This window comes from Coregonus clupeaformis, chromosome 9, assembly GCF_020615455.1.
Source record: "Coregonus clupeaformis isolate EN_2021a chromosome 9, ASM2061545v1, whole genome shotgun sequence".
NCBI classification, from domain to species: domain Eukaryota; kingdom Metazoa; phylum Chordata; class Actinopteri; order Salmoniformes; family Salmonidae; genus Coregonus; species Coregonus clupeaformis.
Genome location: NC_059200.1, coordinates 2,979,828 through 3,084,806, shown reverse-complemented (window position 1 = coordinate 3,084,806; position 104,979 = coordinate 2,979,828). Strand labels below are relative to the sequence as shown.

The 104,979-nt window shown below is 43.1% G+C and overlaps 2 protein-coding genes and 1 non-coding gene across 4 annotated transcripts; 2 read left to right on the top strand and 1 right to left on the bottom strand.

Annotated features, from left to right (window-relative positions):
• Nucleotides 1-2,032: 2,032 nt before the first annotated feature.
• On the bottom strand, nt 2,033-2,113 carry trnaa-cgc. Its single transcript has one exon. It is a non-coding gene; the product is annotated as a tRNA-Ala (tRNA).
• A 4,772-nt stretch (nt 2,114-6,885) lies between these two features.
• LOC121573570 (protein BTG3) lies at nt 6,886-14,646 on the top strand. 2 transcript variants are annotated; one of them, XM_041885657.1, is made up of 5 exons: nt 6,886-6,982; nt 7,639-7,845; nt 8,042-8,179; nt 13,591-13,795; nt 13,932-14,646. In XM_041885657.1, exons 2-5 carry the CDS (start codon nt 7,670-7,672, stop codon nt 14,154-14,156), a joined length of 744 nt encoding a protein of 247 aa, XP_041741591.1. In that variant the 5' UTR covers nt 6,886-6,982; nt 7,639-7,669; the 3' UTR covers nt 14,157-14,646. The 2 variants fall into 2 exon arrangements, with proteins under 2 accessions (XP_041741591.1, XP_041741590.1); XM_041885656.1 differs by having other exon boundaries at nt 7,636-7,845.
• Nucleotides 14,647-15,280: 634 nt separating this feature from the next.
• On the top strand, nt 15,281-87,914 carry LOC121573569 (coxsackievirus and adenovirus receptor homolog). The gene is made up of 7 exons (XM_041885654.2): nt 15,281-15,448; nt 66,302-66,471; nt 75,123-75,324; nt 81,745-81,900; nt 82,437-82,559; nt 82,722-82,860; nt 84,470-87,914. Exons 1-7 carry the CDS (start codon nt 15,298-15,300, stop codon nt 84,753-84,755), a joined length of 1,227 nt encoding a protein of 408 aa, XP_041741588.1. The 5' UTR covers nt 15,281-15,297; the 3' UTR covers nt 84,756-87,914.
• Nucleotides 87,915-104,979: the final 17,065 nt, after the last annotated feature.

Genomic DNA, 104,979 nt, shown 5'->3' with positions numbered 1-104,979 from the left:
CTCTTATCCTGTGTTTTTTTCTGAGCATGAGTTGCTGTAAGTGTACATCAAATGTCTAGTATGTTGTACACATTTTATGCGCATTCTCATTTTCCCTATAGTCTGGGTTTGAGATTTGACTCCTGGGTGTTTGCAAAAGTACCCTTTTCCCTTTATAGAACCCCACAGTGGAGTTGTCATAATACCCATAAAACCTAGTGGTCAAACAGGGAAATGGTTCCAATCATTTTTCCACATCGTGGATTTAAGAAACACTTAAAATAAGGGCTGTGTTTCGTGTAGGCTTACCCTGGCGTGACGTTTTGATAACCATGTAAATCTCTCTCAGACAAGGTGACTTTTATCTGATTCAAAAATGCTAATTAGCATCAAAGTAGACATCATGCAAAACTACAAATCCCTACAAGCTCCTGCACGTCATCCCTAGCTGACACCTTTGCAAACAGGTATTGTGTCAATTTAAAACTTGATCAAGACAGTTCACAGAATTGTCCATTTTTAAAGAAATGTAGCCAATTTATTCATTACTACATTTAGCTAACATTAGATAGTTAATCCAGAGATTGTTGCCTTTGCTTCGATTCGGCAGTCTCGCCCAGATCATCATGGCATTTGTAGTTTGAGGGTAAATACAGATTTACATGGTTATCAAAACATCACGCCAGGGTAAGCCTACATGAAACACAGCCCTTATTATAAGGTTTTGTAAAAATCCCCTAAGGGGAAAAATGAATGGTGGAAGAACGATTTGAACCATTTCCCTGTTTTACCGCTTGGTTTTATGGTTATTGTGACTCATATTGTGGTACTCTGTAGTGCACTTATACTAGGGGATGGGGTGCCATTTCAGATTTGCCCACTGAGTGGTTTATAGGTTTGGTAAAGTTTTATATATGTCTGAACGGTTGCTTCCCTGGTTGGAAAGACTCGTGAGCCATCTGTGTCTGTCTGGGGTGAATGTCATTAGCTGTGTGTGTGTATCTGGATATGTGTACATACCTGTTGCATTGCTTTCCCCTTTCTGCTAAATTTGACTTGACTCATGATTTTCTTGGTGGTCTGATACATTAAAGGGATAGTTGAACCAAGTTACAAAATGACATTGCTTTCTTTACCCTGCAAGCAGTCTATGGACAAGGTATGACAGCAATCCATGTTTTGTTTTTATTTCCTTGGCACTGTTTCCAGCATTTGGCACATAAGCTTTTTCACGCATTATGTCCAACTCATTCGAAAGTATCTCAAATGTATTGTGAAACTCAGTCACTTAGATGTTTTGAACATGATGTGCAAAAAATGCTAATATCGGTATCAGGACTTGAATGGGATTTGTGCCACAAACGCTCCAACGTTAGCATTCGGAAACAGTGCCAGGGAAACTAAACCAAAGCATGGATTGCTGTCATCATTGTCCAATATGTAATTTGGGTGAACTATCCTACATTTTTATAATTTGGGTGAACTATCCTACATTTTGTAATTTGTGTGGCCTGTGCTTGTGCTGTGTGGATTTCTTTGTAGAAAATGTTTATTTGTGGAGCTGACTGCCTATGTGAAATGTGTCTAATTGTTTTGTATTTTTTCCAAAATATTTCAATAAAATTATCATATTTTTCTTACATTTTCTTTGGTGTCATATTGGCTGAGTAGATGTAGGCATGGTATGACAACCAATCGAGTTGGCTACAGAACAACTTATGAGACCATGCTATGATATCTTGTCAATTACCAATTGTCTCTAATCAGAGCCCTCCGGTGTTGTGTTCGAGACCACCTAAAGCGAGACTGATTCAAGACCAAGACCAGAGCAAATCGAGTCTGTGTCAAGACTAAGACCAGAGTGGGGGCAAGACTGAGACTGGGAGGGGGACAAGGGATCCAAGACAGTCAAGACCGAGACCAGAAAAATGCGAGTCCAATTCAAGACTATTATTGTAATTTTGTCAAATCACATTTTTACATTTACATTTTAGCAGACGCTCTTATCCAGAGCGACTTACAGTTAGTGAGTGCATACATTATTTTTTCATACTGGCCCCCCGTGGGAATCGAACCCACAACCCTGGCGTTGCGAACACCATGCTCTACCAACTGAGCTACATCCCTGCCGGCCATTCCCTCCCCTACCCTGGACCAATTGTGCGCCGCCCCATGGGTCTCCCGGTCGCAGCCGGCTACGACAGAGCCTGGATTCGAACCAGCCTTAGACCACTGCGCCACTCGGGAGTCTATCACCACCATAATAGAGTTCAAAATGTCCAGTATTTCTGTGTTCATATTTCAGAACAACATATGGATTCTTTAGACATTCAGAATAGTGAAAGAATGCATGCTGAGGGAAAATAGAGCCACTCCACAAATGATTACTAACCCAAACACCGTGGTGAACAATGGGCCTTCTACGCCTTCAGAGAAGGGCTAAGAATTTATTAAATAATTATTATAATGATAATTATATTTTCAATGATGTTCTGATTTAATCTCTTCAGTTTTTTCTGTAAAGGAAAGGGTTGAAGAGAAAAAAGATCCAATCAGCCATTGGCTAGGCCATCAGAAGCTAGATAAAGGCATTTGCCATTCAAATGTATTAGGGCAACATTTTGGAGTGACAGTGGAATCAACCAATCACATTTTGACTTAATGGATGCGACTGTTTTTACAAAAACTTATGGAAACTGCTGCCTTTTTGAAGGTCAACAGGTCACTGTGCAATAGCGAGCAGTAGTTTTCCCACAGTCTAGCTAGTTAGCTTTTGTTGTCGGCTAGTTTGCAGCGGCTGCAGCAGGTGTTATCAAATAGGATGTTGTTGTAGTTTGTTAGTTTCTCCCTTTTCAAGAATAACTTTCAACAACATTTACATTTTAGTCATTTAGCAGACGCTCTTATCCAGAGCGACTTACAGGAGCAATTAGGGTTAAGTGCCTTGCTCAAGGGCACATCGACAGATTTTTCACCTAGTCGGCTTGGGGATTAGAACCAGCGACCTTTCGGTTACTGGCACAACGCTCTTACCCACTAAGCCACCTGCCGCCCAACAAGAAGTTAACTTTCAAATGATCATCATCTGGTCAGTGGAACTGTTTTTTATTGCAGCGCGCTTGCTGTTGTTAGGCATCTCTTTGAAAATAACTTATGTGTGTGAAACATTGTTGCATTTAAAGTGGAACTGACACCATTTTAGCAACATGAATTCTTATTAAAATCTGTTCATATACACCCCCAGGAAGAATGACACTTCACGTTTTCATAAATTCTTAGAACGTTTGGGAATTACGTATACTAAGGCATTTGTGAATATTCTATAGCAATATAGAGTGGGAAAGCTGTCATGCGTTTGGACAATTAATAGACACTGCAGTAAATAAAACCGAACAAAAACATCTGTCTTGTCAGGACCGGAGTCTACACAGATCGGTGCGCTATAGCCAATCGGAGCTATAGTAGGCCTTTATACAAACAAGTAATTTTCCACACGGGCCTGCCATCATTCACCTTGAACCTTACTGTGTGTTTACAGGCAGTTGCAATAGCACGACTTTAGATCATTGGAACGCATTTGCCAAAAGCAACAAAATACACCTGAATGGATTTCTGCAAATATGTAAACACCACGGTAGTTCACTTACATTTGGGAACTTTACAGTCCTATTGATCAAACAACCATGAAAAGGTAGGCTCTCTCTCCCTCAGTTATGCACATCAACAACAACAACATCAACAACTAATGCTAGCCAGAGCAAGATGAGCTAAAACCTAACGAAGGAACATTTGATAAACCCTCTCAAACTTTTTCAGCTAGTTGGCCGTCAAAATTGCACTGATAAACGATGGGGAATTGTAGCCTCCTCGTCCTTCAGCTGCTTGCCTGGAAATGCATACTTGTCCCAACCAAAATCGAGCACACTGCCATGCAATCTCCATAGACAAACATTGGCATTAGAACGACCCGTACAGAAGAGCTCACTGACTTTCAATGTGGCACCGTCATAGGATTCCACCTTTCCAACAAGTCAGTTCGTCAGATTTCTGCCCTGCTAAAGCTGCCCCGGTCAACTGTAAGTGCTGTTATTGTGAAGTGGAAATGTCTAGGAACAACAATGGCCATAGATGCCAAGCGTCTGCTGGAGTGGGGTAAAGCTCGCCGCCATTGGACTCTGGAGCAGTGGAAATGCGTTCTCTGGAGTGATGAATCACGCTTCACCATCTGGCAGTGCGACGAACAAATCTGGGTTTGGCGGATGCCAGGAGACCGCTACCTGCCTGAATGCATAGTGCTAACTGTAAAGTTTGGTGGAGGAAGAATAATGGTCTGGGGCTGTTTTTAATGGTTCGGGCTAGGTCCCTTAGTTCCAGTGAAGGGAAATCTTAATACTACAGCATACAATGACATTCTAGACGATTCTGTGCTTCCAACTTTGTGGCAACAGTTTGAGGAAGGCCCTTTCCTATTTCAGCATGACAATGCCCCGTGCACAAAGCGAGGTCCATACAGAAATGGTTTGTCGAGATCGGTGTGGAAGAACTTGACTGGCCTGCACAGAGCCCTGACCTCAACCGCACCGAACACCTTTGGGATGAATTGGAATGCCGACTGCGAGCCAGGCCTAATCGCCCAACATCAGTTCCCGACCTCACTAATGCTCTTGTGGCTGAATGGAATCAAGTACCCGCAGCAATGTTCCAACATTTAGTGGAAAGCCTTCCCAGAAGAGTGGAGCAAAGGGGGGACCAACTCCATATTAATGCACATAATTTTGTAATGAGATGTTTGAGGAGCCACATACATTTACATTTTAGTCATTTAGCAGACGCTCTTATCCAGAGCGACTTGTATGTAGTGTAGCTAGCTAGCTATCTAGTTAGTTAGTGAGTGCATACATTATTTCCCCCCGTGGGAATCGAACCCACAACCCTGGCATTGCAAATGCCATGCTCTACCAACTGAGCTACATCCCTGCCAGCCATTCCCTCCCCTACCCTGGAAGACGCTGGGCCAATTGTGCGCCTCCCCATGGGTCTCCCGGTCGCGGCCGGCTACGACATAGCCTGGATTCGAACCAGGATCTCTAGTGGCACAGCCTTAGACCACTGCGCCACTCGGGAGGCCATACCTTTGGCCATGTAGTGTAGCTATCTAGCTAACGTTAGGCTCCATGTTTTTAGCTTGCTACATAAATAGATACGCTAGCCTATCAGCCACGTTATGACTGAAAGTTGGTTTTGTAGCATAAACTGGGAATTTGATATTTTTGACTGATATTATGATTGTCTGTTTGTTTCATATCTGCAAAGTAGTTAAAACGCTGTCAGTTCCACTTTAAACTTTAGGTCACCGGTTACTTTGTGTGCTGAACGTGAAATGTTTTTTTGCAACGGGAAGTAATAGTTGTACATTTTGATTGGGAAATGCTTAGTGGTTGTATTTTTGTATTCTTATGATTGGGACCTACAGGCTTATTATGTCCCAGTTTATGGACTGCTTATCCTTTAACATTATGCTGTGTGTGACTGCTGTCTTTCCATTGGCCCCATGCAGTGGTGTAGTGGTGCCTGGAGAAGTGGGTATACTCTAATTTGGGCCAAAAGTTCTCAAATCCTATATTTTCCTATGGTTGTATATGAGTTTTCCTATAGACAGATTTTCACTCTCAAAATCACACCTTTTTTTTTAAATACAAAAAATGTATGGTTTAAGTCCACGACCATGCTTAAACCACATCAATCTGATTGGGTGGGCCTGTGAGGGCCTGGCTCCCCAGTGGGTGCGCCTCTGTCCACCCATGTCTACGCCTCTGATGCAAAAAGCGCATGACGACAATTGGGCATCACAAATAGCCTACTAACAAACACTTCGGACTAAACTTTTTCAATACCTGGTTGCATACCCATTGTTGCCTTAGTTAGCATTTACTATGGCCCGCCCATAGCGACGGGTGTGGGTATATGGTTAAACCTGCATATACCCTCCACTACGTCACTGGCCCAGTGCACTCTCCTACATTAGTGTGCTGGTATTGCGATTGCTGTCCTTTCAGAATCACGAATCTGGCACACACTGAAGGCCTATAGGTTCGCCACTGCCCAAACATGTCTATAATAGATATAAAGACTGTTAAGATAATGTTTTAAGAAAGGAGTGTATATATTTGGCCTGGCGAAGAGGTTTTATGCGCTAACGGAATGGAAGCTGAAAATTATGAGTTTTTTACTCGGCTGGTCTCGGGAAGAAATTACACGAGTCCTCACTGTCCGAGACCGAGACTAATGTATCCGACACTCAATATGTGGTCTCGAGACCCTGGAGCCCTCTAAACCTTTTGATAATTAATAATCCAAACTACGTACAGTCTTCTACAAGGTTTCTACCCACTCTGATTTGATACATACAGGCCAGTGATTTAGATGGAGGTTGACCACCCCCCAGTGGAAAAAGATTGCAGCTGTATTTTGGTTCACACAGGACGTGTACTAATAAGCAGCGCAATGTAATTTTGGAGCAGTTAAAATATAGTACACACTTTCATAGTTTCAAACAACATTATTACGTCCCCACATTGTTTAACTTTATTTTGTAGCTGAAGGATGATTTCAAGTCAGCCATTTTGGTCGCGTTGCTCATTGCGGATGACGTCAGATTGTCACTAGTTACCACAGCCACAAAGTATGGCTATATTGTAAAAATTAATTAAAACAAAAATTTGCTTTTTGGTCTTAATTTAAGGTTAGGGTTAGGCATATGGTTAGCAGTTTGGTTACGGTTAGGTTTAAAATCAGATTATAAAAATATACATTGTAGAAATAGGCGGGGTTTAGCCATAATTATGACTCTGTGGTTGTGATAACTAGTGACGACCGTGACGTAGGGCTAGTCCAGGAATCGCGCGCACCGCCTCCCGGGCAAGTTGTGATCTCATACGGAGGTTCAGACATTCATGAGCTGAGCTGGCAACAGTTTTCCACATGGTGATGAACAGCAATTACGGTAATATGATGGCCTTTTAATTGTTATTGTGGATAATCAAATAACAAATTTTGATGTGTATTTTACAACGTTTACTTAGCTAGTTTCCCGACGAATGTATTCATCATTATTTCTAGCAAGCTGTTTGAACATTTTCTCGTTAGCTAACGTTACAGTAGCTAGCTAGGATGACGTTAACGTTACTTCACTTGAAAAGTTTTGTCACCAAAACGTCTGCAATTAATATGTACATAATGTATGTATCTATATCGTTTTTAAGCTTTTGTGTGGGTTTTGTTGTTAGCTAGCTAGCACTGTTAGCTAGCCAGCTATGAATGATTGGCGGTCATATGGCTAAACGGAAATAATGCATCACAGCCACTGGTCACAGCGCGCATTTCTGGAAGATGTCCCGCCAAACTGGAATGTCGTTTGGATTTAACAATGGTTAACCCATTAAATTAACTGAATATTTACATTCAACGAATTCTTGTAAGTTTGTTTTGTGTTGTTAGGTAGGCTTTGCTTGCTACATAGTTAATATACTTTGCATAATATGAAGGACATGGTGGTGAAGTGATGGATAAAACCACTGTTTCTAGGCTATTAACTTGTTTGTGAGTTTACTGTTTCTGGTCAAAATTTGTGGTAGCTACTAATCCTCATATTTCCAGAAGTTGGACCATCGTTACAACACATCTGTGAAACATGATGATGAAGGAGATTGCAGCAGTGGTGTTTTTCCTGAAAAAGCTGTTCAAGAAGGTGGAAAAGTTGGATACCCAGAAAGTGGACTTGTTTGTGGAGCGGTTGACTGTTGCACTGCAGGAGAAGTTCAGAGGGCATTGGTATCCTGACAACCCCAGCAAAGGACAGGCCTTCAGGTAATTAGCTATGGATCAGATGCCTGTCTGTGGCCTTGCTCTCACTCCCCCTATCTTGACGACCATATCAGTAGTTTTATCAACCTCTAGTCTTGGGCATCATGCCCTATGAAGAATAGGGTGTATTTTGGATATGCAGTGATTTGTATGATTGGAGTTATCGAAGGTCTGTGTTGCATACTCTATTACTTTGCAGGTGTATTCGGGTGAACAGGTTGCAGAGGGAGGATCCAGAGCTGTTGCGGGCCTGCCAGGAGAGTGGGGTTCAGTACAAGGACCTTGGCCTGCCCCGAGAACTCACCCTGTGGGTGGATCCAGGGGAGGTGTGTTGCAGGTCAGTCTTATTTAAAAGCATTGGATTGGTGTATGCATTGGCTGGAGGGAGTTGAATCCATGACGAGGAGTGTGCAAGTGCTCACTTTGGGAGATGGGCAGTCACAGGGTTCACACTCTGAAATTCAAGTACTGGAATACCTTAAATCTGACATTTTCTCAAGTTGGTACTTAAAAAGTACTTGAATTAAAATGAGAGGAGAACAGAAAATTATAAAATATGTTAATATGAAAAATATTTGTTTAATGTATTGGTCTTAAGAATACATTTCCAGGCAGTTTTTTTTTTCCCTCGTGTTGCGCACTCAGGTTGCCAGGCGAGCTCGCTCATTCCACTTACACTGCCTTTCAGCCAGGCAGGTACAGAACTGACTGATGAGGCGCCGGCAAACGTCACAATGACACTAAAATGCCGGGCAAATGTAGGTTAAATCCTGCCTGGCAGGATATTGATGTTTATGAATGAGTGTTGCCAGACCCAACCAACCCACATCATGCAAGGTGTACAAAATGTGTCAAAGACTTGACATTGCGAGCATGGGTGAATCTGCCCTGAAGAGCCACATGAAGGGGGAAGACACAAAGCTGCACCCTGGGATGGCACCAGTTCTACTTTGTGACTTTTTCTCTGCAACAACCTCCAGAGCTTCAGCAGCAACAGCTCAACCAGACCAACAGGTAAAGAAACGTTTCAAACATTAAGTAGTTCTCTGTATAGCCACATTTGAGTGATGAAAAGGGCTAGCTAGCCTACTAGCTAATGTTAGCAAGCTAGAGTTTACCAGCTAGCTTAAGCTAGATAGATAGTTAGAACTCTTAGCTAAGGGAACTGAAGCTGGAGTATTAAATGATTTCTAGATAGCTATAGCACTTTATCTATGCCTCCTTCAAGGCAGTTGATCTAGGTTAGTGAGTGTGTTGAATGATTTGGGCGAAATTATGCTAGCCAGCAAACGTTAGCCAACTTGGCTAAAATAGCGAGCTAACTAACATTGAGTAGTCAGCTTGCTAACATTTGGCTAGCTAGTTAGCTTGCAAACTCGAACTCTGTACATGTCTGGATACAGAAGAGTAAATTTTTCCATCAAAGCCAGTCAAGATCTGCTGAGTTATTCACCCTCTGAATGGCACACACAGAACTCTGTCTCAATTGTTTCAAGGCTTAAAAATCCTTTGTCTCCTCCCCTTCATCTACACATATTTGAAGTGGATTTGACAAGTGACATCAATAAGGGATCATAGCTTTCACTTGGATTCACCTGGTCAGTCTGTCATAGAAAGAGGTGTCCTTAATGTTTTGTGCACTCAGTGTAAATGTCGAAGGGATAGTACATTACAAATACAACCTAACATGAGCAGAATTGTATTGCTTTCAGGTTCCTCTACCCAAGTTATTTTCTAACCTCTCTTCATGGGTCCGAAACAATGATTCATGGCGCGCAGAGATCCTATGGACAATGACGCGTCTCCCACTACAAAAGTGCATGAGGACAATGCCACAATTTCCCCCTGGATGTTTCCTGACAGTGCTAATGCCAAGTCATATGCCCGTGGGGAAAAGAAGACTGCCTACGTGATCAATCATGGTCTTGCACCTTACTTTCGGCACCACCTCCTGGACAAGTTACAGAACAACGACGGTTATGTGCTGCTTTTTGACAAATTGCTGAAAAAACCACTTCAGCTCAAGCAAATGGATGTCCACTTAAGGTTTGTAGACCCCACAACCAACAAGGTTACCACTCTCACTACCTGGACTCATCCTTTATGGGACATGGCACAGCTAAGGACTGTCTTTCTCACTTCAGAGTTGACAGATCAACTTAACATGTCTCACCTCCTACAAATTTAAATGGATGGACCAAATGTTAACCACAAGTTTTACAGAATTCATATCTAATGTCTTTGCAGAAGCCACAGACAGAGCTAATTGACATTGGAACATGTTCCTTGCACAGTGTCCACAATGCATTTCGAAATGCATTTGACTTCATAGACTGGGACATAGAGGGCACATTAAATGCTTTCTATAGACTGATGAATGACGTCCCTGCAAGACGGGATGATTTTGTGACAATCACAGGCTCCTCGGTTTTCCCTACAGTTTTGTGGACATCACTGGGTAGAAAACATAGCGGTTGCAACTAGAGCCTTAGAGGTTTTGCCAAACCTAATAACATTTGTACAAGCAGTCGAAAGCGACAAATCCTACAGAACACCGACATGCATTACATTCACAACTGTAAAGGAAGCGATGGCAGACACTTCTCCCACTGGGTTCGCACAAGGTGCTTAAAGTACTTTCATTTGGCACTCTGAAATTCAAGTACTGGAATACATTGACAATCAGGCATTTTCTCAAGTTGGTACTTGAATTAAAATGAGAGGAGAACAGATAATGATCAAATGTTTATGAAAAATATTAGAATAAATGTATTGGTCTTGTGAATTAATTTCCGGGCAGACTACAGAGTTTTATTTCCTCACCTGTTTTGCGCTGCGGTTGCTAGGCGAGCTCGCTAATTCCACCCACACTGCCACTCAGCCAGGCAGGTACAGAACTGAGTGTTTAGGCACCGCCAAACATAATAATAATAATAATAATAATAATATGCCATTTAGCAGACGCTTTTATCCAAAGCGACTTAGTCATGCGTGCATACATTTTTGTGTGTGGGTGGTCCCGGGGATCGAACCCACTACCTTGGCGTTACAAGCGCCGTGCTCTACCAGCTGAGCTACAGAGGACCACAACATCACATCGATAGCTAAAATGCCTGGCAAATGTTGTTTCAATCCTGTCTTTTGTGCATATGGAAAATATCTGGGTTATTTTATTTCAGCTCATGAAACATGGGACCAACACTTTACATGTTGCGTTTTTATATTTTGTTTCAGTATAGTTTATCCACCTTTTTTTTACTACTACATCACTGGACCCAACCAACCCACACCGTACCGTGTAAGGTGCAAAAAATGAGTCAGAATTTGGCATTGCAAGCATTGGTGAATCGGCCCTGAAGAGCCACATGAAGGGGGAAAGACACAACGCTGCATCCTGCGCTGGCGCCAGTTCTACATGTGACCTTTTTTCTCTGCAACAACATCTAGAGCTTTTTTCCCCAATCGCCTCATTCATGGGGCACCTGCGATATTCCGTTTTATCAAGTGGCAGCCATGCTCCTGTTGTTCACGTTCTGTTTTCCTAACACAGCCCTTCCGACCGTTGACACTAAAGCTGCCAGTCGGAAGCAGGATGCTTTTTCGTAGCTATTAAGTAGTAGATTCCCAAATGCCCAATAAAAACAGTCATTTATAAGCTGGAATTGTGTAGTAATGCGAATAGGAAATGTGTGTTCACCAGTAGGCATGTCCCAAAACTCTGCTCATCACTACTCAAATTACAAAATCATCGGTACTGACTTACATGAGAGGTATGTAGTGAAACAACATATTATTGAGTAGAACTTGTACGGTAGGGATGAATACAAAAGTTATTTTTTCCCCCATGAGGCTACTGCCATCTGGTGGCGACCTAGAAACAATTGCATAAGTGAACTATTACAAATTGATGGTCCTTGAAAATAAATATTAGAGCTTGAAAAAGTGCTTAAGTCCTTGAATTTGACTTGACACTGGCTGTAGCAACACATTCAAGGGTACCTTCAAAGCTACCAAACAGACAGTCCCATTCCTGACAGCAGACTGGGCAGACCTATTGACTAATGTCATGAGCAGAGTCCTGAAGAAGTGACACACATTAGACTCCCTGAAATACACTGTGACTGAGGATTAGGCCATGGGGCCCCTCCAAAGTTGACTCTGAGTTTTCAACATGTATGATGCTTAAACAAGCGGCTAGCAAAGTGAGTGAGAGGAGGATTTTTGAGTTTCAGAGTGACATAAAGAAGTGCCTCCAGTTGTTGAGGTTGATGCTTAAAACCCCAATCATGTCCAGTTTTGTGACAATGCCGCTTGTCTCATCCCACAACGGATGACAAGGAATCCTGAAGCAAATTTGTGAGCGCAAATTCAAACGTCTTCTCACAAACTTAGTTGACCTGAAGCGTTTTCCTGAGGCATGATGTGACGATGCCCAGAGGCAGTTGAAGTGCTTCATACAACAGGTGGTGTTGACATCACTGTCTGTTCAGCGAGTATGATCCGCAGAGAACTAATCTGGACATCTTTCTTTTTAGAGCGTCTGAAGGGTAAGGAGAACAACCGAGACCTGTGGCCAGTAACTCAAATTGTCCTTGTGCTTTCCTACGGATAGGCCTCGGCAGTCAGCTCCGCTCTCACTGTTGTCAACAAAAAGGAGCAGTCCTACACAGCACAGAGACTAAAGAAAGTAAACATAACGCCACCAATGATATCTTCCTGCAAATCAGCCAGAAATATCAAGACTACCTAGATGTAGGACCACAGGAGGGCAGAGAAAAGAAAAGCGAGACAACAAAGACCTGAAAGAGAAGAGACGCCTCGAAAAGGACATGAAACTTGCTAAAATAAATGGAAAGGGTAGGCAGAGACCACCCCAAAGTCCAGAGAATGCATAATCAAGTTCAACAGTTTCCAAAGATAAAAAGGATGAGCTTACTGGACCGTTGTGAACACTCACTCACTCAATGAGTACATTTTGGTCTGTAACCTAAAATTAAAAGTTTTTCCCACTCAGTTTTATTGTTGTCATTGAGTACGTTTTAAACGATCATGTTGATCTCATTGCATTGACTGTCCTGATCTTTAATCCATAGCTACATTTTATGAATTTGATTTCTCCAGCAACAGGTTGTTGTGGCTTCAAAAATTATTGCTGCTACAGTTTGACAATAAAATTTGTCACATATCAATTAGACAATGTTACATAGCATGAACACAATTGCATAGTCACCACACTACTTAGTAGCTATGAAATAGTAGATTCCCAAATGCCCAATAGTAATGCAATAGTCATTAAGCTGGAATTATGTAGTAATGCGAATAGGAAATGTTTGTTAACCAGTACATGTCCCAAAACTGCTCATCTCTATTCAAATTACAACATCACTACTGACTTACCACTCATGTAGTGAAACACAACTGGTGATAAATATTTTTTATGAGCTTGTGGCTATATACAGCCGTCTGGTGGCGACTAGAAACAATTTCATAATAGGAACTGTTACAAATTTGATGGTCCTTGAAAAATAAATATTAGTGCTTGAAAAAGTACTTAAGTCCTTGAATTTGACTTGCCACTGTCTATACAAAACCTGAGTCATTTTGCAGCCTTGGTGGTTCCAATGTTTACCTCTGTAGCTACACCATTCATGTTAAATCCCTCTCTGGGTCACCAGTCAAGTCACTAAATTGTTGATATACATTCAGTGACAAAGCATTGTCTTGTTGGCTTCTTTTCCTCTCGCGCAGGTATGGAGAGAAAAACATTGCTTTCACTGTTGCCAGTTTCTCTGGTGATGATGAGGATGACAAAGAGGATGTGACTAAGAAGGTGACCAGCGCTGTCGAGAGGGTGACGTCTGACTACCACTCTTGTTCCTCCTCAGATGAGGATAGTGGCCTCAGGGAAACCCGTCCTCCCCTTACCTTCCCTCAAAATCGCCACAAATACCAGGTACAACAAGTAATGAACATAGAGGTTGTGTTGCAACAATTTAGTGTTACATACAGTCTTGTCTGAATACCTCCTTGGTCAGCTCTGACAATGGGGGAAATATAATTGAAATTGACCCATGTTTTATTGTTCAAAGATGATCTACCCAGCTGCTCCTTTGTGGCGTCCTCCAGTGCCCAAGCAGAAGAAGATGTGGCCAGGTAAAGGATATAATGGACCTCCACGTCCTCCTCACTATGACTTCAGAACCCAAGGTAGACCCACCCAGCCCTTCAGACACAACGACTGGGCCCCGTCTGGCCACAGAAGGGGGCATGGATACGGATACTGGGGTGGCACTCCAGGCCTGGCTCACTGTTAGGGACCACTGTAGAAAGTGTTGATGTTAGGATTAGCCTGTTCCAGGTTCCCTGAGCTGTGAAAGGGTGACCACTAGAGCAAGCAATATAGTTCTTGTTGGAGGGGAATGAGGGAGCAAACTAAATTCACTAACATGACTGACCATATTTTTAAAAACTATTTTAGTAGTTTAATAGTCACTCTGGAAACTCTTGAATTTGTTTTATTTTTTTGTGATAAGAACATTAACTCTTTGCACTTTAGATAATTTGTAATCGTGTGAGTAAAGGAATCTACAGTTGTAATGGAGAAGGAATATTGGAATTTGATGTATTTTATAGCTATGAAGATATATGTACTGTATTTATATTTGATGGGAAAATTGTATGTTACCTACTGTACTGTCCATCAATTGTTCCAATGAGAATTTGTTTTATTTATTCACAGTGTACTCATATTATGAATTGTGCCAACCACTTAAATTATGAGACATTAAACACATTTTCTAATCATTCTCGGTTGCTGTTTTGATACATTTTACTGCTGTGTAATTTGAATGCTTATTGCCTTCACACCATTAGACCATGTCTGGTAAATATTTAACACCTTTATATTTTAAAGACCCATAGGCTTACAGTAAACCATATTATATGCATATACAATATTGTCAATGGCAGACGGTCAAAAGAAGCATGTACATATTTGTATTGCACCTGTTGAATTTAGACTTTCTGATAAAAAACAAGTGTGCACTGTCAGGCTTACAATTAAAGCTTTTCATAACTATTTTATAGCTTTAGCTTGTCTTGTTCAGTGTTTCAAAGTTTAACAGTAAAATTACTATAATTTCTATAACCATTGATTAGAAAGCTGTGTCCATTCAGTGTTGTAGTCCCGTGTAGCTCAGTTGGTAGAGCATGGTGTTTGCCACGCCAGGGTTGTGGGTTCGTTTCCCACGGGGGACCAGTATGAAAGAAAAAAAAAAAATATGCACCAACTGTAACTGCTAAATGACTAACGTAAAACGTAAACGCATGTAATACGGCAGGGGGCGTGAAAGTGTCTTGGAAAACACGACTTTGGTACCCTCCGGAAATCACGTGTCCAGACTCCAGCTCTCCTATAATACACCTGCTGAGGCGTAGAGGGATCGGAGAGTTTTTATGTTTCGGGAGAGTGGTTTGTCTGGCAGTCAGAGGCACCGCATAAGTTTATTTTTCACCCGTGTCTTGAAGGAAAAGTATTGGAATAGACAGAAAGGAATGTATTTCACGATACCCCACCTCTGCTGTGTATTGATTAGTCTTATCGCAGGTAAGTTTGGCGTCCACAGGCTACTTTATTTTTTATCCTCCATTTTCATAAACGCGAGCGAAAATAGAGTGCTGGCGACGAGCAACATGCAAAAAAGTTAGCTAGATGTTTGTGAATAAAATAACGAACTGATTGGCTGCTCTATTGAATAACGTTTAAAAATAACTGTACTTTAGATTATACTAATTTGTTTACGCCTGTTTTTACTTATATTCAAAATGGCTAACTAGTTTAGCATAGTATTGTTAACTAAGGAATTCAAAATTGTAGCAAGCTAACGTTAGCTAACAAAATAACACTGGTCAAAATGTGTGATTCCCCAAAAATTCCATGCTTTAATTCTGGAATCCCAAATGTAGGCGCATTGTGCATAAAGTAACCTAGCTATTTATTATTCAAATTACTGGAAATGCTTTTGAATTGAATAACATGTAACTAGGTAACGTTATGTTTCAACACATGGTTTATTGAATTAACTTACTTATTATGGTTAATGTGCTAAATTAGAAGTCGTTTTTTTTTTTACTGTTAACATAGTTGCTAAATTGATGGAGGTTAACATTACATCGTGGGATATTTGTTTTCCTACATCACGTTGCAAAGCATTTTTGAACGCTACCTAACGTTGGCTGTTTTTGTTTAGCAACTGGTAGTTAACACTCACACAATAGCCTGATCCGCCTTAAAACCTGTAAAGGGCTTCAAAGTGCTGCGTTTTCTGTCTGCCATCTGCCAAGACAATTTAAACTGTATCCCCCCTCCCGCGCTAGGCAGGGGTCCGAAGGTCTTAAATGCCATGTAGGTGCTTTCTAAGCCCAGACAGAAATTAATCTTAATCACGTGTTGTTTGATGAGTATCGTCCCACATTTATGTCCCTGAAATATGTTGTTACTGTATGTGAGTGGGAACTTTATACTATTAGGCCAACAGTAAGTGTAACCCATTTTGGTATTAATGTTTCCTTTAGTCGCATGGATGGAGAACAGAGAGGGCTTAATTCGTTTTAATTCACAATCCTTCACCAGTTAAGATATGAGGATTGATTTGTTGAGGTCCATTTTCTCCTGCCTGCCTGCTAATAATATCCCACACTTCTGTCACTATTCCTCCCCAAAGTAATCTGCCACTACAACACACACTGTCCTGCTCTTATGAATCAGTGATGAAAAAATATTGAGGCCAGAGATGCATGTAGAAACGCTGCTTGAACTGTCTGGGAACTGTTGAAATGGGTTTTGACTCTCATGACATCTAGTTGGGATGGACATCGCCCTCTTATTATCAGCAGGTCTGGCTGATGGGTTGTTAACATTGATTACCTATAAAATAAAACTAAACAATACAGCTAAAACGTTTGTCATCTGGGATGCCCTTTAGACAGTTTGTATTATTGCTAGATGGGAGCTCACTGCTGGAGGGGAATTTAGCACTCCTATTATTATTTGTGTGTCACTTGTCACTGTCCTGGAATTTCCACTGAAACCAGCTCACCCCTCCCTCTCTCACCACAGAAGTGAAACTATGGTACTGTAGATAGATTGTGTTGCTGTTAGTATCAGCCTGTGTTCTGTAGCTCAAAGGTTCCCTGAGCTTTTAAAGGGGAGCTGCCACTGCGGATGGAGCCATGGTTAGGGCAATGACATTCCGCTCCACTGGTTACTGATAAACCCCTGCAATAATGAAGTGCTTCGTTTACACAGGCAGGCACAAGTCTTTATGCTGTATTAAAGCCCTGGGACAGGGAGGGTAATGTTTAAAGATCTGGTTAGGGGTGTTGTTATACTTTCCCAGCAGTGCATTTTTCTCTAATGCAATACATTTTTCTACATGAGTAGAGGCTCATTAACATCATAATGGCTTCATGGGCCCATCATTTGGGGCGCTGTCAGCCTTATCGTGGCATTCATCTGACATTGCACAGGGTAGGGCCCAGAAATTATGCATAGGCATCCTCTTCACAATGGGGATTCTATGCAACTAGGACATTTCTTTAAATGAAGTAGTCTAGCCTATATGTTAGACTTCATAAAGCTTTCGTTATTTTATTAGGTGTACCTAAATGCTTCAACAAAAACATTTACCCCCAAATATCATACTATATAAAGCAAAGGATGTCAAGCAGGTTATGGTTAGTTTCCGGATATGTGATGTAACGGTTTCTTAAAACCCTTCATATAGACTAGCTTTGCCTACTGAAACAAATAAGCTTTTACAGGGAGCTCAACATCAAAGGTGATTCTCATTTTCCCGAGGCTTGTGTCAAGGCTGTGTCCAAAGCGCTTCTGTGTTTGTCATGTCAGAGGCATACTCTTGAGATCTTCTCAATAGTTTCTGACAGCCCTGTCTAGTCCTGACTGCATTAAGCAGATGCCGGTAGACATCCTCCAGCCAGTCAGCACTTTGACTGTTTGTTTGAGTTTTGGGGCCTGGATGGTTATTTTCCCTGAAACCTGAGGTCGTCTCCTGTAGAGCCGGCTCTGGCCAGCTCTGGTCCTCCTCCCCCTTCACCCCTGGCCTACTCTGCCCCCCTTCATCTCTGGCTGTGGGCTGGTCAGCGCTGAGTGAAACTTGGGACCTAGGGTAAGGTAAACACAGAGAGACTCAGAGTGCAGCAGACCAAGGATGTTGTTACCTGATAAGCTTGCTGCACTCCACACCTCAGCTGGGAGCTCGTTGCTAGGATACCTTTTCAAAATAAGCAAATCAATTTGATCTTTTTTGTCACATGCGCCGAGTACTACAGGTGTCAACTTTACTGTGTAATGCCTACTTACGAGCCCTTTCCCAACAATGTTAAAAAGGAAAATTAGCTAAATAAAATAGAAAATACTAACCCAATAAAATAACAATAATGAGGCTATATACAAGGAGTACTGACAGTCAATGTGCAGGGGTACGAGGTAGTTGAGGTAATATCTACATGTAGGTAGAGGTAAAAGTGACTAGGCAATCAGGATAGATGATAAACAGAGTAGCAGCAGCGTATGTGGAGTGTGTGTGTGTTGAAGTGTCAGTGTAATGTGTGTGAGTAGAGTCCAGTGAGTGTGCGTAGAGCCAGTGCAAGAGTCGGTGCAAAAAAATACAATAACAGGTCAATGATAATAGTCCGGGTAGCCATTTGATTACCTGTTCAGTAGATCCTGGGAGTGTGTTTGGGTGTGGGTTTCATTTAAATTAAGCCATTCTCCCCTTATATTGGTGGGTATGAAGGGATTCCTTTTGAGTCACTCATCAAAACTAAATTCTTACACACAAATGCATTTTTTAAAATGTTCACTTAGTCTATTGTTCGCTGATCACGGCCAGGGTGAGGTTCTTTTGTCCTAACTTAAACTCACCCTTTCCGGTTTCGACTCAGAAACAAGCATATCATATTGTACTATCTCAAAAAGTAGTATGTGGTTTCAGGCAGCCAGTCAGCCTAGTTTTCAGTTCCACTGTCTGAAAGAAGTTGAGATATATTTGCTCAGGTAATAACAAAATTGCAGGAGAACATATAATTTTATATTTGATGGTTTGGAAAGTCTGGCCCATGGAAAAATCTAGAAAGTGACACAGCAAGAGCGATAAGAGAAGGCATCATGTACTGTTCAGCCTGAGCTATAGTCATGCATGGACCCAATGTAGACGAGCAGCTTTGGCTTGAGGTCATGATTTCACATTCAGTTCTCGTGACATGGCTGAAACTGTCCCATCCCTCTCGCTTCAAAGAAGCTCTGGTAGCAGCCAGCTTCCCCTCCAAACCAAAATCTGCCCAAAGCCCCTTGCTTTATTAGAAAATAAAGCAAGAACATGTAGAATCGGATTACACTCCGGGGACACCGCTGCTGTGTCATCCACAATTGAATGATGAGAACGACGGCCCATGAATATTCAGAGACCCAGGCGGACCCTAAATATTTTAACATGCCGGAGTCGTACAGGCTCCTTGTCGAGTGACTACTCTTGTTCCCTCGTCTGCCCAGGAGTGAGAAACAATGCTGATCCCTTAACCAGAACGTACCCGCTAACCCTGTTCCTTTTTTATTTGTTTTTATCCATTTTTGACTTAGAGAGCGAGTAGACCATTTAAGGCGTGCCGATTACATTCCATTACGGCCAGTGATAATGATTTAATTAGTAGCTTGTGTTTTCAAGCCCTATTTAAAGGCTGGCTGGCGGTGAGGCCACTGTTTTCAGAGTTCATTCCTTATTCACAGGTACTGGGAGCAATAATTCCGCCTGCCACTGGGCCGGCATCCAAAGCACTACACAGAGAGGAGATATTTGTAACCCTTCATTTGAACCCTCCTGGTCATAAAGCCTGGCATGGTCATTTTATATTAACAGATGGTGTTAGTAGTCATATCAAACTTGTTTGAACTTCTGGCCAATTATTGAAGAGTTGGTCGGCTAGCCCATCATTGTTTTAATAAGGGCATAAAGTGATGTGTCACTGAGATGTGATTGGTAAAGAGAGAAGGCGGGATTGGAATGGGGTATTCATATTCTGATCACCAACAACGATGAGACAGCCTATAGGGAGAAGGTCAGATACCTGGCAGTGTTGTGCCAGGACAACAACCTCTTCCTCAACGTGAGCAAGACAAAGGAGATGATCGTGGACTACAGGAAAAGGAGGGCCGAACACGGCCCCATTCATATCGACGGGCTGTAGTGGAGCATGTTGAGAGCTTCCAGTTCCTTGGTGTCCACATCACCAACAAACTATCATGGTCCAAACACATCAAGAAAGTCGTGAAGAGGGCACGTCAACGCCTTCTCCCCCTCAGGAGACTGAAAAGATTTTGCATGTGTCCCCAGATCCTCAAAGTTCTACAGCTGCACCATCGAGAGTATCCTGACCGGTTTCATCACCGCCTGGTATGGCAACTGCTCAGCATCCGACCGTAAGGCGCTACAGAGGGTAGTGTGTACGGCCCAGTACATCACTGGGGCCAAGCTTCCTGCCATCCAGGACCTCTATACTAGGCGGTGTCAGAGGAAGGCCCAAAAAATTGTCAAAGACTCCAGTCACCCAAGTCATAGACTGTTCTCTCTGCTACCGCACAGCAAGCGGTACCGGAGTGGCAAGTCTAGGTCCAAAAGGCTCCTTAACAGTTTCTACCCCCAAGCCATAAGACTGCTGAACAATTAATAAAATGGCCACCCGGACTATTTTGCATTTTCTTAACTGCATTGTTGGTTAAGGGCTTGTAAGTAAGCATTTCACGGTAAGGTGTTGTATTCGGAGCATGTGACAAATACAATTTGATTTGATATTCATTAGGAACCAAATAAAATAAAACGGACTGAAACAGGGAGGGACTACCTGGACTATAAGAAACACTCCTTTTAGTTGCGTGCCTAATGATTACAATGCAGATGTGCCATGAAAAGTTGGACGTGCACTTGTGAACGGAACTGGAGGCGAATAATTTTCCTCCTCTCGCTCTCCCTCCCTCCCAGAAATAAAAACAAGGTCACGGTGCAGCTGGTTCTCTCCACTCTCATTAGTCATCATCAGGCCGTCGGTCTGTTAAGACGATTAACACCCCACCACATCACTTGGCCACTCAATGTTCAGATATGCACAGCCCTGTAACGCCCTCCATCCCCTAATGAGGAATAATGGTCACCCTGATGGCTAAACGGATAACTGGGAAATGGGATTTTTCAAATTCGTCTCTTTTGATATTTATCACACAAACTGCCCTACCATCTTTTACCCACTTCTCTTTTCTTTAAAGATGGCGCATGGATTTACTGTCAATGGCAGAATCCTAAGGTCAAGTGTGCAGGTCTCCAAAAACCTTAAATAAGTCTGCCTCTTTTCCTTTTATTCTTTGGTAGAGCTTATGTTAGAAGGTAGGCCTACACAATGGATCTGAAACGTAAAAGATGCTGTTAATAGCTTGTGGAGCGAGACAAACCATAAGCCTTTCCAGATTGTTGGTGTTTAGTCTGAGAAAAGACGGCAAACCTCAAGACAACACACAATGTACAGGTAACTGCCAACATAATGGAAACACTTGAGTAAATGAGGGATACAAAGTATATTGAATGCATGTGCTTCCACACAGGTCTGGTTCCTGAGTTAGTTAAGCAATTAACATCCCATCATGCTTAGGGTCATGTATTTTGGCTACGATGACAATGCCCCCATCCACAGGGCATGAGTGGTCACTGAATGGTTTGATAAGCATGAAAACGATGAATGCCATTGCCATCTTAGCCCAATTGAACACTTATGGGAGATTCTGGAGCGTCACCTGAGACAATGTTTTCCACCAACAAAACACCAAATGATGGAATTTCTCGTGGAAGAATGGTGTCGCGTCCCTCCAATAGAGTTCCAGACTCTAAGCCATGGACAAGGTGCATTGAAGCTGTTCTGGCTTGTGGTGGCCCAACGCCCTATTAAGATACTTTATGTTAGTGTTTCCTTTATTTTGGCAGTTACCTGTACATTATTTTTGCCTAAGCAAAAAGGTCCCCAGCTGGCTGTCATATTAAGGCTCTTTGAGTTTGTTTGATCCTCTCTCAGGGGATGTTGCTCCTCTGAAGATGTTGACGTTCATCAGTCCGGATGAAGTGTCTTCAGATGAGGAAAAGGAACAGGACTGCTTTGGACAGGGTTAATCACTGAACATACCTTCGGCCCAAAGGCTAAGGACAGCCCTTCTATTTCCCTGATCCGCTTATTATGTAAACCATCTTTGTCTTTCTTTGGTTTAACTCAGGTTATTCGGCTTATAAATAATAATAATAAATAATATGCCATTTAGCAGACGCTTTTATCCAAAGCGACTTACAGTCATGCGTGCATACATTATTTTTTTATTTTTTTTGTGTATGGGTGGTCCCGGGGATCGAACCCACTACCTTGGCGTTACAAGCGCCGTACAAGCGCCGTGCTCTACCAGCTGAGCTACAGAGGACCAATACATTATTCTAGTATTCTAGGTTAATACTGGCCTCTTCCTTCGTTGTGCATGTTGGACCACCACAGTGTGATGGTACACAATGTGACAGGCCTTGCCCCAGGGTTCTGCATCTGCAGGTGTTTGTGGGCAGTCAGCTGCTCTCTACCTGCCAGCTAGATCCTGACCAGGTCTCTCTTGCACAAAAAACCCAGGGAAAAATAAAGATGGAATAAAAATATAATGAAATGGGTTCCACAGAAGACTACCTCCATCTATTCCCTGGCATATTCAAAGCAAGAACCCCTGCCATGCAGTCATTTGAGCAGGGTCAGTCTGCCTTTTAAGGTGTGTGTGCTATTGTTAACATATCCACACATTGTATTTTACACAATGTGCCCCCCTCCCACTAAGAACAGAGCTAATTGCAAGTCTAATCTTAAAATATGGCTCAGAAAATAAGCAGCACAGGCAGGTGGGGCTGGATTTAGGAGGGGAGGAGGGAGTTGAAGCAGCTGTTGGAGGAGCCATTTTTAACGCCTGTATCTCATTGAGAAACATTATGCATTGTCGACTGCCAGCACACGGGGGAAAAAGGCAAATATGCACAGACTGTATGCTAAAAGCTTCTTCCTTGATTCAAAGCTCCCTCTCTACTCCTACCCTCTGGCATTGGTATTCAAGTCATTCCTTGTCTAGTGTTAAATCGATGCAAATTATTATTACGTGTATACATCTGTAAATGACCCCTGTTTTCATGGGAAAGTGAATTGTTTTCCCCAGATGACTTAATATGCGCACATTTCCTTTTTTTGTCCTTTTCTGAATACTCTTCACAAGTATGATTGCGTTCGCTCTTTAGCTGTAATTGCACAAAGCTGGGTAACTATCGTGACATTTTACAGTATAACCTTTTGTTAAGACCTCTAATCTGTTGTGATTTGGGAGTATAAATAAATCAGGCAGAGCTTTCATGTTCTGTCGTCAAAGAGCATTACATTTCAATTTCTGATTTCTTAAATTCAAGGGAGGATAGCTTTAGAGTGGCAGAGTGAGCGTGGAAGTACAAAGCCCTGGTATAAATGTTTAATTTCACCTCTTAATGGGTCTTCAGTGCATTTAAACGAGTTTCATTAGAATATGTTAGTACTGTATGACCTTAATCACATGCATGTGCTCCTGTTTTATAACATAATGGTAATATATTCCACTTTGCAGACACTTATCGAAAGCGACTAACTGTACAGTGAGTATGTGATCAATATGGAAATAAGACCTACGACCTTGGCGTTGGTAGCGCCACACTCTTACCGACTTAGCCACAATGTAATATGAAGGCACAAAGGGGTGACTGGGTGGACAACGTAATGTGACAATTAGCCTATGGAATTATTCTCTGGAGTTGAGGTCAGAACAAAAGTTGGTATATATTCCAATATGCTGGGGACCAAATGTTCACTCGCATCAAAACAAACATTTAAACATTTTATTGTTCTTGGAATTCAGGGAGTTGCTCTTGCAACATGGAACACTGTTTATTACGGTAAAATGCCCAACAAAGAACAAGGAGTACTTTACAGATATTTCCTTGAGTTAACTCAGTGTATCACTTCTGAAATGGGTAGAGACACATTCTTTTAGAATGTTTTGCCCATATTTTTAGAAGTGGGAAAAATAGCCAAGGTCAACAATACAATAGCTGATTACACGTGTCACACAAATATTACATGTATGTTACATGTTACATTTCTCTAGATTGTCCAGGGTAATGTTACATTTGTAAACAATGTTTTAACATAACATTGATAAAACAACTCGTTTCCTACATTCTGTAGCTACGGTGCCTTCAGAAAGTATCCACACACCGGGCTGTTGCGGTGACCGTATTACCGCCACACCGGCTGTTACAAGTCATGAAGGGAGTCAAATGTGCAACTGGGTCCTGGACTTCCTGACGGGCCGCCCCCAGGTGGTGAAGTTAGAAAACAACACCTCCACTTTGCTGATCCTCAACACTGGGGCCCCACAAGGGTGCGTGCTCAGCCCCCTCCTGTACTCCCTGCTCACCCATGACTGCGTGGCCAAGCACGCCTCCAACTCAACCATCAAGTTTGCAGACGACACAACAGTAGTAGGCCTGATTACCAACAATGACGAGACAGCCTACAGGGAGGAGGTGAGGGCTCTGGGAGTGTGGTGCCATGTAAATAACCTCTCACTCAACATCAACAAAACAAAGGAGATGATCGTGGACTTCAGGCAACAGCAGAGGGAACACCCCCCTATCCACATCGACGGGACCGCAGTGGCGAAGGTGAAAAGCTTCAAGTTCCTCGGCGTAGACATCACTGACAAACTGAAATGGTCCACCCACACAGACAGGTGAAGAAGGTGCAACAGTGCCTCTTCAACCTCAGGAGGCTGAAGAAATTTGGCTTGGCACCTAAAACTCTCACAAACTTTTACAGATGTACAATTGAGAGCGTCCTGTCGGGCTGTATCACCGCCTGGTACGGCAACTGCACCGCCCGCAACGCATCACCGGGGGCAAACTACCAGCCCTCCAGGACACCTACAGCACCCGATGTCACAGGAAGGCCAAAGGGATCATCAAGGTCAACAACCACCCGAGCCACTGCCTGTTCACCCTGCTATCATCCAGAAGGCGAGGTTGGTACAGGTGCATCAAAACTGGGACAGAGAGACAGAAGCTGTTTTTCAATCTCAAGGCCATCAGACTGTTAAATAGCCTTCACTAGCACATTAGAGAATTAGAACCTTAATGATACATAGATTAGAAATCAATGGCCACTTTAATAAAATTGAATACTAGTCACTTTAATGATGATTTTTTATATATATATATAATTCTTTATTATTTTAGGGGGTAGATCAGCTTTAATATTGCAGATTGTAACTTCCATCAATGTAATTGTCTGCATCACTTCCAATCCCCCATGTTTTTTTTTCTTTCTCTCGCATATATATATATATATATATATATATTTCCTTTTTTTAAATATACACTGCTCAAAAAAATAAAGGGAACACTTAAACAACACAATGTAACTCCAAGTCAATCACACTTCTGTGAAATCAAACTGTCCACTTAGGAAGCAACACTGATTGACAATACATTTCACATGCTGTTGTGCAAATGGAATAGACAACAGGTGGAAATTATAGGCAATTAGCAAGACACCCCCAATAAAGGACTGGTTTTGCAGGTGGTGACCACGACCACTTCTCAGTTCCTATGCTTCCTGGCTGATGTTTTGGTCACTTTTGAATGCTGGCGGTGCTTTCACTCTAGTGGTAGCATGAGACGGAGTCTACAACCCACACAATTGGCTCAGGTAGTGCAGCTCATCATGGATGGCACATCAATGCGAGCTGTGGCAAGAAGTTTGCTGTGTCTGTCAGCGTAGTGTCCAGAGCATGGAGGCGCTACCAGGAGACAGGCCAGTACATCAGGAGACGTGGAGGAGGCCGTAGGAGGGCAACAACCCAGCAGCAGGACTGCTACCTCCGCCTTTGTGCAAGGAGGAGCAGGAGGAGCACTGCCAGAGCCCTGCAAAATGACCTCCAGCAGGCCACAAATGTGCATGTGTCTGCTCAAACGGTCAGAAACAGACTCCATGAGGGTGGTATGAGGGCCCGACGTCCACAGGTGGGGGGGTTGTGCTTACAGCCCAACACCGTGCAGGACGCTTTGGCATTTGCCAGAGAACACCAAGATTGGCAAATTCGCCACTGGCGCCCTGTGCTTTCACAGATGAAAGCAGGTTCACACTGAGCACATGTGACAGAGTCTGGAGACGCCGTGGAGAACGTTCTGCTGCCTGCAACATCCTCCAGCATGACCGGTTTGGCGGTGGGTCAGTCATGGTGTGGGGTGGCATTTCTTTGGGGGCCGCACAGCCCTCCATGTGCTTGCCAGAGGTAGCCTGACTGCCATTAGGTACCGAGATGAGATCCTCAGACCCCTTGTGAGACCATATGATGGTGCGGTTGGCCCTGGGTTCCTCCTAATGCAAGACAATGCTAGACCTCATGTGGCTGGAGTGTGTCAGCAGTTCCTGCAAGAGGAAGGCATTGATGCTATGGACTGCCCGTTCCCCAGACCTGAATCCAATTGAGCACATCTGGGACATCATGTCTCGCTCCATCCACCAACGCCACGTTGCACCACAGACTGTCCAGGAGTTGGCGGATGCTTTAGTCCAGGTCTGGGAGGAGATCCCTCAGGAGACCATCCGCCACCTCATCAGGAGCATGCCCAGGCGTCGTAGGGAGGTCATACAGGCACGTGGAGGCCACACACACTACTGAGCCTCATTTTGACTTGTTTTAAGGACATTACATCAAAGTTGGATCAGCCTGTAGTGTGGTTTTCCACTTTAATTTTGAGGGTGACTCCAAATCCAGACCTCCATGGGTTGATACATTTGATTTCCATTGATAATTTTTGTGTGATTTTGTTGTCAGCACATTCAACTATGTAAAGAAAAAAAGTATTTAATAAGATTATTTCATTAATTCAGATCTAGGATGTGTTATTTTAGTGTTCCCTTAATTTTTTTGAGCAGTGTATTTCCCTTTATTACTTTCCAACCCCACCACCCCTTCCCTAATTGGAGTAAACTAGTGAACAACAATGCTTAGGCATCTACTTCCAGCTTATACATACTATATACATTTTATGGATACAGTCAATTTTACAATAATTCTATTTTGTTTATTTTTACTCCTGAACTTCCTCTACCCTCAACCTTTCCGATCATTTTCATGATGTCCGTCCTGTTTCCTTCTGTATGCTATATCTTTCTAACTGTGCTCTTTCACAAAAGTTGTCAACCTACAGTGAGGGAAAAAAGTATTTGATCCCCTGCTGATTTTGTACATTTGCCCACTGACAAAGACATGATCAGTCTATAATTTTAATGGTAGGTTTATTTGAACAGTGAGAGACAGAATAACAACAACAAAATCCAGAAAAACGCATGTCAAAAATGTTATAAATTGATTTGCATTTTAATGAGGGAAATAAGTATTTGACCCCTCTGCAAAACATGACTTAGTACTTGGTGGCAAAACCCTTGTTGGCAATCACAGAGGTCAGACGTTTCTTGTAGTTGGCCACCAGGTTTGCACACATCTCAGGAGGGATTTTGTTCCACTCCTCTTTGCAGATCTTCTCCAAGTCATTAAGGTTTCGAGGCTGACGTTTGGCAACTCGAACCTTCAGCTCCCTCCACAGATTTTCTATGGGATTAAGGTCTGGAGACTGGCTAGGCCACTCCAGGACCTTAATGTGCCTCTTCTTTAGCCACTCCTTTGTTGCCTTGGCCGTGTGTTTTGGGTCATTGTCATGCTGGAATACCCATCCACGACCCATTTTCAATGCCCTGGCTGAGGGAAGGAGGTTCTCACCCAAGATTTGACGGTACATGGCCCCGTCCATCGTCCCTTTGATGCATTGAAGTTGTCCTGTCCCCTTAGCAGAAAAACACCCCCAAAGCATAATGCTTCCACCTCCATGTTTGACGGTGGGGATGGTGTTCTTGGGGTCATAGGCAGTATTCCTCCTCCTCCAAACACGGCGAGTTGAGTTGATGCCAAAGAGCTCGATTTTGGTCTCACCTGACCACAACACTTTCACCCAGTTCTCCTCTGAATCATTCAGATGTTCATTGGCAAACTTCAGACGGCCCTGTATATGTGCTTTCTTGAGCAGGGGGACCTTGCGGGCACTGCAGGATTTCTGTTCTTCACGGCGTAGTGTGATACCAATTGTTTTCTTGGTGACTATGGTCCCAGCTACCTTGAGATCATTGACAAGATCCTCCCGTGTAGTTCTGGGCTGATTCCTCACCGTTCTCATGATCATTGCAACTCCACGAGGTGAGAATTTGCATGGAGCCCCAGGCTGAGGGAGATTGACAGTTCTTTTGTGTTTCTTCCATTTGCGAATAATCGCACCAACTGTTGTCACCTTCTCACCAAGCTGCTTGGCGATGGTCTTGTAGCCCATTCCAGCCTTGTGTAGGTCTACAATCTTGTCCCTGACATCCTTGGAGAGCTCTTTGGTCTTGGCCATGGTGGAGAGTTTGGAATCTGATTGATTGATTGCTTCTGTGGACAGGTGTCTTTTATACAGGTAACAAACTGAGATTAGGAGTACTCCCTTTAAGAGTGTGCTCCTAATCTGAGCTCGTTACCTGTATAAAAGACACCTGGGAGCCAGAAATCTTTCTGATTTGAGAGGGGGTCAAATACTTATTTCCCTCATTAAAATGCAAATCAATTTATAACATTTTTGACATGCGTTTTTCTGGATTTTGTTGTTGTTATTCTGTCTCTCACTGTTCAAATAAACCTACCATTAAAATTATAGACTGATCGATTCTTTGTCAGTGGGCAAACGTACAAAATCAGCAGGGGATCAAATACCTTTTTCCCTCACTGTATAACCTATATACTTATTATGGACACATTATTCTTTACATTAGTTATCTTGTTGTTATTATTTGTTAGTATAATTGTGATGTTTACATATATTGCATTACTCATCTCATATGTATATGCTGTATTCTATACTATTGTACTGTATCTTAGTCTATGCTGCTCTGACATTGCTCGTCCATATATTTATTTATATATTCTTAATTACATTGCTTTACTTAGATTTGTGTGTATTGGGTATATGCTGTGAAATTGATAGATATTACTGCACTGTCGGAGATAGAAACACAAGCATTTCGCTACACCCGCAATAACATCTGCTAAACACGTGTATGTGACCGATAAAATTTGATTTGATTCCACATTTCCGTTTAGTCATGGTAATTAGGCTTCTCCAAGCTCTGATGCTGCTGCTGGTCATTAGTAGCCTACCAAACTTGCTTACTGCCTGGTACTAAATAATGGCTATTTCTCAACGTTTTAAACTGTCAAGAGGTCCACTATCGGCATATCTATTTATTATGGCCATCGAGATTAGCTATTAAAATCAGATCCAACAATAATATCAAGGGATTAGAAATCCAGGGCTTAAAAACAAAGGTGTCATTGTACGCTGATGATTCATGTTTTCTTTTAAATCCACAACTAGAATCCCTCCACAGCCTCATAGAGGATCTAGATACATTTTCTAACCTCTCTGGATTACAACCAAATTATGACAAATGTACTATATTACGTATTGGATCACTAAAAAATACAAATTGTACATTACCATGTAGTTTACCAATAAAATTGTCTGATGGTGATGTGGATATACTCGGAATACATATCCCAAAGGAAATAAATGATCTCACTCAAATACATTTTAATAGAAAGTTAGCAAAAATAGATAAGATCTTGCTATCGAAAGGTAAATACCTGTCAATTTGTGGAAAAATCACCCTGATTAACTCTTTAGTATTATCCCGGTTTACCTATTTGCTTATGGTCTTGCCTACGCTTAGCGAACTGTTTTTTTAAATTATATGAGAAAAAAATATTCAATTTTATTTGGAACGGCAAGCCAGACAAAATTAAACGGGCCTATTTATATAATGAATATGAATTCGGAGGACAGAAATTATTAAATATTACAGCATTAGACCTATCACTAAAAGCTTCAGTCATACAAAAGTTATACTTAAATCCGAACTGGTTCTCTAGCAAATTAGTAAGATTGTCTCACCCAATGTTCAAGAATGGCCTTTTTCCCTTTATTCAGATCACAACCTCTCACTTTCAGTTATTTGAAAAGGAAATCATCTCCCAAATATCACTATTTCTAAAACAAGCCATAGAAAGTTGGTTGCAATTTCAATTTAATCCTCCAGAAACCACAGAACAAATAATGCAACAAATATTGTGGTTAAACTCAAATATACTAATTGATAAAAACCCATTGTTTTGGGACAAAATGTTTATAAAGGGTATAATCTTCGTAAATGATATCATCGGTAGGACTGGTGGAGTTATGTCGCACAGCTAACAAAAACATATGGAAATGTCTGCTCTACCCAAAATTACAACCAAATAATTGCAGCCTTACCGCAAAAATAGAAGAGGAAAGTGGAAGGGGGAGAAAGTAAGGAACTTGTCTGTCGGCCTTGCATTAAAGAACATAATTGGTTAAAGAAAACTGTGATAAATGAAACTGGTATTCTTTTTTATTTAAGGACCAAAGGATTGACAGCCGTCCCATATAGATTGCAAAATAGTTGGGAAGAGATTTTTGATGTACCGATCCCATGGCATAGTGTTTATGAACTGATACGCAAAACGTCACTGGATTCAAAACTTAGAATCTTTCAATTTAAATTATTATATACAATTCTTGCTTCCAATATAATGTTATTTAAATGGGGCCTACAATCTTCCCAGCTCTGCAGATTTTGCTGCGAAGAGACAGAATTATTAGATCATTTGTTTTGGTACTGTCCATTTGTAGCTTGTTTTTGGACACAGGTCCAGGAATGGCTTAAGGATTGCAATATTTACCTGGAGCTAACCTTGCAGATAGCATTACTGGGTGATCTGAAATGTCCTAGTCAATCGATCAATAATATAATAATACTTTTAGCAAAAATGTTTATTTTCAATTTACAATCTGTAGAAACAATGAGAATAGAAAGGTTCAGAACTTTTGTAAAACATTACAGTACAGTTGAAAAATATATGGCAAATAGAAATCCTATATGGATGGTGTTGGAGTTGAAGGATGGGACTAATAACAACTAACAACAACTAATAACTATAACTAATAATGTAAGCATACTGGGTCCATAATAAGTATATCGTTTGTCGGTTGGGAGCTTTTGTGAAAGAGCACAGTTAGAAAGAATATGGCATATAGAAGCAAACCGGATGGACATCATGAAAATGATCGGAGAGGTTGAGAGTAGAAGTAGTTCAGGAGAAAAAACAAACAAAATATAATTATTGTAAAATTGACTGTGTCCATAAAATGTATATAGTAAGTATAAGCTGGAAGTAGAGGCCTAAGCATTGTTGTTCACTAGTTTACTCCAATTAGGGAAGGGGTGGTGGGGTTGGAAAGTAATAAAGGGGAATATATATTTTTTAAGAGAGTGTGTGTGTGTGTGTGTATGTGTATACACACACACACACACACACACACACACACACACACACACAAACATGGGGGATTGGAAGTGATGCAGACAATTACATTGATGGAAGTTACAATCTAAATGCAATATTAAGCTGATCTACCCCCTATGAAAAAAAAGAAAAACTGCCTGATACTCAGCACTCTATTTTCCCTCTAATCACTCTGACATCAATGCAAATGGACACACCTACTCATTCAAGGGTTTTTCTTTATTTTTACTATTATCTACATTGTAGAATAATACTGAAGACATCAAAACTATGAAATAACACAGGAATCATGTAGTAACCAAAAAAGTGTTAAACAAATCAAAATATATTTTAGATTCTTCAAATTAGCCTCCCATTGCCTTGATGACAGCTTTGCACGCTCTTGGCATTCTCTGAAGCTTCATGAGGTAGTCACCTGGAAAGCTTTTCCAACAGTCTTGAATGAGTTCCCACATACAGTGGGGAAAAAAAGTATTTAGTCAGCCACCAATTGTGCAAGTTCTCCCACTTAAAAAGATGAGAGAGGCCTGTAATTTTCATCACAGGTACACGTCAACTATGACAGACAAATTTAGGGAAAAAAATCCAGAAAATCACATTGTAGGATTTTTTATGAATTTATTTGCAAATTATGGTGGAAAATAAGTATTTGGTCACCTACAAACAAGCAAGATTTCTGGCTCTCACAGACCTGTAACTTCTTCTTTAACAGGCTCCTCTGTCCTCCACTCGTTACCTGTATTAATGGCACCTGTTTGAACTTGTTATCAGTATAAAAGACACCTGTCCACAACCTCAAACAGTCACACTCCAAACTCCACTATGGCCAAGACCAAAGAGCTGTCAAAGGACACCAGAAACAAAATTGTAGACCTGCACCATGCTGGGAAGACTGAATCTGCAATAGGTAAGCAGCTTGGTTTGAAGAAATCAACTGTGGGAGCAATTATTAGGAAATGGAAGACATACAAGACCACTGATAATCTCCCTCGATCTGGGGCTCCACGCAAGATCTCACCCCCGTGGGGGTCAAAATGATCACAAGAACGGTGAGCAAAAATCCCAGAACCACACGGGGGGACCTAGTGAATGACCTGCAGAGAGCTGGGACCAAAGTAACAAAGCCTACCATCAGTAACACACTACGCCGCCAGGGACTCAAATCCTGCAGTGCAAGATGTGTCCCCCTGCTTAAGCCAGTACATGACCAGGCCCGTCTGAAGTTTGCTAGAGTGCATTTGGATGATCCAGAAGAGGATTGGGAGAATGTCATATGGTCAGATGAAACCAAAATAGAACTTTTTGGTAAAAACTAAACTTGTCGTGTTTGGAGGACAAAGAATGCTGAGTTGTATCCAAAGAACACCATACCTACTGTGAAGCATGGGGGTGGAAACATCATGCTTTGGGGCTGTTTTTCTGCAAAGGGACCAGGACGACTGATCCGTGTAAAGGAAAGAATGAATGGGGCCATGTATCGTGAGATTTTGAGTGAAAACCTCCTTCCATCAGCAAGGGCATTGAAGATGAAACGTGGCTGGGTCTTTCAGCATGACAATGATCCCAAACACACCGCCCGGGCAACGAAGGAGTGGCTTCGTATGAAGCATTTCAAGGTCCTGGAGTGGCCTAGCCAGTCTCCAGATCTCAACCCCATAGAAAATCTTTGGAGGGAGTTGAAAGTCTGTGTTGCCCAGCGACAGCCCCAAAACATCACTGCTCTAGAGGAGATCTGCATGGAGGAATGGGCCAAAATACCAGCAACAGTGTGTGAAAACCTTGTGAAGACTTACAGAAAACGTTTGACCTGTGTCATTGCCAACAAAGGGTATATAACAAAGTATTGAGAAACTTTAGTTATTGACCAAATACTTATTTTCCACCATAATTTGCAAATAAATTCATTAAAAATCCTACAATGTGATTTTCTGGATTTTTTTTCCTAATTTTGTCTGTCATAGTTGACGTGTACCTATGATGAAATTTACAGGCCTCTCTCATCTTTTTAAGTGGGAGAACTTGCACAATTGGTGGCTGACTAAATACTTTTTTCCCCACTGTATGCTGAGCACTTGTTGGCCACTTTTCCTTCACTCTGCGGTCCAACTCATCCCAAACCATCTCAATTGGGTTGAGGTCGGGTGATTGTGGAGGCCAGGTCATCTGATGCAGCACTCCATCACTCTCCTTCTTGGTCAAATTGCCCTTACACAGCCTGGAGGTGTGTTGAAAAACAAATGATAGTCCGGCTAAGCGCAAACCAAATTGGATGGCGTATTGCTGCAGAATGTTGTGGTAGCCATGCTGGTTAAGTGTGCCTTGAATTCTAAATAAATCACCAACAGTGTCACCAGCAAAGCACCATCACACCACCTCCTCCATGCTTCACGGTGGGAATCACACATACAGAGATAATCCGTTCACCTACTCTGCGTCTCACAAAGACACAGCGGTTGGATCCAAAAATCTCAAATTTGGACTCATCAGACCAAAGGACAGATTTCCACTGGTCTAATGTCCATTGCTCATGTTTCTTGGCCCAAGTAAGTCTCTTCTTCTTATTGGTGTCCATTAGTAGTGGTTTCTTTGCAGCAATTGGCCTGATTCACGCAGTCTCCTCAGAACAGTTGATGTTGAGATGTGTCTGTTACTTGAACTCTGTAAATCATTTATTAGGGCTGCAATCTAAGGTGCAGTTAACTCTAATGAGCTTATTCTCTACAGCAGAGGTAACTCTGGGTCTTCCTTTCCTGTGGCGGTCCTCATGAGAGCCAGTTTCATCATAGCGCTTGATGGTTTTTGCGACTGAACTTGAAGAAACTTTTAAAGTTCTTGAAATGTTCCATATTGACTGACCTGCATCACTTAAAGTAATGATGGACTGTCGTTTCTCTTTGCTTATTTGCGCTGTTCTTGCCATAATATGGACTTGGTGTTTTACCAAATAGGGCTATCTTCTGTATACCTCCAATACCTTGTCACAACACAACTGATTGGCTCAAACGCATTAAGAAGGAATGAAATTCCACAAATTAACTTTTAAGAAGGCACACCTGTTAATTGAAATGCATTCCAGGTGACTACCTCATGAAGCTGGTTGAGAGAATGCCAAGAGTGCGCAAAGCTGTCAAGGCAAATGGTGGCTACTAAAAACATGTTTTTACTTTGTCTTTATAGGTTATTGTGTGTAGATGGGTGAGAAAGAATCAATTTTTTAATTCAGGCTGTAACACAACAAAATGTGAAATATGTCAAGGGGTATGAATACTTTCTGAAGGCACTGCTACATGCTCTCCTCATACAGTTGTATAGTATGTTTATGCTCCTTTCCTACCTGATAACTAGCTTACCTGTGTGATAAGATCCTCCATCTGCTTTCCAAGTTTACATCGGACACGTTCCCTGCGATAATGTGCTTGCAAGACTGACCCAGGGTGCTCTATAATCATTGTAGGGTTGTCTGTCTGTTGGACCACTCAAGGCTCAGCCCTTTTAGATGTCACTAGACCTGGAGAGTTACCAGATTGTCTGGGAGTGTTGGGCTGTGTGCACCCAATGTTAAAGCAAAGCACTCTTACCTGGCTGCTAGATGTCTTCTATCAATTCAAATACATTTACATTTTAGTCATTTAGCAGACGCTCTTATCCAGAGCGACTTACAGTTAGCGCATACATTATTTTATCGAACCCACAACCCTGGCGTTGCAAACGCCATGCTCTACCAACTGAGCTACATCCCCTGCCGGCCATTCCCTCCCCTACCCTGGACGACGCTGGGCCAATTGTGCGCCGCCCCATGGGTCTCCCGGTCTCGGCCGGCTACGACAGAGCCTGGATTCGAACCAGGATCTCTAGTGGCACAGCTAGCAAATAGTTTCAGATTGAGGCATAAAACTTAAAGGTTGATATCTGCACTGACCTTGCAAATTTTATTTCTGTTGTGGCTACCTAAGCGTAGTGATTTCATACAATGGATTTTTTTTGCCTTGATTGATGAGTGGTTGGCTAACATAGTTCAATTGTGTTGAACAACAACGGCCATCTCAGTGTGTGTTCCCTGGGGTGTTTGACAACATTTGGCTAGTAGTAATTCAGGTCATGGCGGCTGTATTTTTAGTGAGTAATATTTCACTGTGAGGCTGTGAAAGATCAAGATAGTTTTTCTTGAATATGCAGCTGTGTCAGGCCTTGGCATAGCCTATCCCTAGGTATGTAGTCACTAGCTAGGTTTCCAACCAATTGGCCACAGATTTTCATGCAAATAATGAAATATTTGTATAAAAATATTAACATTTTCCCACCAGTGGTGTTTCCACCAAACAGACTTGTTGCTGATAAAAATCAGTGCGTGATGACGTAGTGCACACAATGTAATTTTTCGCTTAAGTGTTCTTCTACCGAATAAAAATGTCGGTGTGTTTCCATCACATTTTAAACTCTACTGATAGCCTTGTCACAAACTGTTGCGTTAAATGGCAAATGTGCCTACTCTGGTCTTGGCATGTGTACTCAAGCCAACCGCTTGCAGATACAGTGCGGGTATAGCCTACTTGATGAGATTATTATGGACAAAAGAGCAAGATTATTTGTATTTCTCAAACGGCAGCCAAGCATCGATCGTCATGTCACCAGACCCTCAATATTTATTGGAAAGGAGCATCAGAATCACTGTGCACTTTCACCACCCAGTGAAGTTTATCATTAATTTATTTAATCTGTAGCCTAATACACTGCACAGTTTCCCGAGTCGTAGTTGGAGGACCACACACCTCCCAAGTTTACTTCGATATGATGGTTATCATACAGTGCATTCGGAAAGTTATCAGACCCTTTCACTTTTTTTTCACATTTTGTTACGTTACAGCCTTATTCTAAAATGGATGAAATTATTTTTTTCCTTCATCAAGCTACACACAATACCCCATAATGACAAAGCGAAAACAGGTTTTTAGACATTTTTGCAAATGTATATAAAAAAAAAATAATCAGACCCTTTGCTTTGATACTCGAAATTGAGCTCAGGTGCATCCTGTTTCCATTAATCAGCCTTGATGTTTCTACAACTTCATTGGTACATTCAAATGATTGGACATGATTTGGAAGGGCACACACATGTCTATATAAGGTCCCACAGTTGACAGTGCATGTCAAAGCAAGAACCAAACCACGAGGTCAAAGGAATTGTCCGTATAGCTCCAAGACAGGATTGTGTCGAGGCACATATCTGGGGAAAGTTACCAAAACATTTCTGCAGCATTGAAGGTCCCCAAGAACATAGTGGCCTCCATCATTCTTAAATGGAAGAAGTTTGTAACCACCAATACTCTTCCTAGAGCTGGCTGCCTGGCCAAACCGCAATCGGGGGAGAAGGGCCTTGGTCAGGGAGGTGACCAAGAACCCGATGGTCACTCTGACAGAGCTCCAGAGTTCCTCTGTGGAGATGGGAGAACCTGCCAGAAGGACAACCATCTCTGCAGCACTCCACCAATCAGGCCTTTATGGTAGAGTTGCCAGATGGAAGCCACTCCTCAGTAAAAGGCACATGACAGCCCGCTTGGAGTTTGCCAAAAGGCACCTACAGTCGTGGTCAAAAGTTTTGAGAATGACACATATTGGTCTTCACAAAGTAAGCTGCTTCAGTGTTATGAAATATTTTTGTCAGATGTTACTATGGTATACTGAAGTATAATTACAACCATTCCATAAGTGTCAAAGGCTTTTATTGACAATTATATTAAGTTTATGCAAAGAGGTGTTGACCCTTCTTTTTCAAGACCTCTGCAATCCGCCCTGGCATGCTGTCAATTAACATCTGGGCCACATCCTGACTGATGGCAGCCCATTCTTGCATAATCAATGCTTGGAGTTTGTCAGAATTTGTGGGTTTTTGTTTGTCCACCTGCCTCTTGAGGATCGACCACAAGTTCTCAATGAGATTAAGGTCTGGGGAGTTTCCTGGCCATGGACCCAAATTTCGATGTTTTGTTCCCCCAAGCCACTTAGTTATCACTTTTGCCTTATGGCAAGGTGCTCCATCATGCTGGAAAAGGCATTGGCCGTCACCAAACTGTTCTTGGATGGTTGGGAGAAGTTGCTCTCGGAGGATGTGTTGGTACCATTCTTTATTCATGGCTGTGTTCTTAGGTAAAATTGTGAGTGAACCCACTCCCTTGACTGAGAAGCAACCCCACACATGAATGGCCTCAGGATGCTTTACTGTTGGCATGACACAGGACTGATGGTAACGCTCACCTTGTCTTCTCCGGACAAGGTGTTTTCCGGATGCCCCAAACAATCAGAAAGGGGATTCATCAGAGAAAAGGACTTTACCCCAGTCCTCAGCAGTCCAATCCCTGTACCTTTAGCAGAACCTGATGTTTTTCCTGGAGAGAAGTGGCTTCTTTGCTGCCCTTCTTGACACCAGGCCATCCTCCAAAAGTCTTCACCTCACTGTGCATGCAGATGCACTCACACCTGCCTGCTGGCATTCCTGAGCAAGCTCTGCACTGGTGGTGCCCCGATCCCGCAGCTGAATCAACTTTGGGAGATGGTCCTGGCGCTTGCTGGACATTCTTGGGCGCCCTGACATCTTCACAACATATGAACCTCTCTCCTTGAAGTTCTTGATGATCCGATAAATGGTTGATTTAGGTGCAGTCTTACTAGCAGCAATACAGTGGGGGGAAAAAAGTATTTAGTCAGCCACCAATTGTGCAAGTTCTCCCACTTAAAAAGATGAGAGAGGCCTGTAATTTTAATCATAGGTAAACGTCAACTATGACAGACAAAATGAGGGAAAAAAATCCAGAAAATCACATTGTAGGATTTTTAATGAATTTATTTGCAAATTATGGTGGAAAATAAGTATTTGGTCAATAACAAAAGTTTCTCAATACTTTGTTATATACCCTTTGTTGGCAATGACACAGGTCAAACGTTTTCTGTAAGTCTTCACAAGGTTTTCACACACTGTTGCTGGTATTTTGGCCCATTCCTCCATGCAGATCTCCTCTAGAGCAGTGATGTTTTGGGGCTGTCGCTGGGGCTGTCGCTGGGCAACACGGACTTTCAACTCCCTCCAAAGATGTTCTATGGGGTTGAGATCTGGAGACTGGCTAGGCCACTCCAGGACCTTGAAATGCTTCTTACGAAGCCACTCCTTCATTGCCCGGGCGGTGTGTTTGGGATCATTGTCATGCTGAAAGACCCAGCCACGTTTCACCTTCAATGCCCTTGCTGATGGAAGAAGGTTTTCACTCAATCTCACGATACATGGCCCCATTCATTATTTCCTTTACACGGATCAGTCGTCCTGGTCCCTTTGCAGAAAAACAGCCCCAATGCATGATGTTTCCACCCCCATGCTTCACAGTAGGTATGGTGTTCTTTGGATGCAACTCAGCATTCTTTGTCCTCCAAACACGACGAGTTGAGTTTTTACCAAAAAGTTCTATTTTGGTTTCATCTGACCATATGACATTCTCCCAATCCTCTTCTGGATCATCCAAATGCACTCTAGCAAACTTCAGACGGGCCTGGACATGTACTGGCTTAAGCAGGGGGACACGTCTGGCAATGCAGGATTTGAGTCCCTGGCGGCGTAGTGTGTTACTGATGGTAGGCTTTGTTACTTTGGTCCCAGCTCTCTGCAGGTCATTCACTAGGTCCCCCTGTGTGGTTCTGGGATTTTTGCTCACCGTTCTTGTGATCATTTTGACCCCACGGGGTGAGATCTTGCGTGGAGCCCCTGATCGAGGGAGATTGTCAGTGGTCTTGTATGTCTTCCATTTCCTAATAATTGCTCCCACGGTTGATTTCTTCAAACCAAGCTGCTTACCTATTGCAGATTCAGTCTTCCTAGCCTGGTGCACGTCTACAATTTTGTTTCTGGTGTCCTTTGACAGCTCTTTGGTCTTGGCCATAGTGGAGTTTGGAGTGTGACTGTTTGAGGTTGTGGACAGGTGTCTTTTATACTGATAACAAGTTCAAACAGGTACCATTAATACAGGTAACGAGTGGAGGACAGAGGAGCCTCTTAAAGAAGAAGTTACAGGTCTGTGAGAGCCAGAAATCTTGCTTGTTTGTAGGTGACCAAATACTTATTTTCCACCATAATTTGCAAATAAATTCATAAAAAATCCTACAATGTGATTTTCTGGATTTTTTTTTCTCAATTTGTCTGTCATAGTTGACGTGTACCTATGATGAAAATTACAGGCCTCTCATCTTTTTAAGTGGGAGAACTTGCACAATTGGTGGCTGACTAAATACTTTTTTTCCACACTGTATCCTTGCCTGTGAAGCCCTTTTTGTGCAAACCTCTGGTTAACAGAAGAAGAACAATGATTTTAAGCACCACCCTCCTTTTAAAGCTTCCAGTCTGTTATTCTAACTCAATCAGCATAACAGAGTGATCTCCAGCCTTGTCCTCGTCAACACTCTCACCTGTGTTAACAAGAGAATCACTGACATGATGGCAGCTGGTCCTTTTTGTGGCAGGGCTGAAATGCAGTGGAAATGTTTTTTGGGGATTAAGTTCATTTTCATGGCAAAGAGGGACTTTGCAATTAATCTGATCGCTCTTCATGACATTCTGGAGTATATGCAAATTGCCATCATAAAAACTGAGGCAGCAGACTGTGAAAATTAGTATTTGTGTCATTCTCAAAACTTTTGACCACAACTGTACAGTTGAAGTCGGATGTTTACATACACCTTAGCCAAATACATTTAAACTCAGTTTTTCACAATTCCTGACATTTAATCCTAGTAAAAATTCCCTGTCTTAGGTCAGTTAGGATTTTATTTTAAGAATGTGAAATGTCAGAATAAAATAGAGAATGATTTATATCAGCTTTTATGTCTTTCATCACATTCCCAGTGGGTCAGAAGTTTACATACACTCAATTAGTATTTGGTAGCATTACCTTTAAATTGTTTAACTTGGGTCAAACGTTTTGGGTAGCCTTCCACAAGCTTCCCACAATAAGTTGGGTGAATTTTGGCCCATTCTTCCTGACAGAGCTGGTGTAACTGAGTCAGGTTTGTAGGCCTCCTTGCTCGCACACGATTTTTCAGTTCCCCCAACAATTTTTCTATAGGATTGAGGTCAGGGCTTTGTGATGGCCACTCCAATACCTTGACTTTGTTGTCCTTAAGCCATTTTGCCACAACTTTGGAAGTATGCTTGGGGTCATTGTCAATTTGGAAGACCCATTTGCGACCAAGTTTTAACTTCCTGACTGATGTCTTAAGATGTTGCTTCAATATATCCACATAATATTCCTTCCTCATGATGCTATCTATTTTGTGAAGTGCACCAGTCCCTCCTGCAGCAAAGCACCCCCACAGCATGATGCTGCCATCCCCGTGATTCACGGTTGGGATTATGTTCTTCGGCTTGCAAGCTACCCCCCCTTTTCCTCCAAACATAACAATGGTCATTATGGCCAAACAGTAATTTTTTTGTTTCATCAGACCAGAGGACATTTCTCCAAAAAGTATGGTCTTTGTCCCCATGTGCAGTTGTCTGGCTTTTTTATGGCGGTTTTGGAGCAGTGGCTTCTTCCTTGCTGAGCAGCATTTCAGGTTGTCGATATAGGACTCGTTTTACTATAGATATAGATACTTTTGTACCCGTTTCCTCCAGCGTCTTCACAAGGTCCTTTGCTGCTGTTCTGGGATTGATTTGCTCTTTTCGCACCAAATTACGTTCATCTCTAGGAGACAGAACGCGTCTCCTTCCTGAGCGGTATGACGGCTGCGTGGTCCCATGGTGTTTATACTTGCGTGCTATTGTTTGTACAGATGAACGTGGTAACTTCAGGCGTTTGGAAATTTCTCCCAAGGATGAACCAGACTTGTGGAGGTCTACAATTTTTTTTCTGAGGTCTTGGCTGATTTCTTTTGATTTTCCCATGATGTCAAGCAAAGAGGCACTGAGTGTGAAGGTAGGCCTTGAAATACATCCCACAGGTACACCTCCAATTGACTCAAATGATGTCAATTAGCCTATCAGAAGCTTCTAAAGCCATGATATAATTTTCTGGAATTTTCCAAGCTGTTTAAAGGCACCGTCAACTTAGTGTATGTAAACTTCTGACCCACTGGAATTGTGATACAGTGCATTATAAGTGAAGTAATCTGTCTGTAAACAATTGTTGGGAAAAATTACTTGTCATGCACAAAGTAGATGTCCTAACCGACTTGCCAAACTTTAGTTTGTTAACAAGAAATTTGTGGAGTGGTTGAAAAACAAGTTTTAATGACTCCAACCTAAGTGTATGTAAACTTCCAACTTCAACTGTAAATTACTCTCAGACCATGAGAAACCATATTCTCTGGTCTGATCAAACCAAGATTGAACTCTTTGGCCTGAATGCCAAGCGTCAAGACTGGAGGAAACCTGGCACCATCCCTACGGTGAAGCATGGTGGTGGCAACATCATGCTGTGGGGATGTTTTTCAGCGACTGGGAGACTAGTCCGGATCGAGGGATAGATGAACGGAGCAAAGTACAGAGAGATCCTTGATGAAAACCTGCTCCAGAGTGCTCAGGACCTCGGACTGGGACGAAGGTTCACCTTCCAACAGGACAACTACCCTAAGCACTGGAGCCTATTTTGAGATGTTGCACGTAAAAATAGCCATCATGCATTCCCCGAACATCTTTCGTGTTTTACTTGGCATTGGAAAAAGTCAGTCTAGAGCCCTACAGCTAATGGTAGAATAACAATTTGCATACCGCACCAACAGATCCACAGATGATGCCATCTCTATTGCGCTCCACACTGCCTTTTCACACCTGGACAAAAGGAACACCTATGTGAGAATGCTATTCATTGACTGCAGCTCAGCATTCAACACCATAGTGCCCTTAAAGCTCATCACTAAGCTAAGGACCCTGGGACTTAACACCTCCCTCTGCAACTGGATCCTGGACTTCCTGACGGGCCGCCTCCAGGTGGTAAGGGTAGGTAACAACACATCCGCCACGCTGATCCTCAACACGGGGGCCCCTCCTGTACTCCCTGTTCACTCATGACTGCATGGCCATGCACGACTCCAACACCATCATTAAGTTTGCCGATGACACAACAGTGGTAGACCTGATCACCGACGAGACAGCCTATAGGGAGGAGGTCAGAGACCTGGCCGTGTGGTGCCAGGACAACAAAAATGTATGCACGCATGACTAAGTCACTTTGGATAAAAGCGTCTGCTAAATGGCATATTTAGGACAACAACCTCTCCCTCAATGTGATCAAGACAAAGGAGATGATTGTGGACTACAGGAAAAGGACGACCGAGCATTCTCATCGACGGGGCTGTAGTGGAGCAGGTTGAGAGCTTCAAGTTCCTTGGTGTCCACATCACCAACAAATGAACATGGTCCAAGCACACCAAGACAGTCGTGAAGAGAGCACGACAAAACCTTTTCCCCCTAAGGAGACTGAAAATATTTGACATGGGTCCTCAAAAGGTTCTACAGCTGCACCATCGAGAGCATCCTGACTGGTTGCATCACTGCCTGGTATGGCAACTGCTCGGCCTCCGACCGCAAGGCACTACGGAGGGTAGTGCGTACGGCCCAGTACATCACTGGGGCCAAGCTTCCTGCCATCCAGGACCTCTATACCAGGCGGTGTCAGAGGAAGGCCCTAACAATTGTCAGACTCCAGCCACCCTTGTCATAGACTTTTCTCTCTGCTACCGCACGGCAAGCAGTACCGGAGCGCCAAGTCTAGGTCCAAGAGGCTTCTAAACAGCTTCTACCCCCAAGCCATAAGACTCCTGAACATGTAATCAAATGGTTACCCAGACTATTTGCATTGCCCCCCCATTTATGCTGCTGTTACTCTCTGTTTATTATCTATGGATAGTCACTTTAATAACTCAGTTTACATGTACATATTACCTCAATTACCTCGACTAACCGGTGCCCCCGCAAATTGACTCGGTACCTGTACCCCCTGTATATAGTCTTGCTATTGTTTATTTTTACTGCTGCTCTTTTAATTATTTGTTACTTTCATTTAGTATTTTTGGTATTCTTTCTTGTAAGTAAGCATTTCCCTGTAATGTCTACACCTGTTGTATTCGGCGCATGTGACAAATAAAATTTGATTTGATCAGTCAAACGTTGCACACACTCTGCTGGTGGACAACATCTAAATTACATCTAGAATCCTACATCACTGTCTGGCCTTTCTCTTGCATTTCAAAGATTATGCAAAAAAAATTGTTATATTCTCCTACATTAATTTCACATTTCCACAAACTTCAAAGTGTTTCGTTTCAAATTGCATCAATAATATGCATATCCTTGCTTCAGGTCCTGAGCTACAGGCAGTTAGATTTGGGTATGTCATATTAGGCAAAAACTGAAAAAAATGATTCGATCCTTAAGAGGTAAGGGTCTTACTGCATTTATCTCTGCCGTCCAGACTCTACCGTCTCCTCTTTATATCAGTCTGACAAGCCTCATCTCACATACGCTGTAATACAACTCAACATCAAGAATAAATACCTCCTCCAAGACTAGATGTCATGGCAGAATCATGGAGGGAGCGGATAGTGGGTAGAAATCTTTTGCAATATCTGTTTGTGCGAGATTGCTTAACTAAAGCTGTAGCGGTTGAGATTTTTTTTATTTCTCTATTCCCTATTGTTCTTTGTCACTCACTTACTGAATAAGTCAGGCAAGGGGGTGGGACATTCGGTCTTTCTCATCATGTTCAGGCTCACAATGAGAGCTGGAGGAGGGATGAATATACCCAGTGGGCTCAGCTTAGCTGTAATGGCAACTGACAGACTCTGCGACTCTACCTAACGGGCATGAACACTCAGGTGTGTTTAGTTTAGTTCACCTGGCTGGCTGGTGCCTTGGAGTCCACAGAGTGGGGATACTACGGTACTCAATAGGGAAACGGGAGCTCGGGTTTCCCTAACAGTGACGAGAGAGAAAAGGGATGCTGCTGGAGTCAAAGGATGATTATCAGGAAGGCATAAAGCAGGCCTGTTATCTTTTGACAGAGAGCTTATCTTGATGTCCTGTTGTATGTCGTCTCCTCACAGAGGACAGGAAGAGTGGGTATTTTTAATCCAGGTCCCAGAGCATGCATTCTCCCTGGTGGAGAGAGACCGGATGAGTGGGCATTTGGGAGGGAGGGATGCTGCACATCCATTTTGAAGTGATATTGATATTTTGTGGTTACCAGGTACTTTATCAATACACCAGTCCCCAAAGCCCCATTATTGGAAATACAATATTTTTTTTGATTTAATTGTGTAGGGGGCATTTCCATCTAAAAGGACACATGAGCACCAACATGTGATGTTCATAAGAGCATGTCAAATGAAAGCAGTCTATATTTTTGAGAAATTAAGGCATATATACTACCGTTCAAAAGGTTGGGGTGACTTGGAAATGTCCTTGTTTTCGAAAGAAAAGCATTTTCTCAAACACACACTCACTCACGTACTCTTTCTCTCTCTCTCCTGTAACAAGCATCCTCACCCACTGAGCACCGGACGTCCATGGACGTGGAAATTTGGTCAGTCCGCCCAGGTCGGACCAGCTCTGAACCAATCATAGACATCTGTGTTTCACATTTTTGGACAGAACAGTAGAACACATTGGACAACAGTACAGTAAAGCACACTAGAGTAGAGTACAGTGTACTGTACTGTGCTGTGATGTCCAAACTTGTGAAACAAAGATTACTATGATTTGGTCCGGACCAACCAAATGTGGTCTTGTTTGGGGGCGGAGCTCATTACAATAATAGTGTGTAGAATAATACCCAAATATGCAAAAGAAGGATATTGCATATTTCTACCTTTTTGTGTATACTTATTCTCCATGAAGAGAAGGGTATTCATATCCATAATTATTCATTTCTGTATAGTACAGATCAGGGGCCAATGATGTCACGTCTTTTACCGTAATTCCATTGCCGGATGTAAATCCACTTCACCTACTGTAGTTCAATAACCAACTTAAAAATAAAAAAGAATTACTGAAGTTGTCATGTTATAGCTGACACCCCTTTCTTTCTGCAGACAACTTTGAATCTTAATTCGGAGCAGATATTTAAGAGTTTCTGGAAAACGTGGTCGCCTAAAAAACTGATGGAGATCTTACCTTAATTCTGTTAATGCCACCACTTCAGATTGCTCTGCGTTTTTTCTTGTACTCTACCCAATGATTTATGAAAACTTGCTTGATAGGTCGATAGCCTCGTGGTTTCACAGTCTTGTTTAATACGTTTTATGTACACACTTTATTAGAATACTTATGAAATGCACATTGTTATATTTGGTAACATATGCTTGTTTTCCTTATACTCCAACCCCATTCGATGTATTGAACGGATGTGGGTGGAACAATGTCTACATAAGGGTGCAAATTAAAAACACACAAAAGCTCTGACGAAGGCCTTGAGGCCGATACGTAAAGCTTAATAAAGAGCAGTGATACTAGCAAGAGCAGTGTACAGGTTTTGTATTTTTCTCACCTTCATTCTGTCACCAAACTTTGCGTCTGCACAGTTCTTCCAGTAAATGTGTTTTTGTGAAATGCTCTGTGTCAATTGTTCAAAGTAGTCCTTGTGCATAGAGTTGTATGGTTTATTATACTTTGAAATCAATGTTTTCTGTTTAAAGTGAAAAATCTTAGCATCAAAGCGTAATTCCATTACCGTGGAATTGCCCTAGGTTATGTGTTGCCAATACTAGTCGTGGACTAGCTATCTAGCCTACATCACATGGACACACATTCATGATGTTATGTGTATTTTGTCTGAATATGTCCAGAGGACCACCATGCAACAACCTGGGGTGTGGACCCAGAATCTGGGAGGGGGAAGCATGAGCAAGACGGACTCATCATTGACTGCTGCTAGCCAAACCAGCTGACAGTAATGCATGCTCCTGTGCAGGGTAAAAATAGGTTACTGTGTAAAATATGCATAGAATACATGTTAATAGCTTAATCTGCATGACATATGCACGTCTGTATATGAACAACTTGAAACATGCGATTCCTGTTACCATAAATCTTATACCAAATTTAAGCAATTTAGTTAGGCACCCTGAACCCACTCCAATTCGTATACCACCCCGAACAGATCGCACAATCTCTGTTGCACTCCACACTGCCCTCACCCACCTGGACAAAAGGAATACCTATGTAAGAATGCTGTTCATTAACTACAGCTCAGCATTCAACACCATAGTCCCCTCCAAGCTCAAGACCCTGGGACTGAACACTTCCCTCTGCAACTGGATTCTGGACTTCCTGACGTGCTTCCCCCAGGCGGTGACTGTAGGCAACAACACATCCACCATGCTGACCAACACTGGGACCCCTCAGGGGTGTGTGCTTAGTCCCTCCTGTACTCCCTGTTCACCCATGACTGTGTAGCCGCACATGACTCCAACACCATCTAGTTTGCTGACGACTTGACGGTGGTAGGACTGATCACAAACGACTATGAGGCAGCCTATAGGGAGAAGGTCAGAGAACTGGCAGTGTGGTGCCAGGACAACAACCACTCCCTCAACGTCAGCAAGACAAAGGAGATTATCGTGGACCACAGAAAATGGAGGGGCGACCACGCCCCCCATCCACATTGATGGGGCTGTAGTATAGCATGTCGAGAGCTTCAAGTTCCTCTGTGTCGACATCACTAATGAATATGGGCCACACCCACACAGTTGTGACGAGGGCAAGACAGCTGATTGATGCAGCACTCCATCACTCTCCTTCTTGGTCAAATAGCCCTTACACAGCCTGGAGGTGTGTTGGGTCATTGTCCTGTTGAAAAACAAATGATAGTACCACTAAGCCCAAACCAGATGGGATGGCGTATCGCTGCAGGATGCTGTGGTAGCCATGCTGGTTAAGTGTGCCTTGAATTCTAAATAAATCACTGACAGTGTCACCAGCAAGGCACCCCCACACCATAACACCTCCTACTCCATGCTTTACGGTGGGAACTACACATGCAGAGATCATCCGTTCACCCACACCGTGTCTCACAAAGACACGGCGGTTGGAACCAACAATCTCCAATTTGGACTCCAGACCTAAAGACACATTTCCACCTGTCTAATGTCCAATGCTCGTGTTTCATGTCCCAAGCAGGTCTCTTCTTCTCATTGGTTTCCTTTTAGTAGTGATTTCTTTGCAGCAATTCAACCATGAAGGCCTGATTCACACAGTCCCCTCTGAACAGTTGATGTTGAGATGTGTCTGTGACGAACTCTGTGAAGCATTTATTTCGGCTGCAATTTCTGAGGCTGGTAACACTAATGAACTTATCCTCTGCAGCAGAGGTAACTGGGTCTTCCATTCCTGTGGTGGTCCTCGTGAGAGCCAGTTTCATCATAGCGCTTGATGGTTTTTGCGACTGCACTTGAAGAAACTTTCAAAGTTCTTGACATTTTCCGTATTGACTGACCTTCATGTCTTAAAGTAATGATGAACTGTCGTTTCTCTTTGCTTATTTGAGCTGTTCTTGCCATAATATGGACTTGGTCTTTTTCCAAATAAGGTACCTTCTGTATACCACCCCTACCTTCACAACACAACTGATTGGCTCAAACGCATTAAGAAGGAAAGAAATTCCACAAATTAACTTTAAGGAAGGCACACCTGTTAATCGAAATGCATTCCAGATGACTACCTCATGAAGCTGGTTGAGAGAATGCCAAGAGTGTGCAAAGCTGTCATCAAGGCAAAGGGTGGCTATTTGAAGAATCTCAAATATATTTTGATTTGTTTAACACTTTTGTGGTTAGTACATGATTCCATATGTGTTATTTCATAGTTTTGATGTCTTCATTATTATTCTATAATGTAAAAATAAAGAAAAACCCTTGAATGAGTAGGTGTGTCCAAACTTTTGACTGGTAGTGTATGTACATAGCTACCTCAATTACCTCATACCCCTGCACATCGACTCGGTACTGGTAGTCCCTGTATATAGCCATGTTATTTATACTCGTCATTGTTATTCACTGTGTTTATTTCTTGTCACTATTTCTATAAATATATATATTAATTTTTAAATCTTAAACTCTGCATTGTTGAAAAAGGACCCGTAAGTAAGCATTTCACTTTTAGTCTAAACCTGTTGTTTTACTAAGCATGTGACAAATAAAATTTGATTAAAAAATAAAAATGTCCTGGAAAACTGAAAGTTCCATAAATAAGTGTTCTTAAAAAAGATATAAGAGAACCTGCCGAAGTTGTCTCTAGTTGAAGATTCCTCTTCTGTTATGTTAGGGAGTATCCTAGTTCCCTAGTAGTATTTGGAGGGATCCATTTGTGCTTAGTACAGCAAGTCTTTGCATACCTCTGTACTGCACATAGCCTAGGCCTCCCACACTTAAATCCTTTGAGTTTGGCAACCAACCACCACCGTCTTTACCCCTCCCTTTGTTTGTGTGTGTTGACTTCCTCATAACTGGCCTTAAAGGGATACTTCGGGATTTTGGCAATGAGGCCCTTTGTTTCAGATGAACTCGTGGATACCATTTCTATGTCTGTGTCCAGTATGAAGGAAGTTAGAGGTAGTTTCGCAAGCCAATGCTAACTAGCCTTAACGCAATGACTTGAAGTCTATGGGTATCTCCTAGCTGCGCTGCGCTAGAAAATCCCTTTTAAGTATCCCTTTAAGTCAAACTGTAGGGTCTTAATGAACACGTAACCTGAAAGCCCTGTCTGTAAGTATGCGTCATCTAGACAGAAGCTGAGGCATGCCAGCAGTGTTTATCATATCAGGTAAAGGAAAAAACGAATCTCAAAAACTGCCCTGCCCTGCTGTAACAGGCCTGATGCAGTCTGACTAATTGCCTTTTTGCTGCTTGTTCTATCAGAGTAGATACCAGGGGGATGAGTTTGGCTCATTTCAGACATGGCTGACCTGTCTGTTGAGATGTCAGAGGCTAAGCCGAGACCCCTTTTCAGGCCAGCCCGTCGGTCTGTCCCCTTTTTCATAAACTCCCATTACTGATAAGTTTGAGAACCAGGCTTGAAAGGAGTGCTAGCGAGGACTCTTAATCCTTAATTGTTGCAAGGGAGAATGTTCTGGTATGATATTCACGCTTCGTCAGTCTAAGTTGGTTACTTCTGGTGTGCCCCCTCCCAAACCAACATCATTAAGGACTGTTGTGAGAACCGTTTTTCACAGCATTCCATTTTCAAATGAACCCACAGACGGCGCACACACAGTTCAATAGAAACACAAGGTCAATTTTCCAGATTCCTCTAAATTAAGCTATTATGACGTGTGTCTAGCTGGGGGACAATCTCCTACTGCAGGGATAGGCAACTGTCAGAGTTGATGGTCAGGGGGCCGGAACAAAATGTGTATCATTTGTACACTAAAAATTGACCACAAGTAAGCCCAAAAATAGATTATTTTGCATTGAGACACGATCACAAAAAGCACATGGAATTGGATATTTCAAGTCACATTTCAAACGACCTTCGTAAGTGGCTTGAAGTCAGATACAAATCTGATTCCTGGCCATATGACATGTGGCTGAGCGGTCAAATCTGATTTTATTTCACCTAAAGACAGTTATTTTGCATTTCTTGTTGCTTGCTAGCTACTCTGTTGACAGCTACCACATTATTGTCAAACTAACTAGTTTGTTCATTGTTTACAAACAAATTAGTGAACGAGCTAGAAAGCTAACCAGCTAGCTAGCTAGTTGACTGCTGTAGCTTGCCAAAAATGACTTGTTTTGAAAGTTGGATCATCTTATCCTTTTGAGGCTTTAAGTGTTCTTACACTATGATTTTAAACATTCAAAAGCAACTGGGAAACGTCCATGGCAGGCATTGTCACCTTAGCTTGCTACATAACTTCTGAGTGATCGTTATCTTAGTGGTTAAGAGCGTAGTGCCAGTAACCGAAAGGTCGCTGGTTCTAATCCCCGAGCCGACTAGGTGAAAAATCTGTCGATGTGCCCTTGAGCAAGGCACTTAACCCTAATTGCTCCTGTAAGTCGCTCTGGATAAGAGCGTCTGCTAAATGACTAAAATGTAAATGTAAATGATCGTAACCATGAGCACCACCACCAATCAGCCTACACTACCCGTCGTGGCTGTGACAACTAGCGTAGTCATGTCAGCAAATGACTGCTGTCTGAACACATACAAATCCAATTTGGTCACTTGTAACTTGCTGTTTAGACAGTCAGTATTCCAAAACCGATTTGAATAACAAAACTGATTTGAGCATTAAGGCCTGCAGTGTGAACAAGGCTTTTGTCGACTGTGCCTGTTTATTTTTGCATCTCCCAAACAGCCTGTCTGTTTCCCTCCCTGATGTAGAGCAATGGTGTGTGTGACTCCATTGGCCCTCTGTCTGAATGAAGCGGCTGCACTCAGCAGTATGGCTCTCTGTGTTTGATCAGTGACGCTGTCCCCTCAATCAAAGGGGCATTGTGCCCTAAGGCCTGGACAAAGGCTGGGGGATAGAGCTGAAGGATGGGGCTGGGGCGCAGAGAGTGGCAGACCTGGGCCCTATCAGGGACTATTTGTTTTGGGGGGTGGGAGGTTATCTAGGGTGAGTAGGGGAGGGATCTATTTTACCCCCTGTCCATAGCTCTTCCTGTGTCTGGAGGGAGCTATGGGGTACATGCCAAAAACATGTGGCTCTCATTTCTGCCCTAGTTTCAATTGTCTAAGCATTAGGTGCTTCACCTCCTGGAAACTCTCTCTCAACCTGTTTAAACTCCCCCAAAGTTGGTAGTCATGGATTCTAATTCTCTTGCTCACTGTCTGTTTCACTCCTTTTATTTTTCTTGTTTTTTAATCTCCAATCAAAAAAATGGGATCCTTCACCAGATGTATACTGAACATTAATATAAACGCAACAATTTCAAAGATTCTACTGAGTTACAGTATATATAAGGTAATCAGTCAATTTAAATAAATTCATTAGGGCCTAATCTATGGATTTCACATGACTGGGAATACAGATATGCATCTGTTGGTCACATATACCTTAAAAAAAAAAAAAGTTATGTGCATGGATCAGAACCAGTCAGTATCTGGTGTGACCACCATTTGCCCATGCAGCGCGACACATCTCCTCCGCATAGAGTTGATTAGGCTGTTGATTATGATCTGTGGAATGTTGTCTCACTCCTCTTCAATGGCTGTGCGAAGTTGCTGGATATTGGCGGGAACTGGAACACGCTATCGATCCAGAGCATCCCAAACATGCTCAATAGGTGACATGTCTGGTGAGTGTGCAGGCCATGGAAGAACTGGGACATTTTCAGCTTCCAGAAATTGTGTACAGATCCTTGCGACATGGGGCCGTGCATTATCATGTTGAAACATGAGGTGATGGCGGCAGATGAATGGCACGACAATGGGCGTCAGGATCTCGTCACGGTATCTCTGTGCATTCACATTGCCATCGATAAAATGCATTTGTGTTCGTTGTCTGTAGCTTATGCCTGCCCATACCATAACTCCACCGCCACCATGGGGCACTCTGTTCACAACGTTGACATCAGCAAACCGCTCGCCCACACAACGCCATACACGTGGTTTGCGGTTGTGAGGCTGGTTGGACGTACTGCCAAATTCTCTAAAACAACGTTGGAGGCAGCTTATGGTAGAGAAATGAACATGCAATTCTCTGGCAACAGCTCTGGTGAACATTCCTGCAGTCAGCATGCCAATTGCACGCTCCTTCAAAACTTGGGACATCTGTGGCATTGTGTTGTGACAAAACTGCACATTTTAGAGTGGCCTTTTATTGTCCCCAGCACAAGGTGCACCTGTGTAATGATCATGCTGTTTAATCAGCTTCTTGATATGCCACACCTGTCAGGTGGATGGATTATCTTGGTAAAAGAGAAATGCTCACTAACAGGGATGTAACCAAATTTGTGCACAAAATCTGAGTGAAAAAAGCTTTTTGTGCATATGGAACATTTCTGGGATCTTTTATTTCAGCTCATGAAACATGGGACCAACACTTTACATGTTGCCTTTATATTTTTGATCAGTGTATATTTAAAAGATCAAAACACCAATTCTAAGAATAATCATTGCAATAAGCTGCTTTAGCTACATCTTTACGTATTTGGGAAGGCAGGTAGTTTAGTGGTTAAGAGCATTGTGCCAGTAACCGAAATGTCGTTGGTTCTAATCCCACGAGCCGACTAGGTGAAAAATCTGTCGACGTGCCCTTGTGCAAGGCACTTAACCCTAATTGCTCCTGTAAGTCGCTCTGGATAAGAGCGTCTGCTAAATGACTAAAATGTAATGTACTGTAGCCTATGTAGACAAATGTGAAGCCACAGGCTAGTGGTCTGCATCTACTGACCTTATACATTCAGCATCTGCAATCTCCCAGAGGGAGTGTGAAGATTTACAGCCTCATGGAACGTGTGTGTGTGTGTGTGTGTGTGTGTTTTGGTTTTATTATCCTTGTGGGGACATTTCTCTGGTCCCCACAAGAAGAAAGGCTATTTAGGGTTAGAATTAGGCTTAGGGATTTGTGGTTAATGTTAAGGGTTGGGGTTAGGGAAATAGGATTTTTAGTGGGAATCAATTGTTTGGTCCCCACAAGGATAGTAAAATAAATGTGTGTGTTACTCCATCGCACTGCTCTCTTAATGACCCAGCTGCCACAGGACACGTTGTCGTTCTTACGCTGTTACACTTCCTAGTCTTCCGACGTATTCACTCAGCTATTTCTAATGGGAATGTGAGATGACAAGTTTCCAAGACACCTGACCGACTGCCATTTTACCACTCTGTGTCACTGTCAGTGACGTTGACCACTACGGAATGTCCTGGAGCCTGCTTACAAAAGTTATTTTAAACCTGATGAGTTAAATTGTAACTATCAGATCAAATTTTATTGGTCACATACACGTGTTTAGCCGATGTTATTGCGGGTGTAGCGAAATGCTTGTTTCTAGCTCCAACAGTGCAGTAATATCTAACGAGTAATATCTAACGATTTCACAACATATACACACAAATCTAAGTAAAGCAATGGCATTAAGAATATATAAATAAATATATGGACGGGCAATGTCAGCGCGGAATAGACTAAGATATAGTATAGAATACAGTATATACATATGAGATGAGTAATGCAAGATATGTAAACATTATTAAAGTGACTAGTGTTCCATTTATTAAATTGCACCGTTCCACTCTAGATTAGTTTTAACTCAAGGATGTATACCACTCCTCTGACTGACTTTAAATTTAAAGTTGTGCCATGCTTTCCACCAGCATGAATGTACTGAACCATAAAGCATTGTTGTAGTTTGAAATACTTTAGTTGAAATTCGACACATTCCATTAACTGCGACGTGTGTGCGGATGTGCATGTTCTATTTTTAAACACTCAATTCATCCTCAGTTGGCGTTGTAGTAATCGGTCACAGGGAACTGTTTTTCAAATTGAGGAATGAAGATGACACGATTTAGTAATTACTCCAGCAGTTAGCTCCCCTGACTGGAGAAAACACTCTGAATGCGTGTCTGTTTTGTTTGCATCCCCTCTGCCTCCAACTAAATCTACCAAGACTTGTATTTTCTAAACAAGGCAACATGTACTGGAGTCTCCAGAGACACTGGATGCATTCATAATTCAACCCGCTCCTTTTGTCTTTTCCTCCTGTCCCCCACTGGCTGTTGTCTGTGTTGTCTGTGGTTCCCATGGAGGTGTTATCAGGCTCCCTGGACTGGCCTGGGATGCTGCCTATCAGCCCGTCTCCAGAGACTGCATCTGCCTCCCCGTCCTGTCGCCAGCACACGGCACACACTGTCCCTAAGAAGTGTGTGTGTGTGTCCAATGAGAGCACAGGGGAGTGGGGAGGAGGGACTTGAGAGGGGGCACTGTTATCTGACTGTCCAGGGTGCTTAGATAAATTAACTCCCATCTTCAAGGGATGGCAAAAGGAGAGGGGGATGGAGGGAAGGAGAGTGGATGGAGAGAAGGTGGGTAGTTGGTGGTGGGGGTGGTAGTAGTGTTTTATCTCCAGACCAGAGACCGAGGCTTAGACAAGCAGCAGTTGTTGAAAGTCTACAGCTCTGACACCTTGTAAGATTATAATGCAGAGCAGCTTACAGTGAGGGAAAAAAGTATTTGATCCCCTGCTGATTTTGTACGACTGCCCACTGACAAAGAAATGATCAGTCTATAATTTTAATGGTAGGTTTATTTGAACAGTGAGAGACAGAATAACAACAAATAAATCCAGAAAAATGCATGTCAAAAATGTTATAAATTGATTTGCATTTTAGAATAATAATATGCCATTTAGCAGACGCTTTTATCCAAAGCGACTTACAGTCATGCGTGCCTACATTTTCTGTGTATGGGTGGTCCCGGGGATCGAACCCACTACCTTGGCATTACAAGCGCCATGCTCTACCAGCTGAGCTACAGGGAAGTAAGTATTTGACCACCTCTCAATCAGAAAGATTTCTGGCTCCCAGGTGTCTTTTATACAGGTAACGAGCTGAGATTAGGAGCACACTCTTAAAGGGAGTGATCCTAATCTCAGCTTGTTACCTGTATAAAAAGACACCTGTCCACAGAAGCAATCAATCAATCAGATTCCAAACTCTCCACCATGGCCAAGACCAAAGAGCTCTCCAAGGATGTCAGGGACAAGATTGTAGACCTACACAAGGCTGGAATGGGCTTCAAGACCATCGCCAAGCAGCTTGGTGAGAAGGTGACAAGTTGGTGCGATTATTCGCAAATGGAAGAAACACAAAAGAACTGTCAATCTGCCTCGGCCTGGGGCTCCATGCAAGATCTCACCTTGTGGAGTTGCAATGATCATGAGAATGTGTGCAAACCTGGTGGCCAACTACAAGAAACGTCTGACCTCTGTGATTGCCAACAGGGGTTTTGCCACCAAGTACTAAGTCATGTTTTGCAGAGGGGTCAAATACTTATTTCCCTCATTATAATGCAAATCAATTTATAACATATTTGACATGTGTTTTTCTGGATTTTTTTGTTGTTATTCTGTCTCTCACTGTTCAAATAAACCTACCATTAACATTATAGACTGATCATGTCTTTGTCAGTGGGCAGTCGTACAAAATCAGCAGGGGATCAAATACTTATAAGTTTCCCTCACTGTATAAATAAGCAGCTATTCCTCCCAAGGCCATGGTCTTAGGGAGTCAATGGAATAAGGAGTCTCACCTTTTGATTACTGGACCATTTAAGTGTTTGTGTGTGTGTGTGAGTGGGTGAGGCTAGAGGCATCTTGTACTTTTCACTGCTTATTTACTCAGTGTATGGCATTATCCAAGTCTGATTAGCATATTACCTCTTAACAAGAAAAACTGCAAATGTATTCTTAAGTGAAGTAGGCTACTTGCGGCTGTGCCCTTTAACAGCTCTGAGCTGAAGTGGCCCTGCTACTACTTTATTAGCTACTACCACTAGGCCTTCTTCTACTACACACACACCTATTTCTCAGGGCAGCAGAGACAGGCTGTTGGTAGTAATAATTCCAGGCTCCTTGGTAAGGCAGGTCAAGGTTGTCACAGCTGAGGTCAGTGTCATGATGATGTCCTCCTGATATCTCATTGTCAGCTCTGTAACGTAACCCTTAAAACAATGTCTGGATGTCTCCTGAATGGATGCTCATTCAATCCAGTGGCACTAAATGCATACACTCCCATAGGCATGCATTCCTCAGTGCTCTGTTTTAATGTACTGTAGTGGGGAAGTAAAACGTATGTTATTTGTCACATGCTTGTCTGTTAACGTTCAATTATGTCCAAACAGGCTTCAGGTCATTCGCTCTGAGAATTGCTGACATTGCCATGTGGGTAGCTGACTAGCTGAGCTTTCAGCCTGCATTATAGCGCATTGTGTATTCAACAACCAGCTAGCCAGCCCTCTTGCTGTGGCTAGCTGACTAGCTGAGCTTTCAGCCGGCATTATAGTGCATTGTGTATGATTCAACAACCAGCCAACACAAAACAAACCACAACCCGCTCACACTGAACGCATGCAGATTTGCAATAAATTTGATTGGTTTCACTCTCTGGGGAGCTGGTTGGCGGTTGGTGGAGCAGCGTTCACGTTCGACAGTTCTAGTGCCATGAAGTCATCTCCGTAATGCACAGGCCAGGCGGTGGAGTTGACATGCTTCAACACGGTCACAGAGGGTCTGTGAGCAGAGCGTTAATGAAAGAAGTGTTATCAGTAGCTGTTTAATTTGCTCGCTACAGGGGCCCCAGACTGCCATGAGAGCTTAATCCCACCAGAGCAGCAACAGAACAGACTCTCAGCCCACCCAGCCAGCCACGCTCGCTATTCAAAAGTCCTGTCACTGAGGGCTCTACTCAGCCAAGAAAGGAAGAAGCTCCTATCTATCGCGGCCCTAAAATAACTCCCTCTTGTATTCAAAATTGTTCTGTAAAAGAACGAAGACCAAAACTCTGTTTTAGAAAACGACAGGCTCGTTAAATTCACAGGCGGTATCTTGCTGTCACAGCGTGAGGAGCAGGCTGTTGTCTTCTTACCAGATCCACAAACATATTCCCCCTCAAACACACACACACACACACACCTGTCAGTCACCCACTTTTCTTCTTAACAGAAGAATTGTAGCTAGCAAGACCTTTCTCTCAATGTAATACGGCTGTAACTTGGTGTTTTTACATAAACGGACAGAGACATGCTCTTCATGAGACAATTTTACAGAGATACAAAGGCTACCTCAACAAAAGTAAACACACACAAGCAAACACACTCTCACCCTGCCTGACATGCTTTAATTCTCTACATCCTTGTTTACACGTTGTTAGCCCTGGAGCCTGAAATAGCCTGGTCCTAGAGACCTATAGCCTCACTGTCTATAAGACACATATACACACACTGTGAGGCTCCGTTGGGTCAAAAAGTGGGTTGAGAAAGAGGCTTATTGTCTGTGGTAGCCCCAGCCAGCCCATGCAGCCAACGGTTGATCGGAGGTCTTTATCTTGGCTAGCAGGGCAGATAGACACTGTCAGACTGTCGTTGGGCTTTAGCCTCTAGGGTTTATTAGTGTCTGTTGGGTCTAGTGTTGCTGCTGCTACTCCCACTGCTGCACCGCTTAAACTCACTTCCTGCTCTAAGACCTCTCAGGATCAAACCGGTTCAATGACTTACAGATGCCAGCCAACGACATTATGAAATATTGTAAGTCGATAAGAGAACAGAACAGCATTACACTACTTGTAGAATCTGTTCTACTGTGAGGACATGATGCTGCGCCAGTCATATCACAGACACTGGCATGTGTTGTCTCAGTATTTTATCTGTGTACAAGTGCATAGGCACTGAGAATGTTATCTGTGCTAGAAAATAGTCATTTTTGTCTTAGTATAGTAGTTAGCTGTGTAGGGTGCATAGGCACAGAAAATCTGGAATATACTGAACAATAGTCGCCTCTTGACTGACATTATTTTAATCATGGATATATTTGAAGGACAACTGAAAACCATGGTTTTGGCACTTCAATTTGTGGGTGCTTTCATTGCGCTCTATCCTCCAGGCCCCTGTTTTAAGATGATCTCAGTTTTAATACAGGCATCTCCCTCCCTTGACTGGATCCAGCTGATGATTCTTCCTTCCTTTACCACAAAGATAATAAACCTCTGCGCAACATGTCATTATTTCACAAATCCCCATTCTTCCTTCCTCCCCCTGCTTAGCCTTTCTCTCTCTTCTTTCACCTTCCCCCTCTCCTCTCTCCTCTGCCTTTCTCTCTCTTCTTTCACCTTCCCCCTCTCCTCTCTCCTCTGCCTTTCTCTCTCTTCTTTCACCTTCCCCCTCTCCTCTCTCCTCTGTCTCTCAAGTGTCATAGCGGCAGCAGCATTCTTGGTAGGATCAGTTGCCAGGAGACAGGATTCTCTCCCCATTGTGCTGTGATAAAGGGGGTCTACAATCTGCACGACTGGGGAGAATCAGGGGCCCTGGGGACCTACACTCCACAATCAGGGGTGTAGGTGGGTAGGGCTGCTGGGGGGACAGAGGGAGGACTAGAGGGGATACAGGGTGGGGTTGGGGGGGCTCTGACATACAATTCCCGTTAGCCAGTGCTGGTCGCAATGTAATCCTGCTGGGATGTGCTGTGTCAGACAGACACAATTTGTGGGGGAGAGGAGCCAGTCACTCAGTCACATGGAGGGAAGCAGGCATGAATAGTCATTCGAGGAGTTTTTAATTAGCTAGTCAGTGTAACTCCGTTCCCACTGTTCGCTCCCCTCCCCCTCTAACACACACACACACTCAACACACCACCGCAACAGGAGGCAGACAGTTCCTAACTAATGTGGTCACAATTTTTCAAGGATTGTGTGTACATTTACCCACATTTACCAGCAGGTTAATCTTCATAGTGGTCCTTTTCTTGAGACCGTAGTAATAGGTTCTCTTATCACCCTCTATTTGCCATTAGAGCAGAGCCGTTTCCCTGAGCTAGGCTGCCATTACTCTGAATAAAGACTGAAGGACATCCCATAATATTACCCATTGATTACACACACACACACACACACACACATAGCCCTATCTCACTGGGCCTCAGTCAAAGCACAGTGGAATAAAGGCAATTTCCCAATCACTTGCCTGTGTGTGTTCAGTGTTAATCACTAACTACCAACCTCCCCGTCTGTTTGTGTCAGTGTTATGTAGGGTAGGCTGTTTTGTTACTCTGCTATAAGTGAGTGTTGTATCAAGGGGATTATAGCATTAACTAATTATGTTGAAATTATGTTCCAGCTGTTGGAACATCCACGTGTCATAGAACCATAGAACAGTTCTCTCTGGCAGCACTGGGTTCCACATACTTAGTTAGAATTGTTGTCCTTCATTGTTATGGCTCTAGTTGCCGCGTGAAAGGATCTAGCATAATCTATCCGCCACCACTTTCATTGTCCTTAAATATATATTGTGTTTCATCGTTATTTACTTGGCAGGAATTTATTTCCTATCGGCTTATCTAGCAGATAATCTTTGGTCAGAGCTCATTGTCATGCTACACCATGTGATGCCAGTTAATTCCCATTCTATTGCTTGTTTATTAAAATGATTGTTTAGTGGGCTCATATCTCCAATCTCCATTACAAAAATTTTAATGGTCTATGAAAGCCACAGCCATCTGTATGTTTTTATATGTAGTGTTAAAGTGTGGAGGATGTCCTGAATGTCTTTTCACTACCTTCATTACCAAGGGACTTGAACAGTGGAGAATATAGAGTGATGGCTCATAACCCATTAGCTTCACTTGCATTTTTATGTATATTATTGGCTAATCAAAAATCAGAGCCACTGGGATTTTTGCCCATTCTTCAAGGCAAAATGGCTCCAGCTCCTTCAAGTTGGATGGGTTCCGCTGGTGTACAGCAATCTTTAAGTCGTACCACAGATTCTCAATTGGATTGAGGTCTGGGCTTTGACTAGGCCATTCCAAGACATTTAAATGTTTCCCCTTAAACCAGTCAAGTGTTGCTTTAGCAGTATGCTTAGGGTCATTGTCCTGCTGGAAGGTGAACCTCCGTCCCAGTCTCAAATCTCTGGAAGACTGAAACAGGTTTACCTCGAATTTCCCTGTATCTAGCGCCATCCATCATTCCTTCAATTCTGACCAGTTTCCCAGTCCCTGCCGATGGAAAAACATCCCCACAGCATGATGCTGCCACCACCATGCTTCACTGTGGGGATGGTGTTCTCGGGGTGATGAGAGGTGTTGGGTTTGCGCCAGACATAGCGTTTTCCTTGATGGCCAAAAAGCTCAATTTGAGTCTCATCTGACCAGAGTACCTTCTTTCATATGTTTGGGGAGTCTCCCACATGGCTTTTGGCGAACACCAAACGTGTTTGCTTATTTTTTTCTTGCCACTCTTCCATAAAGCCCAGCTCTGTGGAGTGTACGGCTTAAGTGGTCCTATGGACAGATATTCCAATCTCTGCTGTGGAGCTTTGCAGCTCCATCAGGGTTATCTTTGGTTTCTTTGTTGCCTCTCTGATTAATGCCCTCCTTGCCTGGTCTGTGAGCTATGGTGGGCGGACCTCTCTTGGCAGGTTTGTTGTGGTGCCATATTCTTTCCGTTTTTAAAATAATGGATTTAATGGTGCTCCGTGGGATGTTCAAACTTTCTGATATTTTTTTATAACCCAACCCTGATCTGTACTTCTCCACAACTTTGTCCCTGACCTGTTTGGAGAGCTCCTTGGTCTTCAATGTGCCGCTTGCTTGGTGGTGCCCCTTGCTTAGTGGTGTTGCAGACTCTGGGGCCTTTCAGAACAGGTGTGTGTATATATAATGAGATCATGTGACAGATCATATGACACTTAGATTGCACACAGGTGGACTTTATTTAACTAATTATGTGACTTCTGAAGGTAATTGGTTGCACCAGATCTTATTTAGGGGCTTCATAGCAAAGGGGGTGAATACATATTCACGCACCACTTTTCCGTATATACAGGTAAAAGTCAGTAAATTAGAATATTTTGAAAAACTTGATTTATTTCAGTAATTGCATTCAAAAGGTGTAACTTGTACATTATATTTATTCATTGCACACAGACTGATGCATTCAAATGTTTATTTCATTTAATTTTGATGATTTGAAGTGGCAACAAATGAAAATCCAAAATTCCGTGTGTCACAAAATTAGAATATTGTGTAAGGGTTACATTTTGAAGACACCTGGTGCCACAAACTAATCAGCTGATTAACTCAAAACACCTGCAAAGGGCTTTAAATGGTCTCTCAGTCCAGTTCTGAAGCCTACACAAACATGGGGAAGACTTCAGATTTGACAGCTGTCCAAAAGGCGACCATCGACACATTGCACAATGAGGGAAAGACACAAAAGGTTATTGCAGAAGAGGCTGGCTGTTCTCAGAGCTCTGTGTCCAAACACATTAATAGAGAGGCAAAGGGAAGGAAAAACTGTGGTCAGAAAAAGTGTACAAGCGATAGGGATCACCGCGCCCTAGTCAAGATTGTGAAAAAAACCCATTCAAAAATGTGGGGGAGATTCACAAGGAGTGGACAGCTGCTGGAGTCAGGGCTTCAAGATCCACCACCAAGAGACGCTTGAAAGACATGGGTTTCAACTGCCGCATACCTCGTGTCAAGCCACTGTTGACCAAGAAACAGCGCGAGCGTCTCACCTGGGCTAAGGAAAAAAAGAGCTGGACTGCTGCTGAGTGGTCTAAAGTCATGTTTTCTGACGAAAGCAAATTTTGCATTTCCTTTGGAAATCGAGGTCCCAGAGTCTGGAGGAAGACAGGAGAGGCACAGGATCCACGTTGCCTGAAGTCTAGTGTAAAGTTTCCACCATCAGTGATGGTTTGGGGTGCCATGTCATCTGCTGGTGTCGGTCCACTCTGTTTCCTGAGATCCAGGGTCAACGCAGCCGTCTACCAGCAAGTTTTAGAGCACTTCATGCTTCCTGCTGCTGACCTGCTCTATGGAGATGGAGATTTCAGGTTCCAACAGGACTTGGCGCCTGCACACAGCGCAAAATCTACCCGTGCCTGGTTTACGGACCATGGTATTTCTGTTCTAAATTGGCCAGCCAACTCCCTGACCTTAGCCCCATAGAAAATCTGTGGGGTATTGTGAAAAAGGAAGATGCAGAATGCCAGACCCAACAACGCAGAAGAGTTGAAGGCCACTATCAGAGCAACCTGGGCTCTCATAACACCTGAGCAGTGCCAGAAACTCACCGACTCCATGCCACGCGCATTAATGCAGTAATTGAGGCAAAAGGAGCTCCAACCAAGTATTGAGTATTGTACATGCTCATATTTTTCATTTTCATACTTTTCAGTTGGCCAACATTTCTAAAAAATCCCTTTTTGTATTAGCCTTAGTAATATTCTAATTTTATGACACACGGAATTTTGGATTTTCATTTGTTGCCACTTCAAATCATCAAAATTAAATGAAATAAACATTTGAATGTATCAGTCTGTGTGCAATGAATAAATATAATGTACAAGTTACACCTTTTGAATGCAATTACTGAAATAAATCAAGTTTTTCAAAATATTCTAATTTACTGACTTTTACCTGTATATATATTTTTTAATTTTCACTTCACAAATTTGGACTATTTTGTGTATGTCCATTAAATGAAATCTAAACAAAAATCCATTTAAATTACAGGTTGTAATACAACAAAATAGGAAAAATGCCAAGGTGGATGAATACTTTTGCAAGGCTCTGTATGCGTTGTTCAGGGATACAGCTAATTCAACCTAGCTTCGTTTTCTGCTGGAAACCTGATGTGGGAACTCCGCTCAGGCTTTTTATTTTACGCCTGCTATGTTAGGTTAGGGAGGTAGTGGTGGTCATAAATTCCACTTTGTTTATGTAATGTTGAATTAATCTTAAATCACACAATGCTGCTATCTCCTTTTTTCAGAGCTGCCTGCCTGCCTGCCTGCATTGTTCTCATCTGAACCCTCATAACATGCATGGCAGATTTACTGGAAAGCTTAAATGTGATTAGATGATGGCATGAAATATCACTTTTCCCCAAGTGTGCGTGTGTGTGGTGGTGGTGGAGAGCGGGAGAGACGTCAGTGAGTATCAACTGTAATAAAGACAAAAGCAGCCCAAGGTCATCAAGATCCCAGACTCATCAATTAGATAAAAAACAACATAGGTGCCCCCTGATAAAACGTCAGAGAGAACAATTCCCTGATAAACCGTTCTAGCTGAATGGAATTTGTTTTGAAAATGTCATTTTCTGTTTCTGCATGTAGGCTGTTTCTCTGGTATTTATCAGCACCTAATGAATTCAAACATAACTCTGTGTCACGTAGACGTCAGGCTCTCTATCAGTGTTGACTTTGATAGACATTCATCTCACTTTGTTTCTATTGCTCTCATTTCACTGGCGTTGTTGTCTACTGCTCAGGGCTGTGACTGAGTCACTGTGAACAAGGACGTCTGTCAGATCCAATGGACAACAGAATCAGCTACCGCAGCAATGTGGGGTTCATAGCTGTTAGAGCTTAGTACTCTGTGACCATATGAAACGCTCGGAGGGCCATCTCTCTCTCCACAATAGTGGGTGTGACTGAGACTGGGCTGTGTGGTGTGATCCCAGTCTGTTATGCCCCAGAGGGAGGTGAGGCGACGGGGTTGGAGACAGATGATGAGGGTCTTGAGAGCAGTGAGGGCAGTGCACCTGTATCACTAACTAGGCCTAACCTCCAGGACCGGACAAACAGGCTCCAGGAGGTCGGAAGCAGCATTGTGCTGACAACACACTCACTTAAAACTGAGTCACCACAAACACAATGTGCCTTCAGTTCAAAGAATGACACAAGGGAATTCCACTCCTATTTGCATTGGGCTTTTCATTCTTGTTCAACCTCTGATTGTGAACCATTATGTAATGGGGACTATACAGTATTTATGAGTGAATATATGAGTGTTTTCTCATCATCATGGAAATTATAATTGTTGCGCTTGTGTATGTAATATGATATCCCTTGGCTGTCTAGGGTGGAGAAACAACTGCAACACATTAGACTCCGCAGACAAATGAGGGGAAAATAGACTTTCAGCATATAGAAAATTCAGTCCCGGTTTATTTGAAGTGCATCTTATGAAGGCTTCATAAAGCATTCATATAGGCTTCATAAGCACTGCATAAATGTGTCACAAATCATCTATAACTGTATTTCATGCTCTATAAAAGATTAATAAATGTGAAAAAATAGATTGTTGTCACATAGTTATGCCACATTCATCTTTATAGAGCATGATATGGTTATAGATTATTTGTGAAGCATCTATTTAGTGCTTATGAAGGCTTTATGAAGATACACTTCAAATAAAGCAGGACCGAAAATTCTGTATGTTCTGACTTCTGTAGGGGTTCTTGGATGCTGCATGCCCCCCAGCACGAATGGGTCCTACCACCAAATGACACACGGGGGGGTGGATTACTTTAAAACATTGGGCTGGCAGAACATGCAGCAGATGGGTGCGATTGATGTAGCTCTGGGTCTGAACTGGCCATGGCCCGCGTCCAAAACCTGCTCCAGGTCCCTGCTTACTTTTAGATTACAGAATGCAGTTTCAACCCAGGCTCTGGTCTCTCGCCTGTGTGTGTGTGTGCGCTAATTCAGATTGTTTCATCGTTTCACCAGGTTGTAGTAAAAATGTAGTTTCTGTACACAGTATCATTTCAGTGGTATTGCATTATACACAACTAGTAATCTGTGAGCTACATCGAGGGGATATAGACTGACTGTCAAAATGATTTTTCTATGTGGTGGCAGCATGTGACAACTCCATTCTCTATGGACTGTGGTTCCATGCTGAAGGCTTAAAGCTCTTATTGAATTTAATGGAGAAAATATTTAGCTCCGTTGATGTCACCAGGAAAATAAGTTTATTCATTCTAAGAATAACTCCTTGAGAAATATGATGCTCCATTTGGATGATGAGCAGAGCTACAGTGTTAGTTTTTTTTTAATGTATTTTTTTTTTTTTACACATCAACCTATTCGGTCTGCTTTATTATAAGCCTGTTCTTCCCTGTGTGGTTCACATTTTACAAAGATGTGTTTTGCCTTTATTGAAGTAGCACTTGACATCCTAATAATGTAATTTTATGAAGGCTCTATTTCGAAAATATGAAATACTCCAGTTAACCAAAACACTGATTTAAACCTTAAAGTAACGGTCCAGTGAAGATCTGGACAGTTTAAAAGTTAATATTCTGTTAACTCATACTCAAATAATGTTGTTGACTCTTCCTATACTCATATTTATGGCCAAAGCATAAATTGGAGAAGAAACACCTCAAAGTAGGGCTGGGTGATATGGCCTAAAACTCATAACCACATTTTTTTCAAACTTATGTGCGATTCATGATATCTAATTCACTCTTATCCAGAGTGACTTACAATTAGTGCATTCATTTTAAGATGGCTGGGTGAGACAAACATATCACAGTCGTAGCAAGTACATTTTCCCTCAAAGTAGTTAACAGCAAAGTCAGTTCTCTTTTTGTTTCTCTTTCTTTGTGGGGGTGCCGTGGGATTCATTTAAGCTACTCTTTAAAGAGGTATGGTTTCAGATGTTTTCGAAAGATGGACAGGGACTCTGCTGTCCTAGCTTCAGGGGAAAACTGGTTCCACCATTGGGGTGCCAGGACAGAGAGGAGCTTTGACTGGGCTGAGCGGGAGTTGACCCCCATAGAGGTGGGATGGCCAAGAGACCAGAGGTGGCAGAACGGAGTGCTGTGGTTGGGGTGTAGGGTTTGAGCACACACAAAAAAATGAGAAAAAACTGACCGTTTCAAAAAGGCTTGCCATTTCATCATAAATTATGATGCCATCCTCGTGAGCAGGATGAGCTGGCCAATCGTCAATCGTCGGTCTACTCGCATTAATATTTTTTATGACTGGTATAATATGACCAGACCATTCTGTTGTTGGGGTACGCCCACACCATTCCAACACAGAAAAGCAGCTTTTTAAGATACTTAATTGCAATTTTTTTGGAAGGAAAACTATTTCACTCATAATTAATTATCATATTTCATAGAAATCTGGTAACACTGGACAGTTACTTTTAACTGAAACATAAGTGTGAACACCGAGGCACTCAGATGAAATCCTGATTTTGTTTTAGAAGTAACATCATAGATTTAGTCATTCTAATTATATCTGTAGCCCCTAGGTGCTCATGAAGGGAATGCCATGAAATCAGTGTGTGTGCTATTAGGCTAATGGACTTCCTCTCCCTCCCTCTCTGTGTGTCCAGGTGTAGGCCATGGCCTGGAGATCACGTCCCAGGGGCTCACGAACATAGAGAAGGCCAGCGGTGAGAGTGTCAAGCTGGATTGCCAGTTTTCTCTGGCCCCCGAGGACTCTGGACCCCTGGACATCGAATGGAGCCTGCTGGCCTCAGACAACCAGAAAGAGGACAAAGTGGTGTGTGTGTGTGTTTGTTTGTTTAATGGGGTCCCTCCAAGTGGTTTGTGTTCTTTCATCCATGAAAAAGGTTTTTGGGGTTATTCCTGCTTTTGGTATGTCAGAATTCATCATATTATGTCGGAACTATCCAATGTTAAAACAGAAGTGTTATGTTAGAGATGGGACGATAAACCTGAAAATTACTGACACCGACATTGCCTTCTTTTTACAGAAGCATTTTGCTTAAGTCAGTAATTTTAGGTGATTTTGCTTCACAACGTCCCTGTAGATTGTTCTAAAACCATTATTTGGTCAACAGTAATAGTCAATGCATTGTTGATTTCTGCTATGAATGTATCTACCTGTCCCTCTTTCGCTGTCGGCTGCTGACTCTCACTCCCTCTCCCAACTTTGCGCACGGAGGAGGAGGGCGAGATGCATTCTGAGAAGCACAAAATGCTATTGCTGGAAAAAATACTACTGTTCTTGTTACAGAGAGGAGAGTCGCAGCTTTCTGTGAATGTACAGTACCAGTCCAAAGTTTGGACACCTACTCATTCCAGGGTTTTTCTTTATTTTCACTATTTTCTACATTGTAGAATAATAGTGAAGACATCAAAACTATAAAATAACACATATGGTATCATGAAGTAACCAAAAAAGTGTTAATCAAATCTAAATATATTTTATATTTGAGATTCTTCAAAGTAGCCACCCTTTGCCTTGATGACAGCTTTGCACACTCTTGGCGTTCTCTCAACCAGCTTCATGAGGTAGTCACCTGGAATGCAATTCAATTAACAGGTGTGCCTTGATAAAGGTTCATTTGTGGAATTAATGTGTTTGAGCCAGTCAGTTGTGTTGTGACAAGGTAGGGGTGGTATACAGAAGATAGCCCTATTTGGTAAAAGACCAAGTCCATATTATGGCATGAACAGCTCAAATAAGCAAAGGGAAATGACAGTCCATCATTACTTTAAGACATGAAGGTCAGTCAATACAGAACATTTCAAAAACGTTGAACGTTTCTTCAAGTGCAGTCGCAAAAACCATCAAGCGCTATGATGAAACTGGCTCTCATGAGGACCGCCACAGGAATGGAAGATCCAGAGTTACCTCTGCTGCAGAGGATAAGTTCATTAGAGTTACCAGCCTCAGAAATTGCAGGCCAAATAAATGCTTCACAGAGTTCAAGTAACAGACACATCTCAACATCAACTGTTCAGAGGAGACTGTGAATCAGGCCTTCATGGTCGAATTGCTGCAAAGAAACCACTACTAAAGGACACCAATAAGAAGAAGATACATGCTTGGGCCAAAAAACACGACCAATTGACATATAGTCCAAATGTGAGATTTTTGGTTCCAACCGCTGTGTCTTTGTGAGACGCGGTGTGGGTGAACGGAAGATCTCCGCATGTGTATTTCCCACAGTAAAACATGGAGGAGGAGGTTTTATGGTGTGGGGGTGCTTTGCTGGTGACACTGTCTGTGATTTATTTAGAATTCAAGGCACACTTAACCAGCATGGCTACCACAGCATTCTGCAGCGATACACCACTACTAAAGGACACCAATAATAAGAAGAGACTTGCTTGGGACAAGAAACACAAGCAATGGACGTAAGACCGGTGGAAATCTGTCCTTTGGTCTGATGAGTCCAAATTTTTGATTTACAGTTGGCACTACGCATTTGAGCAGGTAGCGTTCTCCTGGCATCCGCCAAACCCTGATTCGTCCGTCGGACTGCCAGATGGTGAAGCGTGATTAATCACTTCAGAGAACGCGTTTCCACTGCTCCAGAGTTCAATGGCGGTGAGCTTTACACCACTCCAGCCGACGCTTGGCATTGCGCATGGTGATCTTAGGCTTGTGTGCGGCTGCTCGGCCATGAATCTCCCAACCAACAGGTTTTGTGCTGACGTTGCTTCCAGACGCAGTTTGGAACTCGGTAGTGAGTGTTGCAACCGAGGACAGACTATTTACGCGCTTCAGCACTCGGCGGTCCCGTTCTGTGAGCTTGTGTGGCCTACCACTTCGCGGCTGAGCTGTTGTTGCTCCTAGACGTTTCCACTTCACAATAACAGCACTTACAGTTGACCGGGGCAGCTCTAGCAGGGCAGAAATTTGACAAACTGACTTGTTGGAAAGGTGTCATCCTGTGACGGTGCCACGTTGAAAGCCGCTGAGCTCTTCAGTAAGGCCATTCTACTGCCAATGTTTGTCTATGGAGATTGCATGGCTGTGCGCTCGATTTTATACAGTTGTCGAAACGGTTGTGGCTGAAATCGTCGAATCCACAAATTTCATGGGGTGTCCACATAATTTTGTCTGTGTGTGTGTGTGTGTGTGTGTGTGTGTGTGTGTGTGTGTGTGTGTGTGTGTGTGTGTGTGTGTGTGTATATATATATACACAGTGGGGAGAACAAGTATTTGATACACTGCCGTTTTTGCAGGTTTTCCTACTTACAAAGCATGTAGAGGTCTGTAATATTTATCGTAGGTACACTTCAACTGTGAGAGACGGAATCTAAAACAAAAATCCAGAACATCACATTGTATGATTTTTAAGTAATTAATTTGCATTTTATTGCATGACATAAGTATTTGATCACCTACCAACCAGTAAGAATTCCGGCTCTCACAGACCTGTTAGTTTTTCTTTAAGAAGCCCTCCTGTTCTCCACTCATTACCTGTATTAACTGCACCTGTTTGAACTCGTTACCTGTATAAAAGACACCTGTCCACACACTCAATCAAACAGACTCCAACCTCTCCACAATGGCCAAGACCAGAGAGCTGTGTAAGGACATCAGGGATACAATTGTAGACCTGCACAAGGCTGGGATGGGCTACAGGACAATAGGCAAGCAGTTTGGTGAGAAGGCAACAACTCTTGGTGCAATTATTAGAAAATGGAAGTAGTTCAAGATGATGGTCAATCACCCTCGGTCTGGGGCTCCATGCAAGATCTCACCTCGTGGGGCATCAATGATCATGAGGAAGGTGAGGGATCAGCCCAGAACTACACGGCAGGACCTGGTCAATGACCTGAAGAGAGCTGGGACCACAGTCTCAAAGAAAACCATTAGTAACACACTACGCCGTCATGGATTAAAATCCTGCAGCGCACGCAAGGTCCCCCTGCTCAAGCCAGCGCATGTCCAGGCCCGTCTGAAGTTTGCCAATGACCATCTGGATGATCCAGAGGAGGAATGGGAGAAGGTCATGTGGTCTGATGAGACAAAAATAGAGCTTTTGGTCTAAACTCCACTGCCGTGTTTGGAGGAAGAAGAAGGATGAGTACAACCCCAAGAACACCATCCCAACCGTGAAGCATGGAGGTGGAAACATCGTTCTTTGGTGATGCTTTTCTGCAAAGGGGACAGGACGACTGCACCGTATTGAGGGGAGGATGGATGGGGCCATGTATCGCAAGATCTTGGCCAACAACCTCCTTCCCTCAGTAAGAGCGTTGAAGATGGGTCGTGGCTGGGTCTTCCAGCATGACAACGACCCTACACACAGCCAGGGCAACTAAGGAGAGGCTCCATTAGAAGCATCTCAAGGTCCTGGAGTGGCCTAGCCAGTCTCCAGACCTGAACCCAATAGAAAATCTTTGGAGGGAGCTGAATGTCCGTATTGCCCAGCAACAGCCCCGAAACCTGAAGGATCTGGAGAAGGTCTGTATGGAGGAGTGGGCCAAAATCCCTGCTGCAGTGTGTGCAAACCTGGTCAAGACCTACAGGAAATGTATGATCTCTGAAATTGCAAACAAAGGTTTCTGTACCAAATATTAAGTTCTGCTTTTCTGATGTATCAAATACTTATGTCATGCAATAAAATGCAAATTATTTACTTAAAATCATACAATGGGATTTTCTGGATTTTTGTTTTAGATTCCGTCTCTCACAGTTGAAGTGTACCTATGATAAAAATTACAGACCTCTACATGCTTTGTAAGTAGGAAAACCTGCAAAATCGGCAGTGTATCAAATACTTGTTCTCCCCACTGTGTGTGTGTGTGTGTGTGTATATGTGTATATATATATATATATATTAGTGTAGCATTTAATCATAGGCTAAGGCTACCATCTCGGTTGTCTTCCTTGGCACTGGAAAAAAATGGTCACCGGCCGCCAGTTGGGGAACCCTGGTCTAGAGTCCTGCCGTTAATGTAAAGTAACTGTCCATTCAAACATTTTCTTTATTGTTGTATTTGTTGTTATCGAGCAAAATTGTTACATTTTATCCTGATTACTTTTTGTCCATATCGGCCAGCTCTAGCACCTCCCCAAAAAATTGTTATATGGTTAACCAGAGCCATAAACTGTATGTGTTGCTCTATGGCGCTGTGGTTAACTATCTATTTTTTTTATGACACACCATCATGTCAAACTTTGATACAGTGCCTGTCAGTTGAGAAGTAAAAGGAGATGTCAGGTTTTGTTCCTTTTTGTTAACCAGTCGATGGAACCCTCGAGTTCTGTCTTCTATGTGTGGTAAGGGAAAACTCCCACACAACCCCTGAACATGACTATAAAAACAGCAGTTAATGTTTTACTTGGTGCATGTTTTTAAAGCTCTATAAAATATCCCACATGGGTTTGAGTGTGTGGCATCACTCTTTCAGTTGCTCTTTCAGTGTGCGCGTGTGTGCAAGCGTGCACTCTGCATGCTCGTTAGTGCGTGAGAATGGGGGTGTGTTAGTTGGCTCTCGTGACCTCACCCACCTGCTCTCTGCATGGTACCTCTATTGAGTGGAATGCCACCTCCCAGCCATGCTGTGGGAACCAAGCAGCTCTGTGTACATGCCGTGTCATCCCTCTATAGCCTGGAGGTATGGGGTGCACAGGGCTGCTGAGAGGATAGATAGATCCACATAGCCCATGCAGTGCCTGAGGGCATGTAGCTAGAAGCTTATAGAGGGATAGATGGCCTCACTCCAGGCCTCTGAATGGTGGGGGAGTCTCTCCTGTGTATCTCCGTTCCACGCCTCCGCTAGCGAGGCTTCTGCATCTCTCTCTCTCTCGTTTTTTTTCCAGGGGTAGATGAAGCTCAGTATAGGAGCCCTTCGTTAGCTGTCCCTCTCACCATTCCTCCCTGGCTCAAATTCATTCCAGCCCTGCTCTTTCCTCTCCTTCCATTGTCTCTGCTAAATTCAGTTATTTTTTTTATTGGGGAGCATTGCCTCAGGAGAGCCCCATTTGTTTTTGACCTACTTCATTTTATTTACAGTGGGAACCACTGATGATTAATTGGGAGGGGTGGGGGTGGAAGAAGTGGCGTATTTCCAAAAAAACAACATTATTATTATAGAGCCGTTATTGTGCTCCCAAGGTTTGGCGTTTCTGTGTAAAGACAACGATGCTCATGTGGATATAACTGTAGGAGCCAGTTGTGGATGGTTTTCCGTTTGTGGTCTACCTCCTCCTCTGTAGTTGATTCATCTGTAGACATCATGTTTTCAATGTTCCAGACTCAGAGTTTATCTTCACGGCTCATTATTTTTTTAAATCTTTCTTTGCCACTCAAACCGTCGCCGATCGTTTACAAGGGCCACAATCTCACCAGACCATTTTTACATTCACAATGGCCAAGTTTCTATCTTCGTCTGAGTGGGTAGATATTAATTGACCAATCAGAGGGGCACTCAGTGCATAGACACACACACACACACACACAGCCTACTTGCGCCCTGGTGGGGTGATGTCATGTGTATTATCAGTAATTAGTGGCCTGTTAAGTCCAGTGGCTGCAGGGCTGACTTAGTGTATGTGACAGTGCCCAGTAGGATTAGTGCTGGCAAACCAGAGCTGGGGCTACACTGTACTGGCAGGCTGGACTACTGGATGTCCAGAGCGCAAGAAGGGGAGGGGAGATGCTGGGGCTATGCTGTACTACTGGATGTCCAGAGAGAGAAGGGGAGGGGAGATGATGGGGCTGGGGCTATGCTGTACTACTGGATGTCCAGAGAGAGAAAGATAGAGAGAAGGGGAGGGGAGATGATGGGGCTATTATGGAGTGGCAGGCCGGACTACTGGACTACTGGACGTGTAGTACTGCTCTACTCTGCTGGAAGGGGGGAGGAGATGGAGGGGGGAAGGAGAGTAGAGGATGGGGAAATATGACAAAATGAGAGAAGGGGAAGTAGCAGAGGAGAGGGAGTGGAGGGATTCGAGAGGTTCAGAACTGATAAGGGCTTAGGTTGACCAGGAGCAGGACGAGCTGACCATCTGAGACCCTTTACATGCCACTCCCTATGACAGACTACTATGAGTTTGCACAGTCAAACTGGCATTTTTTGTATTCATAAAGTAGGGAAACAACAATGTACTGCTTACATCAGATATTCAATTTAGAGATTTGGGAGTTGTGGTCTGTTTATTTGGCATAGCCCTACATATCTGGCTTCAGGGAGTCAGTAAAGCATAGCTAATGCACCTCTCTTTGTTGGCCTGAAATGAGGAGATGCCATGCCTACAGTAAGAGCTAATTAGCATTTAGCACTCATCACAGGGTACATTACAGATGTGGGTGCGCCCTGGGTATTGTATTCTCAACTACGATAATGGTTACTACAGTCATGATAACAATACATGAATGATAGTTGCCTATAGTGCTGTACTCAAGGGTAGCTGGGAGAATGGAACGGTAGCTAGCTGCTTCAAATTCCTGGTGGAAAGCACTAGAGCTTTGTTTACTGAAGAAAATCTGACATGGAAGTGTAGTGGTTCAGGTTAAACCTTGAGAATCAATTTGGAGCCAAGGTACATTTCTGAAACTGACTATAGGGGCATGGCCGATTCAGGAGAAAAGCCTGACTTTACCAAAGACGCAACAACACTGTCGCCAGAGTCTGGGACAGACCGGGACAATGAGTGTAGTGTACACAGGTGATGCCACTCCCTGTTTTGCCTCTCAAATTAGCCCCTCCCTCTCCGTGCAGGGGAGTCACATGACGATGACCTCATCTTTAAATGGTCCCATGTAAATAACCTAACCTTTGTCTCACTCCTGCTGCTGCTACAGCTGCTGCCAGTATAATAGAGGTTGTTTCCCTTCTGCACTTTTTACTATTATCTTTGTTAGTTCATTACTATTTAAGGTGACTTTAAATGTCCACACAGGTGCCACCCTAACTAATACAATGTACTATTATAATTATGATAGAGGTCCCTTAGTGCAATATTTGTCCACAGAGACTTTCATTCTGACTTCACCAGCTGGATACTGTAGTACTGGTCTACCTATTCTGAATCAGAACTCAGGAATGAACGTGTCCTTGTTTTCAACTCCGCTTGTCTGGTTCTCTTCTCACTAACGTCTGCCCTTTGATTTCAAGTACGTAGGCCCTCTTGGAGTTTTTATAGGATTTGTTTTATTGAGCCCCATTCTTACATGTGGTATGTACAAGATTGTAGTCTGTGTGTGAGTGAGTGCTTGTTGCCTGTCTTTACCCCAGTGCCTCAGGTAATTTAATTTCCTCTCCTCCACCTTCTCTCATCGCGTTGTTATTACTGCCGATGTTCTCATCCCAGTGAAGTTAGTTTGAAAGCTCTGTGTCTCTCCTGGGATCCAGGTGGAATGCATTACAGTTTACGTGGCTAATAGGTACAAGATGTAGCTTAGCCTACACAGCCTTGGCAGCCCTGCCGTGGGGTCAACAACAAGGCTCCCCAGCTGAGCTGCTCGACAACTCACAGCCTACCATCCCTCCGGTTCTTTGTTTTCTTTTCTCTCGCTCCCTCACAGCCCACCATCCTTCCGTTCTGTTCGTCTCTCTTTGTTTTCTTTTCCCTCGCTCTCCCTTGGAGCTTGCTGCTACCTCTGTGTTCATTAGGATGCCTACTCAGTTTTTCCTTTACTCTCTCCAGTGTGTGTGTATGATGGTGATCACGTCTCTGACGAGCTCCATGGAAAATTGAGAATAATATGCCTACCTACGTGCGTGTTGTCTGCCTGCGATGTGAGAGAATTGTTTGTCCCTCCCTCCTCCTTTCCCTCCTTTGTGCTGTGGTTGTGGTGTTTTGTGCTGCTCCTGTTCGGCTCGTTGTCCGTTGGCTCCACCTTGACTCCATCTTCTGGCTTCTCCTCTGAGCACTGTGTCGGAGGGGAGGGGGAGAGACAGGCGGTGGGTAGGGGAGGTGGAGGAAGTTAGGGCTGGGGGCTGCTGCTGAGCCCAGGGCATAGCTCTCTCGCTCTCGCTCGCTCACTCGCTCTCGCTCTCTCTCGCTCGCTCGCTCTCTCGCTCTAGCTCGCTCTCTCTCTCTCTCTCTCTCTCGCTCTCTCTCTGTGTGTGTGTTGACACAGCAGGTGTTGATTTGACTCCACAGTAGGGCTGTTTGTTCCTTGCCATACCTCAGCTCAGCAGTAGCACGGAAAGGAAAGGGCAAAAACGAGCCAGAGCCAGGCATAGAAGGACATTAGGGAGATAACAATACACTGACTCTCCATTTCAGTGTCTTTTGTTTTAATAAACAGAGACGGGGGGCCTTGCACTCACTCTTAAAATCCAGCTACAGCTTGGATTATTTCTCCAGGCTTGTTTAAAAAAAAAAAGTTGTAACACTTTTACACGCAGCTATCTCCCTCTAATTCTCGGTCTATTCCCTCCCTTATTTTTTCTTCCTCCCTCCCGCTCTCCTTCCCCTCCCTCCACCCCCAGGTGATCCTGTACTCTGGGGACAGGGCCTATGAGGACTACCCTGCGGTGAAGGGGCGGGCCCACTTCAACTCACCCGACCCTAAGAATGGCGACGCCTCCATCAACCTGACTGGTCTGAAGTCCTCAGACACGGGGACCTACCAGTGCAAGGTGAAGAAGGCCCCAGGCATCCGCAGCAGGAAGATGATACTGACCGTCATGGGTGAGTGGGGTGCCATGGGTGACATTTTTACATTTTAAACAGCCTCTACTCTACTATCTATCTGTTCAGTAAAAACTCCAAGCATAATGCTTTTTAAAGGGTACATGTGGCTGACTAGATACGTGTTTATGTAATGCCCTCTAGAATGGCGTGATGGTATGTTTAATATTCCTAGTGGGGTGTATAGAGCTAGAATTTCCCTTGATATTGCAATTCCATTCAATCCATATACTGTAGGGAAACGGCTATGTCACTATCAGATGAAATCAAAATAGCCTACTAATTGCAAATTTAATAAAGTATTGTAAAATGTATATTAATGCAGCCTTGTTCTGAAATTATGTACTGTTGAGAATGACACAAGTATTCGCTGCTTCAGTGTTATGAGATATTTTTGTCAGATGTTACTATGGTATACTGAAGTATAATTACAAGCATTCCATAAGTGTCAAAGGCTTTTATTGACAATTATATTAAGTTTATGCAAAGAGTCAATATTTGCAGTGTTGACCCTTCTTTTTCAAGACCTCTGCAATCCGCCCTGGCATGCTGTCAATTAACTTCTGGGCCACATCCTGACTGATGGCAGCCCATTCTTGCGTAATCAATGCTTGGAGTTTGTCAGAATTTGTGGATTTTTGTTTGTCCACCCGCCTCTTGAGGATCGACCACAAGTTCTCAATGGGATTAAGGTCTGGAGTTTCCTGGCCATGGACCCAACATTTTGATGTTTTGTTCCCCCGAGCCACTTAGTTATCACTTTTGCCTAATGGCAAGGTGCTCCATCATGCTGGAAAAGGCATTGGTCGTCACCAAACTGTTCTTGGATGGTTGGGAGTAGTTGCTCTCGGAGGATGTGTTGGTACCATTCTTTATTCATGGCTGTGTTCTTAGGCAAAATTGTGAGTGAGCCCACTCCCTTGGCTGAGAAGCAACCCCACACATGAATGGCCTCAGGATGCTTTAATGTTGGCATGACACAGGACTGATGGTAGCACTCACCTTGACTTCTCCGGACAAGGTGTTTTCCGGATGCCCCAAGCAATCGGAAAGGGGATTCATCAGAGAAAATGACTTTACCCCAGTCCTCAGCAGTCCAATCCCTGTACCTTTTGCAGAATATCAGTCTGTCCCTGATGTTTTTCCTGGAGAGAAGTGGCTTCTTCGCTGCCCATCCTGACACAAGGCCATCCTCCAAAAGTCTTCGCCTCACTGTGCATGCAGATGCACTCACACCTGCCTGCTGCCATTCCTGAGCAAGCTCTGCACTGGTGGTGCCCCGATCCCACAGCTGAATCAACTTTAGGAGACGGTCCTGGCGCTTGCTGGACTTTCTTGGGCGCCCTGACACCTTCTTCACAACAATTGAACCTCTCTCCTTGAAGTTCTTGATGATCCGATAAATGGTTGATTTAGGTGCAATCTTACTAGCGGCAATATCCTTGCCTGTGAAGCCCTTTTTGTGCAAAGCAATGATGACTGCACGTGTTTCCTTGCAGATAACCATGGTTAACAGAGAAAGAACAATGATTTCAAGCACCACCCTCCTTTTAAAGCTTCCAGTCTTTTATTCTAACTCAATCAGCATGACAGTGTGATCTCCAGCCTTGTCCTCGTCAACACTCTCACCGGTCTTAACGAGAGAATCACTGACATGATGGCAGCTGGTCCTTTTGTGGCAGGGCTGAAATGCAGTGGAAATGTTTTTTTGGGATTAAGTTCATTTTCATGGCAAAGAGGGACTTTGCAATTAATTGCAATTCATCTGATCACTCTTCATGACATTCTGGAGTATATGCAAATTGCCATCATCAAAACTGAGGCAGCAGACTTTGTGAAAATTAGTATTTGTGTCATTCTCAAAAATGTTGAACACAACTGTATGCTAAGTACTTTGCTTTGCCATTAAGTGATGGTGTGATTGATGAGCACACACACAATGTAATGTCACCTCAGCCAGCTGTTCCATTGTTGTTGTTAAGTGACAGTAAAGTAGTGTAAAATTAAGTGATACAGGCCTTATGACAGCCACTCAGCTAGCTAAGCATGTATCAAACATGACAGTGGGTGTAGAATAGGCAGAACATTCATAGTGATGTCTGCGCAAACAGACTTGTCGTGTATGGCTGCTCGATGAGTTAACTTCACTCTGAACTTACAGAAACTCACTCAGTCACTCAACCTTTCAGCATATTTACATATGAAAAGCAGTGTGTGGGCTGACGGCTCTGGTCAAACAACATATTAACTATTATTAGAGCCCTGCACTGATGATGGATTTCTCATAAACGCTGTGTGTGCATGGATAAAATGTGATTAGGACAAGGTTGTTTTCCTGGTTAACCACATCTCTCTATTGAGAAGCTGGTGTTGTGACATGATCCGTTGATGTTATGTTTAACTTCCTTTACCAGGAACTAGACTAAAACAAACTGCTTTTTAGTCATTCCTTCACTAGTAAGGCTGGCTCGAAGCCTCTCTCTCAGGTCTACAGGAAGGAAGATAGATTTGTTCAGTGTACCTGAGCCAGCCAAGGAGAGATGGGCTTGAGCTGACTAGAGCAAATACCTAAGCATGGCGATGGCCATTAGGGAGCTGTGCCGAGGCATTTCTTGGCCACAGAGCTGGTGATCTAGTGTCTGTCTTTACTGGTTTAGTGCCGCCGCCTGGTAGTGGCTCTGACAGGCCTAAAGCCATTGACCCCTGGGGCAGAGCTATTCCTATTCTAGAGGAGAGCAGTGTGACAAGGGGACAGGAAGACATCTTGCCTGCGCTGCAGTTTACCTTCAGGTCGATATTGTCACCAGAACATAAATACTCCCGAGCGCATTGGCAGGGATGGACACAGACATGGTCACACACTCTCAGGCACAGACACGCACTCTAAGGCAGTAGGGGCGCGTGCACACACACCGAGGCATCTGTCCTGAGTGCAGGTAACGTTAGGAGCTATGTGTGATGAAGATAGACAGTGAAGGTAACAGGAGGAGAGGGCACACCTGCAGTCAGTACAGCACACCGGACAGGCACGTCAGCAACCCTCGCAACCAATCAGTGTCCGCCGCCACCTCACTACAGCTTTCCGCAGCCAATCACAATTTCTCTCTCCCTGGCCTTAGTCCCAACCAACCAACCAATCACTATCTCTTTACCCATACACCACTACAGTATTTAACCTGCCAATCTCTCAAGCTCCCTGACCTGAGTCCAAACAACCAATCAGCCCTGCCTTGACCTCGCTACAGCCTTCAACAGCCAATCTTTCTGTCTCCCTCAGTCCCAACCGATCCCTCATTGTCTTCATAGCCACTCTACTGTGGTCTACCACAATGTATCACTCTCCCTCTATCTATACTGTATCCTATCTGTACCTCAATGTAGTCCAGCACAGCCAATACATCTCCTAATCTTTAGCCCTTCATATTACACCACATCCATATAGTCCACCACAACCAATCACACTCTCTCTCTACAGTACAGTGAGGGGGAAAAAGTATTTGATCCCCTGCTGATTTTGTATGTACGACTGCCCACTGACAAAGACATGATCAGTCTATAATTTTAATGGTAGGTTTATTTGAACAGTGAGAGACAGAATAACAACAAAAAAATCCAGAAAAACGCATGTCAAAAATGTTATAAATTGATTTGCATTTTAATGAGGGAAATAAGTATTTGACCCCTCTGCAAAACATGACTTAGTACTTGGTGGCAAAACCCTTGTTGGCAATCACAGAGGTCAGACGTTTCTTGTAGTTGGCCATCAGGTTTGCACACATCTCAGGAAGGATTTTGTCCCACTCCTCTTTGCAGATCTTCTCCAAGTCATTAAGGTTTCGAGGCTGACGTTTGGCGCAACTAACCTTCAGCTCCCTCCACAGATTTTCTATGGGATTAAGGTCTGGAGACTGGCTAGGCCACTCCAGGACCTTAATGTGCTTATTCTTGAGCCACTTCTTTGTTGCCTTGGCCGTGTGTTTTGGGTCATTGTCATGCTGGAATACCCATCCACGACCCATTTTCAATGCCCTGGCTGAGGGAAGGAGGTTCTCACCCAAGATTTGACGGTACATGGCCCCGTCCATCGTCCCTCTGATGCGGTGAAGTTGTCCTGTCCCCTTAGCAGAAAAACACCCCCAAAGCATAATGTTTCCACCTCCATGTTTGACGGTGGGGATGGTGTTCTTGGGGTCATAGGCAGCATTCCTCCTCCTCCAAACACGGCGAGTTGAGTTGATGCCAAAGAGCTCAACACTTTTACCCAGTTCTCCTCTGAATCATTCAGATGTTCATTGGCAAACTTCAGACGGGCCTGTATATGTGCTTTCTTGAGCAGGGGGACCTTGCAGACGCTGCAGGATTTCAGTCCTTCAAGGCGTAGTGTGTTACCAATTGTTTTCTTGGTGACTATGGTCCCAGCTGCCTTGAGATCATTGACAAGATCCTCCTGTGTAGTTCTGGGCTGATTCCTCACCGTTCTCATGATCATTGCAACTCCAAGAGGTGAGATCTTGCATGGAGCCCCAGGCCGAGGGAGATTGACAGTTCTTTTGTGTTTCTTCCATTTGCGAATAATCGCACCAACTGTTGTCACCTTCTCACCAAGCTGCTTGGCGATGGTCTTGTAGCCCATTCCAGCCTTGTGTAGGTCTACAATCTTGTCCCTGACATCCTTGGAGAGCTCTTTGGTCTTGGCCATGGTGGAGAGTTTGGAATCTGATTGATTGATTGCTTCTGTGGACAGGTGTCTTTTTATACAGGTAACAAGCTGAGATTAGGAGCACTCCCTTTAAGAGTGTGCTCCTAATCTCAGCTCGTTATCTGTATAAAAGACACCTGGGAGCCAGAAATCTTTCTGATTGAGAGGGGGTCAAATACTTACTTCCCTGTAGCTCAGCATATTAAGGTCCTGGAGTGGCCTAGCCAGTCTCCAGACCTTAATCCCATAGAAAATCTGTGGAGGGAGCTGAAGGTTCGAGTTGCCAAATGTCAGCCTCGAAACCTTAATGACTTGGAGAAGATCTGCAAAGAGGAGTGGGACAAAATCCTTCCTGAGATGTGTGCAAACCTGGTGGCCAACTACAAGAAACGTCTGACCTCTGTGATTGCCAACAAGGGTTTTGCCACCAAGTACTAAGTCATGTTTTGCAGAGGGGTCAAATACTTATTTCCCTCATTAAAATGCAAATCAATTGATAACATTTTGACATGTGTTTTTCTGGATTTTGATGTTGTTATTCTGTCTCTCACTGTTCAAATAAACCTACCATTAAAATTATAGACTGATCATGTCTTTGTCAGTGGGCAAACGTACAAAATCAGCAGGGGATCAAATACTTTTTCCCCTCACTGTATCTCTAAAGACATTCTCTTTTTTATTATCTTTACCTCCTCTCGCTCTTATTGCACATTTCAATCTGCTCAGATGAAAAGCTATATGTAACACTTGATATGTCAAGCTGACTTTGAGCTTTAATGTGAATTCAAAATGTCGTTGCTGTATGACATTGTAACACACATGTATTCCCCCCGAGTCAGGAGAGCGAGCAGCCTTGGCCCCCTTCACTCCACCAACCGTCCATCAGCCACTCGTTTAATTTTGTTTAATTTCTCTCTTCCATATCTACTCCCCTCTCTCGTTCTGTCCATCCTGACCCCTGCCTTTCAGACTAGAGCTGCACTATGTGCTTTAGTGTCCCACAGGACAGGGCTGTCTGGTGTTAATCCACATGGTTCTGCCTGATAAGTCCCTGTCCCTGATCTCCCCTTCCTCTCCTCTATCCCCTCCCTTTCCCTGGGCTTTGTTGTGACAGCGCCTATTACCAAACCATGATGTCAGCGCTCCAGCACAAAGCTCAATCTGAGAGACACACACAGCCAATCAGGCTTCCTAAAGACGCCAATATTTAGAATGCCCTCTCCACCTCCCACCCCTAGCTTAGTACTCCTACCTCATCCCACCCCCACTTCTCCTCTCCAGCAGACAGAAAGACAGCGAGTTCAGTTGGTCTGTTCATGTTTGCCTTGCACTGGATCTGGCCTGGTTTGAATTTGGAGCTTTGTTTGCTTTTGAATTCTCATCTCATCTCCTGCCAACAGACTGAGGAGACTGTTTGCGTACGCTTGGCTTTCACAGAGGCCCTACCCCATGTGTCTGTGTGTGTGCGCGCACGTCACTCTCCAATCTTCATCTTTAGTGACAGCACCTGTAATGACAGCAGCTGTATCAATTACCCTGATTACTGCTCTCATTACGCTGATGACTGCTGCTATGAAGGACACACACACACACACACAGCGCGGCAACCTGCCAGGGGGGTGTGCGTTGGAAAATCAGGAAGGGTTTGTGTAGCTTCAAGCTAATTTCTGTTTTCCGCCATGTCTGCCATCTCTAATAGCTTATGCCCTCTCCCCTGGTAGTGAGGCCATCCAAGCCCAGATGCTATGCCGAAGGCCCCACCCAGGAGGGTAAGGACGTGGTCCTGAGGTGTACGTCCAGTGAGGGGACCAACCCCCTGCAGTACACCTGGGAGAAGACCAGCGACAACAAGATTCTGCCAGCCTCAGCCGTGCTAGGTAACACACACTCATGTAAACACACATACACACATGTACACGGGTTGTAATTATACACTGAGTATACCAAACATTAGGAACTCCTCCTTGCGCCTGGCAAACCGGTGCGCCTGGCACCTACTACCATACCCCATTCAAAGGCACTTACAATTTTTGTCTTGCACATTCACCTTCTGAATGGCACACATACACGCCTCAATTCTCGAGGCTTAAAATCCTTCTTTAACCTGTCTCCTCCCCTTCATCTACACTGATTGAAGTGGATTTAACAGGTGACATCAATAAGGGATAATAGCTTTCACCTGGATTCACCTGGTCAGTCTGTCATGGAAAGAGCAGGTGTTCTTAATGTTTTGTATATTTTCACAAAACACGTGGTTACACAAGCCAGGTTTCACAATCCCCAGATGGAGCAGATGCTTTCAAACAGAATGGGTATTCACTGCCAATTCAAGTAAATGGACAGAAATGTTTCTGAAACGTTTTGGCTTCCTGAACGTGCCCATGTAACCCCTCCCCCCTCTCTCTGTCTGTAGACCCTGTGGGAGGTACCATGAATGTAAGGAACGCGTCCACCAGCTCCTCTGGAACCTACCGCTGCACAGCTAAGAACCGTGTGGGCATGGAGGAGTGTATTCTACAGCTTGGCATCACTCCCCGTGAGTCCTTCACCACACCCTGATTCACCTTTATCTGGTCTTATTTTTATTTTATTTTTTTATCAGACGTGCATTTGTACTTGGACCTGTACTGGCTGTATAGAGTCAAGATGGTGGGATTGTGTAATATTATAATGTATTTTTTTATGGTCTGTGATCCAGCCCCCAACACTGCTGGTATCATAGCTGGAACCATCATCACTGTGCTGCTGGCCCTCATCATCATCGCCATCATCCTCTTCTGCTGCTGCCGCGCCCGCAACAGGAAGAAGTACGAGAAGGAGATCTCTTACGAGATCAGGTACGGCCACTGCATTATTACACCAGAAATACTGTGTGTGTGTGTAGGGTCCCCCAAATTCACTTTCATTGTACAGCACTGGCACACATTGCTTCAAACTACCAAACTGCTATTAGATTAGATTAGATATTTCTTTATGGTTGGATTTTCAGATATTTGCTTTACGTACAAGAATGCACTGCAATAGTGGGAGACATAACAAACATACACATTCATGAAGAACAACAGAAATGACAGCTTAAGGACGTTACTCCTCCATTCCCCATAACATAACTAACCCCCCCGCCCTCATATACTCTATTGCACATCCCCTTAGTGTCCCGGTCACTGAGCATTGCACATAATGTTATTGCACAACCCTAACTTTCAATGTCCATGATTCCACATACAACCACATATAACAGTGTAGTATACAGTACATTACAACTATCTTAATAGCATTGTGGGAAGAGTGTATAGGTTCCTCTAAAGGTTGTCTTTTATTTGGGTTATTTGGCTGCTGTAGCCTGAGATAAAACAAAGAAAACGTGACCATGCCACGTTCTCTGGCCCCAGCTCCTCCCTATCCAGTCACACACACACACACACACACACACACACACACACACAGCAAAGGGCCAGGAAAAAAGGTTGTCGCCCCATCAGCGTTTTCTATTTTTTTCCCCTTCCTCAAGTAAACGGCTGTGTTAATCAGTTTGGGTGATTTGTTTGTTCTGTGGATCCTGTGTCTGTCCTGCCCAGCCCCAGCCCCTCTGGACACAGAGTTCCATCCACACAGCATCCTCCCTCTCTCTCGCTGTCTTTGGGTCTGCTAGCATTAGCCTGGACTGTGTCTGTCTATCTGCCTGGCAGCACAGTGGAGCACCATAAGGATAAGCCTAATGAGCTCTGTGCCCAGCCCTGACACACACACGGCAGCACGCATACAGACACTAATACACGCTTAGTGACATTAAGGCACACACAGACAAACACTTGTGCGCATATACGCGCGCACACACATTTACCAACATATTGAAAGCCACTGGCCCTTCAGGCTCAGTTTGATTGAGCTCTTTAATGGATTATTGCGGGTTATTATGTGTTAATTGTGTTGCTCTGGGAGTAGAAGGGGGTTGGTGGGAATGAATGTTGCAATGTTACCACTAGAGAATCCTGATTCTTACTGTGGCTGATCAGAGCTGGTACTGCTAGAACTACATCCCATCCCCACTAGCTATCATCTTTCTCTGTCTCTTTCACAACCTTTCACCCTCTCTGTCTGTCTGTCCCTTCTCACTCACTCCGTCTGTCTGTTTCTTTCTCCCTCTTTGTCATTCTGTCTCTCCCTCTGTCTCTTTCACTCGCCTCACCCTCTCTCTCTTTCTGTCAGTCTGTCCCCTCTCTCTTTCTGTCAGTCTGTCCCCTCTCCCTCTCTTTCAGTCTGCCTGTCTCTTCCTCTCTCTTTCTGTCTGTCTCTCTGTCTTTTTCTTATATCTCATTGTTTATCTCTCTCTGACTCTGTCTGGCTGGACACCTGGGTGAAACCCAAGTGAATGTGAAAGGTGAGTGGAAAAGCTTGTCTCTTGTTGTTTACATGCCCATCTCACTCTCTTACCCCCCCTCTCAGAGAGGACGTTCCCCCTCCGAAGAGCCGCGTGTCGACGGCTCGCTCTTTCACCAGCGTGGGCAGCCAGCGCTCCTCCCTGGGCTCCATGTCCCCCTCCAACCTGCACGAGTACGCTCTCAAGCCCCAGTACGACAAGATCCCCTCCGTGGAGGAGTACGAGAGGCCCCCCAGCCACACACCCCTGCCACCGCCCGTCGCCAGCAAGATGGCCGGCCGTAACCTCAGCCGCATGGGCGGCATCCCCGTCATGATCCCCGCCCAAAACAGGGACGGCTCCATCGTGTAATGGAGAGAGTGAGAGAAGGAGAAAGGGAGAGGGATGGGAGGGTCTGGGGGACACTAGCCAGAGAGGAGGTGGGGTGTCTGGGCTGGAGAGATGGAGGGGAGGGGCTGGGGGACACTAGCCAGAGAGGAGGTGGGGTGTCTGGGCTGGAGAGATGGAGGGGAGGGGCTGGGGGACACTAGCCAGAGAGGAGGTGGGGTGTCTTGGCTGAGGACTGGGCTGACTGATTTTATATCCTCCACCACTCAACACCAACTGGGAGCCCCCACTCTGCTCTGCTCTATGGAGGTCTGGATGTGGTGCCGTACTGAGGAGAAAATAGATGCAGTACTGTACCATATCACATCAGACCCACTATGAACTATTTACTGAAGACAAAAAACAACAGATCCTTTTATGAATTTTACTTCCTGATCTTTCTGACAAGCAGACACACAAAAATACTAGGGTGGCTAGCTACATTTTAATGGTCAATTCAGAAAGGTTGCTTTGTATATAGTTGAATGCATTAAGTTTTTTAATCCAGCTGGCCCTGTCCGTAGAGGTGTGTGCAGAGCAGACCAGGGTCTCTGATTGGCCTATGGTAGGTGTGTACTGTGAAAGTTTGACAGCTGTATGTGTATGTTTCTGGGGGTGGGAAATGTACAGTTCTCCTCCACTGTCTTTGAATGAAATGCCCACAAATGTTTTTATCAAATCACTTCAGTAAAATTGTTTTTTAATATATGACATATTTGACAATAACCCCCCCCACACACACACACACACACACACACATTTGTTAAATCTATCTTAAGAATAGGGTTTGCCAAAGGGATTTAAGATTTCTGCTTTTTAAATGAATTTGTTATCATGTAGTTACCTTTTTAAAGATGTTCATTCCACTGGTTGGACTGGCTGTTGTAATGGGTTGTTATTTCTACAGTTGACCATTTGAAAGGTCCAGCTTGGGCTGGGCGGGATGTACGGACAGGGTTGGTAAACGACACAGGAGGGGGAGTTAAAGCCGCCACATCTTGTGATTGGTGGATTGTTGTTTCTTTGCCGGGCTTACACCCCATCTTCCCCCTTTCTCCCCCCCCCCTCTCCTCAAGTTCCTAGAACTGGCAGTGTTTTGAAGAATAGGGGAGTGTGGGGTGAAGGGTGAGCTTCACTGAATAATCATATTTGATTGTGTTTAACTGCCACCAGCTCAGGCCCCCAACCCCTCTGACCCCACCAGTACACCCCTCCCCCAACACACATTCCATATTAGCAGGACGACCGCGGTTACACTGTACGCTATTATTAACCATCTCTGTTGTCTAACCATCCAACCCAAAGGTCTCCCCACAGTCGTTCCCAGAAAACATTCTCTAGTTGTAACCACATACCTAGGATTCAATATCGCAATGAACCACCTCTCTCAATGGTCATTATTAAGTTAAGTGTTTCATTCATGCACCACCATTTATGAAGGATAAACGAATAAATGAAGGATGTACATGTATGTTACATGATATAATGTTAGTAAGTATGTGACATGCTATATGGAAGGAAGTGAGTGTAAAGGGGAAGAAGTAAAAGCTAGAATACTGAGTCACAGGTGTTCACAGGTTTAGGCTGCACCTACAGTACAGTAAGTCTGTTTTCCAGGGTTCCCATGCTGTACCCATGCTCTATTACTCTAATACTCAGTCACAATAGGCTGGTCTCCAGTCTTACTCACAGCCCCAGTGCTTCTACTCAGCCCAGATTACTTGTTTCTGTGATTGACATCACTGTGCCTTGTCCGTATTGACTTTTATTACACACATACTGTTGTAGCCACAAGCCCCTAAGTAGGTGTCTTAGTGGACCCAGACTCCATACTGTAAGTCTCCCAGGTTGTGCGCTAGTCTTGTATCATTGCTCTGCGCCATACATGTATGTTTTGTAGCCAACTATCATTGCCATGTATGGTGCTTGGCGCAATAGTTGGCTTCAGTACATATAGTATGGCTCTAATGGACCTGTAGTATCAGGCCTACATCAGGCATAATAACCAGTCCATGGTTCCGGATCCTGTGTAAATCTGCATCGCAGTTCAGTCAACTGAGTAGAGGTTGGTTGCTTTGTTCCCCCATCCAAGTTTCTGTCTACCTGACAGAATATTATACTTTTTTTTAGAAAATTACATTATCTCTGTATTTAAACTGTTGCAATGTTTAAATATTTTCCCCAAAATTGATTCATACAGTTGTTGCTTCTTTTTTTAGTCATTTATTTTTATTATTATTATTATTATTAGAATTGGTTGTATGTGTAAATATACTGTAAAAGTGACACTATCTCTAGAACTTATCCCACCACACTTACTCTAATGCTCTGGATGTATGATGATGCTCTGGCAGTGCTTTGCTTAATGTGTATCTAAAACATGATCGCTGGGTCTTATCAATAACAGTAGAGGGTGAAAGCCTGCTAATTCAGGTGGGCACTACTGCAGCTCTGTTTCAAGATCCACATTAGCGTCTTACTTAGAATGAATGATTATTGGATGGATCAGCCATGTTATGGATTGTATAAGTTTGACATGGATTATTATTTTATTATATATTATTATTACATGGATGTGGGTGTCCAGATTCTAAATAGTATACTAGCATGGTTATTGAAACAGAGCCCAATTCTGTGTGTGAATAGAATGTAGTAGATTTGGGGTGGATAAAGTGGAGCCCCGCGCCTCTCCTCGTTGTGGCAGGTGTAACCTCACACCCATGGGGACAGCAGCCACATCCTCCTGCTGCACCGAGGCAGGATGTGAAGTGAAACCCACCCTATACACTACCCCAAGGTGGAAAACCTGCCAGTTCTCTCCAAGCGTGTGTGTGTCTTGGTTGTCTGGATGGGCCTGGATATAGTATTTTAGTAGAATAGACCTTCAACTGCTGACAAACTGTACAGAGCCATTAGGGAGTCATATTGTACAGTCCCTCTCAACTCCGAAAACGTAATGATAAGAACTACTAACATGATATTTACTGTAGCTTTTAAAACAAGTGTACTAATATTGTATGAAGATTTTTCTTTGGGGGTTCGTTTGCACATTGTGTGATCAAACCTGTTTTAATTTTTCTTTTTGTGCGTGTAATTTTTGTGCTGTATTTTTAAATAATAAAAGGACACAAAATGATCAAAATAGTTTGTTCTTTTGCCTTTCTTTTCCATAGCAGCAGCTGTTGACTTTGTCTTAAATCAGTGCTTTTCTCTCAGCAGCCAGCCTATCTTTATCCTCTGGGGCCCTGGCTGGCCTCCTGCAGGCTTCCATTGTGATTAATTTTAATCAGGCAGTGATTTTCACCCCTAATGGCAGTTGAGGTGACTTTCTAACCTCTAATGACTATAATTAATCAATGAAGCACAGAGGCACTACGATCAGAAACCGCCTGGCAAAAATCCACAGCTCCATTGAAACAGGCAGCACTAGAGCATTACGTATACTAGCCTGAATTAACCCTATAGGGCCAAGCCGAGCTGGACTGGACTGGCCTGGGTACGCATCCAGCAGTTTATTTTTTAATTTTAATATTTTGTTTTTTTTAGGGTGTAGATCAGCTTTAATATTGCAGATAGATTGTAACTTCCATCAATGTAATTGTCTGCATCACTTCCAATCCCCCATGTTTTTTTTCTCGCAAATATATATATATATATATACTTTAAAAATATATATTTCCCTTTATTACTTTCCAACCCCACCACCCCTTCCCTAATTGGAGTAAACTAGTGAACAACAACGCTTAGGCCTCTACTTCCAGCTTATACATACTATATACATTTTATGGACACAGTCAATTTTACAATAATTCTATTTTGTTTGTTTTTACTCATGGACTTCCTCAACCTCTCCGATCATTTTCATGATGTCCATCCGGTTTGCTTCTATATGCCATATCTTTCTAACTGTGCTCTTTCACAAAAGCTCTCAACCTATAACCTATATACTTATTATGGACACAGTATGCTTTACATGCGTTATCTTGTTGTTATTAGTTGTTGTTAGTTATTAGTCCCATCCTTCAACTCCATTCAACGCCACCCATCTATCTCTTAACACCATCCATATTGGATTTCTATTTGCCATATATTTTTCAACTGTACTGTGATGTTTTACAAAAGTTCTGCCACAAGAGTTGCTTGAGCCATGCTGGAAAGGACAATGTGAAAAAATTTTATCAGCGCAAGCACAGTGTGGTTCAGGTTGGGCGTATAGTGTGAATCAAAACTGTGTAGGGGAAACCGGGGGCAATTGTAACACCTTGAATTTCTCCAAACAGAAACAAGCTAGAGTAATGCAACTCTCAGTACATGCCCGTTTAGGTTCTCTACCTGCTAGTAAGGTTTTTGCCAAATATCTGAATTTAAAATGGCCCTGAGCCAAGCAGCCAAATTATTTAAAATAGTGATTTTAATTTTAAGATGGTATGAATTATACCAATAGTAACTTTAAATAGCCTTGGGATCCTGTAGAGTGCCAAATAAGTTGTAAACCGATGTGATCTGGGAACCATCAGACTATTCAAGATGTTTTGAGACTAACCGAATGGCCACGCACAAACGGGTGTTACTGTAAATATTGGTAATGTACATAAAAATACTTATTTCTTGCAAAATCATTACATACTGTATGTCTATGATATAATTCATAAACATTAATTTTTAAAAAGTTAATTGCACTAAAGTGTACAAATTCCTCTTCTTCCCTGCCTAAGCAAGTTCTGTCTGACTCTGGCATCATAACTGACAAGAATGAGAAGTGATGCTTTTAATCATCATTTTATCTCGGCAGACTTATTTGAAACAGTGGTTTAATTGACCCTGGTCAGTCAATCGACTGCTCTTCCCTCTGCCAGCCTCTAGCTGACTCGACGGTTAACCCGTCAACTTCTAGTCAATCTTTGTTTTCATTTTAACAATTGACTTTCTGTGATGTGCTAGATGCCTTGAAAAATCCACTGGGGCTGATATCCTTGATCCATTTTTGCTGCAGCTCTCTGCCCCCCTGATTGCTGAATCATTAACACATATTTTTAACCGGATGATTATATCTCGTACCATCCCCAAGGTTTGGAAGGCGGGCCATGTACTCCCCCTTCACAAAGGTGGTGACCCTTGTGACCTAAATAATGATCGCCCTATTTCTAAACTTTCTTGCCTAGCTAAAATATTAGAATCCTTGATTAATTCTCAGCTAAGATCTTTATCTTTCAAATGTATTTCTAAATGTACATCAGTCAGGTTTTAGACCAGGTCATAGCACTATCTCTGCTGCATCCCTAGTTATAAATGATGTGGTTAACTGTATGGATAAAAGGCAACATTGTGCTGCCCTCTTCATTTACATGACCTGTCAAAGGCTTTCGATACTGTTGATCACTCACTGCTAATTCAAAGGCTTTCCTCAAGTGGCCTAGATCAGGCTGCATGTAACTGTTAAAAAAATTACTTGACAGAACTCAATGTGTATCTACTGATGGTGTTAAATCAGGTTTCCTGGATATCAGGAAAGGTGTCCCACGGGTCGATTCTGGGTCCTGTACCTTTTACTGTTTACATTAACAATATTGACTGTAAAAAATTGTAACCTGCACTTGTATGCCGATGATACTGTTGTGAATGCTATTGCCCCCACGGTTGACCAGGCTCTATCTGAACTACAGTCTGCCTTCATTGTATACAGAACAACTTTGACCTTAAATTAGTATTGAATGCAGGTAAAACTAAGTATATGTTGTTCTCTAGAGCACATAAAAATAACTGATTTAAGCATATGTACTTTGGATGATGTCCATATTGATCTTGTCCCTGCTTACAAATATCTGGGCATCAGAATAGATGAAAAGCTGTCTTTTAAAAAGCATACTGAGAAGTTGAGGATAAAAATGGGCTTCTTCTATAGAAATATTACCTGCCTCTCACCAAATAGAAAGCATATTATTCAGTCAACGTTCCTATTGGTCCTAGACTATGGCGACATCATCTATATGAACGCAGCTGCCACTTCATTAAAGTGGCAGTTTATCATAGCACACTGCGCCTTATTACGGGCGACAATTTTTGTACTCATCACTGCAAAAAAGGACTAAAAATGACTAAATGCATTCTCTACCAGAAAGTTGGTTGATTGTCACATAGGTTGATACATTGCTGTTTTCATTTATAAAGCCCTTTTACAAAAAGTCCCACTGTACCTAACATCATTACTAAACTTTAGACATACAAGTTACCACACTCGGTCTCAGGGATGGCTAACTCTGGAAATTCCTTAGGTCTCTACTGAGTTAAGTAAATCAGCTTCAAAATGTTCTTCAATTTGATGTTTTTGTGCCTCTAGGCCAATTCAGAAAGCTGATTGAGGAGCTTTATACTGATGAATGTTTTTTTTTATGACCGTGTTTTCCTTTCTGCTAGCATTTTGTATTTATATTTTGAAATGTGTATTTTCTGTAATTTACAGTGGGGAAAAAAAGTATTTAGTCAGCCACCAATTGTGCAAGTTCTCCCACTTAAAAAGATGAGAGAGGCCTGTAATTTTCATCATAGGTACACGTCAACTATGACAGACGAAATGAGAAAAAAAAATCAAGAAAATCACATTGTAGGATTTTTTAAATGAATTTATTTGCAAATTATGGTGGAAAATAAGTATTTGGTCAATAACAAAAGTTTCTCAATACAAGGTTTTCACACACTGTTGCTGGTATTTTGGCCCATTCCTCCATGCAGATCTCCTCTAGAGCAGTGATGTTTTGGGGCTGTCGCTGGGCAACACGGACTTTCAACTCCCTCCAAAGATTTTCTATGGGGTTGAGATCTGGAGACTGGCTAGGCCACTCCAGGACCTTGAAATGCTTCTTACGAAGCCACTCCTTCGTTGCCCGGGCGGTGTGTTTGGGATCATTGTCATGCTGAAAGACCCAGCCACGTTTCATCTTCAATGCCCTTGCTGATGGAAGGAGGTTTTCACTCAAAATCTCACGATACATGGCCCCATTCATTCTTTCCTTTACACGGATCAGTCGTCCTGGTCCCTTTGCAGAAAAACAGCCCCAAAGCATGATGTTTCCACCCCCATGCTTCACAGTAGGTATGGTGTTCTTTGGATGCAACTCAGCATTCTTTGTCCTCCAAACACGACAAAAAGTTCTATTTTGGTTTCATCTGACCATATGACATTCTCCCAATCCTCTTCTGGATCATCCAAATGCACTCTAGCAAACTTCAGACGGGCCTGGACATGTACTGGCTTAAGCAGGGGGACACGTCTGGCACTGCAGGATTTGAGTCCCTGGCGGCGTAGTGTGTTACTGATGGTAGGCTTTGTTACTTTGGTCCCAGCTCTCTGCAGGTCATTCACTAGGTCCCCCCGTGTGGTTCTGGGATTTTTGCTCACCATTCTTGTGATCATTTTGACCCCACGGGGTGAGATCTTGCGTGGAGCCCCAGATCGAGGGAGATTATCAGTGGTCTTGTATGTCTTCCATTTCCTAATAATTGCTCCCACAGTTGATTTCTTCAAACCAAGCTGCTTACCTATTGCAGATTCAGTCTTCCCAGCCTGGTGCATGTCTACAATTTTGTTTCTGGTGTCCTTTGACAGCTCTTTGGTCTTGGCCATAGTGGAGTTTGGAGTGTGACTGTTTGAGGTTGTGGACAGGTGTCTTTTATACTGATAACAAGTTCAAACAGGTGCCATTAATACAGGTAACGAGTGGAGGACAGAGGAGCCTCTTAAAGAAGAAGTTACAGGTCTGTGAGAGCTTGTAAATCTTGCTTGTTTGTAGGTGACCAAATACTTATTTTCCACCATAATTTGCAAATAAATTCATTAAAAATCCTACAATCTGATTTTCTGGATTTTCTTTTCTCAATTTGTCTGTCATAGTTGACGTGTACCTATGATGAAAATTACAGGCCTCTCTCATCTTTTTAAGTGGGAGAACTTGCACAATTGGTGGCTGACTAAATACTTTTTTCCCCCACTGTATGTAATTCAGGGCTTATCTGTAAAATAGACCTTGGTCTCAGTATGACTCCCTGATAAAATAAAGATAAATGAATAAAAGTGTGTTTATTTAGTACATTTTTTAAGTGTTACATTTGACCCCAACTACTGTTAGAATTGCCCCTGGCACAGGGCCAAATGTATTGTCCGGACATTTCAGATTTAAATCAATATTGTGATCCAACCGTTTTATGTACAGACATTTAAATGGTATGAATGATTAGGAGACAGATGCAAGTTTCTTATATAAAAAATGACTGGCCTAGTCCAAGCGGTCTCAGCAATAGAGTAAAAGACCAAAAAAATATACAATTGCCCCGTCTCCCCTACTCCAGGCCTGGTTTGACTTTAGGGAACAGGGGAGTAATGTCTTTGCTCTGTGTTTCACCCACTGACTTGTCCTTTAGCCCTACTGACTCATTGTTATTCATCTGCTGTAGTGTAGCACTTTCCTCTCTCACAACACGTCATCACTCCTCTACTCTGTGAAAGGACTGAGGGAGAACTAGAAGTCAACATTTACTTAGCCGCTTTCAATTATAGACAATTTCCTGCCTTAGTTAATGTGGTTGCTAATTAACTGCATGGCGAGTCAATAAGCAGTGTGGTACAAATGAGCTCCGATAGCAGCTCAACTGAGCTGCATACAGTGGAGTAACTAAGATGAATGATTATTGGATGGATCAGCCATGTTATGGATTGTATAATTTTGACCTTGATGTGTGCATGCGTGCGTCCAGATTTTTAAATCTGTTTTTATGTTGCCCTTTTGCTCATGATCTTGACATATGGATGGCTGGATCAATAGCTCTGAGTGCCTGTTGTGTCTGTCTGGGTAGGCAGGCCGAGTGTTTGACTGGTGGCCAATAAACCGACTAAAGCAGGACGTCCATAGCTATAATTTGGTGCTTGTTAATGGATAGGACCCCAGAGCATTGATCTGATCTGCGGTGAGTGTTGAAAACAATCGTGGACCCTAATGACTGGAGCCGATAGCTCTCTAATTACATTCACAGACACACACACACACACACACACACTGGGGCTATGCAATGGGTTTGTTTAGCTTGCCTTGAATTATCACAGTCATAACCATCATCATCATAATAGTCCATATGGATTGTCTACTGGCATAATAATGACAGTAACTGTGTATTCACAACATTCATTAAAAAGGCATTCAGTAGATGTCTCCTATATTTCATGTGGGATTGGATTTATGGGATTATGTTTGTGCCATTCCATTCTCATTTAATTCCCTAGTCCCATTCTGTCTTTAATATATTTTATTGAAATGTATTTTCTCGTTCCATTCTCAATATGTGACAAATTCTACCTCACAAAGAGAGAGAGGGAAAAGACGCATTTGTTAAGCACCTGGGGATTTGTGCAGCCTACCTCCCCAGCTCCCTCCCATTTGCCTGCTAGTCAAGGTATTAATTGTTTGCACATATCAAGGGTTATGGGGAAAGAGGGGGAGAGTGCTTATTGGTTCTCCAGGAAGGTTTCCTTGGCAACGTTATCTGGTTGTACACAGTCTAAACCGGCTGCATAGCTGGATGATTTATCTTGTAATCGTAATCGCTCACTGCTAACAAAAGGACCCTCTAAAAGCATTGGTCTAATCAAACTTACTCTTCTCCAATTTGTCGTTTCCTCACCTGCTGCTGCTGCCGCAGCAAAGCAGTGCTATTTTTAGCAACAGTAATGTTGTAGAGGGAGAACGATTCTACATTTTGTAAATTCTGTAGAAAACCTCCCTTTTTAGACCAGAATCATAGTTAGAGTCACTGTGGTAGAGTGAAGGAGTGTACACCACCACCCACTCCCAACATATTGCATTTAGAATGCCAGACTTTCCCAGCTGCTGAACATTCATTAGTCATATCATCCCTCTTCCCAGTCATTCCTATTTTATCTCCTATTCCCCACTACCATTTGGCTACTAGTATCATTTAGCTTAGCTAGATCAAGGGTCATGTGTTATTAGCTGACGCTGAAGTTCATAAACTAAAGTCAGCTCTGACATAACCCTTAGTGACGACAAGACATTTTGGTGACAGATATGTAAGTTATAAAGAATGACATCCAGGCTGCTTTTACAAGTGTTTCCTGTAGTTACTGTACTGTATGGAGGACTATAGTGCTTGGGGTATAGACTAGAGGACGATGGTGGTCAATGGATGAGTATGACATTATAATAACTACCAAGGACATCATCAGGCCAGCCAGTCAGTCAGCACCACAGGAATGGAGAGTACACTGCGTGTGGTGACTGATCTTCATCAGAGAGCTGCTCTTCAGTTCTGTTCCATATTGTGGTGAAGAAGAAAGGAGTGTTTATAAATGCGGAGAGAAGAGGAGGAGATGAGGTCAGCGGCAGGCAGACTGGGTGAGCTGGTTTAATACCCTCTCAGTGGAGTGAATCCCAGCAGGCAGGCGGGGAGAGATGCCACACGCTCTGATCTCCTGTCAGTGAGACAGAGCTGCTATCTGTACATCTACATCCCACAGCAGCAGCTCAGCTTCATGGTGTTATGTGTAATTTAGCTAAAGTTTGGGAGGAAAGACCACACCTGAAACATTTACATCTCCTCCCCTCTCGACAATCAAACAATTTACAACTCCTCCCCTCCTACTAATCAATCCGTTTACTACTCCTCCCATCACCAATCAATGCCTGTATACACTAACCCTACCCAGTTTCTGTTATCGTAATATTTTGTTACATTTCGCACCTGCTCCCATCAGGTCTCGTTTACTAAACCTCTACCTCTTATCTCTCGCTGTTAATATCATTTGGCTCTTGGCGTCATGCTTTAGAGTTTTATTTCGGTTAAATCGCTGCCTTCAGGCTCTCTCCCTCATTCCTCTCGCTGTTATGTAAAAAAACACTTGTTCTATGTTGAGGCTGACGTTTATCTCAACGAGTAGCATCTCAAAATACAACGGAAATAGAACCACCAAATCACCCAGTCATTTCCGATAAAAACATATAAACAAAATAGACTGTCCAATCGATGATACGAATCATGAATGCTATATTTAAGCAATAAGGCCCGAGGGGGTGTGGTATATGGCCAATATACCACGGCTAAGGGCTGTTCTTATGATGGACGCACACATTGTGCCTGTATACAGCCCTTAGCTGTAGTATATTGGCCATATACCACAAACCCCTGAGGTGCCTTGTTGCTATTAAACTGGCTACCAAAGTAATTAAAGCAGTTAAAATACATGTTTTGTCATACCCGTGGTATACGGTCTGATATACAATGGCTGTCAGCCAATCAGCATTCAGGGCTCGAACCACCCAGTTTATAATAGACAATCAGTGCTGAACACAACACATCACTCGCTTCGCGGACCAGCAAGCTACCTGCCTTCCCGACAATTCCTTCCCGCCAAGCCGACCAGGTCTGGGTTCAGGAAATTATTCACCTCGGCGCGTCCGCAGCCCATTCTCAAGAGCACTCTCCCGAGAACGTTTCACGGCCCTGCCGGGGCGGCAGGTAGCCTAGCGATTAAGAGCGTTGGACCAGTAACCGAAAGGTCACTGGTTTGAATCCCAGAGATGACTAGGTGAAAAATCTGTCGATGTGCCCTTGAGCAAGGCACTTAACCCTATTTGCTCCCGTAAGTTGCTCTGGATAAACGCGTTTGCTAAATGACTAAAATGTAAATGTAATGCTTCCCCCAGCGCTTGGCCTCCGACCCGGCTCCACTAGTCTTCGTCCCAGCCTTTGACCCAACCTCCACCAGACTTCCACCCAGCCCCATTGGCGTTCGACATCAGCCTTCGTCCCAGCTAGTCCCAGCTAGCCATCGACCCAGCCCATCAGCCTTCGACCCAGGTTCATCAGATTTTGACACAGTATTCGACACAGCCTCATCTGCGTTCGACCTCAGCCTCCTACCCGGCCCCACCAGACGTCGTCCCAGCCTTTGAGCCAGCCTAACTAGTCTTCAACCCAGCCCTGTCGGCCATCGACCCGGCCAATATTCTAAAGCCATAAATCAACAGAAGCCTATAGCTTGGGTCTCCAAATTTCCTCCCAACAAATTATGAGGGCATACAATAAACATTCTGAATATAGGCACAGCTATTTATAGCCTACTTCACAGTTGATATGATTTTCAGTTTGCTTCCATATAACTGGTTTCACAGTGATCTCTAGGGATCATAAGGGAAAATCGTCTAAAACAATTGCTATGTGTATTTACAATCCCCTTCTCCAAACGGATTGCTCATTTACCTAGCTCTTATCATTAGCTTTTATCAATTTATAAATTACAGTGCATGGAGAATGCTGTTATTTCTATCAGAAAAAAAGAAAGTAGATGCTTTTTCCACTTGGAAACGGCAGGTTAACTCAACCTTATTCATGGTCTGTAGACACACCTCCGCCACGCCTCCATTTCTTTGATCTCCACCCCAAACATGTACCTTGCTGCCGCTGGTAATTTCCCCGTGCTTAAATTCAAGGTCAGAATACGGGTAGAGAGAAAAGTGAAATAAATGGTGTAACTGAGGTCTGAATTTCCTCCCTAGTGAATCACAGATTGGAAACTCAAATGAGCCTTGGCTGGCTACTCATTTACATTTACGTCATTTAGCAGACGCTCTTATCCAGAGCGACTGCATACATTTTCATACTGGCCCCCCGTGGGAAACGAACCCACAACCCTGGCGTTGCAAGCGCCATGCTCTACCAACTGAGCTACAGGGGACTACAGAGGTTACAAGGCTGTACATATTTAAATTAGGTAAGAGAATATCATGTTTCCATTGGTGTATTAAAATTAGAGTTAGGGTGATGTCACCCTATACCCTTAATAATCCCACCTCCTGAATCCAAGTGTTTGACATGGGGTAGGGGACCAGTAACTTTATGATCAAACTTTATCAATGTAGAAGCAACAGTCATTTTTCATCTTGTTTCATCCAAATATCATTACATTTAATGAAAAACATGATTTTGACTGTTGATGGCCTTTAGATTTCAAAGTGAAAATGATCAGTTTTACACTACAAGTTTTATATATCCTGCATTGCAGGAAAGTTCTCCTGCAACAAGGTGATTAAACTAAGATCCTACATCTGTATTGTAGCCCACTATAATGGGAGCCGATGGACAGATAGGGCACAGGCATTCATTCATGGAAGTGAAGTCTCTTTCGCTCTCACACTTATGGAGGTGCGTTCTTTTATACGGTAGTCTTGAAACTTGAAACTAGTTGCGTTTCGTTGTCACCCTCTCGTACAAGCACACACTTTCTGTTATTCTTATCAGACAGATTGAGCTCCACAGAGGCTGTTGAGTCTCCCGGTCACCATTCTCTGACCACTGTTGCCTGCTTCCAGGAATTGTATTTATTCACCCTGATCATCATCAGACCTGCTAGATTCAAATAGTATTGGTTTTCTTTCAATTTCTTTGATATTTTAGTTGATTGAGCCTGTCTGGCCGGGCTGGGTGGGTTTGTTCTTTTTGGATCTATTTCACTGGTTCCATTGTGCCCAGGTAAGGTCAATCAAGCTCAGATAAAGTAATTGAAAGAAAAACAGGTTCCCTGAACCCTGACAGACAGTGCCCTTCCCATTGATTTGTGCTATTAATCTGCACCTCTGCTGGACTCAATTACAAGTGATCAACCTCCAATGCCACGTAATCAGGAGGGTACAATGGCAAAGGGAATAAAATGTAGCCTTGGCGACGGAATGTGATGTGTTTCCTTTTTCCTCGCCTTGATTGGGGTCATCTCTGTAATTACCATGGTGATGTCAATGATAAATCTGTGTTTATGTTTGTATGTGAGTGCGTGTGTGTGTATGCGTGCGTGCGTGCTTGTCTGTGTGTGTCCATACACTGTGCAGTATCATCACCCTGAGTCGCCACAGTATAGGTCGTAGGTCAGGGTGGTGATTTTGTCATATGGGCCCATCCCTCTCCCTCCACGGTCCCCTGGAGATGATAGTAGCCCACCCCAGGCTATTTACAACCAGACAATTAGAGTGCCCTTCCTTCCCTCTCAATGCCGCACACGTACTGCTGTCCAGCACCACAGATTGAGACCTCCCTGGTCCCCGCAAGCCTACCCATCAGGGCTTGATCAGACGCGATACAAAGGGTGGTGGGGTGATGGGGGTTGGAGGATCGCAGGGTGGCTTTGCTGCCCTCAGGAGAAAGATTGTATAAATTGTTTTCATGTAGGACCCAGTGGTTCCATGGGACAGAGAGGGGTAAGAGAGCAGACGTGATCAGAGAGAAGATGAGACTGGGGCACTAGACCATTAGATCTGACAGACAGAGAATTTGATGGGGTGGAGGGGTCAGGGAAAGGAAGAGTCACTCTACAGGCATCTGCATTGTATACAAAAAAATGGTAACACTTCATTTTAATATGTAATTACACTGTAACAAGTATTGTAATTCATTGTAATAATTAATTGTTACATTGTACTAACAACAAACTGGTGGTAATTGCAGTCTGTAATTACAGAGGTGTAACATTGAATGCTTGTCACCATGTTTGTTACAAATGCTCAAGTTTCCGATAGCAACTGAATGCACAATTTTTCAGCCTGCACAAACCATGTTATATGTGTTAGCCAATTGAAAACCAACCACCTCATTGACACAACTCTGCGGTTTTCTATGCAATTTGTTTAGCTTTTTGGATACAGAAATTGTGCTGGACGATTAAGCATAGGTAGTTAGCTATGTTAGCTAGCTAGCCTAGTGTTGGCTAGCTAGCTAGCTAACCCTAGCTAGCTAGCCAGCTACATTTACATTTACATTTACGTCATTTAGCAGACGCTCTTATCCAGAGCGACTTACAAATTGGTCCATTCACCTTATAGCCAGTGGGATAACCACTTTACAATATGTTTTTTTTGTTTTGTTTTTTGGGGTGGGGTGGGGTAAGGCGGGGTAGAATGATTACTTTATCCTATCCCAGGTATTCCTTAAAGAGGTGGGGTTTCAAGTGTCTCCGGAAGGTGGGGAGTGACTCCGCTGTCCTGGCGTCGTGAGGGAGCTTGTTCTACCATTGGGGTGCCAGAGCAGCGAGCCAGCTACCTATGCTAAATTCAAATCAAATGTTATTTGTCACATGCGCCGAATACAACAGGTGTAGACCTTACAGTGAAATGCTTACAAGCCCTTAACCAACAATGCAGTTTTAAGAAAGAATACCCAAAAAAATCACTAAAACATACAATATAAAATTATATGAAATAAAAGTAACAAATAATTAAAGAGCAGCAGTAAAAATAACAATAGCGAGGCTATATACAGGGGGTACCGGTACCGAGTCAATGTGCGGGGGCACCGGTTAGTTGAGGTAATTGAGGTAATATGTACATGTAGGTAGAGTTATTAAAGTGACTATGCATAGACAATAAACAGAGAATAGCAGCAGCGTAAAAGAGGGGGGGCAATACAAATAGTCTGGGTAGCAGTGACAAGTACTGAGGACATGAAGAGGCACGACGCAGACGCAGGAATCAACAATGTAAAGGTTTAATTAACACTGAGCAAGAGAACAACAAAGAGTGAGTACATGACATGACACTAACAATCACACACAACACAACACTGAACAGTCCAGGGCTATATAGGGGTGGTGATGAGATGATGAGGTGCTGGAGGTGATTAGGGTGCGTTGGGTTTCCATTCCGGTGTTGCCGAGGTGGTGCGCTCAGACCGGTGGCTCAGTAGACCGGCGAATCAGAGCGCTGGAGGGGAGCAACGGGAGGAGACGTGACAGTAGCCATTTGATTAGATGTCTTATGGCTTGGAGGTAGAAGCTGTTTAGAAGCCTCTTGGACCTAGACATGGCGCTCCGGTACCGCTTGCCGTGCGGTAGCAGAGAGAACAGTCTATGACTAGGGTGGCTGGAATCTTTGACAATTTTTAGGGCTTTCCTCTGACACCGCCTGGTATAGAGGTCCTGGATGGCAGAGAGCTATGTAGGTAGCGTACTATGTAGGTACCTTCTAGATACACTTCATTTTAACTAGCTACATCCTGTGTAACTCCTAGTAATTACATTGTACTTAGGCAGATATTACATGTACTCTGTGTTGTACTAGTGATTATCATCCTACTTGGATGGCGCTTCCAGAAGCTTTGAAATGAAGGCCAGGCTGTTAGGATGGGAAATGTACTATGTAAGTACACATTATTACAAGTAAGTACCCCTCAAGATACACTTCATTTTAAGTAGCTAAATCCTGTGTAACACCTAGTAACTACATTGTACTTAGGTAGATGTTACATGTACTCTATGGTGTACCAATGTGTTTATCCTCCCACTTAGATGGCAAGGAGGTTCAGGTTGTCATAATGGGTCAAGTAAACATTCATTCTAAGTGTTTTTTGTTTTTTTTGTAATCTGGGATGACACAGGTATGACAGACCCCAGTCAGTGAGGTTGACCTATAGACGGGTTAGCTGACAATGTCAAGAAAACAATGCACGTTCTAAGGGGCAGAAGGCCATGTGTTGTTATGGTTCTGGATGGCCAGATAGCTAGCAACAATGACAAGAAACTGCCATGTAGTGAATCGTAAGTGGCTCATTTCAGCTCGTTTGATCTTGTTCTTGATACCATGTCTTGTTTTGAGGTGTGTTGTCTGATGTCACATCTGTGCTTATGTGGCTATTTGCTAGCTAGCTAGCTAACTAACAACTGTAACGGTGTATTTGAGAGACGTGCTCATTGTGCAACTTGATTTATGTTTAGATCAACAATCTAAGCCAACCCCGGCTGTTTTGCCCCATAGATGTGCATGCATCGGTTCTGTTGCTAAACAACCAACCCGTCTATATCTGATCTGTTTCAAGTTAACCCAGATGGTACACTTTTGGGGGGCAAGTGCTAGGAACAACATTGAGTGGAGATTTTGAAGAGTGCATTCACAGGTAGGTAATTAATGCCTATTGAGCCTCCAACCTTTGTAATATTGGACAGCCAGCACATCTGTCGAAGAGAGATGACAACCTTGTGACAGTTGTTACGGAATTGAATGCAGCTAAGAAGAAACGAAACACTAAATTGTTGAATTTTGTGGAAACTTGCACTTTGTAACAAGCATGGTAACAAGCATTCGTGTCAGCTCCCCTACATATTTTAATTTCATCCAATTGTTTTGAGGAGCAGAATCTAGCATCTTCACCAAATAACTTATACCCTAATGATGCATCAGCCTCCGTGTTTTTTTCTGGTCTGGAATCACCCCTGTAGCCTACAGTCGTGGTCAAAAGTTTTGAGAATGACACAAATACTAATTTTCACAAAGTCTGCTGCCTCAGTTTTGATGATGTAAATTTGCATACACTCCAGAATGTCATGAAGAGTGATCAGATGAATTCTAATTAATTGTAAAGTCCCTCTTTGCCATGAAAATGAACTTAATCCCAAAAAAACATTTCCACTGCATTTCAGCCCTGCCACAAAAGGACCAGCTGCCATCATGTCAGTGATTATCTCGTTAACACAGGTGAGAGTGTTGACGAGGACAAGGTCGGAGGTCACTCTGTCATGCTGATTGAGTTAGAATAACCTCCTTTAAAAGGAGGGTGGTGCTTGAAATCATTGTTAACCATGGTTACCTGCAATGAAACATGTGCTGTCCTCATTGCTTTGCACAAAAAGGGCTTCACAGGCAAGGATATTGCTGCTAGTAAGATTGCACCTAAATCAACCATTTATCGGATCATCAAGAACTTCAAGGAGAGAGGTTCAATTGTTGTGAAGAAGGCTTTAGGGCGCCCAAGAAAGTCCAGCAAGCGCCAGGACCGTCTCCTAAAGTTGATTCAGCTGCGGGATCAGGGCACCACCAGTGCAGAGCTTGCTCAGGAATGGCAGCAGGCAGGTGTGAGTGCATCTGCACGCACAGTGAGGCAAATACTTTTGGAGGATGGCCTGGTGTCAAGAAGGGCAGCAAAAAAGCCACTTCTCTCCAGGAAAAACATCAGGGACAGACTGATATTCTGCAAAAGGTACAGGGATTGGACTGCTGAGGACTGGGGTAAAGTCATTTTCTCTGATGAATCCCCTTTGCGATTTTTTGGGGCATCCGGAAAACACCTTGTCCGGAGAAGACAAGGTGAGCGCTACCATCAGTCCTGTGTCATGCCAACAGTAAAACATCCTGAGACCATTCATGTGTAGGGTTGCTTCTCAGCCAAGGGAGTGGGCTCACTCACAATTTTCCCTAAGAACACAGCCATGAATAAAGAATGGTACCAACACATCCTCCGAGAGCAACTTCTCCCAACCATCCAAGAACAGTTTGGTGACGACCAATGCCTTTTCCAGCATGATGGAACACCTTGCCATAATGCAAAAGTGATAACTAAGTGGCTCGGGGAACAAACCATGTCCAGGAAACTCCACAGACCTTAATCACATTGAGAACTTGTGGTCGATCCTCAAGAGGCGGGTGGACAAACAAAAACCCACAAATTCTGACAAACTCCAAGCATTGATTATGCAAGAATGGGCTGCCATCAGTCAGGATGTGGCCCAGAAGTTAATTGACAGCATGCCAGGGCGGATGGCAGAGGTCTTGAAAAAGAAGGGTCAACACTGCAAATATTGACTCTTTGCATAAACTTTATGTAATTGTCAATAAAAGCCTTTGACACTTATGGAATGCTTGTAATTATACTTCACTATACCATAGTAACATCTGACAAAAATATCTCATAACACTGAAGCAGTGAACTTTGTGAAGACCAATCCTTGTGTCATTCTCAAAACTTTTGACCATTACTGTACATGCTAGAAACTGTAGATAGAAAATGAAGTCTCTTTAAACTTTGTTTTCACGGATGAAAAATAGTTTCTACTTTAAAATTACATTCACACTCACAGTTGACATGCAAGTGCTCCACCTTCTAGAAAAAGCTACCCTGCTCCTCTAGCTGCTATTCATGAACCAGGAACTCATAACAGGTAGGAAAAGATAAGTCATTGTGAACACTACACACATCTTCCCTCTCCTCTGCCTGTTCTTACACGACCGCTTTCTCCAATTTCATGAATAAAGAATTGTTTTCTTGGCACGGCTGAGGAGAGGTGTCATGCAAATGAATGAGCCTGGTGAAGATCAATAATTGATGTATTAAAGCCCCTTGTCTCGTCAAGGCTGGAATGAGTCGATCTGCTTAGTATTGGCTAGTTGTATAAGGACCAACTACTGCTGCTAAGTTAATTCATCAAGCAGGAATCTAATTCTAAGACCTGAAAAAAATACAAGTGTTTGCTAGTCTACCACAGTATGTTGTTGTTGTAGGTCTACTGGCATTGAAATGATTAAAACCTTAAACATTTACAGTGAAACAATACTGCTGTTGGAAGATTTGTGTTGAGCTATTCCTCTCCTGTGTGGTGTGTGTTATTTCCTAAATGACTTTCAGTAGAACATAACAATGTAGCAGTCTGTCTGATGTAGGCCTGCAGAGAAAAAGGATTGCTCTAGGGAGGCTGCATGGAAATATTGGCTGAACCAGTCTGTGCACATTTTGACCATAAGCTGGATGTCAGGTCCCTCAGGCTAATTTAGGTTCAAACAAGAAATCACTTCCGCTACTAAGGGCTCTATTCAATCTGTATCGAGATAGAAATGAAAAGGTAATTTCAGATGTAGCTGGCATATGCAGCGTTTACCGTGCTGAACTTCCACTATACATATTAAATAGAGCCCTACGCTGCAATTCAATCCGTATCCCGGAAGTATCGAATAGAGCCCTAACAAAGACAGTACAGTTTAGAAACACTGGTCCCAAAGCCTTGTGCACACTGGTTGTGTTCCTGTACGGTTCTGGCAGATGTCCATTAAATATCATTGGGAGGCAATCCGCACCGCTGCAACTCATCTGCCAGACTAGGTTGCAGTGTGTCACATGTATTGGATTTTTGCAACTTGTGCGTTGCTTTGCCGCAGTAGTAAACCACAGAAGACGTTGATAATGTGTGGCGTGATTCTTTTTGTTGTGATGCGGTGAGTGGATTTCAAAGACTACCTAAAATGTACTGTATGGCAATAACCTGTGTGCACGCATAGGGTCGGATTAAGACATCTAAATTACATTTTTGGTAAACAAATCCGTGTTCCAAGATGCAATTCGATGCGTGGTAAATTGACTGTTGAAGAAAAAGCCCCTTTATAATAAAGCCATAACGATT

What these genes read in the sequence shown, in the direction of transcription:
- LOC121573570 (XM_041885657.1), top strand. Translation starts at nt 7,670, where the DNA reads ATGATGATGAAGGAGATTGCAGCAGTGGTGTTTTTCCTGAAAAAGCTG. An exon ending in CCAGGGGAGGTGTGTTGCAG is followed by an intron (nt 8,180 to 13,590) that starts GTCAGTCTTATT and finishes CCTCTCGCGCAG; the next exon opens with GTATGGAGAGAAAAACATTG. An exon ending in AAAATCGCCACAAATACCAG is followed by an intron (nt 13,796 to 13,931) that starts GTACAACAAGTA and finishes TATTGTTCAAAG; the next exon opens with ATGATCTACCCAGCTGCTCC.
- LOC121573569 (XM_041885654.2), top strand. Translation starts at nt 15,298, where the DNA reads ATGTTTCGGGAGAGTGGTTTGTCTGGCAGTCAGAGGCACCGCATAAGT. An exon ending in ACCAGAAAGAGGACAAAGTG is followed by an intron (nt 66,472 to 75,122) that starts GTGTGTGTGTGT and finishes CTCCACCCCCAG; the next exon opens with GTGATCCTGTACTCTGGGGA. An exon ending in GCCAGCCTCAGCCGTGCTAG is followed by an intron (nt 81,901 to 82,436) that starts GTAACACACACT and finishes CTCTGTCTGTAG; the next exon opens with ACCCTGTGGGAGGTACCATG.